A 144,179-nucleotide genomic window follows, 5' to 3' on the forward strand; every position below is an offset into this window, starting at 1 on the left:
AGCAGGATATCGGCTTCTGGGGCAGATCATGACTGATGATCGCCTGTTCCTGCCTAATCAGTGCTTGGAGTTTATCCCAATTTCTGTACTTTTAGACTAAGCTCACACTAGGCGTTTTTTCATTGTTTTTTTTTTTTATGCATGTTTTTATGCAAATTTTCAGCTGAGTTTTACAGTACCAGCAAAGTCTATGAGATTTAAGAAATCTCATGCACACAGCTTGGTTTTTTTGTCCTTAATATTACAATAGAGCATGTCACTTCTTTCAGTGTTTTTCACCCATTGAAAGCAATGGATGGTGCAAAAAAAAAAAGCTGAAAAAAATGCCTAGTGTGAACATTTTGCTGCGGTTTTAGTTAAAAAAATAAGTACAGCAGTATGTGAAACCCATTTAATTTTGTGATTTTCCCAAGTTTACCATCTTGTCTTGGCCACCTGAGATGGCAGTTAGGATTAGTACAGTTTAATTAAATTAGTGATGCGTACAATGTACACATTGGCCAACCAAGGTGTGAGATTGAACAATGTCTGAGCAACTCAATGGCAGACCAAAGTGAGAGTAAACAGTGTCTTACAAACTCAATGCACTGACAGTGTCTTAGGTAAACTATTCCAGACCAATTCACCCCCCCCACCCGCTTACATTTGTAATGTGAACTTTTTTGAAGATGCTTCTTTCCTGCCAAGAGACCAGGTTTTGCTGCAGAAAAAAAACGCAGAATAAACCACCTAGTGTGAATATAGCCTTATTTGTCTCTTTTTGAGGATTGACCCCAGGTTCTCAATGGGATTGAAATCTGGGGAGTTTCCTGACCATGGATCCAAAATTTCAACGATGTTTTGTTCATCCGAGATACTTTTGCCTTGTGACATGGTTTCCATCAAGCTGCAAAAAAGCGTTGTTCATCACCAAATACTCCCGGATGGTCGGGAGAAGCTGCTCTTGGAGGATGTTTAGAGCCCATTATTTATTCAAGGCAGTGTTTTAGGAAAATTTGTGAGTGAGCCCCCTCCATGGATGAGAAGCCCCCAGGCGAGTGGTCTCAGGGTGCATTACTGTTGGATGACATAGTAGCGCTCATCTTGCCTTCAATCATTCTTCCAGATGTCCCAAACAGTCTGAAGTGGGTTTCATCAGAGAAAATAACTTTATCCCCTTCCTCTGCAGTCCAGTCCCTGAATATCATTTTCGCCTCCTCAGATTGACAGGCGTCATCGGCCGGCATCCTGGACCTCTGATGGACAGGAGGTAAGATGCACAGAGACATAAGCCGCACTCTGGAGACTATGAAAAGCAGCAAGGTTTACTCAGCTCCTCCAATGTTTAACAAGAGGCTTATGGGGGCTGGAGACAATAGGCAAGAGGCTTCCATTAGTGGCCACTTCCATTAGGCTGGTCCTGTCCATTCTCACAATACACAGGTCTGTTTAACCTCTTGTTGCCTGATCTGTAATAAGCCACGTACTCAGGGATGGGACAAGAGCTATCAGTGAACAATGCACCTATTGGCCATCCTCCACCCTGGATCCCAGCTCTGCTACACGGAACATTGCTGTATATCTGACATATGGAAACCACCTGTGCAACTCAGCTCTGCTTCTCCAGTTCCTCATCGCTGAGTTAGCTCTGCTTCCTCGCTGTGTTGGTTCTTCTACACTGAACTTCCTCTGCGTCTCTAGTTTCTCATTGCTGAGTTAGCTCTGCTACATCAGTTGCTGTGACTAAAGATGTGAGAGCGAGAATTTTTTTTCTAGCTAAGTTCGGTTCCCCTTTGTTTCAATGGGGTTCAGGGTTCCCGAACCAAACTTTGGAATAAAGTTCAGGTTGGGTACCAGAACCTGAACTTACACAGATCCGCTCATCCCTAGCTGTGACTCCCAACTTTTCCATTTTCAGTAAACTATTGTCTCTATGCATAGTTAAGTGTAGATCCATCCTTGCCTCATCCGCCTCCATTGTTCCCAATTACCACCCTGCTGCACCAATGCCACCTGTCCATGCTAAAAACTTCTCACCCAGGCTAAAGGCTTCGAGGATCCACCTTATCAGGTAGGAAATATCAAGAAGCCCCCTGCTAGGACCCCCAGAGATCAACTTTAATCAGTAGAGAAAACTTTTAGCAACTAATTTCTCTCCAGCACCACCAAAGGGTGAGAGCATGATTCACAAGGTTTTGAAGAGCGAGGTGGCGGGGGCACACTGTCACACTGCAATTAGTCAATTACCTATTATTCTATGGACTCCGCAAGGCCACATCGCCATCTGCTGGTCTGTATGGGAACTACTAAAAAAAAAAAAAGCGATAACGTCTCCAGGTCTCCATTCACTCGGCCGTCCTCCAAAACATTCAACAGCCAAAAACACCAGAATTGCTGTCAGATTTGGCACTTTTGCTACTTTGGATCATGAAATCTTATCCAAAAAAAAAGATTAATATGAATTATAGATGAAAAGTAAAAAGCAGCCAAAAAAATATATATATAAAAAAAGTCACAATAAAATTCTAGAATCTGGTAACGCAGGAAATCGCTGCCCACTACATGCAATATTTTCAATTTGATTTGGATGAAATCCCATAACGGAGTATGTACTAAAAGAACAAGGCCTCCATTATGGATTTAAAGAGCTTAACAAAAAAAAGGCCCCAAAGATTGAAACCAAAATGAAAAGCTTTGTGAGGTGAAAGGATCCTGCTGTTAACCATTTTCTTGCAGAAAGTCATTCCTCCTTTAAAATGAGGTCCTGCTGCCAGGGATAAAGTGGCCGTTTTTTGCTCTAATTTTATTGCCACTGCTCCTTGAGTATTCATTTTGTTCCAGAGATGTGGGCCTCTTCGACTTGTGCTCCTTTTTACAGTTTTTACTAAAAGGGCGTTTCTACAGGTTGAACGCTGCCTCCCAACTATAAAAAAAAAAAAAAAAAAAAAAAAAAAAAAAAGTGATTGTGAAAAGTTGACAACTAGTGTTGAGCCACCACCGTAGTGTTCAGGTTCGGTTCGTCGAACACCGGGATATTCGTGAAACTGTTCGTCGAACACCGTTAAAACCCATGGCAGGCAAACATAAACACATAGAAAACACCTTCAAAAGGTGTCCAAAAGCTGACAAACTGCTCAGAAGACACTCTCTTTAAAAAAGCCGACCGGCAATTCAGCATCGGTACCCGACAATTTAGAACAGAAAGAATAGAGCATCACACATGGATTAGATATATAGAAACATGTCAGTCACATATATAAGAAGTACAGTGACAGTGTTGATTACTGTACTTGTCATTTAGTGTTAAAATAAAGGATTTATTAAAAAAAAAATTGGCGTGGGGTTCCCTGTAATTTTAGTCTCTAGCGGAGGTTAAGCAGACGGCTGGGGCAGATGTTTGAAGCCTGGGAAGGGGGTAATACCCATGGAGCTTCCCAGGCTACTAATATCAGCCCCCAGCTGAATACCTAGCCTTTACTAGCTATTAAAATGGGGGACCCAAAAAAAAAAAAAAAAAAAAAAAAAAAAAAAAAATGGACGTGGGGTCCCCCTATTTTAATAGCTGGCAAAGGCTAGGCAGACAGCTGGGGGCTGATATTAATAGCCCAGGAAGGGTGGCATGAATATTGGCCCCCACCCATGCTAGAAACACCAGCCATCAGCCGCCCCAGAAATGGCGCATCCAAAATAGGATGCGCCAATTCTGGCACTTAGCCTCGCTCTTCCCACTGCCCTGTAGCGGTGGCAGTGGGGTAATAGGGCTGGGGTTGATGTCAGCTTATAATGCCAGCTGACATCAAGCCCAGGTTAGTAATGGAGAGGCGTCTATAAGACACCCCCATTACTAACCCCATAGTCAAAGTTAAAAAAAAACAAACACCCAGAATAAAGTCCTTTAAAGAATTGTGTTTATTTCAATTAATGTTCTAAATTAAACCATACTTACCGTCACACCCATTCCAGCTGAAGCCAACGATCTCCTGCAATAAATATAAAATAATAAACCAACATCATCCTTACCTTTCCATGGTTCCCAGGACAGCTTCAGGTCTGCTACATTCACATGACAGGCTGGATCGCAGCCAAAAGCTGCCATCCAGCTTGCCATGCCGCAGACACTGAGAAGCGCAGGCATGCTTGCGTTCCTCAGTGTCTCGCTGTGACGGCATCCAGATAAGCAGAGTTAATGTCCAATGAACTCAGCTCACCCCATGCACGTCACTGACAGCGTGGGAGAATTCTCCTGCGCATGCGGTGAGCGTGAGAGAATTCTCCTGTGCTCACAGCAAGCACAGGAGAATTCTCCGACGCTGTTAGTGACATGCATGAGGTGAGCTGAGTTCATTGGACATTAACTCGGCTCATCTGGATGCCGTCACAGCCAGACACTGAGGAGCGCAAGCATGCCTGCGCTTCTCAGTGTCTGCGGCATGGCAAGCTGGATGGCAGCGATCCAGCCGGTCATGTGAATGTAGCAGAGCTGAAGCTGTCCTCGGAACCATGGAAAGGTAAGGATGAGGTTGGTTTATTATTTTATTTTTATTGCAGGAGATCGTTGGCTTCAGCTGGAATGGGCGTGATGGTGAGTATGGTTTAATTTAGAACACTAAAGAATTGTGTTTATTTCAATTAAAGGACTTTATTCTGGGTGTTTGTGTTTTTTTTAACTTTTACTATGGGGTTAGCAATGGGGGCGTCTTATAGACGCCTCTCCATTACTAACCTGGGCTTGATGTCAGCTGGCATTATAAGCTGACATCAACCCCAGCCCTATTACCCCACTGCCACCGCTACAGGGCAGTGGGAAGAGCGAGGCTAAGTGCCAGAATTGGCGCATGCTATGGATGCGCTATTTCTGGGGCAGCTGACGGCTGGTGTTTCTAGCCTGGGAGGGGGCCAATATTCATGGCACCCTTCCTGGGCTATTAAAATCAGCCCCCAGCTGTCTGCCTAGCCTTTACTAGCTATTAAAATAGGGGGGACCCCAAGTCATTTTTTTTTGGGGGGGTCCCCCATTTTAATAGCTAGTAAAGGCTAGGTATTCAGCTGGGGGCTGATATTAGTAGCCTGGGAAGCTCCGTGTGTATTAATTTTTCTTTTTAATAAATCCTTTGTTTTAACACTAAATGACAAGTACAGTAATCAACACTATCACTGTACTTATGTGACTAACATGTTTCTATCTCTCTAATCTATGTGTGATGCTCTATTCTTTCTGTTCTAAATTGTCGGGTACCGGTGTATGCCGCTGCTGAATTGCCGGCTTTTCATGTTTCACTGTGAGCACTGTTCCCATCGATTTGGGCAACCACCATGGCTGTGACATTACAGTGAGTGGCAGACAATCCCTGCATGATGTGAAAAAAATCCAGTTACGCTTTTGGTGCACAGTTATCGAACATAAACTTGAATAGCCAAATTTTTTGCAAATCGTTCGCGTTCGTCGAACAACTCGAACACCGCCCAAACCAGCTTGAATTTGAGATTGGCGAACAGTTCTAGTCGAACACCGCTCATCTCTATTGACAACCCCTTTACCAGTACTGACGTCCTTGATACTTGGAAAAACCCATTGAAATAAGAAACAACTATTCTTCCCATTCAGTTTATTGATAAAAGGTATTTCATTCTACTCATATCACCAGCACAGAAGTCCAGACATGAACGTTACTGACCGGTTGAACGTTGCACATTCTTACAAAGTACACGGAAACATTTTTTTTTTTTTTTTTTTGCACATTCAGAAATCAATTACATCGGTCCTGAGGTCGGAACAGGAAATTTATATTCACCATTAATCTAAAGCAGTGTAAAGTTTTGCAGCTCCTCAATCAGCTCATTTTGATGTCAATTTTCCCTGCAGCGCCCCTACAGGATACACAAGGTATGATTTTTTTTGTTTCCCTTAACCCAAGTGATTACCGCTATTAAAAGAAGAAATATTGACAAATGAGGTCTAGATAGAGCAGCTTGCCAACATTATACTAGAGAAACCCAGAATCTGACGGGCAATTAGTTCCTACCCGTTCTGGCAATGTGGCGCCCAAACGAGGAGCTTTCGTGTTGCTAGATGGGAGGTAGATTGTCCTTATTTAAAGGGGCACCTAAATAAATATTACAAGTTGGTCCAGTAAAAGGTTATAACCCCCTGCTGGTTCAGTGTCTGTGCAGTGCAGGGTGGTGTAGTAATAGTCATCTGATGTAGTAGTGCAGGGGATCGGCGCGTCAGCCGTCATGACCGACTCCAGTAAAACTCTCAGCGCCACACTAAAGCCTCGATAGGCGTCACATGAGTGCGCGTGTGGCCAATAATTTATTCCTCCTGGATCAGAAGAATTTACAAGTTGTCCAATTTTCATCAATTTGTCTTTTTTTTTTTTTTTTAAACACATCAGCAATAAATAAAATAGAACAGTTTCTTATGTTAATAGCAATAATAATGTGCCCGTAAAAGATCCAATTTTTTTTTTCCAAACCATCTGAAATATGGAAGAAAATGGCACACGCTGCAATCCCCCCATGGACCCTTGGTCCAAGAAATGCTATGTTCTGGACGAGCGCTTATACACACTCGGCCTGAGGGTTGGAAAAGCTCAAATACATAGATTTAAAACTGAACACCAAACTTACTGAATTTGACCAATCATCTGATAATTATAGGGCAGAGGTTGCCATTTGACTTTCCTTTAGAACAGTGAGAATTCATTAGTTTTTAACCTTGGACTCTTAAAAGAAATTTGATCACCTACTATGCTGGCACTAGGAGTTGTGCTATGAGACTAGCCCAGGCCCTGCTTCTGGGACTAGCCCAAGCCCTGCTTCCATCTTCTAGAAATGTAAAACTAAACTGAAAACTGGGACACTTTTCAAAGCAAACTGGACAAGACAAGAAAGGTAACACCCAGTTGTCAGTTTATTCACACATGACTAGGAGGAATAACAGAGGAACAGCACAAGGCAGAGTTATGAGAAAGGAGGCTCTAGAATTGTGATTAGATAGGACATACAAGCGTTTACTGAGACAGAAGTAGAAGATGGGACAGGTCCTACATGAGCAGGTTACTTATCAATCACTCCTTATTAAAGGAACGGTCCCTGTACTTCCCAGGGGGGCGTTGTGCTGATGATTAACAGTTCAGACAGCTGCATGGTTGCACTGCTGGCCCGAATTGTGCACTCTGCAAGGCAGCTTGTAAAGTTATTTTTGTCCCTGCAGCATCTGAGGAGCGGAGGGGGACCAGGACTCGTCAGTTACAGCGATCCAGCCCGCAGCAAAGCAACGCTTACAAGCCTGTAAAATCAGCTACTGCCGAGACTGCAGCAGTGGCTGGTAACCTAAGCAACCAGCAGTAAACTATAGACTTAACATTACATTAACATTTTTGATAAACAGAGGTAAATAAAGTTTCGTACCGATACAAGAACTCTGCAATTTTTCCCATTCAAGAAAACGAGAACCCATTTAATTCTGTAACGGAGAGGACTACATTTTAGGCAGAAAGAAATGACTTTCGATAAATAGAAGATCTGTACCGGTTTCGTTAAAGACCATACATGCTCTTAAAAGGGAATGCATCATCAGAAAATTAGCTATTGTTTCAATAGAGTTTATGTAAAAAAAAAAAAAAAGAATTTTAAATAACTTTAGATATGAAAAAATACATTATCACAATCTGTATTAAATAAAAATCTCAAGTTTTGCAATTTTTTTTTTTTTCACACTGACTAACCCCAAAGGACTTTTTTTTGTTTTAGAATAACTTCCAGCTATCTCAGGAAATTCACATGCACATTAGGAGCAATGAGCAGACTCTGACCCCATCTTTTATATTGACGCATCTAATGAGCGTGTGCACAGGTCATTACGAAGGGAGGGGGAGCAGGTGAGCTGTGACATCTATTGTGTATCTGTGTTTTCAGCTGTGTATAGAGGTTTAATCAGTCATTGTAATCCGGCCTCTGATGATAATGAGCCTGCTGAAAACTATTCCTGAAAGGACAGGAAGTATAGATCAAAAATATCCACAATAGCCAGTGTGAAAAATTGCAGGATTTCCAAATTTTAATTATTAATACAAATTGTCATATTTATAAAAAAAATTGGCAAAAGTAAAAAAAGTAAAACAAACGAAACAAAAAAATCCAATTTAAAACAATAGGGCGGTCTCGGACGACACATTTCTTCCAAGTTAAGACACAATGCGTAAACTTTACTTTAAAAAAAAAAAATTCATGTATCCTGAAACCTCAGGCTTATTGAAAAAGCCAGTAAACTCCAAGGACGACATATACAGAGCGTGTTAGATCCGAACACATGGCTGCAGAGGTGTCCCAGAAACAGACACCTGTATACCTAGTGCAGGGCCTTGGAGGGGGGGTGGATTAATACATGGGTGGGTTACGCCTCACCCTACAGAGGTCCTGCACTCCTATAACAGAATGCATCAGTTTATCTAGAGTGTCCCTTTAAACCTTATATGACCAAGAGTCACTGTTTACCCCGCAGCCCCATAACTTGGCTCTGCTTTAAAATAGTCTAAATCTAAATCTACCAAACCGCGCTGTCTATATGAGCCGCAGAGAGGTAGGAACATCCCTCGCCCGTCATGAACACAGAAGAGCACAAACCGTCCAGGAATGTCATCCTGCAGGTAAATGGGAGCAGATGGCGACTCATACAGGCGAGGCAGACACTGCTGCCTGCAGCCATTAACCCTTTAACTCCTGCACTCACAGCTCAGCACAAAGTTGTCCCATAAAAATACATGCATCAACTATCCACAGGACAGATGATAAATGTATGATCATTGGTGGGGGGGTAGGGGGGTGTCCCCAACATGAATGAAGGACCGCCGCTGCATTCACTCTCTATAGAAGTGGTGGTCGCACAAGCTCACTACACACAGGGGATCGGTGGAGGTCTCTGAAGTCAGACCCCCAGAAATCACACATGTATCACCTATCCTGGGGGATCCCTTTGCTCATCATTGTTGGAGGTCCCCACACTCATACATTTATCACCCATTCTGGGGAATCCCTATACTCCTGATTGGTGGAGCCCCCAGCAATCATACATGCATCACCCATCCTGTGGAATATCTACAGACGATGGGTGGAGGTCCCAAAAGTCAGACGGCTAGCAATCATATGCATCACCCACCCTGGGAGATCCATACATTCACAATTGATGGAGGTCCCAGAAGTCAGACCCCCAGCAATCATACATGTGTCGCCTATCCTGGGGGATCCCTTTACTCATGATTGTTGGAGGTCCCCGCAATCACACGCATCGCCCATTCTGGGGGATCCATACATTCACGATTGATGGAGGTCCCAGAAGTCAGACCCCCAGCAATCATACATGTGTCGCCTATCCTGAGTGATACCTTTACTAGTGATTGTTGGAGGTCCCAGCAATCATACATGTATCACTTATCCTAGGGAATCCCTATACTCCTGATCGATGAAGGTCCCAGCAGGCGGGTTCCCGGCAATCATACATGTATCAGCCATACTATAGGATATCTACACTCATGATTGGTGGAGGTCTGAACAGTCACACCCCTAGCAATCATATATGTATCACTTATCCTGGGGAATCCCTATACTCCTGATTAGTGGAGGTCCCTGCAGCCATACATACATCTCCTATCCGGTGGACAGATCATATGCTTATTGTGCCAGGATACTGCTTTTCGGTCACCAATGAAGGAGGCCAACGCTAAAGGTTGCCCTTAAGTAGTTTTTTTTTTTTTTAGATCAGACTTCTGGTTCTCATTAAAAAGTGAAGTTAGTCGGATAATTTTTAGAATGACCATTATTTAACAAAAACTGAGGGTCAATGAGCCCACCAGAAACTAAAAATCACCCTGGCCAATGCCCAGTGATGCCAGTGCCCGGACCTCCAGGCGATGCTCTTGTGAACACCAGCGCTGCCTCCCCCATTATGTACAGACAAGAAACTTTCTAAAATCCTGGAAGGAAGAGAAAGAATCGCACCTCGTGGTTTATGATAAAATATATTTAGCCCATTATCCTGAATAAATATAAAAGGGTCACTCTTTTTCCCTGTGGACGTTTAACCCCTCCACCCCCACCGCTGTGCTCTACATGTCAGATGGGATGGGAAGAAACAGGAGACCGTAAAACTGCTTGCAGTGAAATCCTGCAGGACGAGAAGGATGGGCAGAAATAAAAGACATGGCAGTACAATATAACCCGGTATTACAGTGCATACATAAAAAAAAAAAAGAATAGAAAAAAAATAGCTATAAACTAGGCAATGAATAAAGTTTATGATGTGGGCGAGTCTCGGGAAGCCTCGTTATCCCTCACGCTCAAAAATGTCTTGGACTTTGTTGAAGACCTGGAAAAAAATAATATAATTATAAAAGGAGTGTCGATTTTAGAAAATATGTTATTAATTCAGTATTTGAGAGGGAGTAAATGCTAGATCAGTGGGGACCTCACTGATTGCCAGGACCACCTAATTCCTGTTTGAACGGAGCTTACGCCAATTAATGGTCAAAGGGACAGGCAAAATTAGCCAAGCATTGTATCTCCAATAGTCCCATGGAAAATAAATTGGCACGGGCAGGGTGGTGGTGGTGTCGAGGATCAACCCAGATTCCAGTGGCGTCATTTATTGGGTTGTTTCTGTAGTTTTGTTTCCATCACGGTGTTATCTGCTGCAGCTGGGCTAGTCCTCTCACTAGTCCAGCTTTGCCCCGACCATTGATTGACAGCTTTCTTCATAGACAACAAGCTGCCAATCAATGCTGGGGGCAGAGAGAGACCGAGCTTATGAATATTGAAGACAAGAGAGGACTAGCAGAGCTGCAGCAGATAAACCATGTGTTATCAAAACCACAGCAATTAACCTAGTAAGTGACCCAGCATTATAATCAGTCTCTGCCCCTAATTTATGCTGCCCTCAGATTGGATAGCCAAAACCTGGCGACAGACTCTCATTATTAATTAGCAGCAGATGTCTGGCCATATTTTCTCTCAAGTGTAAATTGTAACCGACCTGATCTACAGACTGTGAAGCATCAACTTTTCGGACCTTTCCCCTCTGCTCATACAGGTCAATGATGGGCCTGGTGGACTGGAGGTAAGTCTGGATCCTGGAACATGAAGGAGAACACAGATAAGACACTGCTTTACACATGGGGTGCAGCACTTACAATTTACAATTTGGATACAGAAGTCCTATTTCTGTGAGTCTTTGAGTAAGGCCGGTTTCACACGTCCAGATATTTCAGGTACTGGACAAACCAGTGTCAGTGTGCACACGTGTTGCAACTGTGTGCCGTATCAGGATCACATGTACCGGTGCCTGGAAATCAGTGTACAGTTAGCGCTGTTCTAAAGCGCCAGGTGCTGGACGCTGCCCTCATCAACGTTCCTGCCGGGACTGCAACTGGCACAAGCAGGGGACAATGATGAGTAGCAGTATTCTGCTCCCGGTGTCTCAAACGGTAAAAATAAGAATAAAATAAAAAAAATCCTTATACTCACCTGTTTTAAGTGTCCCCCGCTGTAACCCATATGACTGCTCACGCTGAGGAGTGACACGCTGCAGCGAGAGAGCCCCAGAGCTGCGCTCAGCGAGCAGTGTCCTGTCACTCACTGAGCTCAGCTCCGGGATCCGCTCGCTGGAGCGAGTCATTCTCCCCGGCGTCATCGGTCGCATGGATTACAGCGGGGGACACTTAGGGCAGGTGAGTAAAAGGATTTTTTTTTTCATTTTATTGTTATTTTTACAGTTGGAGACAGCGGGAGCAGACTACTAGTCTCATTATTGTCCCCTGCTGGTGCTGATCACAGCACAAGTAGGGGATAATGATGAGGGCAGCGTTCAGCACCCGGTGCTTGGTAACAGCGCTAACTGTACCGCTGATTCCCAGGCGCCGGTACGTGTCACACTGATGTCATCCTTGTTGCATCAGTGTGGGATATTTTGTGGCCTGTGCAGACCCCAAAAAACGGACATCTCAGCGTGTTTTGCAAAACGGACACATGGTGTGTGGAAACATACTGACATGTGTACAGACCCATTCATTTGAATGGGTCTATATGTACAGGGAGACTGAGGCTGGTCAGACAGATATGGCCAGCTTCAGAGCAGTGCTTGCAAGCAGTATAGGAAGCAGTTTGTAAACTTAAGCTTTTATTTGGGCAATGTAATGTGAATAGTCATTACATAAAAAGGTAAGATGGTGCCAGACGCTGGACCAGATAACCCCCAGAAGTAACCAATGTGTCGCCAATTATTTCATCAGGGTTTATGAAGGGCCGGTCCTAAAGATCCACGTGGTCATATAACGCAATATTGTGTATGTGATAAGTCCGCACTCACCTCTTCTCCAGGCTCTCCCGGTTATCGTCACTTCTCCCACTACTCTTCCCTCTCTCCAGGCAGCGAGAAATGCAAGTCTAACACAAGGGAAATAATCAGAAACGGTTACAGCCACGAAAATCATCCACACAGGCATAAATAGATCAGATACCATTAACTTGCAGACAATGTAAAAGGGGATTCAAAATCCCCCTGAACTCTAGCTGCAGCTTATTGGGTGGTAGAAGGTGGGAGGGAAAAAACAAAGCAAAAAAACAAAACAAAAAACACCACAAAACTATTCTTTATTCACCCTCCCCAGGTCCAGCGCAGTGTGTCTGTTACTCTCTGCAGCGCTGACATCATGTTGCTAGTGCTGCAGCCAAGGAATAACCTCAACGCCTCTGAGCTAAATGACTGGCGGCAGCTCTGTCGACATGATGGTAGGTGCTGCAGACAATATCGGACCCTGGGAGCAGTGGAGGAGACTCCACTATGGACCCGGGGAGGGCGAGTAGGGCAGTGTTTGGGGATTCTTAAAATAAAAACTGTTCAGGGGAAGAAGGGTTTTAACCCTATACTTTCTGGTAGTTCTCCGTTCTCAGACCCCTGACATAGCCCACCTCATTATCACAGTCAAAGAAGAGCACAAAAGTCAAGGCAGCTTTGCCATCCATGGTCCTGTCCCAGCCCTGCAGATTGTCCTCGTTCCTGGGAAAACCGTCAATGAGAAACTTATTCTTCTCGATATTTGCCGCCATGGTTTGCTCCATTGCCTGGACCGGAAAGAGAGATTAAGACATAGAATATTAACCCCTGCCCGTCAGTCATTCCCCCCCCCCCCCCCCCCCCCCCCCTTCTTCCCAGAGCCATAACTTATTTTTCCATTGACATATGACTTGATTTTTGCAGGACGACTGTTAGATGTGTACGACACCATTCATTTTACTAGATAATGTAATAAAAAAATAAATAAAATAAAATTCTGTTTTGGGTTTCGTTTTATGGCATTCATTGTACGAGTCTCCAGGTCAGTGCTGTAAGAAATACTACAACTGTCAAGACTAATATCGAATGATGAAAATGCTGCACAATAACATCAAGAAATTATCAAAAAGATAGAAACACTGCAATAAGAAGATCGCTAAATAAATCTAAGGGGACGAGCAGCGAAGACAGCAGTGTATGAAAAAACGGATAAGGACAATTATTCCAAAATAATTACTCCCCCCTCTTATGTCCCCATCTCCATGAGGTCATAATAAGGGTCTGTTCACATATGCGGTTGTCATTCGATTGTAACAAATCCGGTATTAAAAATAAACTGGATCCGTTATGAGCACAGACAGATGCAAACTTTGTTTTTCGTTTTGCAGCGGATTCGTTTTTTCACTAGAGGGGTCTCAGATAATAACTTCTAGTGTTCAGGTCATGTGGGATCAGCCGACAAGGTGTATGGGGGTCCCAGAAAAATAATGGTAAGGGGAGTTAAGGATATGGTATATCCATTGTTGGACTGTCTGATCCTCTGTGATTATCTGGGACCAGGAGTCAGACTGTGGCTCTATCATACAGAACAGAGTGTGGGGGTCTGGAGAGGTGGTGCTGACAGTCCGCTATAGTGTATGGGGGAGGGGGGGGGGGGGGGGGGCTTTATCTTATGATCAAAGACCTGCTTTGTTCTATCAGTGTACTTCCCTCCTGTTTGTGCACAAACAATCATGATGTCAGATCTTGTCATCCTGATTATTCCTTGTTAGCAAACTGCACTCCAATCACCCCAATGTTTGCCCCACGGCGAGGAGATACCTGGGCTCTTGGAAACCTTTGTCTCGCTTCCATGCGCATCCAGATTATCACTTCTGAAGTCTATACATTACATACAATTGCCCCCCCCCCGGCTGACTGATTACATTAGAATGGTTAAATAAAAAAAAATAGTGAAATACATTTTTTTTTTTTGTCATCACACCTCACTGCAGTAAAAGAAAAAAAAAAATACTATTTTTATTTTCCTCTCCTTTACTGAATTTTTGTTTTACATAGTTTGGCCTTCTACAGACACCTTTAAACCCAATATCAATATAATAAAATAATCATATTGGGTTTAAAGGTGTCTGTAGAAGGCCAAACTATATAAAACTAAAATTCTGTAAAGGAGAGGAAAATAGAAATATTTTTATTTATTTTTTTACTATATACCATCATACTTCAGCATTACAGTTTAACGTAAAAGAATAATTATACATATTTCACTATGTACAAAGAGCAAAGATCAGCGTCCAGCCAGATAAATGGTACTGTCTGCAATTGACAGCAGCAAGTAAGTGGTTAAACAGCAGCGATCAGAGCTGCTGTCAGAGGCTGGCGTCGGCTGTAAGATGCAGCCGTCACACGCCATGTATGGCGCCATTTAATAAGGAACTAAAACTCCCCTTTTCAGGATGATCGGGCTACACTGCAGTAGGCTGATAACAGGGAACAATGCAGCACACTATAGTACTGATGTTGCCCCCATATCATATACTAGTTGAGGCATGCTGGGAACAGTAGTTCTGCAGCCTGGCAAGCTATAAAATATGCAATATGAGTGACGATCACTACGTGACTCATAGAAAGACGCATGGGAACAGGATATCAGCGTCCTGGAAACTTGCAGTGATCGGCCTCTGATCTCCAGCTTCATACGGATCTATGGCCGTCATCCCATTGTAGTTCACACAGCAGGATATTATGTGAGGACGTCCTCCTGCGTCTTTACACACTCCTTTAGTTAGAGACTTTGTGCGAGCCACGGCATAAAATAAACCCTCCATGTACCAAAATAAAACACCCACATATGGACTACAAAGAGGGGTCGTCCTGCTTGTATGCCCCCCTCTCTTACAGCCAGCAGCGTTTGCCTTGTCACGGATTAATAATTAACATTGCCACTGATAACAGGCAGTAATGCAATAGTCACCGGCTCCTATATGGCAGGTCGGTCTACAGCCCTACAAAGGCCCGCACCCGACATTGACCCCCGCCATGGAGCGCTGCTTCCCCAGACAAATCATTAGTTTTCAACACCATATACAAAAAAAAGTTAACTTTCTACATCGATTCTTAACCCTTTGAATATTTTTGCTTGCTGTTGGTGACTTAATTACATTTTGGGGTTAAAAATGTAGAAAAGACCTAATAGTTCTTGCAGCTGAGGGTTTGCTACACTTTTATCCACATGATCTTGTGAGAGCTAAACAGCTTGGATAGGATTTGTTTCACACATCTGCGTTTCACAGGTCTCCTATCCTAAATGTGTCAGCCTCGTAAATGCCTATGAGACTCTGGAGGCCGACGGGTGCATCGAAGTCAGAGTATGGACCTGGAAACATGGATGTGCGAAAAAGGAGGATATTCAGGACATCAACTTCCGGGAAAAAAAAAAAAAAAGTAAAAAATAGTGAGTAATTAAAATACCGTAACCAAGTTCTCCCATACAATCTGCTCCTGCACGCGTGGCAGTACAGTATCATGCATGGGTGGATTAATAGGATCGGTGCCCATGTACGATATGGTTACCATGTCAAATGATGTCCACAGTGCGAGATCGTAAAATCACGGGAAACGCGTGTATAACGACTGATACTCTCTGTCCATCCCGTGTGCTGGGGATCAGCCGCCTCCGCTCGCTCCAGGCTTACCCTCTGCAGCAGGCTAATGGTGATCTCCACCGGGACGATCTTCCCGTCCCTGATGTAAGACTCAATCAGTTCCCCAAACTCAGAGCCGGGCCTCTTCCTCTCGTCACGCAGCAAGTCTCCCGCTGACAGATGGGTGTAGCCGTATTTCTAAAAATAAGAGAGGAAAATTCTTATAATAAGAGCAAAGACAAGGGAAAAAAAAATATTTGACATTCACGTGACTGGTAACGGCTCCTGCCTTCTGTATGGTCATTGGCGTCCAAAGTCGGCAGCATTGTGTCTGTGCTCAGCCAGGGGGCTTACCCACAGCCTCCCCAACATGTACCCGCCGTGCCGACTACTCCAGCAGGGCCGGATCATGGTGATCTATGCACGAGCGAGGGGGCTGTTCTGAGCTTTTCTGCTTCATCCCAGAGTGGCTTTGTACTTTACAAACTTCTTTGCCTGATATAGATCTAAAAATCGGTGCTGCCAGGAAACCAAATTACACTCAGAGATCAGCACAACACTCCACATTTATGTTCTTTGCAAAGCAAAACTATTTTTTGCAGCTGTGGCCGCGCCTAAATGAAGGGTTTGTAACTCTCCGGACTCCTCCAGATGTCACGTACAAGGATGTGACTACAGGGGAGTCGTAGGAACCCAGTACTCCAATCTTATGGGGAGCAGCCACCGACTAAGTCTAGAAAGTGAAAATGTAATTTCAGCCATAAATGAGGGGCACAAGCTCCAGACCACCTCAGACACAGGTCTAGATACACTGTTTAGCTACTGTCATCAAGCAGAATGTCAAACACACAACGCCGAGCTGCTATAAAACCCCCCAAAGGTGATGTTATATGTATCACATTACTGTACAGTGTCTGTTGTAACGACAAAATATCCAAGAATTCAATTGACTAAGTGCAGGAATGCTGCAAGATTTCAGCTCTGAAGCCTGCAGAATAACAAATGCAGCTGAGCATTTGTACAATGCCTCAATTGTAAAAGCCATTTGGGGCCATATTGCCCATTGTCTGCCCATCACAATGCAACTGGACATCACTGCGAGGGAGCTGACAGCCCAGGGGGCCCAGGCGGCCCGGAGCCGACAGCCCAGGCGGCCTCCTCTTTCCCACAGTTTGTCATGCCCTTGAAATATCACCAGATCTAGAGGTCCATTTACACTGTGCGTTATGGGACCGCCACCATGTTTACCGGTCGGTAGTTATTTCATAGTCTGTTCACAAAGGACGACCGAGTTTCCGATATGAACTGAACGATCAGTTATTGATCATTCTCTGAGATTGTTCTCGGCAGCACAGGTCCGGTATAAACAGCATGATGTGCTGCCGAAAATCAACTTTGCTGCAGACAAAAAGACCATTTTCACCAATGAACGGGTGTTTTGATCGCTCGTCAGATGATCGGTCGTTTGTTTACACTACAAAATTATTGGGAAACGAATGAGTAGAATAAACCGTTCGGTTACAAAACATGCAGCACTGTGCACACTGAGCAGATTCTCTAAGGGTCAATAAAAGCCGCGTACATGAGACAAGCAGATCTTGAGGTCTCCTTCTGCGCACAGAGAGATCGCCCACGGGCGAGAGTCCACACAGACGGCTGATCACTGGGTGACGCGCTGTGATCTCGGGGTCGGGTGTCCTCCGCACACACCCAGAAAACACCAACAACCTGCAGCTTCTACAAGTGCAAAACCTTAAGGAGCAAGCATAGATGAAGTGATCCCATGCCGTCAGGGCAGTATCTGATCCTGGGAAAGCTGGGTGACAATTTAATAACAGAGTCGTGATCGGCCGGGTTCAGACTTAGCGAACGAAAGATCGTCTGATTTCCGTCCAGAAAAAAAACAAAAAAAAAGGTAAGAGCTCAAAAAAATAAATAAATAAATAAATATGGTGAAAAGTGCAAAAGCACTAAAAGGATGGCGCTTTAACCCTTTATTGTATTTTTTGTACAAAACACAAAAAAATTGCAATGAATTTGATGTCACACAGCTATTACCGGCGGCATGCTGAGACTTGTAGTGCCGCCCTCTCCTGATTACCGGCCTCAGCAGAGGCAATGACAGCCGCGCGTACTCACCTCCACGATCCTCTCACACTGGGTTCCCTTCCCCGCCCCAGGTCCTCCGAGGACGAACACTACGAGAGGCTTCATGACTGCGCACAAGAGAGAGCGGGCAGACACTGGAGGGAACCGGGACACAGCACGGAAGAGCATACAGAGCGGGAGAGGGCGGAGCGCACAGCCGGCTGCCCGCCCGCCTACCAGCTGCTGAGGTGTCACTCACCGGAAGTACGTCACTGCGACCCGCCCTTTCCTTAACATTGGTGACCGCTGATTGGCTGAATCATCTATCAGTTATTTAAGAGAGCAATTTCTAGTTGGACTTCATCTTAACTGTGGGCATTTGCCAGTAGTTTGCTCCTTCAAACCAGCTGAATGTTTGGAAATGCCTTTTTTTTTTAACCCAATACAGTATATTTATCAATGCATTAAAATGGCTGGCGTTTAGATTGAAAGTCATATTTAGCCAGATGCCCCTGCACCGAAAAGTGGCAGTTACCAAACGAATTCTATATTCGCGGTACAGCGGTGGTAATCAATACGTCTGTGGATTTATAAAAAAAAATGTCATAGCAACCACAACTTTTCATTTTTGAAGAGAATTATAAGGAAGGAGCGCTGCGCTGTGCTTGGTTGCTATGGGCAACAGACCATCACAGGACCAGCGCCAGGGTTATACGAGCCCTCAGGCGCCAGGATTATACGAGCCCTCGGGCGTCAGGTCTATATGGGCCCTCAGACGCCAGGTCTATCTGGGCCCTCGGGCACCAGGTCTATACGGGCCCTCGGACGCCAAGTCTATACAGCCCCTCAGGTGCCAGGTCTATACGGGTCCTCGGGCACCAAGTCTATACGGGTCCTCAGACACCAGGTCTATACGGGCCCTCGGACACCAAGTCTATACGGGCCCTCGGACGCCAGGTAAATACGGGCCCTCGGACGCCAGGTAAATACGGGCCCTCGGACACCAGATTTATATGGGCCCTCGGGCACCAGGTCTATACAGGCCCTCGGGCACAAGGTCTATACGAGCCCTCGGGCGCCAGGTCTATACAGGCCCTCGGGGGCCAGGGTTATACAGGCCCTTGGGCGCCAGGTCTATACAGACCCTCGCGCACCAGGGTTATACAGGCCCTCGGACACCAGGTCTATACGGGCCCTCGGGCGCCAGATCTATACAGGCTCTCGTGCGCCAGGGTTATATGGGCCCTTGGATGCCAGGTCTATGTGGGTGCCGGGTCTGTACAGACCCTCGGGCGCCAGGTCTATATGGGCCCTCAGGTACCAGATCTATACAGGCTCTCGGGCACCAGGGTTATACAGGCCCTCGGATGCCAGGTCTATGTGGGCGCCGGGTCTATACAGGCCCTCGGGCGCCAGGTCTATACGGGCCTCGGGCGCCAGGTCTATACAAGCTCTCGGACAACAGCGTCTTCACTTTCCTTTTTTACCCCTCGCCTTCCAGGAGCCATACCTTGAGCTGTATCAGGGCTTGTTTCTTGCGTTCCGAGCATTATATGTTATCATCAACACCATTTTGGGGTCCATACGACTTTCCAATATCTTTTTATTGCGCTTTTTCCAAGAGGTGAAATGACCAAAAATCAGCGGTTCTGCCATTACGAGTCTCTTATGTTTTATTCATTAGGACAGTTACATACTTGTTGATACCCAATAGGTTATTTTTAATTTTTATTTACATTTTTAGAATATGGGAAAGTGATATAAACTTTTATATCACCCCTCTAGGGGTCTTGCATCTATGATCGCTTTCAATACACTGGAATATTGTAATATTGCCTGTCTTGTAAAATTACCATTTTCCTATGAAGCATTGTACAAACTTGACTGACACGAGGGCCTAAAAGTAGGTCCCTTGCACCATGACTATGTTATCAGCACCCCATTTCCAGCCTCTTAATATTCCTCTGTCACATAAACTGCTGCTATCACAACAATTAGATGAGGTGTAATGTATGGGGCGGGCTCAGCTCCTGTACCTGCGCCATGCATGCAGTGTGCACAGGGCAGAGTGGAGTGGGCTCCCTGCAGTAGCATAACTTAAAGCTCATGGGCCCCAATGCAAAAACGCCAATGGGGCCCCCAATTATTGTAAGTCTTTAATAGTATTGGTCTTTTCATATAAGGGAGTTTTTGGGCCCCCTAGGCTCCAGTGCCCGGGTGCAATTGCAACCCCTGCACCTATTGTAGTTACGTCTCTTTCTCCCTGTACACAGAGGGCCGTGGCACTTGCCTCGGTTTGCCGCATGGTGGTACCGACTTTGCTTGTTAGCGATTTTTCCTCTATTCACGTCTATCGAAATCTTGAAAACAAAACGAGCTCAACTGTTTTCAGCGACTTCTCTCTCCCCATTGAGATCACATGCATGTTCGAACAGCTACTGCTATAAGTGTATGGGAGCATTAAAGGATATTGTCAAACGTCACAGCCTGGGAGGTCGCGTAGATCCATCCACTGTTATCTATTTGTCACAAACAGCTCTCTATTGCCCCCTGTCATCCGGACAATTACCCGATTGACCGATGATTAACGGAGGAGGCCACAGGCCGTTTCCACTAATAGGCCAGTTATTGGGAAACTAACAGTGAGCGTATGGTATATACACTATTGATTCCAACGCATGGAATATTTATACCCCGGTATGGTCACTGCTAACTACACAATAACTCAAGAAAGATTATTAGCTGCCACCACCAGTCATTTTTATACAGGCTGACTGGATGCCTGATTTCTGGTAGCGTATGGGTTTACAGAACAAAAGGAATATAACTATTACATTTTATATTTAATCCAGAACGATAGGCATTGTTTATAAAAATATACCAAACAATTTACAAAGTGGGCAAAAGAATACAGCATATACAATTACAGAAAATAAACAAGATTAATAATGAAAGAAACTTACTACGCTGATCACAGAGATGATTCAGCTTAGCGAAGGAGAGCGCTTCAATTGAAGACGTCCAGTGAACGGGAATCATGCATACACTGATGTGTATCTCTCTGCATCAACACAGATCATAATTAGATTTGACCTTTTATCAGCACCTAAGTTACACCCACACATTCCTCCTTGATGACCTCACGTGGGCCGGGTTGTGGGATGTTCTCAGCCCTTCAGGATTTTATGAAATTCCCAACTTATGAGATATCTTCGCCTCTGATTTAGATTTTGGACATTCGATATCGCCGTCATATTTTTTATCGGGATTTTACCTTTCCATAGATAGGAGACATGGCTGTGGTCAACGATCTGATTACTATAGATTTGGGACTTATAGGCAGGTGTTACAGTTATGAGAAAATATGCATATTCCTCCCTGATTAGTTCTGAAGCTGAAAATATATGTCCCATCAATATCGGATCTATACAAACCCCAACATTCATAACTTTCTACCCATGCCCAACTGTTTAGCTGTAGTTGCAACATTTCTCCTGCAGGGAACAAAAGTTTCCTTTCAACTCAAGATATCTTTCCTGGGGACAAAGGAGACTCTTTGTAACGGGTCTGGGAGGCGGAACCTCTGAGCTACTATACAAGGGGGCGGTCCTTGTAAAGGAGCGGGTGGCGACCAGGGAAGACGGGCTGGAAGTCTCAGCAGGTGAACGGGACAGTCTCTGAGTGAACGGGACAGTCTCTGAGTGAACGGGCTGGAGGTCACGGCAAGTGACCGGGGCAGTCTCTAGGTATAGGGTTGGTACGACCTGTGGCGGCTGAAGATAGACGTGAGCTCCCAGGTGAGCAGGCGAGAGTCTCTGGATGAACGGGTGGTCACAGCATGTGACGGCGGAGCCTCCAGGAAGACCAGCGGACAGGCGACAGATGAGCGCTCCCAGGTGAGCGGGCAGAAGTCTCTGGACAGGCGGGTGGTCAAAGCACGTGACGGCAGAGCCTCCGGGTAGGCAAGCAGACTGGTAGCAGATGAGCGCTCCCAGGTGAGCGGGCAGGAGTCACTGGACAGGCAGGTGGTCACAGCACGTGACGGCGGAGCCTCCAGGTAGGCTAGCAGGCAGGTAGCAGATGTGCGCTCCCAGGTGAGCGGGCAAGCTGGTCCATAGACAGACTGACAGGAGTTGGAAGGCAGACCGTCGGACCACAGGCAAGCAGGCAGGTAGCTGATGTGCACTCCCAGGTGAGCGGGCAGGCTGGTCCTTAGACAGACTGACAGGATTAGTAAGGCAGACCGTCGGACCTCAGACTAGCAGGCAGGTAGCAAGTAATCAGGCAGGAATCTGGCAGGTAACTGGCAGGTAACTGGCAACGGGACCTGAGGGCTGAAGCACAGGTGAGACACAGGTGCAAACAACATTGCTCGGGCACCTCCATTTTGGAGGAGGTGCCTTATATATGGTAAAGTCCTCCGGCCATTGGCCGGGGACTCCTTAGGACGGCGCGCGCGGCCCCTTTAAGAGGGAGGGAGGGCGCGCGCGCGCGCCCTAAGCACAGTGGCCGGGAAGGAGCGCGCGCTGCCAGCAGAGCGGGAGAGGGACGCCGGGCACGGAGCAGAGCGGTGAGGGGAACAGCGTCCCTGCCTAGCAGAGGGCAGGGACACCGGCACTACACTCTTCCACTTCTCTATCTATGCATAAACACATGTCCTTTTTGTTATCTGAACCTCAGGAAAGATCTTTGCTGTCTAATTACCTATCCAATCTATAAATCTCAGTGTTCCTCACAATAGACATCCTCTTTCAGTCACCTGGCTATAGAGGGAGTCTGGGCTTAAAAGGGAATTTTAAATAGATTTGTCACTTCCCAACTATACGTAATATTCTCTATGCCAACTGGACAATTCTATTTCAAAGAGACTCTTAGATTTCCAGCTCTTTCTCCTTGAAATTTGGTGCGAGAGAGGAGGATGGGAGAGAATGCCCCCTCACTGGAGGGTGTAAAGGATCTTAATATTTTCTATGATAGGTATGGACACTTCAGGACAAATATTTTTTGTATTTTTGTCCTGCTATAGGGTTTTGTTTCTTTGGAGCATTTCTACAGCCTCTATGTATCACAGTACACACAGCGATCTTTGGCCTTGAGTCTGATGATGCTGTGTAGCCCCAACCGGAATGATTGGAAGTTACTGAAACTGCAGCTATATTCTCCCATTGATAGCAGCTGCATACGTACCAGTATTTGTGATGGTCCCGCTGCCTTGGAACAACCTCTTAAAACCCCACTGCAAAAAGCACACTTTTGGGCCAGAGGTGCTTTAAATTTTCCAAAACTGTATCTGAAAATTCAGGATACAGCTAGGAAATTGGGTATAGTTAGATGTGGCCACTTCTTTTAGAGAAGTGATTGTTCAGTTGGGTTAAGCATGTCTTATGGGTGATGGTGGCAGACATGGTGCTCTAAAAAGGTAGTGCAGCCAGTGGTGTAACGTGAAGCTCATGGGCCCCAATGTAAAAGCTCCAATTGATCTCTAAAGCTTCCAATTGAAAGTGTTTAATAGCATTGGTCTTTTTATATAGGCCAAAAGGACTTTTTGGGCCCCCTGGGCTCCTGGGCCCGGGTGCGATTGCAACCTCTGCACCCATTATATTTACGCCCCTGACTGCAGCATCTTCAATCAAAACTTTTTTCTTTGAGAAGAACAGGACCACAAGGGATGCCTACTGAAGTGACTTCTATCTGGTAATAATTGGGAGAGGGTGGTCAAGCATCTAGACCCTCGTCAACTCACCTTAATATGTCTCTAAGACGTACCAGAGGATAGAATCCATAGGATAGATGATAAATGTGTGATCTCTTGTGGTTCTGACTGTTGGGATCCAACTCCATTCTAATGGAGCGTTTCGGTGCCCTGTTGTCCGTACCGGTGGAGGATCCAACTGTCGGCCTCCCTGTGATCAGCCTCTGCTGTAGATAGGTGAAAACGTACCCAGCCGGGAATAAGTATAGGGTGTGAATATAATGGTTCTGAGGATGTGTGATCACTGCTCCATTCATTTCTATATAATCCCATAGAGGTGACTAGAACGGTGTTCACACATGTTCACCAATGCTCTATTTACACAGTGGACTTTGGGACCCCTGTACTTGAGATTTGGTGGGACGGAGGTCTCGACGGTTGTAATCTGTGGACAGGTGATAAAAGTGAAAACCTCTTCAAAATTTGTGTTTGCTTGAATACAGTAATGCCCTTATTCTACAATCACACAATTCCTTAAAGAGTTCACAAGTTTCTATTTTTCGCTCTTATTTTATTTCTGGGTGCTCTCCTGAATATTAAGTTTTTTTTTACATCCGCCATACAGTTCCAGAAATATGGGCCTTTTTATTTAGTACTAATTTTATGGCTTTTACAAAGGGGGTGTGGCTCAAAGGATAATTATGCAGAGCATCCTAAAGACACGCCCCCGAGGATCCTGAGAGCCACGTCCCCTTATAAAGACTTTAAAAAAAAAAAGCTCTAAATAAAAAGGCCCTTATCTCTGGAGCAATACTCAGTAATAAAATAATAGTAAGAACGGCCCACTCCTGACCCGGTGACAGCTCTTCTTACTGAGCGGATGTGATTTGGGTAGTATTGGAGAGCTGCCATGGTGTAACCCAAGGATCAACTGTGGCCCTTCAGGAGTTTTTTTAAACTACAATTCCCAATTTTAGAGTTGAGTGAGACCCCCAAAATTTGATTTCGCTCAATTTAGGGGAGAGATTTTATTTATATCTCATAAATTTGTGACAGCACAGACAGACAGCCTAGTCATCAGCGGTGACTCTCGCTGGAAGATCCGGAGAGGAAAGGAGAAGGAAGAGAAGCCAGTCAGAAGACAAGACGGGGAGTAGGGGGTGGTGCCGGGATAGATTTGGGGTGGGCTGAGAAGAGGTGGGTATAACAGTTGTTTGTTTTTTTTTACCCCTTCCCGATGCTCATAATCCACAAAAATAATGGACAGATTCCATTTCACTGGATTTGTGCAGAGCGAATCACCTAAAATTCAGATTTGTCTCAATCCACAAATTTTGGGAAATTCTAAACAAATTCACTTTGCTCATCTTTATCCAACGTGCCCTTTCAACATCCCAACTTTATGGATGGTCAAAGGTAGATACTTAAAGGGGTTGTCCGGTCCAAAATGATAAGTCTGCAGTCACTTTGTGTGACTGCAGACTTATGAATCCCCCCAGAGCACGAACTGTACGCTGCGGGGAGTCGCCGGTTTCTGAGCCGGGACAAGAGGGTATATATAAGTTATACATACTCCCGGCCAGGGTCTGACTAGTGCGCACGGCCTTGTTCCATACACTTGTATTGAGTGAGGCCACACCCGGTCTAGTAACACAGCCGCCCAGTGGGTGTGGCCGACTAGAGGGCGTGGCCTTGGCCGGGAGTATGTATAACGTATACATACCCTCCGGTCCCGCTCATAAACCGGCGAATCCTTGCAGTGCACAGTGCATGCGCTGGGGGGGATTCATAAGTCACACAGAGTCACTCTATACCCTGGATCTATCGGGGATCCAGTCTCTATATCCTGGATCTATCGGGGATCCAGTCTCTATATCCTGGATCTATCTAGGACCCAGTCTCTATATCCTGGATCTATCGGGGGTCCAGTCTCTATATCCTGGATCTATCGGTGATCCAGTCTCTATATCCTGGATCTATCAGGGACCCAGTCTCTATATCCTGGATCTATCTGGGACCCAGTCTCTATATCCTGGATCTATTGGGGGTCCAGTCTCTATATCCTGGATCTATCGGTGATCCAGTCTCTATATCCTGGATCTATCGGTGATCCAGTCTCTATATCCTGGATCTATCAGGGACCCAGTCTCTATATCCTGGATCTATCTGGGACCCAGTCTCTATATCCTGGATCTATTGGGGGTCCAGTCTCTATATCCTGGATCTATCAGTGATCCAGTCTCTATATCCTGGATCTATCGGGGATCCAGTCCCTATATCCTGGATCTATCGGGGGTCCAGTCCCTATATCCTGGATCTATCAGTGATCCAGTCTCTATATCCTGGATCTATTGGGGATCCAGTCTCTATATCCTGGATATATCAGGGATCCAGTCTCTATATCCTGGATCTATTGGGGATCCAGTCTCTATCAGGGATCCAGTCTCTATATCCTGGATCTATCGGGGATCCAGTCTCTATATCCTGGATCTATCGGTGATCCAGTCTCTATATCCTGGATCTAGTCTCTATATCCTGGATCTATCTGGGACCCAGTCTCTATATCCTGGATCTATCGGGGGTCCAGTCTCTATATCTTGGATCTATCAGTGATCCAGTCTCTATATCCTGGATCTATTGGGGATCCAGTCTATAAATCCTGGATCTATCGGGGGTCCAGTCTCTATAGCCTGGATCTATTGGGGATCCAGTCTCTATATCCTGGATCTATCGGGGATCCCGTGTTGCGGCCATTTCTCCAAAGTGTCCTGGGAGCTGTTTTCAACATGACACCAGCCCGCATGTTGCTCGTGCTACTATGAGCCGCCTACGTGTCTTGTCTCCCACTGAGCACATCCGGGACGTCATTGGTTGACAGTTGCACAGGAGCTGCCAGCAGCGGATCTTGATGATTTGCCCAAGTGCATCCAGCGGCAGAACCTTCCTCAGATGATCATTAATAACCTCAGTGATAGCAGCCGAGGCCGTAAGTGCCAGGATTTCTGCGCTGTAGTTGTACTGACCCAGAAAATCATCTTCCCAAGTCATTTTTACAGCACAATGAACACAGTAACCTTTGTCAGCCATCCTTCATGCCTAGCTTCTCTACACTTATGGATGAGGACAGACTCATTAAGAACGCATTAGATGATCCTGCCATGTGCACACGACGCAATCATCGCCCGCCATAACTACTGACAGCTCCTACATAGTAACCGCATTGTATCGAGCGTCTCCCTGTTTCTAGGAAACCAGACTCCCCTGTCAACAGGGCGCATGCGCAGAATCCTCCCTTCCTCTTTCGTGCCGTTAGCTGTTTGAATAGGGTCCCTGGGATAGGCTGTTTGCTTGCAGAGCGGCGGCATTTCATTGGCTGTCAGACACTGGTGTCTGGTTTCTGATTGGCTCAGGGGAGGGAGCAGTGTCCCGGGCCCTGGAGACGTGCTGGCGCCATATTTGTAGTTACGGCTGACGGCTGCGGTGTGTGAGGGGCTGGTAACTGTCATTGTTTATCACGGAGACTCCTCCCCGGGAGCTGCCGCCACCACTGCCGCCCAGGACCATCACCGAGGAGGGGAGCAGGGCAGAGTAACGAGCAGACAGGTGCGGCATCAATGCGGAGCTCCAGGTGAGTGAGGACTGTGTGCGGGAGCTGCTGGGGGCGTCCGAGGGGTCAGACTGTGTATATGTATCTACATATATATGTGTTACACTTTAACCCTTTCCTGACTGCAGAAAAGGGGAAGAAAATAGCAATTATACCTTTTTTGTTGTTGCATTGTTTGTTGTGCGGCAAAAATGACCTGATGATAATGATTCCCCAGGTCTGTGCAATTAGGGCAACTCCAAGCTTGTAGTTATTTTTATTATTATTTTTATTTTTTTTAGTGGTTTAGAAGTTCTATTTTTCCGTCAGTGTGATCTGGACACTTTTTTTTTTTTGCATGATGAGACTGCATTTTTAATGGTGCTATTTTGGTATTCATATTATTTTGATCATTTTTTTTATTGAATTCCATGTAGGAGGTGTGGCCACCCAAAAAAAATTAAAGTTCTGCATTTACATTTTTTTTTTTTCCCCATTTTAGACTTTAAGCAACGTTCAGTATTTGGTCAGTATTTTACATCTGTATTTGTAAGCCATAACCAGGAGTGGGTGATAAATACAGAAGTGGTGACGAGTTTCTATTATACTTTTCCTCTTGACTGTTCCACTCCTGGTTTTGGCTTACAAATACAGATGTAAAATACTGAATGTGTGAATGTGGCCTAAAGGGGTAATCTACTACCAGGACCACCCCCTTTTTAAATGAAGTAGTTCCACTTTTAAAATAACTATAATGTGCCCACGATGCAGAAATGCTGCATATTTTTTCTGCTTCTCCCTGGCAGGAGAAATGCATGCGGATTTTACATGCGTTTTTCCTGCCAGGTAGAAGCTTTTGTCAAGCGTTTTTTTGCATGCATTTCTGCATGCGGGTTATGGCTGTGTGCCCACATAGCATTTTTCAAGCGTATATGCTGGCTATGTGCCCACGTTGCATTTATGAAGCAGAAAATTTCTGCTGCATAAATGCAAGTCCTCTCCCGGAAAAACGCATGCGGAATTCCGCACGCGTTTATCGCGCGTTTTTCGCGCGTTTATCACGCGTTTTTCACATGCGGAATTGCCTTGCGTTTTTTATGCATTGAACAAAGGCAATTCTGCTTGCGGAAACGCAAAATTAAATGACATGCTGCGGATTTTTGAACGCGGCATAAACGCTGCGGAAAAATCCGCAGCATGTGCATAGAACTTGCGGAATCCCATTGGGGACCATGGGGTGCGTGTTACCAAGCGTTTTTCAAGCGTTTACGTTGCGGAAATTCCGCATCAAAAACGCTTGAAAAATGCTACGTGGGCACACAGCCTATCAAGCGCTTTTCCAAGCGATTTTAGCATCACTTGGAAAAGTGCTTGACAACTTGGTCACACTATATAAATCCATGCAACCGGCATGGTTATATTATACTCACCTTCTGATGGCCCGCGGTTTTCTCTCCGGTGCGTCCGGTCTCTTGTACCACTCGCGGTGGTGTAAAAGGACCTTCCATGACGTCATTTAGTCATGTGACAGGTTACGCAACCGCTGACGGTCACATGACTAAATGACATCATGGAAGGTCCTTTTACACCATCGCGAGCCACCGGGGAGCCAGGACGCACCGTACAGGAGACCGGGGGACATCGGAAGGTGAGTATAATCTTTATTTTTTATTTTAAATTCTTTTTTTGAACAGGTACTATGGTACCCGGGTCTGGAGGAATGTCTCCTCTTCTCCAGACCCGGGTACCATCCGCACATTGAATCGCTTAATATCCGCGTGTGCACATGTAGTCATGCGGATATTAAGCGATTCAATGCAAGTCAATGGCAGCAATTACGCTGCTTGTCCGCAAAATTAATGGACATGCTGCGGATTTTTCCGCAGTGATAATCCACAGCGGAAATTTCCGCAGCATGTGCATAGCACATGCGGATTATCATTGGGGACCATGGGGCACGTATTACCAAGCGTTTTTTAAGCGTTTTTGCTGCGGAAATTCCATAGTGGGCACGCAGCCTAACGGATTACTCCTGCAGCAATGCCGGGGCTCACATGAGATTGTCTGCAGGGCTCATGTGACAATCAGTGGCCACTATCAGGCAGCTGCACACTCATTTCCCCCGGAGAAGAGCAGCCCAGTAGTGGCCACTGATTGTCTGCAGGGTTCGTGCTGCATAACGTTGGTGCAGGAGGTATCTGTTATTTTTATTTTACAAGGGGGACTACTACATTTAAAGGTAAATCTCTGTGCAGCATGTACCCAGTGTCAGGTTACATTTAAAGGTAACCTGACACTGGGTACATGCTGCACAGAGATTTAAAGAGACCCTGTTGTGAGGATTTTAAACCCCAAACTAATGGCATGTATGTAAAGACACTTTAATGCTGAGTAAATCCTCACCTTTCTTGCAGAAATCCTTTTTGCTGCTTCAGAGAAATCTATTGTTGAAATCGTATGCTAATTAGTTGCGACTGCAGTGGGTGTGGCCTGCACTGACAGTGCTCCTCCTTCTTTCTCTAGTCCCCGCCCCTTGCCTGTCTGACTGACAGGTCACTCGTGTTTCAGAGGCAGGGAATAGGGAGATTAGGAGCAGAGCTGTCGGTGCAGCACCCGTCCACTGCACTTGCAGCTCTTTAACACACAATTTCAACTATGGATTTTTACAGAAAGGCAAAGATTTTATTAGCATATTTAACTTTTTTTTTTTTTTCCAGGAATAACCCTTTAAGTGCTTACACAGCAGCGATTTGAGTTAGTCGATGCTGTTGTTGGCTTGGCCAGCTGAGCACTCCAGTGTATGGGAGTCTGGGTGAATTGCTAGTGGTCAAATGATGGTTGTGTTGACCCATATCTAAAGTGCATGGGGGGCTCTAATTATGAACGGGACCTATATGTACTTTGTTAGTCTCCCTGCCTCTCCCCTTTTCCCCGGGGTCAGATATTTCAGCTTCTATCTCTGCTTCTTCCAGTGAATGGCTACTGGTCACAGAGCCGGCACAAGCCTTTCAGCTCAGTAGATGACCCGCTGTCCGTGGCTTTAATAGCTTTGTTCTTTTTCTAGGATATGAGTGCAAAAATGAGCATAAAGAACTCGCAGTACCATAAGGATGCCAACCCCATGTCCGGTGAAAATCAGATAAATATAAGGTAAAATGCACAACCTCTTCTGTGAGCTTTAGAGCTGAACTCTCGTCAGAAAAGGCGCCTCTTTTGTCAAATGGATGTGTCTGGTATTGCAGTTTATCCCCACTCAGCAATTGTATTTGTGGCAGGCTGCACATAAAGGGATGAATTAACTAAGGCACATATATTGTACTCCGCCACTAATCAGCTGAAGGAGCTTTCATTAGGCCTCTTTCACGCGTCCGTATTCCCGGTACGTGTGGTGACCTTTTCCACATGTACCGGAGACACTGACACACGCAGGCCCATTCAAATGACTGGGTCTGTGCTCATGTCAGTGTCTCTCCACGGACCGTGTTGATCCACACGTAGACATGCCCATGTTTGGCCGGCAGCCGCGATCACACAGACCCATTCAAGTCAATGGGTCCTTGTAAACACGTACCGCACACGGATGCCATCAGTGTCACACGTACCAGCGCTTGGGAATCAGCGGTACATTTAGCGCTGTTCCCAAGTGCCGTGTGCTAAACGTTGCCCTCATCATAGTCCCCTGCCTGTGCTGTGATCAGCACCAGCAGGGGATAATGGTGAGAGTAGTAGTGTCTGCTCCCAGTCTCCCCACCTGTAAAATAAAAGAATCCTTATGCTCACCTGTGCTAAGTGTCTCCCACTGTATTCCATGCGACCGTTCAGCAGAGGAGCCGGGGGGAATGACTCCTGCAGCAAGCGAACCCCGGAGCTGCGCTCAGCTAGCAGTGTCCTGTCACTCACTGAGCTCAGCACAGACCAGGGGCCTGCTCGCTGCTGGAGTCATTCTCCCCAGCTCATCTGAGTGATCGGTTGCATGGATTACAGAGGGGGACACTTGGGACAAGTGAGTATAAGGATTTTTTTTTTATTTTATTCTTATTTTTACAGTTGGACACTGCGGGATCAGACTACTACTCTCATCATTGTCCCCTGCTGGTGCTGATCGCAGTACATGCAATTTAAAAAAACAACAAAAAACCCTCTGCAATGAATAAGGTTCAGGCGACCTAAACGCGTTTGCTATTGATTTTGACTCACTATTGGATGAGCAGCTGCGACTTTTTTTCTTTTTTATATGTGAATTTGTTAAATAAAGTCGAAGGCTTTTAAGAAAGATTCCTCGCTGGTTCATCAAAGTTTTTCTCTGCAAAAATAAAGATGGTTCAAGCCACTAATTAAACCAGATTTCTGGCGCATGTAGGCTAGTAAATTAGCCCCAATGTGGACTTAAGGCGCAGTCAGATGGCTGTGTAAATTTGAGTGAGACCGGAGCTTCATGTATTTCTATGCAGCTGTCATGCTAGGGTCGGGAGAGCCGCCGGCCAGTCCGTGCACTGCCGTCCGATTGCTCCTAATGCATATTAATCTTCCACCAATGTCTCATAATAATTCTTGTTCCATCAACCTCACAGCGTACTGGAGTCATATCGCGGCTGACATACATGTGCACCAGGTGGCAGTCCAATCTGACTTGTAGGTGACATATATTGTACTTTATCACCGCGTTACTGCGGAGGTCACCGGCTTGTCTAGTCTATTAGCTCCTATCTGCTGTCAATGACTTCACGCTATATATTGTACGTGTAGACCAGACAGATGGATGGAGACCTGTTACTTGTCAGTCCCTCCCCCACATCTGTTCAAGGTGTTTAAGCTTCTCAATAATGTGCCTTTTTTCTTCCAATTCCCTCTCTCTCCATTTACACATTTGCAAACTTGATAATATGGGAAATTGCATCCAAATTTTCATTTTTTTTTTAAACTTTTTATCTCATTATGTTTAGGAATATGTCTAACAGGATGCTCCCAATTAATTTCCCTCCATCGAAGACGGTGCTCTGGGATTCAACCCCCATGGGAGATCCCATCGGATTACATTTCAGCTATTACAGGTATAGCCGTAATGCAGACATTCATTCTCATTCCATGTGTGCTATCTGGATTATCACTTCTGCTACCTTGTATGACCTGAAAGAGAATTATACATACAAGTTGCATCTTGTGTATATATCCTGGGTGAGCTGGCATCAGTACGGCCGCCATCACCAGGTGATTACCAGAGATCTTCAGAACACAAGGTAATCTATTGTATCGTCTCATCCCACTTCGCTGCAGATTTCCCACCTGGGACTCAGAGCCCGGATTTTACAGTGACTGCTTGGATTAGTGTAGGATAAGTTTGTGCATCTGTAAATTTGCTTTCACCCTTCTTTTTCCAGTGTCTTTTTGTTGGATGCTTCATAAAAACTCAGTGTTTGTGAGAAACGTGACCACAGGTCCACACTGATCCGATAAAAACAAAAAATGTGGCGCGTCGCTATTACTTTGTTCTCTGCCCATACAGCAGAGAAGATTCTGCTGCACTATTCTATAATCATTTTGTGGGATGGAGAAGGGGATTTGGAGCCTGCATCCTATGGGTAACTGTATGCTGCTACAGAGGAAGCCATGAGAAGTGAACGTTGGGGATCCAGTCTTAGGATTCACATTGTGCTTTTAGAAATCTTTGACTGCAAAAATTAGACATCTTGTAGAGCTGTTCTTTCTGTAAAGAAAAAAAAAATTGCAAAATTCTAATGGACCCTGGTTTATGACATCTGTTGGGATTCTCATGCATCCATTTGAGAAATAGAAGCCATGACCCTATTGTGAACAGAGCTTTGGTTGCATTCAGTCTCTATCTTCACCCCATGGGCTGTAGACACTTCTCTATATCTGGAGAGAATAGAAAGTCGACAACCTGTAAGTGCTGGGAATAAAAAATGTTATTCTAGCGCTAGAAGAGTTCTGCGCTGAACGAGCCATTTAACTACTGGTAATTTTGGTTTTCATGCCCTATTGACCTGTGGTATCTTGAATTAATTTATCTTCTCTTTTTGATATTCTAGGAATCCTCGTCTGTTCCTGTCTGAAAAAGCGTTACGGCTGTCTTATCGCCACGCCAAAACGGAGAGAAAATTGTTCAGTGGCTTCTTCCTTGGATCTTTTGCGGTGGATGATGGTTCGTTATCACTTATTTTCAATAGTTTTTATTTGTCATTTTACAAATCTCATCAGGAGATTGTGGTCTATACCTACATCTAATGTATATCGGGAGTATCCCATGATATACACCTCCATTATCTTATCTACCACTATATAGTCACAATGGTCCTGCTTTTTCCTTTCGGCCTCCATTGTGATATATTTGAGACCTTCGCCGTCTGTCCTGGCTCATACACTACATCTTCTCATAGACTAATGTGGAAAGGCTCTGCTCACATGATGTTTTGACATTTTGTTTGTTGCATCCGTCATCAATAGGCACAAAATAACCATCTATAAGAGCAGCTGGCTAATGATGTATTTAGTTAATAACCGCTGATCAACTATATACAAGTAAATCTGTTCTTATTTACTGACTGACGAATAATGATAGTATTCGATCGTTCTGTCCCCCTACAGTATTGTTATCAGCAGCACATCTGCTGTATACAATGTGCGGCCAATAATGCTGAATTTTATAAACTCTCCAGCCACGAAACAAATGAACATTATCTGTCCAGCGGATGCAATTATTTTTTTGTGCAAAAACTGTATATGTAGTGTCAAAGATCTCCGCCTGAGAGGTCACGCAGATCCACCCACGGTTATCTTTTTGTCACGAACAGGTCTCTGCTGCCACCTATCGTCCGGACAATAAAGCAATTGACTGATGATTAACGGAGAAGGCCGCAGGCCATTTCCACTAAGGCCGGTTATTGGGAAACGAACAGTGAGCGCATGGTATATACAACTCCGATTCCAACGCATGGAATATATGTATATAGCTTGGTACGGTCACTGCAAACTCCACAGTAACCCAAGAAAGATTATTAGTTGCCACCACCAGTCATTTTTTTTTTATATAGGCTGACTGGACTCCTGATTTCTAATAGCGTATGGCTTCTGGGTGCGATTTACACAACAAAAGGAACAGGACTATTACATTTTATATTTGATCCAGAACGATGGGGAGTGTAAATATAAATAAATATATAGGGTGGTCCAAAAGTAGGTGACCAGAAAATAATAACATTTATTTTGATTTATACATAAAATTATATTTACTAACACAAGCATAACATTGACAAATAAATTTTATTCTGAACAATAATACAAAAGCCCTTAAATTTTATCAACTCAGGTGCTCAAACTGTTTTCCATTACAATTTGCACAGCTTTGAAGTCGCCTCTTACGCTTCCACAAACTGTTTTGCACAAGTCTCTTTGGGTATTAATTTCTTGAAATGCATCTCTTATGTAATTTTTCAAATCACTGACACTTTTTGGTTTTCGACTATAAACGTTGAGGAATGAAAAGTAGAATCTGATTGCGAAGGGCAAGTGAGCCAGTTTCACTTTACACCATGTTTGATAAATCTCCTTCTTCATAACCTTATTACACTTTCTGTCCACCTACTTTTGGATAACCTTGTGTGTGTATGTATATATATTGCAGTACAGACCAAAAGTTTGGACACACCTTCTCATTTAAAGATTTTTCTGTATTTTCATGACTTTGAAAATTGTACATTCACACTGAAGGCATCAAAACTATGAATTAACACATGTGGCATTATATACTTAACAAAAAAGTGTGAAACGACTGATAATATGTCTTATATTCTAGGTTCTTCAAAGTAGCCACCTTTTGCTTTGATGACTGCTTTGCACACTCTTGGCATTCTCTTGATGAGCTTCAAGAGGTAGTCACCGGAAATGGTCTTCCAACAATCTTGAAGGAGTTCCCAGAGATGCTTAGCACTTGTTGGCCAGGTCATCTGGCGTAGCACCCCATCACTCTCCTCCTTGGCCAAATAGCCCTTACACAGCCTGGAGGTGTGTTTGCGGTCATTGTCCTGTTGAAAAATAAATGATGGTCCAACTAAACGCAAACCGGATGGAATAGCATGCCGCTGCAAGATGCTGTGGTAGCCATGCTGGTTCAGTATGCCTTCAATTTTGAATAAATCCCCAGCAAAGCACCCCCCACACCATCACACCTCCTCCTCCATGCTTCACGGTGGGAACCAGGCATGTAGAGTCCATCCGTTCACCTTTTCTGCGTCGCACAACGACACGGTGGTTGGAACCAAAGATCTCAAATTTGGACTCATCAGACCAAAGCACAGATTTCCACTGGTCTAATGTCCATTCCTTGTGTTCTTTAGCCCAAACAAGTCTCACATGTGCTCTCAAGGGCACACCTGTGAAGAGAAAACCTTTTCCGGTGACTACCTCTTGAAGCTCATCAAGAGAATACCCTGTGGGCACTGCAGGATTTTAAACCTTTAGGCATCATGTGTTACCAATGGTTTTCTTGCTGACTGTTGTCCCAGGTGCCTTGAAATCCTTAACAAGCCCCGCCCTCCCCCCAGTGTAGTTTTCGGCTGATCTCTCACCTTCCTCTTAATCAAAGATACACCACGAGGTGAGATTTTGCATTGTGCCCCAGATCAATGTCGATTGACAGTCATTTTGTATTTCTTCCATTTCTTACTATTACACCAACAGTTGTCTCCTTCTCACCCAGCGTCTTACTTATAGTTTTGTAGCACATTCCAGCTTTGTGCAGGTCTATGATCTTGTCCATGACATTCTTAGAAAGCTCTTTGGTCTTGCCCATGTTGTAGAGGTTAGAGTCTGACTGAGTCTGTGGACAGGAGTCTTTTATACAGGTGACTATGTAAGACTGCTGTCTTTAATGGAAGTAACGAGTGGCTTAGGAGCGTCTAACTGGTCTGTAGGAGCCAGAACTCATAATGGTTTGTAGGGGATCAAATACTTATTTCTTACTGCAAAATGCATAAACTTATCTAATTTATACAATGTGTTGGTTTGTTTTTTTGTGGGGGGGGTGGGATTTATAGAATCCAAAATTATAGACTGTTCGTGTCTTTGTCAGCGGGATGGATATATATTTTTCTTTTTATAAAGGGTACAAAACACTACAGCATATACAATTACATACAATAAACAAGACAAAAATAACTTATTACTCTGATCCCAGAGATGAGTCAGCTTAACGGATGGAAGCAAACCTATGGAAAACATCCATAAACGTGCCTCCTGCCTACACTGATCTGTATCTTCCTACGTAGAGCCCAGATCATAATTCGCCCTGACCTTTTATCAGCACCTAAGTTACACCCACCCCACCCCCTTTATGACTCATAGCAGGGCTGGTCAGAGGATGTGGCTTCAGTGTCAGAAAATTGTGATATTAACAATATCTTTACTCTTGACATTCACAGACATTCCATATCTCTGTCATATTTTTTTATCGTGATTTTACAGTTACCCAGAGACCAAAAATGATATGGCTGTTGTCAGCGATCTGCCCACTATTAATTTGGGGCTTATAGGCTGGGGTTACAGATATGAAAAAATAAGTATACTCTTCCTTGATTAGTCCTGAAATTGAAGATGTATGTCCCATCAGTATTGGATCAATACAAACCCCAATATTCATAACTTTTCACCGGTGCCTCAGCATCTGCCAAACATGTTCTGGTGAATGGAAGCTCATCCTGGAGTGCACAATAGGTATCCAAAGGTGTTAGATATTCTCTTCCTTTCCCAGCTATATTTAATTTCCTCCATGTCAACTCAACAATTCTATTTCAATGCAGCTTAGAATGTCAGCTCTTTTTCCTACTGGAAATTTTGTGTGAGAGGTAAAGGGGTGAATGCCACCTCACTGGAGTGGGTTAATATTTTCTATTACACTTAGGGGTTTAAATGACGATACAAAGTTAAAAATATCCTTGAATAAATGTTTGTGCTATTTAATTTGAGAACACCAGGATGTAGGAGCAGAGACCCTGATTCCAGAGATGGGTCACTTAATAGGATGTGCGCTTTAGTTTCAATACTATCAGTGTTTTATCAGCAGGAGATTATTACTACAGGACTAGGTGGCGTGCAAGGCCCCCACCACTGATTGGCTGCTTCCTGTTTACACTGTACGTTGTCAGAAAGCTACCAATCAGTGGTGTAGGAGGGGTTATACAGAGCTCAGCATTATGAGATCTGCAGCAGAGAAAACAGGGATTGTATCAAAACTGCAGCAAGCAGCCCAGTAAGTGATAAATCGCTGGAATCAAGGTCTCTGCTCCTAAATCTCGCTTCTCTGATTTCATAGCAAAAACCTAATGACAGATTCCCGTTTTCAGTTTGTAAAAAAATATATATAATTTTTTTTTTTTTTTTTTAAAGACTCGTCCATCTGAGCTTACACAAATGCCACGATAAACCTTTTTTTATTTTATTTTTAATTTGTTTTTGTGAAACCAACCTAAAACTGTAAACTGCAGAGATGTGTAATATTCCCAGGAGGTGTTCCGTTCCATATTGTAGAGTAGATCTTATGCCTGTAAGAGCTGCCGCTGTCAGGAGCCGTCTCGTGTATGTCCTGCCTAGGTTTATGGACGTTGCTGAATACCTGGAGACGTCTGCAGTAAGTGATGGGGATAGAATTTGGATTTGTATGAGATCTTTTATATTTGTTCTTCTTTTCTTTAGATGAAGAAGGCGTAACGCTAACAATCTACCGCTTTGATCCTGGCCGCGAGAAGTCGGGCGTTGAAGGGAAGGTTCCCTCCGCTCTTGTACCTGGAGATATTTCTATTCCGTGCACGGTCTGTCTGCAGGAAACTGCAGGGGGCGCTGCGCTGCACACAGCCGAGGACTTCACAGCCGCATTTAAGGTAGATTGGTTGATCAATTATGATCTTCTCTGTAACAGTTTGTTTTGTCTGATTTGCAAATTCCCAAAGCCATAGAATTTCATAGAAAAATCAAGTGACTTAAAAGCTTTGTAAAGCGGCATACAACTGCGTTGTTGAGGAAATGTAAAATATGGAGGGGAATTAGGCAACAGAAAGGGTAATTAGGATAGCAGCTTGGTGCCCCGCGCGGCAGAGATTTCCCTGGGTGGGGGTACTGTTGGGGATAGATTGTGGTGGGGGAGAGTTGGTGGAGATGACAGGCTTGGATACCTTTATGGGGAGACATGGCAATATGTGCCTATGTTTCCCTAATTACTGCAAATTACAGGCTCCTCCTTGGCTAGGAATACTCCTCAAAAATATCAAGAGAAGCGTTTTTACCCTGCTGTAAAATCTGTATTGCGACCTCTGGCCCCCTCATCACGTCACTGACACACCCAAGTTTGTTATGCCCCAGGCTTAGACCAGGAGAGGAGCAATAAAAGACGACCACCCAAGCAGATTTAAATATTTAAAATACTGTTGTGTGGGATTTTTTTTTTGTTTGTTTGTTTTTTACTGTAAGATCCACTTTTTTGCAAAAAAAAAAAATCTTGCTAAAAAGATTGTGCTTCTCATAGTCCGAAAGTAGCATCCTGTGATTGAGGAGAACATTAAAGGGGTTGCCCAGGACTTTAATGACCTTGATGGCTTATCTTTAGGATCGGTCATTAATGTCTGGTGGGAAGCAACATCCAGCACCCCTGCCGATCAGCTGTTCCCGGTGTTGGGGGCGTCCAGAGCTGCTCAGTTACGGAGCAGCACCGCTCTGCTCTGTGGACTGTATAGTGGCCTATTACTGCATTGATTTGAATAGGGGGCGGATGTGCAGGACCCGGCTTCGGCTACTATACCATCGATTGTGCTGTGCTGCTCCGCAACTGAGCAGTTCAAGCCACTGCCGACACCGGGAACAGCTGATTGACAGGGGAGCAGGGTGTCGCTCCCCCACCAATCAGACATTAATGAACTATCCTAAAGATAAGCCATCCATGTTAAAGTAGTGGCCAACACCTTTAACACAACGGCTATCCCGATCACGGAGAGAACTGCTCTGGCTGAGAACAGTAGGAAACTTCCTCTTCAATGATGCAGAGTGATTGTGGAGGTTCTCTACACACTGCTGCTTTTTAGATTAAACATGCTTTAAGAAGTCGTCCGGAGACTGTCTTGGATGACTAGTCCAAGGAAGGTCCACAGCCGGCTTCTCTCTGTCCCGTGCCAGTTGACTGACAGATTTTCTTGTGTGTCCACATAGGGGGACACCTGTTGTCTGATGTCAGGTTTTATATGAATCTGATCTGCATTGTTCTCTGCTGTCCTTATCATCATCCACTCCTCTTGTGTCGTCTTCACTGCAAATGTACTCACAAATTAGTGAGGTCAGGATGGCCGTGCTACAGACCCTCTTCAGATAGGACAGGATTTGTATCTGTACCCTTAGTAAAGCATGGCCTTACTTCCCTCATCCTCACAAAATAATGCACTGGAATGTGTACCAAAAGCATTATGTCCAGGAACTCTCCTGATTCTCATGCTCTCCATACACGATTTCTGACTTAGAATCCTTCTTTGGCATTCTGCCAGCACTATAGAAGCCGGAACTTCTTTCCCACTCACTTCCCAGCATGCATTGTTGCTGCCGTTGTCCACTGGCCTGCCTGCCCTGAACTAAAAGCCTGCCTCAGTTATGCCTGTATGCAGTCCAATAAACAAGACAATGGGCGGGGATCAAGCCCCCCCCCCCCCCTCACTTTGCGTGGTGGTGATCAAGCCCCCCCCCCCCCCCTCACTTTGCGTGGTGGGGATCAAGCCCCCCCTTGCGTGGTGCCCCCCCACACTGGACCAGTTACTACTGTCGGCTGATAGTGGAATAAATATTCTCTACAGTCTGGGGGGGTTTTGGCTCCTCCATTTTCCTTTATTATTGCTGTGATCTAGTGTTTGTCTTTGCCGGGATTATTTGGTTCCTTTTCTTCTTCCCTCTGTTTTTACGTACAAGGCCGATCTTTTCCTTTCTGAATGTCAAGTAGGAACGAGATAGAAATTGCCGTCGTCAGGCTTTAATTGTATTGTTTCTCAGATGAAAAAGGAATTATTTTATTTATTAAATTTTTTTTTTTTAAGGGTCTTCAGAGTCATCTTCACAGCAAAGAAGCCTTGGATCTCTCCAAATTGCTCACTGTGAGAGCTCATATCACTTACTCGGAGAACATGGACAATCTTCACTTTGATCTTCGCTGGGCGGCTGTCACCGTGGCGAATACATTTGAAAGTACTCCCATAAAGCCTGTCCCAATTATACCCACGGCCCTCGCCAGGAACCTGAGCAGTCACAATAATATTGCCCAGCTTCAAGGAACACACAAATGCGGGTAAGCTTCTTTTATTCTGAGTGTTCTTTAATAAAAAATCCAAATCGTACTGGCGCGGCTCGACATCTGCTTGTCCTCCTGACCGCCGCCGCAAAGTGTTTTTAAGACACTTGTTTGTTTCTATTTACCAGGCACTTATTTCCATGTTTCCGAGATGTGGTTTATGTTGAGTGCATCTAGACCAAAGTGTTTTTTGCAAAGTTTTAAGGAGTCTGAGAAATAGGCAAATATATATTAGGGCCGGGGTCTACTTATGGTAGCAGCAATGACATGCCCAAGATAAAACATCACTGACAACCTCAAGTACGTTGCTTCCATTTACACAGTTCCTGCTTCACATAATTATTGCTTATTTGCTAAATTATTTTGGCTTGGGAGTGCGCTGAAGACCACTGGCTATGTGCAGAATTTTTACTTAAATCATGCAGCCTTTTAATTTTTCTCTTTGTTTCCTTTTAATTGTAACTCTTACTATTTAGAATAACAAGTAGTAAAGTTTGATTCACACACTTTTTTTTTTTTTAATTTTCTATACTTTTTTTTTTTTTCATCCTCTAAAAACTGCAGTGTAAAAAAATATATAAAACCTTTCAAATCATCACCCCCATTCTCCAATTTGAAGAAAAAAATAAACATATAGGCAATTGCTGCATCTGTAAAATCCAATATATCAAAATCTCAAATAATTTAATCCATATGGTGTGTGTGTGTGTTTATTTTATAATCCAAACGCCAAAGTTGCCTTAACTACCATAAAAACTCCAATATAAAGTGATCAATACAATTTGAGGTACAAAAGAAAAAGTGTCAATAAAAACTAAGGCTCTGCATGCAAGATACAAGCAGTCAATGGAAAATTAAAGTTCTGAGTCTTGGAATATGGCAACATATATATTATATGTTTGTCTTGTTGGAAGGTGAACCTCCATCCCAGTCTCAAATCACTGACTGACTGAAACAGGTTTATCTCAACAATATCCATATATTCTGCACCATCCATCTTCCCTTTGAGTCTGACCATTTTTCCTGTCCCAACTGCCGAAGAACATCCACGCAGCATGATTCTGCCACCACCATGTTTCACTGTGGGGATGGTGTTCTTGGGGTGGGAGGAGGGGAGGACGAGCTGTGTTGGTTTGGCGCCAGACATAGCGTTTACCTTGCCAACAACCAAAGTTGCACTCTGTAGCGCTATAGCACGAAAATATGAAATTTGAATTGTATCACTGCTCTATAAAATAGGAAAAAATTAGAATACTTAACGCTTAAATTGGCCAATTCATGTATACCCAGCAGCCTTGATAAGGCACTTCTCTTTGCTGGGAACCTATCCTAATGTGAATCCTCTCCTAGGCTTGGTTACCTTGGTGGCCGAAAAGTTCACTTTTGGTCACATCTGACCACAGCACCTTCCTCCATACATTTGGTGAGTCTTCCACATGTCTTTTGGCAAACTCAATACAAGCCTTACAATTTCTGTGTGTAAGTAAAGGCTTTTTTTTCCTGCCCACTCTTCTATAAAGTCCACCTCTATGGAGTGTACGGCTTATTGTGGTCGTATGGACACATACTCCAGTCTCTGCTTGGGAACTCTGCAGCTCCTTCAGGGTCACCTTTTGGTCTCTGTGCTGCCTCTCTGATTAATGCCTTCCTTGCCCGGGCTGAGAGTTTTGGTGGGCGGCCCTCTCTTGGTAGGTTTGTTGTGGCACCATGTTCTTTCCATTTGATGATAATGGATTTGATGGTGCTCCGCGGGATCATCAGAGATTGGGATATTTTTTATAACCTAACCCTGACTTGTACTTCTCAACAACTTCGTCCTTGACTTGTTTGGAGATCTCCTTTTGTCTTGATGGTGTTGTTTGGAGATCTCCTTTTGTCTTGATGGTGTTGTTTGGAGATCTCCTTTTGTCTTGATGGTGTTGTTTGGAGATCTCCTTGGTCTTGATGGTGTTGTTTGGAGATCTCCTTGGTCTTGATGGTGTTGTTTGGAGATCTCCTTGGTCTTGATGGTGTTGTTTGGAGATCTCCTTGGTCTTGATGGTGTTGTTTGGAGATCTCCTTGGTCTTCATGGTGTTTGGTTAGTGGTGCCTCTTGTTAATGGTGTTGCAGCCTCTGTGGCCTTTCAGAAAAGGTAAAGTGTATATACTGACAGACATATGACCCTTAGACTGCACACAGGCGAACGTCCTGTCATGTGACTGGAGAAGGTAATTGCTTGCACCTGAAATTTTTAGGGGCTTCATAGCAAAAGGGGTGAATACATATGCACATGACAATTTTCAGTTATTTGATCCCATAAATTTACCGTATTTTGCAGACTATAAGACACACCCCAAATTTTGGGGAGGAATATAGGAAAAAAAATTTTGTAATAAAATGCGCGCCTTTTATAGTCCGATTTTAGAGCAGCTTACCGGGTGGGAGGGTGGTCTGAGGGGCATCTGGGTCACAGGCTGCTGCATGAAGTGGCAGGAGTGGGGCGATGCTGCGGGCCCTGGGCTGGGAGACAGGGGGTGCTCACCAGTGCAGGTTGCGGCTTGCACCAGGCTTTCAGAAAATGGCGGAGTCCCCGCACTTCCCGTTGTTTTCACTACGGTGGACTTCAGGAAAATGACCGCTAGAGATGGCGCATGCGCAGATTGAGATTGCAGGACCTTAGGTATCCATGGTTACGTCCACTGATTTAGTGACAGTTCGCTAGTTGCTAGTGGTCGTAATCATGGATACCTAAGGTCCTGCAATGCCTGCACGTAAGGAAAGAGACATAGCAAATCAGAAAAAATATATTACATTTTTAATTGGAGGTATTTGCTATTACTCTCGGGTGACACTCGGATCACGCTCGGGTGACGCTCGGATCACGCTCTGAACCGAGTCTCATTCGCGGTATTGGCCCGATTCTCTCACATGCGAGCATATATGGCCGTCTGACCGAAGCCTGAATGTCCTAAAAACAAAACTCCAAAAATCGTCGGAATTTGTGGTTTTTATTGACTTAATTTATTTTTAAACTATTTTAACCTTTACCTGGAATATCTTTCTTAGTAAATCATATGCTAAAGTATTGAACCATGTGGAATGGCAGTTTCTGTGGGGCCGAGTTCACAAGCTGCAGTTTTTGGTACAACGCCTCGCTCAGAGCAAATGAGTCTGTTGTGTACTTGGTGCGTGTGACATTTTTTATATAGAAATTGTATATAAGGAGAGAATTATTTTATTTTTATTTTTTTTGTCTTTTGTTCATTAGGTATTTGACGATGGATCAGACTAGGAAGCTTCTCCTTGTACTTGAATCTGACCCCAAGGCTTACACATTACCACTTGTAGGAATGTAAGTTCTCAGTATGTCAAAAATGTACAGCTTATATGTATATTTTATTATTTTATTTTTTTTTATTTAATAATTCAAAACACATCGACATTAGACTGCACTGTCCCCTTTAAGGACTCATTCAATCTCCAAGATCTTTTCCCAATATGGAGTAGGTGTAATAATATTAGAAAATACATTTAGTTAGAAATTTTGTATAGTTCTTCTGATTCGCTGTGTCGCTTACCCCATGTGCAGGGCATTGCAGTAGCTTTGGTATCCATGGTTACGGCCACTCATATAGTGACAGTTGACAGTTAGTGGTCGTAATCATGTATACCTAAGCTACTGCAATGCCTTGCACATGGGGTAAGCGACATAGCGAATCAGAAGAACTATACTACATTTCTAATTGGAGGCATTTGCTAATAGTAATATTATTATTATTATTCCTACTACATATTGGGATAGGATCTTGGGGAATACCCCTTTTAAGTAAGGTGAGTTTGTGATTGGTAGAAGACCTGCGGCCACTTAGGAATCTGTTAATAGCTTGTACTCTGTAATTATGTTCCTTGGCCGCGCTGATGGCATCCTCTGCTTCTTCCCTGCAGTTGGCTGAGTGGCATCACACACATCCACAGTCCTCAGGTGTGGGCGAGCGCTCTGCGCTACATGTACAGCTCTTTAATTAAAGAAAGGTGAGTGCTGACTTGGTCTTTTCCTGCCTAACCTTAGTGTTATCCGTTAGGTGTTTCCTGGACTTATTGCAACCGGAGTTGAATTTGCAACTTATCCAGTCAAACCCCATGTGTGAAAATTGTGGCCCCAGCGATTAGAAGGGAAATATTTTCAGCTCATGGCTACTGCAGAGTTCACTCCTCGCTCGGTACTGTGAGGCGACACGCTTATCCGATAGGAAATCTAGGACTGGTTGTTACTAGTGATAACCCTTGTCCGAGCACGTTCGCTTAACCTAGCATGCTCGGGTGTTATCCAAGTATCTTCAACGTGCTCATATATTATATTCGAGTCTCTGCGTCTGCCTGATTTGCGGCTGTTAGACATCCTCAACACATGTAGGGATTGCCTGTTTGTTAGTCAGTCTCAACACATGTGAGGATTCACTAACAGCCGGAAATCATGAAGATACAGGGACTCGAACATAATATACGAGCATGCCGAAGATACTCTTAGAACTCATCTATGTCCAGTGCTGGACTTTCTTTCTTCTCACAATTAGCTGGTCACCATGGGAGTCCAGCTACTGAAACACTCAATGAGTACCTGATATTGCCAACAGGAGTGATGTCCTGACGCATGTGACATTATTTCTTATTTTCTGTCCTTCTTTTCAGCACATAAGTTGTTAGATCCCTGTCCTGCCACATATTTTACAAAGTACTATCTCACAAGGATAAACTTGCAGCGTCTCTGGCAGTTCCCTCTACGTTTTACGCCCACTCTGAATGTGTTGCTCGGACCTCTTAACCTTTTTACTTGTTCTATATTGCATGCTATTAAATAAATAAACTTTTTTTTTTTTTCTCTCCTCCTAGGGTACTGTCGGAGTCTGGCAGTTTCCTCATAGTCCTGTATTCGCTCACGCACAAGGAGCCAGAATACTACGAGTGCCTTCCGTGCATTGGCCACGACCCGCTCGGCTTTCAGTTGCTGACGTGTAAAGATGCGTTACATCTCTTTAAAGTAAGCGACCACTTACAATGAATAAGTCCCTTTACAAGTCTTTAGAAGGAGGAATTTTATTATTATTATTATTATTTTCAGAATGTGGAACCTTCAAAGCAGTCGCACCTTCAATTTGAGCTTTCCACCGAGACCCAGAATGCAGAAGCTTACCTGTTTAATGAGGTCTCCAAGACTATGTCAGCAGCTGTGTGAGTTTCTTGACATGCCTTACTTTTTTCAGTAATATTAGTGTTTTTTCTGATGCCCATGGGATGGATTTGCTGGTTCCTCATTCTGTTATTTTTTTTATATACACTCTTCCAGATTCAAACCACACACGTCTCCCAGTAAATTATCAGTGAGCGACCATGATTCTGGCGTAGAAGATGAGGATTTTTCTCCTAGGCCTTCTCCTCGCCCTCACCCATCCTTTCAGCAGGTAAAAGCAGTGATGCCCATGCAATAAAATGTGTCAAGTAAATATTGTGCAACTTCCAAACTTTCATCTCTTATGTCTGTCTGCCTTCTCGAGGATCATGGTGAAGAAATAGTCCCGGCCCTGAAGGGAACATCGGGAAATGGTAAAGAGGTTGAATTCTTCTCTCTTCTCTGCTCTATGTAGAAACAGGAAGTCTCTTGTCCCTGCATTTATCATTCCCCTCTTCAACTCCTGACTCAGCTGCTTCCTCCTCCCCCTGCCAGGGACTTTTGCAGTGACTGATGAGTCATACAGGGAAAGTTGACCTCCTGTTTCTACATCGATCTTTAAAATCAGACCAGCTGAATCCTTTTATCACGTGATGTCATAGACCTAATGGAAAACTGAAGAATTAACTGGGTAGAAAGGCAAAATGAGCAATTGTAAATTCCCCTTTTAATTTGGTTGAATTGGGGACTAAACTATAAGGACAAAAATGGCTTTGTAATATCACCAGATTTAGCTCTTCTAAGAAATTGTCGCGTCTTATGCTATACAATATTAGGCCACGGCCCCACTATCAGTATTCGGTCAGTATTTTTTCTCAGGAGTGGGTAATAAATGCAGAATTGGTGACTTGTTTCAATTACACCTTTTCTCTGATTGTTCCTCACCTGGTTTTGGCTCCCACTCCTGAGAAATAATACTGACAGAGGGGCAGTGGCCTTAGAGGCCCTATCCAAACTCCAGGGTAACCTCCCTTTTTTTTTTTTTAGTTTGTCCACGGAATATTCTAATTCTTGAGCCAATTTATTGCTATTACTGCAATTCCTCTTAATACGTGTAACTTCTCCTACTGGAATTGTTTTGACTGTTCTTAGGATGACTACTACGAGCATGACAAATAGTATTGCCAGATAATGGTTTGGAAAATGCAGACGTAAGAATAGATTTATCACATATATACATCCTCCAATTGTAAATTTAGGAAGGAAATTTTGGAAGAATACACAGTAGATATAAAAGACACATTACAGTGATTGTTATTGAGGTATTGTACAAATTCCAGAATGGCAGACACCTCGCCTCTCCAAATGAAAAGCAAATCGTCTATGTATCTACCATACCAGAACAAATGGGAGACAAATGGATTATCGCTACTGTAGAGGGAGCATTCTTCCCAGAAAGACATTACCAAATTCACCGATGAAGGTGAATACTTGGCTCTCATTGAGACTCCCCTGCATTGAAAAAAAAAAAAAAAAATTCATTATCAAAGGGAAAAAAATGCGAGTCATGAGAAACTGCGTAACAAAAATATTAGGACGTAAATCATAGGAGTTATCATTATATTTAGAGAGATAAAATTATAGAGCATTAATGGCAATATCATGGGGTATTGAGGTATAAAAGTGCGATTTATGTGGCAACTCAACTAGGTAAAATCACTTAACCATCTTACGTTTTGGAACAATTTGCAGACATCTCTTTTGGTGAGAACTCTCAAGAGAGCATTCCTCCTCCATGATTGATGACTCCTTTGCCTGAAGTCACACAGCATAAAGGTTGTCATTCAAGCAGGAGGAGGCATCGCTGGGCATGGAATAGAGCTGGAGTGATGGAGGCTTCAGATCTACCCTAGCTCTTCAGCCTCATTTGCATATCAATTCAAACGCTGATTTCTCAGTGACAGAGGAATGAACTGGCCATGTAAAGGTATTACTGGACCTGTCTTTGAAAGAGCTACATGCCACATGTAAATGGTTTGGGGATAGTTGAACAGAAATGACATTTTTGTTTAATTTCTACAAGAGCATATGTTAAACCTTCATATGTATGATATGGTGTGTATTTTCTCATTACAGGCAACTAAAATCCAACCGTGTGTGCCGGAACTGTCTCTAGTGTTTGGGAGTATTGTAGACCCGAGATCTGGCGCTCAGCAGATCAGTAGTAAGAAGGTGCCACCGTTCTCCTCCACACCAAAAACTGTCAGTCAGGTGCCGAGTGCATCGTGTCCAAATAACGACCCACACGGGAAGGAACACTCTACAAAGCCATCTCTCCTGCCCTATAAAAATACAACAAAAGCATCAAAAGTGCGACCAACTGCAGCAGATAAAGGAAGCCCTCATCAGAACAGCAAGGGGCCGACGAGAAGAAACTCTGCCTGCTCATCATCCTCGTCTTCTCTGTCCACACCTCGTACAGGCTCTTCTCCTGACACTTCGGTTCATCAGGTCAGGGGTGCGGCCGACCTCGATCTGAGCGGTAACATTAGTGGATCGTGCCAGGAGCAATCTGTGATGCCTTCTGCTCCCTTTTCTAGGCAGTCTCCCCTGTTGCTTTCTCCAACCCAAAATGTGACTTTTCCTCTTCCACCAAGGAAGCTTGCCGAGATGCCAAAGCAAACGCCAAACTATGCTCCTTGCCATCCAAGCAATGTTTGTAACTGTGGCCATAATATTGCCCCAACCCCGTGTCATCCTGCAAGTTCTTGGCCAGTGATGAACGCTTACATGAACCATTGTGGTGGTGAGAGCCCATCAGATTCTCCAACTTATCCAAACATGAGCTGTCCGATTGCCTGCTGCAATGCCGTGTGTGTCAATAATTGCCAAAAAGGCTCCCCCAGGGCAGCCGGCTGCCCGTCGCCTCTCGAGAATGTGATGTCGCCGGGCCGGAGGGATTCTCTACTAATGAATGTGTGCAGTCCTCATTCCTGCCAGCATAGTATGCCGCCAGCGATGCCTGCAACCAACGGGATGTTGGGATTGTCTACAGAAGCCTACCGGCTCTTTGCCGAACAGGACAGGCAGCTGAAATTGCTTCAAACTCAGGTTAGTTGACATTAATTTACCTCCTAGTGCAGAAACACTTTTCCTGCCATGTGTCTGGCCGTAAGGTAACTGCCTGCAGCAGGACCCTCACTGCCATCCTGCCATGTGTCTGGCCGTAAGGTAACTCACTGCAGCTAGACCCTCCTGCCATGTGTCTGGCCGTAAGGTAAGTGCCTGTAGCAGGACCCTCCTGCCATGTGTCTGGCTGTAAGGTAACTGACTGCGGCAGGACCCTCACTGCCCTCCTGCCATGTGTCTGTCTCTAAGGTAACTGACTGCAGCAGGACCCTCTTGCCATGTGTCTGGCCGTAAAGTAAGTGCCTGTAGCAGGACCCGCACTGCCCTCCTGCTATGTGTCTGGCTGTAAGGTAACTGCTTGCAGCAGGACCCCCACCGCCCTCCTGCCATGTGTCTGGCTGTAAGGTAACTGCCTGCAGCAGGACCCTCACTGCCCTCCTGCCATGTGTCTGGCTGTAAGGTAACTGCCTGCAGCAGGACCCTCCTGCCATGTGTCTGGCCGTAATTTAACTGCCTGCAGCAGGACCCCCACCACCCTCCTGCCATGTGTCTGGCCGTAAGGTAACCGCCTGCAGCAGGACCCCCACTGCCCTCCTGCCATGTGTCTGGCCATAAGGTAACTGACTGTTGCAGGACCCTTACCGCCCTCCGTCCTGTCTGCAGCTTGACTAAAAGTTTAAGCCCCCAACAACTTGGAGGAACAGATCAGAGCAATTATCCTGTGTTCTCTGCAGAGTTTCTGCAAGATTTACTGTTTTAGCAACCTGTAGAAAACTTTCCCTGGGGTGGAGGAGGGCGAGGCATTACGATCGCTTGATTACTTCCATCTCTAGGTTTACTGTTCCTTTGTGATAATGACCTTGTGCGCCAGGTTGTCTGATCTGTGTGGTTGTGTGTCCACCCTGCAGATTCAGCGCTTGTTAGAAGCCCAGAGTAATCCCAAGGAGGCTGCTTCTCACCAGACATCATCCACCCAGAAGGTGGCAGAATTCGTTGCCACCGAAACAGAAGAGGCCGAGCAATCGAGAAAAACCAGCGTCAGCATAGCCGTCGGCACAGGTACCATTTATACACATCTTTGCAATATTTCTGTTATTGTTACACATTGCAGGAATTTGTATACACTGTGTGCAGAATTATTAGGCAAGCTGTATTTTAGAGGATTATTTTTATTATTGATCAACAACTATGTTCTCAATCAACCCAAAAGACTCATAAATATCCAAGCTTAATATTTTTGGAAGTTGGAGTGGTTTTTTTTTTAGATTTGGCTATCTTAGGAGGATATCTGTTTGTGCAGGTAACTATTACTGTGCAGAATTATTAGGCAACTTAATAAAAACCAAATATAATCCCATCTCACTTGTTTATTTTCACCAGGTAAACCAATATCAGTGCACAAAATTTAGAAATAAACATTTCTGACATGCAAAAACCAAAAAAATTAGTGATCAATATAGCCACCTTTCTTTATGATGACACTCAGCAGCCTTCCATCCATAGATTCGTCAGTTGCTTGATCTGTTTTCGAACAACATTGCGTGCAGCAGCCACCACAGCCTCCCAGAAACTGTTCCCCGAGGTGTACTGTTTTCCCTCCCTGTAGATCTCACATTTTATGATGGACCACAGGTTCTCTATGGGGTTCAGATCAGGTGAACAAGGGGGCCATGTCATTATTTTTTCTTCTTTTAGACCTTTACTGGCCAGCCACGCTGTGGAGTAGTTGGATGCATGTGATGGAGCATTGTCCTGCATGAAAATCATGTTTTTCTTGAACGATACCGACATCATCCTGTACCACTGCTTGAAGAAGTTGTCTTCCAGAAACTGGCAGTAGGTCTGGGAGTTGAGCTTCATTCCATCCTCAACCCGAAAAGGTCCCACAAGTTCATCTTTGATGATACCAGCCCATACCAGTACCCCACCTCCACCTTGCTGGCATCTGAGTCGGAGTGGAGCTCTCTGCCCTTTACTGATCCAGCCTCTGGCCCATCCATCTGGCCCATCAAGAGTCACTCTCATTTCATCAGTCCATAAAACCTTTGAAAAATCAGTCTTAAGATATTTCTTGGCCCCTTCTTGACGTTTTATCTCATGTTTCTTGTTTTTTGGTAGCTTTTCAGCCTTCCTTACCTTGGCCATGTCCCTGAGTATCGCACACCTTGTGCTTTTTGATACTCCAGTAACGTTGCAGCTCTGAAATATGGCAAAACTGGTGGCGAATGGCATCTTGGCAGCTTCACGCTTGATTTTCCTCAATTCATGGGCAGTTTTTTGCACCTTTTTTGGCCAACACGCTTCTTGCGACCGTGTTGGCTATTTGCCATGAAACGCTTGATTGTTCGGTGATCACGCTTCAAAAGTTTGGAAATTTCAAGACTGCTGCATCCCTCTGCAAGACATCTCACAATTTTGGACTTTTCAGAGCCCGTCAAATCTCTCTTCTGACCCATTTTGCCAAAGGAAAGGAAGTTGCCTAATAATTAAGCACACCTTATATAGGGTGTTGATGTCATTAGTCAACACCCCTCCTCGTTACAGAGATGCACATCACCAGATTTACTTAATTGGTAGTTGGCTCTCAAGCCTATGCAGCTTGGAGTAGGACAACATGTATAAAAAGTATCAAAGTGATCAAAATACTCATTTACCTAATAATTCTGCACACAGTGTATGAAAACAGAAGTGTGTGTATATGTGTGTGTGTGTGTGTGTATATATATATATTACAGCACAGACCAAAAGTTTGGACACACCTTCTCATTTAAAGATTTTTCTGTATTTTCATGACTATGAAAATTGTACATTCACACTGAAGGCATCAAAACTATGAATTAACACATGTGGAATTATATACTTAACAAAAAAGTGTGAAACGACTGATAATATGTCTTATATTCTAGGTTCTTCAAAGAAGCCACCTTTTGCTTTGATGACTGCTTTGCACACTCTTGGCATTCTCTTGATGAGCTTCAAGAGGTAGTCACCGGAAATGGTCTTCCAACAATCTTGAAGGAGTTCCCAGAGATGCTTAGCACTTGTTGGCCTTTTTGCCTTCACTCTGCGGTCCAGCTCACCCCAAACCATCTCGATTGGGTTCAGGTCTGGTGACTGTGGAGGCCAGGTCATCTGGCGTAGCACCCCATCACTCTCCTTCGTGGTCAAATAGCCCTTACACAGTCTGGAGGTGTGTTTGGGGTCATTGTCCTGTTGAAAAATAAATGATGGTCCAACTAAACGCAAACCGGATGGAATAGCATGCCGCTGCAAGATGCTGTGGTAGCCATGCTGGTTCAGTATGCCTTCAATTTTGAATAAATCCCCAACAGTGTCACCAGCAAGGCACCCCCACACCATCACACCTCCTCCTCCATGCTTCATGGTGGGAACCAGGCATGTAGAGTCCATCCATTCACCTTTTCTGTGTCGCACAAAGACACGGTGGTTGGAATCAAAGATCTCAAACTTGGACTCATCAGACCAAAGCACAGATTTCCACTGGTCTAATGTCCATTCCTTGTGTTCTTTAGCCCAAACAAGTCTCTTCTGCTTGTTGCCTGTCCTTAGCAGTGGTTTCCTAGCAGCTATTTTACCATGAAGGCCTGCTGCACAAAGTCTCCTCTTAACAGTTGTTGTAGAGATGTGTCTGCTGCTAGAACTCTGTGTGGCATTGACCTGGTCTCTAATCTGAGCTGCTGTTAACCTGCGATTTCTGAGACTGGTGACTCGGATAAACTTATCCTCAGAAGCAGAGGTGACTCTTGGTCTTCCTTTCCTGGGGTGGTCCTCATGTGAGCCGGTTTCTTTGTAGCGCTTGATGGTTTTTGCAACTGCACTTGGGGACACTTTCAAAGTTTGCTCCTTCCCCTCATTCCTTTTCTTTCCTTCCCCTGTTTCCCTTAATTTTCCCTTGTTATCCCTTTCCATCCTCTGTCTAAAATTATTTGAAATTAATAAAATTATTGGAAGACAAAGTTTGCCCAATTTTTCGCACTGACTGACCTTCATTTCTTAAAGTAATGATGGCCACTCATTTTTCTTTACTTAGCTGCTTTTTTCTTGCCATAATACAAATTCTAACAGTCTATTCAGTAGGACTATCAGCTGTGTGTCCACCAGACTTCTACACAACACAACTGATGGTCCCAACCCCATTTATACGGCAAGAAATCCCACTTATTAAACCTGACAGGGCACACCTGTGAAGTTAAAACCATTTCCGGTGACTACCTCTTGAAGCTCATCAAGAGAATGCCAAGAGTGTGCAAAGCAGTCATCAAAGCAAAAGGTGGCTACTTTGAAGAACCTAGAATATTAGACATATTTTCAGTTGTTTCACACTTTTTTGTTAAGTATATAATTCCACATGTGTTAATTCATAGTTTTGATGCCTTCAGTGTGAATGTACAATTTTCATAGTCATGAAAATACAGAAAAATCTTTAAATGAGAAGGTGTGTCCAAACTTTTGGTCTGTACTGTATACACACACACACACACACACACACACACACACACACACACACACACACACACACACACACACACACACACACACACACACACACACACTTTATTTAAATTTGAACTATTTAGATATTCATATAGAGGACTTGGCTCCTATTAAAACATAGAGGTACTGTAGATTTTACTAGTTTTCCTTTTATATAAAAACAGTAAATGTGGAGCCTTCGGTGCTCCGTTGGTTCTGCCAAGTGCTCATCAATTGCCATCCTCCGCACCTCCCCATATCACTGGTGATTGACAGCCTTCGCTTTGAAGCGCTGCCTGATCTCAAGCCCCAGCCTCGCACGTACTGACACTGCAGGGTTTGGGAGCACATGCAGTGTCAGTGTGTCAGGTACATACTCATGTCGGTGTGTGCAGAGCTGGGGATTTAGATCAGGTAGTGCTCCAAAAGCAAGCACTCAATCACCATGAGGGGACGTGTGGTGTATGATAATTGAGAGGTGGGAAAGGTGCTTGGGGGTGACAGACCCTCTTTAATATTAGAGCATAATGGATGCACAACAAAATACACGGGAGGAGTGGTTCCCACAACATGATTGCTAAAATTACGTTCCAAAATGGTGCATAATTTCCGATACAGAGGCCTTTATGGCACAATGGTTGTTACTCAGCTGTAGAGCACGATGGATCCCAGCTAAGTTATCCGGACCTGTCCATACTCCTAATTTATGTGACACGGGGGATTTCTGCAAAACGGATACAGGGATAAACCTCCATGGTCGGCCGATCCTAGCAGGGGTTATTGTACAGCTGATCAGTGCTTAGGCGATGTAGGTGGGAAGAAATATTTGGGGCCTCTTTAAAACTTGGTTGTTTTGTCTTTAAAGGGGTTGTCCACTACTGGATATCCCCTGCTTAATCAATTCAGGACCCCCTATTAAATTTATAAACAAATGGATACTCCTCTCCTGTAGCGATATCGGCACGGCTGTACCCGGAGGGGGGCATTGTTGTGTTGTGCCCACTGCAGCTGAGCAATATCCCATCGGGGCAGACGATTGCTCTGATGAAATGGTAAAGGCCGCAGGCAAACAGCATCCACATGGCACATCAATGTCGCGTCACTCCCTGGGGAACAGCAGCAATGACATCGCTGCGGCAGGAGAGCATCTATTGCTTCTATCTTAATTGGGGTTCTAAATTGATGTGGCGGGTTCACATTCCTGAATTTATCTCGCTAAATGCGTAGTGAGTTTTTAAAATTTGCCTTAATTTATGAAAGAGTGAAAAAATAGCTAAAGATCTATGCTGTACTTAAAGTGGCCAGCAGGGGGCAGTATAAGGCCAGCAGAATATGTATAGTGTTGTGACTGATGGCAGGCTTGGTACTGAGAAGCTGGGGGGACTAAAAGCATCAGCATGCAGCTTGTAAATATAGAAGCTCTTGAGCAATCTACTTGCTAGATCCTTCTAAATTTATATTTATATATAACTTTTTTTTATTTTGTGATGGCTTCTTTTTAAGGGTAAATTTACACCCAAACATCCTGCTTTTTGTCCCATTCTCTTGCAGAAACAGGCCTTTTCTGATAAATTGAAGATTTTGATGCTGAATATCAGTTCTCATAGTAAAATAATGTGTGTAAACACCCAATGACAGGGGGCAGCCTGCAGTGGTCTCTTATGTATCCTCTGTATATATCGCCCTGATCATAGCTGTGTGTTACCCTGTGCCCCATCTCTCCTCCTAGGTGCGAGCTTGTACTGGAGCCCTCCTCCGTGTCCTGAGGAAGAGGAGACGATGGACAAACAGGATGAGTCCGACCTTTGTAAAGAGTTGAGCGCCGCTGTGAACAATGAGCAAGATGTGAGCCGCAGCACCATCGCCTCCTCCTTACAGGCTGTGGACATCTGTAGCTTTGCAGAGAGCAGTCAGCTGACAGACTGCGGCCACCTCTCTCCTGCCGCAGCAGCGCCGTGAGTAACCTCCACCGAGACTGCTCCGCAAAGGACAACTGCTTCCCCGACTGCCCGGCAGTCCTCTCGTCTGCTCATTGCCCTATGGGGGAACCGCACTGACGGCTGCATCCTTTCCATCTGCACTGTTCTGCGTCCTTGCAGTTACATTGCACTATTAATATTATATATTCACTATTCAAACTAAATGATAAAAAAATACCTGTCTCTAAAATTCCCATCCAAGCTCTTTATTTGAATATTAATTAAATGTCTATTTGTTATGAAAACTGAATTGTGTTCTTGATTTTTTTTTTTTGTATTTTTCTTTCTTTTTTTCTTTTCAGTGTTTGCAGCACGAGGAATGAATCCTGCTCTCCCCAGCCAGAGTATAATGACAGATTGTCAGGAAATGACAGCCCGAGAACCGCAGGGACACCAAATTCTGCGGACCTGCCGGGGCTGCCCCCAGAAAAGTTTTATAAGGACTTACTGGTAAGGTTTTGTTTTTTTTGTCAGACATTCTGTAGGTAAAGTAAGACACCTCTCTATCTCGGTCTCATTAGGAGGCCGTAATTGGGTACAAAAAGGTACTAAAGTAATAGAGATATATCTAAATCTCTCCTATATATATCTATATAGAGGAAGATATATGGATCTAGATATAATATATAGTGTTATATATCTAATCTATCTTTAGTACCTTTTTTTTTTATTTATCTAATTACGGCGGCCTCCTAATAAATATATATATATATATATATATATATATATATATATATATATATATATATATATATATATATATATATATATATATATATATATATATATATATATATATTAGGAGGCCGCCGTAATTAGATAAATAAAAAAAAATATATATATATTACACTGTATGTGTGTGTGTGTGTGTATATATATATATATACTGTATACATGAGATGGATATATGTATATATTATTACTTTAGTACCTTTTTTTTTTTTTTACCTGATTACGACCTCCTAATCATTCATTTTAGATATATATCTATCTCTGATGGATCCTCGTGGAGGAAGTTGTTATATCTGAGTTCTCGCTAGTTGTATATGATGTTACTTTAATATCTTTGCTCCTTCCCCCCCCTATTCATGGCCATTTTCATCATTATGACCCTTTTTAATGCAGAAAGTAAATCTGTCCTTGTACTAGCAGCGCTTAGTTGTAGATGGCTGTTTGTGTCGTTTTATCACTCGCACACATTATGCAGCTATTACGTAATTATTACTAATGTCAGATGCCTAAATAGTTTATATAATGTGTAATTTATGCATTATCACGCTCGGCAGCCTGTCGGAGAGTTTCTCTGTTAAAGGAGCTCCCCTATTTTCAAGACCATTTCTGCTATTCTCTCCTCTGCTGTCCGGGGATCGCAGGCCGCTTAGATACCTGTGCACCCTGCCGGCTTGTGTATCTGCTGTAGATGTATGTAGCAGCCTATAAACGTCCCTATTCTTGGGATGAGTGTCGACGGCTGTGTATACAGTCATGCAATAATGAGAGGTTACAGGATTAACCCTTAGTGTAACACGTGTCGATCTCATTGTAAACCGGATCACTTGCTCTTGTTTTGAGGTTAATTCTACTAATTTTATGTCCAGAGTCAGGTTAACTATTTATTGAAGAGCTCAACCAGTGAGGACGGACCCAGAGACACTGAATCTCCTGTAGGGGAAAGTCTAGCACCCAGGAGCAGCCAGAGCGACCAGGACACTGTACTGAAGGCCACGTTGAAGCAGCTGCGCTCACTGGGTGTGAACATGGAGCAAAAGACCTCAGACATGAAGCCGAGCAAGTCCGATAGTTCAGATAACGCCTGGTAATGTCACCCCGTGGTATAATGTCTGCCCTTGTTTGCTTCTTGGATAATGGCTATCTTTGCATACACAGATCCTTCTTTGTATTTATCTGCTCCTTTTATATACAGGCATTGCCTATATTTGCCAGTGCCTTTTGTGGTGTGAATATGGCCGTGTAGTCTCTTATTTGATCGGGCAGCTTTCTCGCATGCTATTTTTTTAATGCAAAAAAAAAAAAGCATATTGCGCAAAATTATAGGTTTTCACTCCATTTTTTTTTTTGAGAGAGATTTATGGAGTCTGAAATCAGAAAATGTTGCAAATTTTGTCTCACGTCTGCGTCTGCTCATCAACTTCACCTTCTTTAATTAACAAACTCATTCAGGCTGAGTTCACACGATGCGTATTTAATGCGTTTCCGCAGCGTTTTTGCAGTTGCTTAAATGCCGCGGAAACGCATGAAAAACGCATGGTAGAAGGGAAGCAATGTTCCCCAATTGAAATCCGCATGTGCTGTGCCCATGATGCGGATTTTTCCGCAGCGTAAACGCTGCGGTCAAAAATCCGCAGCATGTCAATTAATTTTGCGGAAACGCTGCTCTTTTGCCGCCATTGACTTGCATTAGACCGCATGGAATCCGCATCACTGTATATGTTGATGCGCTTTTCATGCGGTCTAATGTGCGGATGGTACCCGGGTGTGGATGAGAGGACTCTCATCCAGACCCAGGTACCATTAAAAAAAAAAGAATAAAATAAAAAGTGTATATATATACTCACCTTCTGACGGCCCGCGCAGCGCTCCTGCTTGGTTCGCGGCACTTCGGGGTTGAATGAAGAAGGACCTTCGCTGACGTCAGTCATGTGACGGGTCACGTGATGCTGACGTCGGAAGGTCCTAAAGTCTTCACTGCCGGCAGCCGGGACCGAGCGAAGCAGGACACCGGGGGCCATCAGAGGGTAAAGTATATATTTATTTTTTATTTTTTGACATTCACACACTATATAAATCCATGCCGGCTGCATGGATTTATATAGTGTAAAGTTGACAAGCACTTTCCAAGTGATGCTAAAATTGCTTGGAAAGCGCTTGTCAACCCGCATGCGGAAATGCAAGTGAAGACCGCTTCATTTCCGCATGTCCCTGGCAGGAAACCGCATGTACAATCCGCATGTGTTTTTTCTTGCCAGAGAGATGCAGAAACGCTCAGGAAAAAATCCTGAGCATTTCTGCATCGTGTGCACATACCCTAAATGGCATGAATTTTTTTTTTTTTTTTTATAAATTAGGTGCAATTTACTCAATACATTTGCCCAATTGCGTATAAAGACTCTTCAGTATTTTAATATAGACTGAGCAAAATGCACCAACACACCCGATTTTCGTTTGTGCTTTTCGTTTCATAGGCCCCCCTCTGCCCCGTCACTTGACAATGTACGGGAGCTTGTTTTTTTGCAGGACGAGTTGTAGTCTTGAATAGCGGTAATTTTACCATATGTTGTATTGAAAAACGGGGGGAAAAAAACATGTGCGGGGGGTCAATTAGAGAAAAACAACCTTGTCATTAGCTTTTATGTGTTTACGTCATTCATTTTTTGTAGTGACCTACAAACAGCAATCCTGGCTTTATAATTTTTTTCCCTTTTATTGCATTTATGGGTTGATTAGCGGTAGTGGATATTCAAAGATTTTTTTTTTTATCATTTTTATATCTAGACTTTTGCAGATAAGGGCCGCCTGTTCCACTCATTAATCACCCTAACTGTCAAAAAGTTTTTTCTAATATCTAATCTGTGTCTCCTCCCATTCAGTTTCATCCCATTGCTTCTAGTCTTTCCTTGTGCAAATGAGAATAAAGATGATCCTTCTACAATGTGACAGCCCTTGACATATTTGTAGACAGCTATTAAGTCTCCTCTCAGTCTTCTTTTTTGCAAGCTAAACATTCCCAAATCCTGCAACCGTTCCTCATAGGACATGGTTTGCAGACCAGTCACCATTCTGGTCGCTCTTCTCTGAACTTGCTCCAGTTTGTCTATGTCTTTTTTAAAATGTGGTGCCCAAAACTGTACACAGTATTCCAGATGAGGTCTGACCAAAGAGGAGTAAAGACCGATAATGACTTCACGTGATCTAGACTGTATGCTTCTGTTAATACATCCCAGAATTGTATTTGCCTTTTTTGCTGCTGCATCACACTGTTGACTCATGTTCAGTCTATGATCTATTAGTATACCTAAGTCTTTTTCACATGTACTGTTGCTTAGCTCTTTTCCTCCCATTCTGTATATGCTTTTTTCATTTTTATTGCCCAGATGTAGTACTTTGCATTTTTCCCTGTTAAAAACCATTCTGTTGGTTGCTGCCCACTGCTCCAGTTTATTTAGGTCTTTTTGAATCCTCTCTCTCTCTTCTCTAGTATTAGCTATCCCTCCTAGCTTTGTGTCATCAGCAAATTTAATCAGTTTACCCTCAATTCCTTCATCTAAATCATTGATAAAGATGTTGAACAATACAGGTCCCAGGACGGAGCCCTGTGGTACCCCACTTGAGACATTCATCCAGCTGGATGTGAAGCCATTTACAACCACCCTTTGAGTCCGATCACTAAGCCAGTTATGAATCCACCTAACAGTTGCCTGGTCCATTGCATACTTGGTCATTTTTTCAATAAGGATGGTGTGAGATACTTTGTCAAATGCTTTGCTGAAGTCAAGATATACTATCTCTATCTCTAATCAAAACTTGTGGTTTTATTTAAATGTTTTAAATACTTATTTTTTTAAGGAGTTGTTCAGGCTTGACACAAGCGGGTGTTCATGTGACAGCATGTACGCAATTTGCCTACCTGCAGACACATGCCGACTAGACGTATCCAGCTTGTCTCAATGACCTTCTATTGAGAGACTGAGCATGTCTAATCAGCATGTGACCGCAGATATGCAGGCACATGACAGCTCGCATCATCAATACCGGAGAAACCTGCGCAACACACGCTGTCACAATTCTCTTACTGATTGCAGACTTCTGTGTCAAACCTGGACAGCAAATACATAAGAGTGCAAAGATAATGGCGCAAGACTCCTCCAAAAACCCACCTGCAACACGTGCAAGGAGTCAGGGTCGCTGGCAATATACTCTGGAACAGGCACAAATCGCAACACTTAAATGCTGCTGTCAGACAGTGCCAGGTTTAGCTCCGGGGGCAGATGTCGGCTGTACATGCTGCTGGCACCTGCTGCGTATAGTACAGCCTTAGTCTCAGCCTGCTCCATACAATTCACCGTACATGAATAATGTCGGGAAGGGTTTAAACGCCTATGAAAATGCTGCAGTAATTCTTGCTGAACTATTGGGGTGTCTTTTACCCACCATATATGTGCGAGTGACCAGCAGCTATTTTCTCCTGGGCTCTCGTACGCCAGCTGTGCGTCTGGCTGCAGAGCAAAGTCCCAATTCATTACATAACTGACATAATGATCCTGACACAGTAAAGATCCGGGCTTTGAGTGTGTGCTATGGTTGTCATGGACCCTTAAAACAATGGTATCTCTTCCTTACATTGTCTTCTTCTCTCTGCAGTGTTCTTGCCTCCATCAGCCCGGAGGCAGTCATCCCGCGACTAAACTACATGTCATTTACCAATATCGGCTTAAGCGGCTTCATCCCCAACGGAGTTGACTTGAGCATGGAAGCGAACGCCATCGCCTTGAAGTATCTGAGCGAGTCTCAGCTGACGCAGCTGTCTCTGAACCACGCGAGCAGAGACAAAGCCGCAGATTCCTCCTCTCTGCACAATCTCTTTCCTGGGAACTCGGAGAAGAGCACAGTGGGTCTGAGCGTAATCTCTCTCAACAACATGTCCTTCGCCACTAAGAAGTACTTGAAGCGTTATAACCTGATCGAGAGTAACGACAGCAGCGACGATGAGTCCGACGCATCATTAGAAAGCCACCGTACAAGTGACAGAAACTGCAGACTGTCCCCCGACGTGTCCCTGAGTAACGGCAGTCTGGATTTTATTTCTCAACCTCAATCACAACGGAGGATTTCAGACAAGGAGATTTTAGACCCCGCTCAAAACGTGGAGGCGAATACCTTAAGGAACATAACTAACGAGGTGTCCGCATCGGAGGAGAGCTCTCTGCGGTTCTTAAAAGATCGTAATCCCAAAGCAAAACTTGCATCGGGAAAGGGACACCCCAAAAAGGAGAATGGAAGAAGCCCCCCGCTATTCACTGCAAGGGAATCTGTTAAAAAAGGCCCCGGCAGCTCAACAGGAGACATCTTGGATGTCAACAGACTTCGCCAGCTCCCCAAATTATTCTGAGTAATTACCGGATCTACTGCACGATTGGTCCAGCAAATATTCCTTCCTGTGGAAGTAAAGTGCCTGAAGATTGGAGCCGATCATTGAGCGCACGGCTTCATTACGGCTTCACCGTATCGACCCGACGTTCACTAGCGGTTTACTCTTTCATGGTCCCATTGGAACTAATGGAGCAGATTCCCTCCATTGATACCAGATGAAAGCATCATCCTTGCTCTAGGAACCTCATCTATGCTGTACACGTTGGTACTTGGGTTCACTGGTGGCAGAAATATTTTGGAACAGATCTCACATGGGAGCTTGGGGCGGTGTAAGGGTTTTAGGCTGGAGCTAGATGGTGACTTTGGAGACCAAAGATCGCTTTGTGACACTGCTACATTGCAGGTGAATGGGGGCGATTATTATGACCGCGACAAGCAAGTTGTAAAAATCCAACTGGTTCTGAATTTTTCAGACTTGCTTATCACGGTCATAGTACCCTGTGGGTCACAAAGCCGTTCAGTCTCCTTGCATAATGCGATGTAGGCATGGAGCAATCTTGGACTAGATGGAAATTTTAGCCTTGAATTCCTCCCACTCCTCTCCTGTGTTAATAACCCGTAAATTGCATTACGATTTAAATGGTTTTTTTATATAATATAGATGTGATCCAAATTATAATGAATTAGACTTCTTATATCGAGTTTTACAACCATCACCGGACAAGCGACCGCACACTCCAGTCCACGTCCACAAGCTGATCAGGTCCAGTCCTTCCATTATCCAGACAGCTTACATCCCCCGGCGGCGTCCTCCGATCATGTCCATCACCCGACCACGTAATGTTTCCAGTTATCTACTTATGACCCGACGTTACGGAGCCGTTCACATTTTGCACTTGTACTTTTTGGTGTGTCTTTGTTTTTTGTGTGTGCGTGATTGTGAAACTTTTTATCCAAATGCCGATATCTATTTGTACTAAGAGTCCAAGTTTTATTTAAATTCTGTTTTTTTTTTTTTTATATATTTGTTAATTTTTTTTTTTTTTTATTTTGATAAAATATTTTTAATATTTTTTAATAAAGGTCGAGAAATTCTAACATTTATTTATTTTTTTAACCCAAAGAAGAACATTGCTTAATGGTAGAGTTTATACAGTAGTGTTGAGACATGCCGTGTATATAATGCTGGACTCTGCATGCCGATCTTTGTCTTTCCTGATCCAATAATCCACCATAATTGTATTTAAAGGCTTTTTCCGGGACTAACATGTTAATGACCTATTCGTATGAGCAGAAATAAGCTGATCGAAGGGGGTGATTAGCGGCAGCGGCTGTAAATGGGGTATGGAGTCTGAGCAATGTGGCTCTGAATGCCGTGTCGTGGCTGCTCTCAGGTCATTACAGTCCGGCTCCTATTCAATGAATGGGAGATTAGTGGCCGCTTTTAAGGCCACGTTCAGTATTTGTAAGCCAAAACCAGGAGTGGGTGCTAAATACAGAAGTGGTGCTGTGTTTCTATTGTATTCTTCCTCTGCTTGTGCCACTCCTTATTTTGGCGCTTAAATACTGATGCAAAATACTGGACATGTGAATGTGGCTGGAGCTGTGCTTTTTCCACTGTGTACATACGACCACCACCTGAGCAGATCGGTGGGGATCGGACCTCCTCCTACACCTCCGATCTGATATTGATGACCAATCCCGTGTATAGGTCTTTAATGGAAATAAAGACTTGTCTATGGCAAGTATTCATGCCATTATTTTTTTTTTTCCTTATTTTCCATACTTTTTATACCGGGCAGTGGAGTCGGTGTCCATTTTGGTGGAGTCGGAATCGGAGTTGGTATAAAATAGACCGACTTGAACTCCTAAAATATATAATAAATTGGGTACAGTAGTTCAGTTCAATTTGTGGGGAATATTTTTTATAAGAATTTGGGAAAGTTATGAAATGTCCTATTCCTGATCTAAGGGTCTAGACTTTTAGCTGAGATGAATCTGCGCTACAGTAAATTTACCACTTAAGCATGAGCCAAGTATGAGGGAGTCAGTGTCACCTAAATTGAGGAGTCGGAGGTTTGGCTTACCGACTCCACAGCCATACTTTTTATATAGGTGAATCAGCTTTTATAAGTTGATGGGACAACATCACTTGCCAAGAGCGATTTAAAGATGTGTAATTGGCTACCAAAGCCATACACCTCTTCTTCGCTCATAGCCACTGGCGCATGTGCCCTTGAAGAGGGGCATAAGCTGAAAGCATCAGGCATGCTGAAATCCATTATGCCCAATCATTCTTTTTCTCCCTCCCCATGCTGCCAGTGAGGGAGGGGGAGGATTGGCTGCTGATCTACACATTAGATGATTTGGTGGTTGGCTCTAAAACAGGCAATAAAAAAGTCATCCGTCCCCCCCCCTCCCCCCCCCTAAACAAAAACAAAGCAGGTTATTCCTTATACACAGGCTAGGAGGTAACTTGCTAACAGAGATCCTGTAGCCCTATCCTGAATGGAGTGAGGTGCACATTCCAGCCTCCACTTCTTTCATTGTCTATGGGACTACCGAGTATAGAGCTTGGCTAGTGCCATAGACGATGAAGGGGGCAGAGCATGTGCGCCATTCACAATGGGGCTGCGGATACCCGATCACGGGATTATAAAGCCCCGATATCAGATTTGTTGGTGGTCCCAACGGTCAGCAAGTTATTCCCTATACTATGCATAGGGTATACTTTTTTTTTTTTTTTGGGGTGGGGGGAATAACTGGTCACTATCACCAGGGGGTGAAGACTGCAATCCATAAGAAATATGTGCAATCACTGTAGTTGGAGAACTTCCTAAATGCGGTGGTGGTGGTGGCAGGACTGGCAGAGCCGGGCAGCGAAGATGGCATTTGGAAAGGTGAAAGGCATCTGCGGCAGTAACCCTGCGCTGCTGCATTCAGGTGATGTGGTCGGGATCTCTCATGGCTACAAGCACTGACACATCTTTATAATATCTCGTTTTCCAGCCCCCGCCGGTCACTAATTGCCTCCTGCCTGCTTGATATCGAGCCAAGAAGCGGATCTATAATCAGCCGTCACTTTCATGCAAATAAGATTTAATACCAGCTAAACAGCTTGTTCCAAAAATGATTTTACTGTTCTAAAAATACCTAATTCCCTGCAGATAACGCACTTCCCCGATCATTAGCCACAAGGTCGTGTATTCTTATAGCACTGGAAAAGGTTTATTAGGACAGGACGGACTATGGGGGGGGGGGGGGGGGGGGGGGGGAGTCCTAAATAAAATGCCTGATCTGTGAAAGTCGGCTCATAAAGACTTTATAATCTAAAAATAACATTCGCTTCATCGGGTCTGTTCCATCTCCAGCATTTCCTGTTGGGGAGAGGAAGTGGGCTGGAGCCCGTATCATTTCCTGGATGTAACCTAAACATCAGAGCGACTTGCTGGGGACCAGGCTTTATCCTTTCCTGCCCCGCACAGCAGAGCGGCTGCTTAGCAAGCAGGCAGACGGGGTTACACCATAGTGATGACAGGCATGGACCGGGGATTGGGAAACCAGCCCTGATCACAATCCTGGATGATGACCATCACCTCACTCCCCGCTCCTCTCCTTGTCCTAAGAAGGCTGCAGTGGCCTCAATATTTTGTGATCTGAATAAAATATATATATATATATATATATATTTTTTTTTTTAATCACATTGATAAACTTTAAAGATCCCATTCCAATATGTAATAGGTATAATATTAGCAAATACCTCCAAATAGAAATGTAGCATAGTTTTTCTGATAAACTGTGTCACTTACCCTGTGTTCAGGGCATTACAGTTAGGTATCAATGGTTATGACCACTATACCAAGGATACCTAAGGTTCTGCCATGCCCTGTACATGGGGTAAGCGACATAACGAATCAGAAGAACTATGCTACATTTCTAATTGGAGGTATTTGCTAATATTATTATTATTACACCTACCAGGTATTGGGATAGGATCTTGGAGATGGGAATAGACCTTTTTTTTAAGGTTGTTTTAACATAGTGAAAGTGCAGAAGATTGTCCACTGCATACTGGCTTGCGGAAAAGCTGCGTTTGAGATGATGCGGAGCATCAATCGGTGAAAATTTTACCTAAAAAGTGTGGCTTCCTCTGCACCACCTTCATAATGATATCCAAAGCACCTCTGCAGCAGGTCCGCAGTAACTATGGCAAGTTATCCTGATACAGGATTCTTACCTGTGTCTACTGTTTTTTTTTTTTTTTTTATCCAACATAACCTGCTTAGTGCGACTGTCGGATCTGGGGCTTCAGATGCATTGCTTGAAGAATTTTTTATTTTTAAGTTTTTTTTGTAATGTCTACAGTCATCATGTAATATGTACAGCAATTGAGAAGGCAGGGACAGTACAAAAAAAATGTTTGCACTATCCCTGCCTTCTCTATTGCTGTATCAATGGTACACAATGACTGCAGACAGTGCAAAAAGGCATTAAAAAAATAATTTTTTTTTGCATTCTCTTTACCTGTGGCTGCAGGACTCTCTGAGTAGCCGTTAATTCTGCTGGACCCTCTGAGCAGATATTAATTCTGCAGGATCCCCCTTGGGCAGCCATTAATGCTGCAGGATCCCCCTTGGGCAGCCATTAATGCTGCAGGATCCCCCTTGGGCAGCCATTAATGCTGCAGGATCCCCCTTGGGCAGCCATCATGCTGCAGGATCCCCCTGGGCAGCCATCATTCTGCAGGATCCCCCTGGGCAGCCACTATTCTGCAGAACCCTGCGTGTGAGGTTTGTATAAGGGACTACCGAGGACCACCAGCTTTTTGCAGAAGGATCATGCACCCATGGATTGGTGGTTTGTATATCAGATAATGCAACAGCCATGGACAATCTTGGACCCAGGCCACACCTCCAGATGTAGCCCATTGCCTGACATTGTATTCTCCCCTAGAAGCAATGATTTTTAGGAGGGAATATGGCGGTAAGTAGCATGCCTACAGATGGGTCATATTCAACCGATTGCTGCCATACAGATTTTGTGTGTGTGGCCTTATAGGTAATTATGGCTGGCGGGTCTCCTGACACAAGCGTGGCAGCTGCATAGAAATGTATACAGCTGTCGTTCTCGGGGCAGCCGCCAGCCAGTCCGAGCATTGCAATGCATTCGTCGCCCATGTTATACGGCCATCTGACTGCGTCCTTAGACTGTCAGAAGGAGCTCACTGATGGATTCTTAATTAACCCATTCTGCAACCAACATTAGACCGTGCAACATGGTGGCGATAGTAGGCAACATTTCTAATGCAACCAATTGCAAAAATTATTATATGTGGCTTAAAGTAATAAAATTAAAGCCCTGATTTTTTTTTTTTTTTTGTGGCTATCCGATAATCCGAAACATTAAACAATTACAGGAATTTTCCAACTAATATCCCTAAAAGTTCTTCCTTGTTTTCCCCAAAACCCCTGACGATGGCTTTCCCTGCCTTCCCGAATCTCCAAATATACAAGAATGACCCTGCGAGGTTTTTAAGTATTTAAGGTAAAAAGAAAAATGTAATAATGGAGTGTCACACTTCATTACTATTCATTACTTTCCGGGGGAAGATCTGCTATGTCAGGCTGCAAGAAGAGGCTTTTTCATGTTTCATCTTGCGTCTGCTGCCCAAGCAAGGAATAGTAGAAAATTGAAAGATTTTGGCGTCCCAGCATTAAATAGTTTATATTTAATCTCTTGACATTAACGAAATGACCTGAAAATAGTAGATAAGAACTTCACAAATTGTAGGAGCGAGCTCCCGGGGTTATATCCAATGCACAGTATGTACGGTCCAAGCACAATCCTGGCGGAAGGAGTCTATCAGATTGGTCTTAGGGGGAGATATTCGAGGAACAGAGGATGACCGGGGAGCAAATGGCGGCCAACCAGAATCCAAGGGTCGTTTTACTATATCATACTGGAAAAATAAGGTATTCTGTACTCCACAACATCGGAGCGTATTGTGCACATTTATTGGACTATTCTTTCCTCTAGAAACTAATGTTGGTGCTTCTTGGGCAGAACTTGTTCAGGGATATGGCATCAGATGGACAATATCTGATGCCCTTTTCATGTTTGTCAACATTCATGTGATATCAAAGGGCAGACCTTCTAGACCTGTGTAAGAGTAGGCCAATCTCAGATCTTCCTGGAAAGCCAATGTTTCTTTGTCTTGGGGCTGAGCATTGGCATCTATATGCACATTCAAGAAGTCTGTTTAAAAAAAAAAAAAAAAAAAAAGTGGGCATAGGTCTGAATTTCTTTTATGCATGCTGCACTGCAGCAGCCTCCACGTGACCATGTTATTAATTTTAACATGCAAATAACCTGTTTCCACATGCACTAAGTGATTGAGCCTGGTGCTGTGGCTGTGCCTGGTACTGTTGCTGTGCCTGGTGCTGTAGCTTAGTTCCATTCAAGTCTGTGGGCAGTAACAGACACAGATCCAGGCTGAGCACTTTGGTATTTTTAAATTCTTGTCTTCAACCCATGCTCCGCTGGAGTAAGGTGCGCCTAATTTTTATTTTTTTTTTTACATGTTTTTGTATCAGAAATTGAAATCTATGTAGGCAATGAGCTGGGGTATATTTCAGCTACAATGTATGCCAGTTTTCTCTTATATAGGTAGGCAATATCCACCTTTGCCAAGCTGCTTCGACTTGCTTGAGAAGTCCCAAAATCTATTACAAAGACCACGTAAGACAATTTTTTTGACGTCAAGGAGGATAATAAATCCTCCACCCTTGCGTCTTTGTAAAATAAGGAAGGGGACATGATGCTTCCTGGGATGGGGAGGCTCATTTAGACCCCCATGATCAAACATTGATGCCCTTTTATAAATATAAAGTCCTTTATACACAATATGTAAAATCAATTTTGGGGGGGTCGGCTTACCATCAGTGTATGGGGGCTACCCCAAGACAGATAAGAATTGGTGGTTGGAATTAATTCTGGCAGCATCTCTCTTGTTGACAACACAGGAGGACCACTCGCCTATCAATGTTTGATTCTGGAAACTGCCTATAACCCTGTATACAGCGCCTGCAGATGGTGAAATCTCTCTCCTTATGAATTCACTGGACTTGGTAAGACAAAAATATGAAAGTGGACTAGTCTTCATTAATTTGTAAGCACTAGCCAAGAGGTCAGAGACTTTCAGCTGTCGGGGGCATGCTGGGATATGTAGTTTCACATCGGCTGGAGTGCTGCAGGCTGCTATCCCCTACACTACGCTATACTAAGGCAGGGACTGAATGACGACGAGTCCTGTGATACACGAGCTTGCTACCCATAGAAATGCACCAATTCTCAAAAATGGGATAAACGAGTAACATCTAAGTACATTTAAAGGGATATAGATAAATTAAAGGGGCTCTTGCAGCATAAACTAAGCCACTGGCGGCAGAGTCAGGAGAGGGCCCCTGTGCAGGAATAGTAGATGGGCCCTTTGTGTCCAATAGCTCATCATAATGCACAATTCAGCCTGCTTTGGAGGTGGTAGTGACCCCCTTATCTGTTGGGTCCCCATGCCCCTGAGCTAAGCACATATCCCCTATAAAATTGCACCTTTTAGTGTTCTAATTGCTGCTTCTTTTCTGCAGAAACTAACTGCTAGGTGCATCCTGGGTGTGGCCAAGAGGCTCAGGTAATAAATCTCACTAATCGGTGCATCCTGGGTGTGGCCAAGAGGCTCGGTGCAGCGTTCCACCCACTGACTTTGCATGTCCCTGCCTTTCCTACCGGTGATTGACAGTGCTTGCTTGTCTTTGATTTTTCTACAGTCTTCGCTCCAGGCAATCAGTGCTGCCAATCACCAGTGAGGGAGGCGGGGGCATGCATAATCAGTGGGCAGAAAGGTGCACTGAGCCTCTTGGCCACACCCAGGATGCACCGACCACCTAATTAACATATTTGATCAAACTTCAGTTTCTGACGAATGGTGGTAGCAATTAGAACATGTAAAGGTGCGGTTTATATAGGGGCTGTATCCCCTCTAAGGCTGTGTGCTTAGTTTATATGGTCAGTTTGGCATCACAGACTTCATTCAAGGCCACGTTCACACGTTCAGTATTTGGTCAGTATTTTACATCAGTATTTGTAAGCCAAAACCAGGAGCAGGTCAATAATTCAGAGTTTCTGTTATACTTTTCCTCTGATTGTTCCACTCCTTGTTTTGGCTTACAAATACTGATGTAAAATACTGACCAAATACTGAAGGTGGTCTGAAGGGAAAGAGTTAAACAACTGAAATCGCATGTGATCCCTGTGCTATGGCTGATTGTAATGTGACTACAAAGACTCGCACCACGCCATCGCTGTAGCCTGATGCACCATGAAAACCATTTTTCCAGCACGGATTCCATACTGGCTTTGTTGTCCCGTCTTATTCATTAGGAATGATACATGTCATTCGTTTTCTTTACTGACATTACTCACATGTGATCATCCCAAGCAGACGATACCTGCTCACATTGGAATATGACGCTCCTTTATCCCACGTTCTCTATGGAACAGGAAACAGGAAAACATTCCTGGGCATTAAGTGCTTTTGAAACTTCCAAATTACCCATCACCTTTCCTATAGTTTCCTGTTTTGGCAGGTGCAGCATGTAACACACAGGAAGTCTGATCGATGGAGATGACGTGACATCATAATATTACCCCATGTGTATACTGCAGATATATACACAATTATTGCAACAGAGAAGCTTCCAATAGGTGATTGTTATGGGAATAGTTATTATATGGCCAAAGTATAGTATTGCTAATGTGAGATTTTAAGGCCACGTGCACACATTCAGTATTTGGCCAGTATTTTACATCAGTATTTGTAAGTCAAAACCAGGAGTGGGTGATAAATGCAGAATTGGTGACTTGTTTCTATTATACCTTTTCTCTGATTGTTCTCACCTGGTTTTGGCTCCCACTCCCGAGAAAAAATACTGACCAAATACTGATAGTGGGGCCGTGGCCTTAGGGTTCACTCACATCTGAGTATAAAATCGGCAAGTGCAAGGTGAGAAAAAAATCATGCGTGTTCCGTGTGAGTTTTACGCACCCATCTCATAGGAAACCCAGTAAATTCACAGCATAAACCATCAGAACAGAATAGATATACAGTACAGACCAAAAGTTTGGACACACCTTCTCATTTAAAGATTTTTCTGTATTTTCATGACTTTGAAAATTGTACATTCACACTGAAGGCATCAAAACTATGAATTAACACATGTGGAATTATATACTTAACAAAAAAGTGTGAAACAACTGAAAATATGTCTTATATTCTAGGTTCTTCAAAGTAGCCACCTTTTGCTTTGATGACTGCTTTGCACACTCTTGGCATTCTCTTGATGAGCTTCAAGAGGTAGTCACCGGAAATGGTCTTCCAACAATCTTGAAGGAGTTCCCAGAGATGCTTAGCACTTGTTGGCCCTTTTGCCTTCACTCTGCGGTCCAGCTCACCCCAAACCATCTCGATTGGGTTCAGGTCTGGTGACTGTGGAGGCCAGGTCATCTGGCGTAGCACCCCATCACTCTCCTTCTTGGTCAAATAGCCCTTACACAGTCTGGAGGTCTGTTTGGGGTCATTGTCCTGTTGAAAAATAAATGATGGTTCAACTAAACGCAAACCGGATGGAATAGCATGCCGCTGCAAGATGCTGTGGTAGCCATGCTGGTTCAGTATGCCTTCAATTTTGAATAAATCCCCAACAGTGTCACCAGCAAAGCACCCCCACACCATCACACCTCCTCCTCCATGCTTCACGGTGGGAACCAGGCATGTAGAGTCCATCCGTTCACCTTTTCTGCGTCGCACAAAGACACGGTGGTTGGAACCAAAGATCTCAAATTTGGACTCATCAGACCAAAGCACAGATTTCCACTGGTCTAATGTCCATTCCTTGTGTTCTTTAGCCCAAACAAGTCTTCTGCTTGTTGCCTGTCCTTAGCAGTGGTTTCCTAGCAGCTATTTTACCATGAAGGCCTGCTGCACAAAGTCTCCTCTTAACAGTTGTTGTAGAGATGTGTCTGCTGCTAGAACTCTGTGTGGCATTGACCTGGTCTCTAATCTGAGCTGCTGTTAACCTGCGATTTCTGAGGCTGGTGACTCGGATAAACTTATTCTCAGAAGCAGAGGTGACTCTTGGTCTTCCTTTCCTGGGGCGGTCCTCATGTGAGCCAGTTTCTTTGTAGCGCTTGATGGTTTTTGCAACTGCACTTGGGGACACATTCAAAGTTTTCCTAATTTTTTGGACTGACTGACCTTCACTTCTTAAAGTAATGATGGGCACTCATTTTTCTTTACTTAGCTGCTTTTTTCTTGCCATAATACAAATTCTAACAGTCTATTCAGTAGGACTATCAGCTGTGTATCCACCAGACTTCTGCACAACACAACTGATGGTCCCAACCCCATTTATAAGGCAAGAAATCCCACTTATTAAACCTGACAGGGCACACCTGTGAAGTGAAAACCATTTCCGGTGACTACCTCTTGAAGCTCATCAAGAGAATGCCAAGAGTGTGCAAAGCAGTCATCAAAGCAAAAGGTGGCTACTTTGAAGAACCTAGAATATAAGACATTTTCAGTTGTTTCACACTTTTTTGTTAAGTATATAATTCCACATGTGTTAATTCATAGTTTTGATGCCTTCAGTGTGAATGTACAATTTTCAAAGTCATGAAAATACAGAAAAATATTTAAATGAGGTGTGTCCAAACTTTTGGTCTGTACTGTATACATAGAATAGATATAAAAATGTCATTGAGATATATACTGTAATTAGTGCAGTTTGTGTGTAGTTTACTTTACATGTATTTAGCTATTAATTAAATAATTTAAATAAAAGAAAAAAATGGCGTGGGGTCCCCCTTATTTTTTATTAACCAGCTGAGGGAAAGCAGACAGCTGAGAGTTGATCTTAATAGTCTGGGAAGGGGGCAATAAACATGGAGCTTCCCAGCCCATTAATATAATCTCACAGCTGTCTATTTAGCCTTGACTGGTTATTTAAAAGGGGGGACTCAAAAAAAATGATGTGGGGTCCCCTTTAGTTTTAATAACCAGCAAAGGCTAGGCAGGCAGCTGCGGGCTGATATTAATAGGCTGGGAAGGGGCCTTGAATATTGGCCCCATCCTTGACTAATAACACCAGCCCTCAGCCACCCCAAAAATGGCGCATCCATTAAATGTGTCAATTCTGGCGCTTAGCCTCAGCACTCCCTGCTTGCCATGATGCGTTGGCAAGCGGTGTAGTGGTTTTGGGGTTGATGTCAGCTTTGTATTGGCAGTTGACATCAAGCCCAAGGGTTAGTAATGGAGAGGTGCCTATAAGACTCCCCAATAGCTAACCCCGTAAATTTAAAGCAAAAAAACACACAGAGAAAAGTCTTTTATTTGTACAAAGCACTCCTCGACCGTCTTTTACCCATTTATTACATTTAAAACATCAAATATTCCAAAGGGGTCCGCCATAAATCCACCCCACGACGATCCCCAACTCTACTATATCCGGATGGTGTGTTGAGCGGTGACATCAGTAATGCAACTGCTCAGCACGCCAGCTGTAAAATACTGAGTAGCGTGAGAACGCGGCTGCATTGACGAGCGGAGATGTCACTAAGGTGACCGGAGTTCATAGCCGATGAACTCCAGTCACCATTTTTTTTCTTTTCCAGAGTCGAGTTTAAAGCATTGTGCCAATTCTGTGTTTAAAATAGTTCTCTACCACTGGGATCTTTTTTTTTTTTTTTTTTTTTTTTTTTTTTTTTACAATTGAGTTTCATTAAAACCTTTGTACTTCCTTGCGCATTCAACTTTGATGTGATCATAAAGAAAGGGAACTCAGAAAAAAGACAGATAATAGTATTACAAACTCTCCAATCAGATGTTAAAGTGAGCCAACTGACCGATTCTCAGTTAACTCATTCCCTGGTCAACCAGCAAAAGCAGTGCAACCAATGTCGCTATTGAAGGCAAACAGTACTAAATTCTTAATGAAACAAAAACACATTTTGGCCTGAAATACAATAGTTTAAATAAAAGAAATAAATAAAATTGTTCCAAAAGTTGGATCACAGGATAACTATCACAGGATTGATTATGCTGATACTTTGTAACAATCTCTTAGCTGTGAGGTGTACCAGATTAGCATTGGTTTCCAGGGTGCCAAGCAGAGACCCCCTCCCCCATGGCATTTATAGAGCACAGTGGCCTCATAGGAAACCCCATTAATGATCATATAAGAAATCATGCCATTCCCTATCACTCTATACTGATGGGCACTTTTCAATAAATCTTAACCCATTCATTAAACTCTGCACTACAGAAGGTTTAGGGGGTCAGCCATAAGAAGGAAATGCAGAAGATTCAGGATTTTTAGGAGGTCGCTGAACCTTCATAGTAGACTCAACCAAACTTCAAGCTCTTAACTCTTTCCTGTTTCCTGGACTGTTTCCTGCTTTACAGCTGAAGATGCAAGACATTTTAACACCTCGTGGCATCCCTAACATCCTCCACACATACCGCAAATGGCACCTTTCTAGGACTTTGTGGAATATTCTTCTCTGCCTTAAAGAGGCCATAATGGGAGAAGGTTCCACTTTTGGGGACAACAGCTCAATATTGCGGAGCATTTACATGATCCAGTGCAGATAAAACATGAATGTTTCAATTACTTATACGATACATTATCTACATATGGTCAATAGTAATAATATCCAAAATGTCTAAAAATTCTTCTAACCAATAGAACATATTACGATTGGGTAGAAACAATATTATAACTATTCCGCATGCTAAATCACTAGGTATGTTGCAGATATTACATGTCTGGTTATGGTCATATTTCTGGATTTAGCTACAGAATGATATAATAGCCTACATATTATCAGCAGGGTTGGACTGGCCCACCAGAGAACGGGAGAATCCTCTGGTGGGCCCTGGCTTCTCCTTCAGGAGAGTTCATAGTGTAAACCTTGCAGCTGCTATGGGGTTCTTGAGTGGAGGAGAAAGGTGGGCCCACAGAATCAAATACTCTGGTGGGCCCAATGTTTTTCAGTCTGACACTGATCAGTATATGTTTGGATGTCCTACAGTGGTGCCAAGAGAAAACCCCAATAGTCATGCAACAGGAGACATTTTCCTTAGAGAGTTGGGTTCAAATAGCTCATTTTTAATAAACCCATTAGGGAATTCTAAGTTAAAGCAAAAATCCCATGCACCGCTCCTCAGCCTCCTGGCTTCTTGCTTGCCTCTTGATTGACACTTTGGACCAGCGCCATGGTTGGCCACTGGTCCAAATTGTGAGCTCTCTAATGCTGCAAGCAGAGGGGCACTGGAGGCGGCTTCATCCAGATTCCGAGCAGCGCTTGCAAACTGTATAGCAAAGAGTTTGTCAGCGCTGCCCTCCTTGCCTGGGAGACCAGCCACCTCTGATAGTTTGCAGCGGTGGCCGGTTACCTAAACGATTAACAATAAACTATAGAATTAAAAATCCCTTTGTTTTTGAGAATGTCGAGGATTTTAAGTAAGTGGTAAATTGCAGAGTTTTTTGTTTTTATAAGCACTTTGCAATTTTTCCCAATTAAGAAGATGATTTTAACACCTTTAAAAGGGTTATTCCCATCAATAAAAGTTAAGTCAAAGGATACCTGATAATTTGCAGATAGGTGCCGAGACCGCCACTAATCCTGAAAAATGGGGCTCTAAAATGCCCCTGTCAGTAATGGAGCATTGGCCACTCATTCGTACTACAGATCCATTTATTCTCTGTAGAACTGCGAGAGATCAGTGATCAATTATCTCCAGTCGTTCCCTAGAGAATGAATGGAGCAGAGGTCCATGAGTGGCCAGCGGCCCATCACCAGATACCCGTTCTCTGGGTAGGTGGAGTTCCTAACGATTAGACCAGCACCAGTCAGCAAGTTAGCATCTATCCTTTTCATAGGTGATAACATTTAATGATTGGAATAATATTTTAAAGGTTCATGCTCAAGACCGTAATTTTGGTCCGAGTGTGTTCTGACAAAACATCGGATCACACTAAGACCAATGTTATTCCATGGGGTTGTGCATATGTCTGACTTTTTCCTCGGACAGAGGAAAAAAATCGCATCATGCTTGCGTTGGATCCAATTGTCGGATTGCAAGTCTACAAGTCCATTGAAATCAGTGGACTGAACTCGGATGACATCTGAGTGCAGACGGATTTCCAGGGATAAAGTGAATGGAGAAGATTGAGACATTTTTTTTCCATCTTCTCCTCATCTGGTCACACTCTGATCTCACACTCTGATCTCACACTCTGATCTCACACTGTGATCTCACACTGTGATCTCACACTCTGATCTCACTCTGATCTCACTCTGATCAGAGTGTGATTAGCATAATCGTCCCGATACTCTCAGATAAGAGAAAATACGCTGGCTTGACCCGAGCCTAATAGAGTGTACTCCTTCATTCAGGATCACTAGCCTGAAATGAGCCACATGGCTTTGAAGAACGTCTCTTCCACTGGAGGATTCGGCACAAACCATTACAATGGGCGCCCTATAATACTTCTGCAGGTGTATTGAGCACTGTGGGGTCCCTTAGCAGAACACCTAGTAATCAGTTTGTCAGTGGGAAACCCTAAAAATGGATTCACCAAAGTGGAGAACACAATTATTTTTTATAACAGTACAAGCCAAAGATCACTAATATGCTCCTCAAAAAGTCCAATCACCTTCAATGCCTCTTTGCCCTGGCTGAAGAGGTTGTCTCGGATTTGGAAAAAAAATTGCAGCTTTCTTCCAAAGGTCTGTTCTGCTGTATTTTAAAATATGCTTCCAAAAATCTATGTCCTTGTTGTACCCAGTAACTTCATGGTTAATCGCCTTTTCTTCATTGTCAAGTTCCTGCCCAAACAATGACCATTGTCCTGCACGGAGACTTTCCTGGATGATGAATTGTAGTGAACATACCTGTCCTAACAATGATCCTACTGCTTGTGATGATCACAGTATTAGTCACTATATAGAGTAATACCGCACATTGCAGTGTACTATTACTGTCCTGTGTATTACTACTAATAGTATTACTATTCATGTAGCATAAGAAGGGTTAATCCATGGGGAGAAGAAAAAGGGTGAACTGCCCAATAGTCTACTAAATCCAATAAAAAACATCACATTAGGAAAAAGCTCAAAGTTCCTGATACCTCAACAGCTACAGACCCAAAAACACAAGGTATGAGCACCAGTGCGGGGCACTATATGGCGGTATTTCCAGAACTGTATAGTATTTCCAAGTAGGAATTCTGTTATTTTTTTTGTGGTACATTTTTTGGATACTGCTTGGAACTCCTATTTGTGGAATGTCTGGATGTATGATTTGCACTTGAAAACTATTTGATAGTTTTGCATGGGACTGTAAATTAAGCACTATATAGTGGTTTTCTCTGGGATCTGCTTGGGACTATTACTTGAACCCTGTATGGTGGTTTTCTATGATTTCTCCAAGGGATTATTACTTCAGCACTATATAGTGGTTACCTAAGGCATCTGCATGGCACTATTACTTGAGCACTGTTTGGTGGTTTTCTTTGGGTTCTGCATGGGACTATTACTTGTGTGCTGTACACTGGTTTTCTCTGGTTCGGCTTGGGACTATTATTTGAGCACTTGATGGTAGTTTTAATTGGATTCTACAGTATATTGTTGCTTGGGCATTGTATTGTGCTTTTAGTTGGTTATTTCTTTTGTAGACCTGCAGTTGTTATTGTATCAGTGTAGTAAATTTCCCATCTTTTACCAGTAGCGAAGCCATTTTTTTCTTTTATTCTTCTCCTTCCCTACAGAGAGCACAAGCCACATCATGTACTTTACTGCCCTGTGTGTGCATATGCGCATCTATCTATCTATCTATCTATCTATCTATCTATCTATCTATCTATCTATCTCATATCTATATATCTCTATTATCTACAGTGGTGTGAAAAAGTGTTTGCCCCCTTCCTGATTTCTTATTCTTTTGCATGTTTCTCACACTTAAATGTTTCAGATCACAAAACAAATGTAAATATTAGACAAAGATAACACAAGTAACCACAAAATGCAGTTTTTAAATGATGGTCTTTATTATTAAGGGGAAAAGAAATCCAAACCTACAGGGTCCTGTGTGAAACAGTGATTGCCCCCCTCCCTCCTTAAAACATAAATTATCTGTGGGTTATTATATCTTTGGGAAACTGAGTTCAATTTCCCTAGCCACACACAGGCCTGATTACTGCCACGCCTGTTCTCAATCAAGAAATAACTTAAATAGGACCTGCCTGACAAAGAAAAGTAGACCTAAAGATCCTCAAAAGCTAGACATCATTCTGTGATCCAAAGAAATTCAGGAACAAATTAGAAACAAAGTAATTGAGATCTATCAGTCTGAAAAGGTTATAAAGCCATTTCTAAAGCTTTAGGACTCCAGCGAACCACAGTGAGAGCCATTATCCACAGATGGAAAAAACATGGGGCAGTGGTGAACCTTCCCACGAGTGTCCAGCCAACCAAAATTACCCCAATAGTGCAACGACGACTCATCCAAAAGTTCACAAAAGACCCCACAGCAACATCCAAAGAACTGCAGGCCTCAGTTGCCTCAGTTAAGGTCAGAGTTCATGACTCCACCATAAGAAAGAATCTGGGCAAAAATGGCATGCATGGCAGAGTTCCAAGACTAAAACCACTGCTGAGCAAAAAGAACATAAAGGCTCGTCTCAGTTTTACCAGAAAACATCTTGATGATCGCCAAGACTTTTGGGAGAATGCTCTGTGGACTGACGGGACAAAAGTTGAACTTTTTGGAAGGCTACATCTCGCGTAGAAGTAACACAGCATTTCAAAAAAGGAACTTCATGCCAACAGTAAAATATGGTGGTGATAGTGTGATGGTCTGCGGCTGTTTTGCTGCTTCAGGACCTGGAAGACTTGCTGTGGTAAATGGAACCATGAATTTTGCTGTCTGCCAAAAGATCCTGAAGGAGAATATCCAGCCATCTGTTTGTGACTTCAAGCTGAAGTGCACTTGGGTTATGCAGCAGGACAATGATCCAAAACACACCAGCAAGTCCACCTCTGAATGGCTTAAGAAAAACAAAATTAAGACTTTGAAGTGGCCTAGCCAAAGTCCTGACCTTAATCCGATTGAGATGCTGTGTCATGACCTTTATAAAGGTTGTCCACCACTATAGAACATGCCCCCCATCGATGTAAATGGTGGAAATAAGATTTTTAACAAATACCTTGCATTGTCAATCTTGCCTGTGAGCCACACAGTATCATTGACTGATCACAGGCACCATGTGATCCCGGCTCCAGCTGGTTCCAACATCTGCTGATGTCACGTCAAGTTCCGACTGCAGCCGAGCTTGACACAGTAACGCGCTCCTCGCTGATTGATGAACTGTGGTTGGGGTTTCCCCGCGCGTTACGGCCCAGCATCCACTCCTCGCTTCCCCTCTCCTGCATTCATTGGGAAAGCACGCTGTGGATGCTGGGCCATGATGCGCAGGGAAACCCCACCCACAACTCATTAATCAGGGGGGTGCGCATCACTGGGCCACGCCCGGCTGCAGCCAGAACTTGACATGACATCATTGGATGATGGAGCCGGCTTCAGCCGGGGGTCACGTGATGCCTGTGAGCGGTCAGCAATAGCGCCGCTCACACAGGCAAGATTGACAGTGCAAGATATTTGCTAAAAATCTTATTTCCACCATTTACATTGATGGGGGGCATGTTCTATAGTAGTGGACAACTTCTTTAAAAAGGTGGATCATGCTCGGAAACCCTCCAATGTGGCTGAATTACAACAATTCTGCAAAAATGAGTGGCCAAAATTCCTCCAGAGCGTTGTAAAAGACTCATTGGCAGTTATCGCAAACACTTGATTGCAGTTGCTGCTGCTAAGGGTGGCCCAACCAGTTATTGGGTTTAGGGGGGCAATCATTTTTCATACAGGGCCCTGTAGGTTTGGATTTCTTTTTCCCTTAATAATAAAGACCTTCATTTAAAAACTGCATTTTGTGTTTACTCCATCTCCTAATATATATATATACACAGCTCTGGCAAAAATTAAGAGACCACTGCACAGTTTTCTAAAAATCACCATCTCTACATGTCTGACAGCCATTCCATTCCAGGTCAGTTGAATTACAACCAAAGTCCACCTCATTCTACTTAATGTGCTTCTGATTAGGTGATCACCTGAACCAAATCTTATGTAACGAGGGAAAGTATAAAAAACACTGCTGTGGTCTTCACAATCCTCTTGCAATAGGACAAGCTGGATGGCAAAACAAGTGCTAGGAATAGCACAAAACTAATTTGAATGAAAAAATTAGCTTTTAACCATGCCAAAGGAGTTGAAAAGAAAAGTCTTGAGTGAGGAAAAGAAGGGCTCAATTCTTGCTTTACTAGCAGAGGGATACAGTGAGCGTCATGTTGCCTCCATCCTTAAAATTTCGAAGATGGCAGTCCATTACAACAAGGTCATTGTGGACAACAAAGCTACAGACTGGCAGAGGGCGAAAGTGACTCTCCACTGACCGGGATGACTGTCATTTTATTCGAATGTCACTCCGCAGGATGACATCAAGTGACCTACAAAAGGAATGGCAAATGGCAGCTGGGGTGAAGAGCACGGCAAGAACAGTTGGTAACAGGCTCCTATAGGCCTCAAGTCATGTAAAGCTAAAAAAAAGCCTTTCCTCAATGAGAAGCAAAGGAGAGCCAGGCTGAAATTTGCCAAAGACCATAAGGATTGGCGCATAGAGGACTGGAGTAAGGTAATCTTCTCTGATGAGTCTAATTTTCAGCTTTGCCCAACACCTGGTCGTCTAATGGTTAGACGGAGAACTGGAGAGACATACAAGCCACAGTGTCTTGCACCCACTGTGAAATTTGGTGGAGGATCGGTGATGATCTGGGGATGCTTCAGCAAGGCTGGAATTGGGCAGGTTAATCTTTGCGAAGGACGTATGAATCAAGCCGCATACAAGGTTATCCTTGAAAAACACTTGCTTCCTTCTGCTCAGGCAATGTTCCTCAACTCTGAAGACTGTTTTTCCAGCAGCACTATGCCCCATGCCACACAACTAGGTCAATTAATATGTGGATGAAGGAGCACCACATCAAGACCCTGTCATGGCCAGCCCAGTCTCCAGACCTGAACCCCATTGAAAACCTCTGGAAAGTAATCAAGAGGAAGATGGATAGTCACAAGCCATCAAACAAAGAAGAACTGCTTACATTTTTGTGCCAGGAGTGGCATAAGGTCACCCAAAAGCAGTGTGAAAGACTGGTGGAAAGCATGCCAAGACGCATGAAAGCTGGGATTAACCATCATGGTTATTCCACCAAATATTTGATTTCTGAACTCTTCCTGAGTTAAAACATGAGTATTGTTGTTTCTAAATAAATAAGAGCTTGTTTTCTTTGCATTATTTGAGGTCTGAAAGCACTGCTTCTTTTTTTATTATTTTGACAATTTCTAATTTGCTGAAAATAAATACAAAATTTTTAGCTTTGAATTTTGGAGACATGTTGTCAGTAGTTTATAGAATAAAACAACAATGTGCATTGTACTCAAAAATAAACCTATAAAGAGAAAAATCTGAGAAAATGAAAATTTTGCAGTGGTCTCTTCATTTTTGCCAGAGCTATATATATATATATATATATATATATATATTACAGACCAAAAGTTTGGACACACCTTCTCATTTAAAGATTTTTCTGTATTTTCGTGACTTTAAAAATTGTACATTCACACTGAAGGCATCAAAACTATGAATTAACACATGTGGAATTATATACTTAACAAAAAAGTGTGAAAAAACTGAAAATATGTCTTATATTCTAGTTCTTCAAAGTAGCCACCTTTTGCTTTGATGACTGCTTTGCACACTCTTGGCATTCTCTTGATGAGCTTCAAGAGGTAGTCACCGGAAATGGTCTTCCAACAATCTTGAAGGAGTTCCCAGAGATGCTTAGCACTTGTTGGCCCTTTTGCCTTCACTCTGCGTCCAGCTCACCCCAAACCATCTCGATTGGGTTCAGGTCTGGTGACTGTGGAGGCCAGGTCATCTGGCGTAGCACCCCATCACTCCCCTTCTTGGTCAAATAGCCCTTACACAGCCTGGAGGTGTGTTTGGGGTCATTGTCCTGTTGAAAAATAAATGATGGTCCAACTAAACGCAAACCGGATGGAATAGCATGCCGCTGCAAGATGCTGTGGTAGCCATGCTGGTTCAGTATGCCTTCAATTTTGAATAAATCCCCAACAGTGTCACCAGTAAAGTACCCCCACACCATCACACCTCCTCCTCCATGCTTCATGGTGGGAACCAGGCATGTAGAGTCCATCCATTCACCTTTTCTGCGTCGCACAAAGACATGGAGGTTGGAACCAAAGATCTCAAATTTGGACTCATCAGACCAAAGCACAGATTTCCATTGGTCTAATGTCCATTCCTTGTGTTCTTTAGCCCAAACAAGTCACTTCTGCTTGTTGCCTGTCCTTAGTGGTTTCCTAGCAGCTATTTTACCATGAAGGCCTGCTGCACAAAGTCTCCTCTTAACAGTTGTTGAAGAGATGTGTCTGCTGCTAGAAGTCTGTGTGGCATTGACCTGGTCTCTAATCTGAGCTGCTGTTAACCTGCGATTTCTGAGGCTGGTGACTCGGATAAACTTATCCTCAGAAGCAGAGGTGACTCTTGGTCTTCCTTTTCTGGGGCGGTCCTCATGTGAGCCAGTTTCTTTGTAGCGCTTGATGGTTTTTGTAACTGCACTTGGGCACACTTTCAAAGTTTTCCCAATTTTTTGGACTGACTGACCTTCATTTCTTAAAGTAATGATGGCCACTCGTTTTTCTTTACTTAGCTGCTTTTTTCTTGCCATAATACAAATTCTAACAGTCTATTCAGCAGGACTATCAGCTGTGTATCCACCAGACTTCTGCACAACACAACTGATGATCCCAACCTCATTTATAAGGCAAGAAATCCCACTTATTAAACCTGACAGGGCACACCTGTGAAGTGAAAACCATTTCCAGTGACTACCTCTTGAAGCTCATCAAGAGAATGCCAAGAGTGTGCAAAGCAGTCATCAAAGCAAAAGGTGGCTACTTTGAAGAACCTAGAATATAAGACATATTTTCAGTTGTTTCACACTTTTTTGTTAAGTCTATAATTCCACATGTGTTAATTCATAGTTTTGATGCCTTCAGTGTGAATGTACAATTTTCATAGTCCTGAAAATACAGAAAAAGCTTTAAATGAGAAGGTGTGTCCAAACTTTTGGTCTGTACTGTATATATACACATATATATACACAAACCAGAGAAACCTGACCAGCATCTCCTAGTGTGAACTGGTGCCAGCTGCCGTAACTATAAAATATATCAAAAGAATGCAGCAGCACTCTATATGGCTAAGATACCTCTTAACAATGAAAATATTAGATCTAAACTGTTTTGGTTAACAATATTGGTTAATATATATATATATATATATATATAATATATACACACACACACACACACACACACACACTCACCCCCATTGCATATACTTATAAATCCATTACCTCCTCCATATAGTATACATTATATATATATATATAATATATATATATATATATATAATGTGTTTGTATGTGTGTATATATGTATGTGTATATATATATGTATGTGTATATGTGTAGATATATGTGTGTTAATATGAATGTATGTATGTGTATATGTGTGTGTCTGTGTGTGTGTGATATATATATATATAATCTCCTCCTTCACAATATTTCCCTCCCTCCCTGGATAAAATGTCCCCATACTACTAATAATAATGAGTGATGTGATAAATAATGGGCTGGGGGCTTATCGGGGCAGGCTGGCCGCTGCTGCCAGGCTTATCTCTCCTGGACACATTGCTCCAGTGTTCCTCTCTCCATACTAAATAGGAAACGACTGCACAACCAGCACCACCCGGCTACTCCCCTCTCTACACCCCAGCACTGCAGCCGGGGACAGGCCACAACATGGCGCCCACACTCACTGCTACTCCTGGAAGGCAGGCGGTGAGTCCATGCTGGAGGTGCAGCGGGTGCATGGGGTCCCCCCATACCATCAGGAAGGGGGGATTGCTCTTTATTACACGGGGAGGGGGTGATGGTACCTTACTACACTGCTAATGGCGATGACATAGTGGAATAATGACAGGATGGGGGTGCAGAGAATAACCAGGGGGGCATACAGGTATGGGGGTATAATTATATATGGGGGGCACTGCCTGCTGCACCTATATGGCTGTATCTACACGTGTGTACAGGGCTGGAGATGACAGCTCCCATACATACAACTCACATACAGCTGCATTGTTTTGCGCTTTATTTATTTATTTTTTTTTTTAGTCCTTATGGTCTTTGTAAATGTCTCTTCCCCCCACCTGTAATATTGGGGGCGAACGATTATTTACTTGTTGTGTCACCCAATGATCGTATAGTCAGCAAATCCTTATACATCGCCTAGACCCGACTCACCGATTTATTATCGAGCAACCAAATGTCGGGTGGTATTACCGATACACTGTACAGATATCATATTCCCATATTGTATGTGTGTACATATATATATATATATATATGATGAAAATAATACAATGATAAACGAAAAAGAAACATATCATCTAATTATATTTTATGCTTATCATATTCTTTTACAAAAAATATGTATAGAAAATAATAAAATCCAGATAGTTAGATTAATTTATAGTATGCTATGTGAAATATATGTGTGTATATATATATATATATATATATATATATATATATATATATATATATATATATGCATATATATGTATATGCAACAGTAGTTTTTAAAAATAAATACATTTATATTATATAAATATACATAAATATGCACACATACATTATATATATATATATATATATATATATATATATATATATAAATATATATATATACATATATACACACGTACACACAATATAAGTATTGTAGATGAGATGCGTTGTATTGTATTATTATCATTATGTGGTTATTAGCCTTCAGGGTATTGTTATGTTACTATGTTGGTATTTCTATTATCATGAGATTATTTGGATGGTGTTTGGTGGGTGCTGTGTACTGATGGTTTTATTCTACATTGTGTATTATGTTATTATAATGACTGTTAGTGGGTGACTGTGTTACGGGGGGAAGTGGTGGGCACAGCCCTGTGCACTGATGTATTAGTGTTGGGGGTGATGATGAGACTGGGGGGCATTACTGGAAGAGATAAAGGCGCACAGCTTCTGGCTGCCTGCTGGATATTATATACTGGGCTATAAAACACGCAGGGATACAGTGATCACCCCGATAACACAGACCTATCCGTCTGTCCTGCTGCTTGTAATAGCATTACATAGAGAAAAACACATACAGTACATGCATAAATACACATAAAAATAACATGAATACAAACACCGATATACACAAACATATGCGCAAAAACACATTAAACACCTACATACACATAAACATATAACACACACACACATAAAAACGCTAAACATGTACATACATATAAACATACAAAAAAAACACATTACACATGTACATACACATAAAGATATAAGCATACACACATAAAAACGCTAAACATGTACATGTGTATATATATATATATATATATATATATATATATATATATATATATATATATATATAAACATACACACAAAAGAACACATTAAACAGGTACATACACAAATATATAGGCATACACACAAAAACACCCTAAACACCTACATAGGCATAAACACATTAAACTAGTACATACACAATATACACATACACACCTACATTCACATAGACACAAACACATATAAAACACCTAGAAGTGCATAAACACACACAGAAACAGAACCACGTACAAAAACATCATTTTCAATACTATTGCTATATTGTCAATCTATAGAATTACAAAGTAGCCACATATAGATCTATATGCTGCAGACCACAAAGGGTGTGTCTTTGTCATGTTGGGTTAACCCTCTCTGCTCCACGTCACGGATATCATTATTACTCATTTGCTTGGAGATTGGGGATTATATTTTAAGATATTGTGCCAAAAAAAACCAGAAAGATAAAATCATAAATAGACTAAAAAGGGACAGTTCCATTTTATTTTTATAATGAAGAGACGATAATGAGCAGGAAAATGACAACAGCAAATATAAACGCGAGTGATAAACTAGAACATGATAATCGTATAGTTTTTCTAAATCAAATATAATAAGATGTAATGACAGTGGGATAATATAATAGCAAATGTGTCTGTATTGTGCACCATCAAAGGGAGCAGAGTATATTGGAAATGCTCATACATCTAATCCCAGGACACACACAGCCACATGTACAAATGGAGAAAGATGCGGCTTACACAACAAAGCATATAATCTATCGTGTGTGTCTTTGTGTTGGTGTATATATATATATATATATATATATGTATATGTGTGTGTGTACTAATGTGATATGATATAGAAAACCTATCATTCTATTGTTCTTTGTTATATTAAACCTATTCTCTATTATTATGTTGTTATTATTTTACTATCTGATATATATATGTATACATGTATATATTTATTCTCTATTATTGTTCTTAATATTACATTCCTCTCTGATATATATATATATATATACACACACATATATATTCTCTATTATTGTTGTTAATATTATATTCCTTTCTGATATATAATTAATTACAATAACTGTTATAAAATAATGGGTTTTCTTCATCACTATATGTGCCACTTTGCTCTGCTACATCACTAAATACACTGACACAATGCGGATTACCTAATGCATCATAAATTAGTCCCAACCCCATAAGTATAATAGGAGGGAGGACTCTCCTATTATCGTTTGCTGTTTTAGTGGGTTATGTCACAGTATTATTATTTATTACATCATAGAAATTAGATGTGATATTAAAATATAATAATAATTATTATTATTATCATCTTCATCATCACTATTATGATCATAATTAATACCTACTAATTGTAGGAAATGAGAAGAACAATAACTAAAACTACAATTATTCCTGGATTTGTCTAAATTTTTTATCAAATCAAAAGTCACTTTTTTAATAGCCAGATAGAAGAGTGTTATCTTTTTCGGTCTGCCATTATTATTATTTTTAATAATAATAATAATAATTAATAATGTTGTTATTATTATTATATATTCTGTTTTGAATACTATCATTACTCACAACATTATGAAGAAATAATGACAATAATACCAGTAATCCAATACGTTTATTGTGGTAAAGAATGCTTTAAATTTAGTATCATCCTTTAGCTTGTTAACCCTTGAGCTGACAAACAGAACCCCATAGACAGACTTACCTTAGCAGTGAATGCTCGTCTCATGTCATCTACTACCCCCTCCAGATTTTCCATTGAATCCCCCTCTTATTACCCTGCAGTTAATTTACACTGACCCTCTATGAAGATTGGGGGGGGGGGGGGGGGGGACTTCTTTGTGATACCCATAGTAATACCAGAATGCATGACTATCTTCCTGAAAATAAAGAAATTGAGAATGGCTATTTTGGGCATGATGATGATTTTTACCATGATGATTAGCACAGTATTGATGATGATGATGATGGCTATAGAAATGTGCAGCTATTGTGGAACTACAACTCCCTGCATGTCCTAACAGCCGGATGCCAGGGGGTTGTAGCATTACATCAGCTGGATGAAGACAGATTGGAGACCCCTGGACTATGGTATAGGGGGCTGTCATATGTGGTCCTTATAGATATCTGTAGGTGCCTGGATCATGGTGACCTCACACATGTGGATGCATGGAGCTGGTGATGGCTCTGATATCATTGCTCTCATGTATGTCTGTCTATATGTCTGCAGGTAGGGATTCAGTGGGAGGTGACAGTGGTGGCATGAAGCCTGTCCTCCTCCTCCTGCACTGTCCCTGAAGATGATGGAGAGGTTGTCCACCGATATGGGAGACTCTCAGGATGTGGCATCTCCTGCCAGAGATCCAGCAGAGGCGGAGAGCACCACTGGTGTGGAGCTGAGTGGGGTGAACGAGGGGGCGGCCGCCAGCTCCCCCCCCAGAGCTGTGCCGGTGATTGAGCTGCTCAGGAGGGGGGAGGGATCCACCAATATAAAGGCCAGAGAGCAACAACTGAGACTGCAAAGCCTGAGGACCACCGAACTGTGCAGAGCCCCTCTCACCCCAACCACAGAGCTTTGCAGAGCACCCCTGCCTGCAACTACAGAGCTTTGCAGAGCCCCCCTAAGTGCAACTACTGAACTCTGCAGAGCCCCCCTGACTCCAGCAACAGATCTCTGCAGAACACCACTGACTGCAACTACAGAGCTCTGCAGAGCCCCCCTGACTCCAACTACAGATCTCTGCAGAACCCCTCTTCCAGTCTCTGGACCATCTCTTACTGCCACCACAGAGCTCTGCAGACCCCCTATTCCACTGCCTGGACCACAAAGTGAGCAGACCACTGAAGCCCGAATGGTGCAGCTGAGTCCTCCAGATACTCTCCCCTTGCAAGCAGCTGGCAGAGCCATGTTATATGGATTGAGTCAGCCATTGACCCCTGGAAACAGGTTGGTAGCAGTTATATCATATTTCTTCTAATAAGCTCCTATGAATCAGGATTTTAGAGGGGCTGCATCGAGCCCATGCACCTGTCATCTGCAGCATCATTGACATGACATTGAACACCACCCCCTGGTCCTGCACATCCCAATAATGTCTTGCTCATTTCTTCTTACTTGTATACAATGAACTAACCATTTATATTCTGTTAGTTACTTATCATCCTACACAGCATCTTGCTGAGATGGAAATAAATTCCCCTTCTTTGCAGAATCCTTTATCTGAATTATGCATTTCTCAATAGTTCTGTACAAATAATCTGAGTGCAGAGCATCTTCTCTGCAGAGCATCCCATCAAACTGATACAGTATTGCATTTAGGACATTTAAATCAATAGCCGCTAATAATAATGTGTCAAATCAGACACAAAGTGATCCTTAGTGCAAAGATCTGCAGACTGTACAAGTAAAGCATCAGTCATATATTGAATATAGCGATTACTTGCAGATCACTCTATCTACTACATGATTATCCGATCTGAGCCATGACAGTGATCTTTGTCCCATTACATCTCATCTCACTATGCAGCTCTATAGGTAACATATCCTATAGAAATATCCGTTATTGCACATATCCCAATGAATTCTTCTTTATTCTGCACATTCCAAATCATTTTTGCTAAATTAATCTATTTGTGTTCCTTATAAGAGTGCAGATTTATAGCTGATATCTGGTTGCCATGCTAGCTTCTCCACTTTCCTTTGCACCAGCATTGACAAATCTTCCACAATTAGAACATAAGATAATCTGGTTATTTCAGCACTGATTCTCTATTATCTGGTCTGACAACAATCTCTACCCCTCTAGATCATCATGGTAAGGTGCATATAGGAGGAAAGCCAAAACCACCAAACCCACATCAAATCTCTGCACATCCTCCTGAAACCATCACACCCAGCACCTCTTACATCCATTACATTCATTTCTACAAAGCACCCAACACATATAATTGTATCACAAATGTGCAGGTCTATGGGTGATGGCATGTGTTCTTCTTACACAAACCACTCTGCCTTGGCCAGAGTATTTTCATGCATGATTGAATATTTTATCTTATCCTTATTCTTATATAAACATCATCATTACCTCTAATGTTAATTAATGGACTTACATTGAATTTCTCACATTACCTGTGTAAATCACAATGACCTATCTGCCAGCAAGTATAGACTAGCACCTGGGTCCTGATGTAAAATGTCTAATGGGGCCCCCCAATACCATGTGCTATTTATAATAGCAGTGTCTTCTTATGTGGGGTTTCCTATAGCAATTCCCCTACTGCAGTTTCTATATATTTGGAAATATATTAATCTGAAAGGCAATATGTAGAATATTTATTATTTATTAAGCTTTGCTTATATAGCACTGTCAATATGACTCATATTCTGCAGCTCTTTATTTATTTTATTCACTTATATATACGCTTTACAGACATTATCATCACTGTCCCCATTGGAGCTCACAATCTAGACACATTATTATTGCTGTCCCCATTGGGGATCACAAGCTAGATACATTATTATTGCTGTCCCCATTGGAGCTCACAATCCAGATACAATATTATTGCTGTCCCCATTGGAGCTCACAATCCAGATATAATATTATTGCAGTCCCCATTGGAGCTCACAATCTAGACACATTATTATTGCTGTCCCCTTTGGAGCTCACAATCCAGATACATTATTATTGCTTTCCCCATTGGGGCTCACAATCTAGATACATTATTATTGCAGTCCCCATTGGGGCTCACAATCTAGACACATTATTATTGTTGTCCCAATTGGAGGTCACAATATAGATACATTATTATTGCTGTCCCCATAGGGGCTCACAATCTAGATACATTATTATTGCTGTCCCCATTGCAGCTTACAATCTAGGTACATTATTATTGCAGTCCACATTGGGGCTCACAATCTAGATACATCTAGATACATTATTATTTCTGTCCCCTTTGGAGCTCACAATCTAGATGCATTATTATTGCAGTCCCCATTGGGACTCACAATGTAGATACATTATTACTGCTTTCCCCATTGGAGCTCACAATCTAGATACATTATTATTGCTTTCCCCATTGGAGCTCACAATCTAGACACATTATTATTGCTGTCCCCATTGGAGCTCACAATCTAAATTAATGCACTCTAATATATGTGTTGAAGTTAACTAACAGCCTGAACCACTCCTGACCATATGGTACAGATATATAATAAAGGTACTATATAATGCTATAGGTAAAAGACATATGGTCCTTGCTAGGAGTAGTGTGTACCATTGCTGTAGATTGATAGGATCTGCATCCAAATTTTCCTTGGATATACAAATCCTTTGATGATCTGATTTGTGGATTAGTAAAACCATAGGAAATCTGAATGTTACTTCAATAATACAGTGATGATCATGTCCATATGACGGCTGGACGAAACTGGCCACAATCAAGCACATTAATTCATAAACCAAGCAGCAGACCAATAATAAATATCCTACAGGAAAAAAGATTTTTCTTCTTCCTTTGCATCATTGCAGGTCCAATTCCTAATTTTCCGTATCCTTTATTCTATACATGCTAAAGTATTTTTTTTTTCAATAAAACCTTGCATGGATGTATATCAGCATCCCATAGAGATCCTGCCTGCTGCTTCCTCTCTTGTAACTGTATCAATTTCCTGCCCTGTTTCCCATTTCTTGCCATTTCTTTAATGAATCTTTGTATTACTTCCTCTGATCTTCCCTTTTCGTTTTTCTTAAATTTGTTTAATGCTTTGTGAATCAAAAGGATACCCTAAAAAATAATTATCCTCACTCAGAATATGAGTCCTTCGTAGTGACTTGAATTTTTAGTAAATTGAATAATGAAATATATTTGAAAATGTAAAAAAAATATATGGTATTTTTGAATTTTCTTAATATTAAGTCAAAGAAAACAACATCAAATAAAATACAATAATAATAATAATAATAATAATAATAATAATAATAATACAATATCAATACCAGTATGCAATGCAAATCAGTACCCTGCGGTATACACTGCAATGATAATATGATCCTACCCTTACCACCCTTAAATCATTGTACAATATATTTTGTATTCAATTAATTACATTTTTTAATTATTTTGCAGTGGAGTAAAAGAAAAAAAAAAAAGAAATTGTCTTGAATATATTGTAACTTTATTATGTATCTTGTCTACTGTGCTGTTATTATTCTAATTAATTGATATTACGTTAATTTTAGTTTCTGAATTTCCAGTGTTCATTTATATCAATGTATTTTTTTTTTATACATTTTTGTTACTTCTTTCCTTAAAGCCAAATAAAGCAAACTATTATGATACGATGCCGCTATCCAGAAGTAAATCTTTTCGAAGATCAAACAGCTTTCTATGATGCTTTCTAATATTATCCTATGACAAATTCGCTAGGGATATCTAAAAAAATGTAATAAAAATTCTAAAATATTCTACATTGCACCTTTTAATATTTAAAAATGAATACACATTAATAAAATGTCATTTCTAGTTTTTTTCTATCATATTTTATATTTTTATCGATAAATGTGAAGATTTGATGACTGTAATTATATTATTATTATTATTAATAATCTCTATTTTAATGGTTTTGTTAAAAAACAGTTACAAATGAGGAAAATTCATCTCTATGTATAAAAACACCTTGAAAAAAATAAAATAAATGAGTGTATTATTGTCTCTGCAGTGGATACTTTGATGATACGGAAACCTTCCCAATGTTCAATAATAATGTAAGGGTTAAGAGGCGTACCGGGCCGTACGAAGTGGAAGTTACTGAGGGTAAGTCCAAAGCCTTTAATAATATTTCACTGTCGTTTTTTATGTTTTTTTTTTTTTGTGCACAGTATTTATATTATTCTGCAGATATCCAAGATCACTAGAACTCATATTTCACTTACGATATATAAAAAGTATTAATTTTGTGCTGAAAATACAATTATAACTTCTCTATATATAATTATTATTTTAATATTTCTAAAAATTCAGTTTTTAAAGCAGTTATTCATTTTGAATAATCCCAATTTGCTAGAAGGGTTTCTCAATGAGAAGTTGCTGTCCAGCTGTTGCAAACCCCAGTAATCAGCAATAATCTGTTTGAAAATTCAAAAGCAAGTGTTTAATTTTCCTGCAGCACCCCCACAGGAGAAATGTGGAATTGCACAGTTCTCATTGAAATCAAGATGCTTTCAGTATAACGCACAGATGTGCTGGGTCCTCCAGATAGATACTCTTTTTTTGCCAAAAAGTTTGTTTGCCAATAGCCATAGATTTATTGGGGTAATTTTTGGACAGTTGACTAATTTCAATACCAATAATAGTCAACCAATCAGATTTTTTTCTTTTATCTTTTAATATGTACTTTATACTTCTTTGCATAAATTGTTTTGGGAAAACCTAGCACTTACAGTAATATATTTTGTTTTATTACATCTTTTTTTGTGTAGGAGGTCCTCATACAAAGGTAGTTCGCCGCATTTTCACAAACAGCCGGGAAAGATGGAGGCAGCAAAATGTGAACGGAGCTTTTGCCGAGCTCCGCAAACTGATTCCAACTCATCCTCCTGATAAGAAACTGAGCAAAAATGAAATCTTACGTCTGGCCATGAAATACATCAATTTCCTTGCTAAACTTCTTGACGACCAAGAAGAAGAAGGCAACCAAAGGAGCAAATTGAATAAAGATAATAGTATGGTCCAGCAAGATCTCCTGCAAGACATGCTGTCTCCAAACTCCAGCTGTGGAAGCTCTTTAGATGGAGTGCCGAGTCCTGATAGCTTTACAGAAGATCATGACTCAATGGACTCCAAACACAACAGAAGCCTTCACCAGGGCATGCTCCCTATAGAAAGCAATGGGCAACGGTGACATCCCCGTGAGAAAAGGGACTCTACTGACTGTCTCTTGACTATGGCACATGGTGTTGGGCCTTTTTCTGTATTTCCTGTGTTTATACTCATACAAGACAATGCATATCCTTAAGGTACTCTGACAACACCCCCGAAATTCCAAAAACCGAAGCCACATCTACAACAGAGGACTGTGGTACAAAGAAAAGGATGTCTCGAAGAAGTCTTGATGTTCTACTTCTCTCCCTCTCAAAAATGGCTTGGCTTATAAATAAAAATCCGTAGCATCGTGGTCATGCTATTCCTACATTCAGACCGGCACTTCTACTACTAGGTCATCCCTATTTAATGACTCATCCAAGACATGAGCAACGTAAATTTTTAATTTAACAGATGATACTATTTTTCAAGCAAATGAGAAGAACGTTGACTTTTCAGATGCTAATTTACAAATTAAAAAAAAGATAATATTCAAGTGAAAGGACTCAAGCTTCAAGTTATGGGACCTGGAGTATTTTGTTTCCTTTTGTTTTTTTATTTTGTGTTTTTTTAATTGGTACCTAATAGGAATAAGGTACAGTATATGGATATGAATATATACATTTATTTCAGAATTGTTCAGTTTGCAGCAGTATTTTTTCTATTTATAATAAGACAACAGAATGGTATATGACGTGACTAAAATCTAGGGTTATATCTTATATTCATTTAGAATTTTTGGTAGTTTTGATTGCCTGGTTGATGTTCGATATAGACACCATTGTTTCCCTATGCCTATATGTGGGGCAGAATGTCTTGCTTTTTTAAGTATGTGATCTCAGAGTAATAATATTCAGACATGGCTATAGAATAAATGTATGGATCTATAGGTCTCCAATCAAAATAACTCAAGAATAATCTGATTGATCATTATTGGAAACCATTTCCATTTTGATAACCAGCAATAAAATATTAAGCTCATGGATCCAATGCAAAATTTCCTACATGGCCCCCAACAGCTATCAGTGGCTACTAAAAGGGTTTCCAACTATCATAGGTCTTTAATAGGGACCCCAACTATCATGGGTTTTTAATAGGGCTCCCAACTATTGTGTCTTTAATTGGGCCCCCAAATATCATAGGTCTTCAATAAGGCCCCCAACTATCATGGGTCTTTAATATGGCTCCTAACTATTATGGGTCTTTAATAGGGGCTCCTAAATATCATAGGTCTTCAATAGGGCCCCCAGCTATCATGGGTTTTTAATTGGACTCAAAACTATCATGGGTCTTTAATAGGGGCTCCCAAATATCATAGGTCTTCAATAGGGCCCCCCAACTATCATGGATCTTTAATAGGGCTCCCAACTATTGTGGGTCTTTAATAGGGGCTCTCAACTATCATGGGTTTTTAATCAGGCTCCCAACTATTGTGTCTTTAATTAAGCCCCCAAATATCATAGGTTTTCAATAAGGCCCCCAACTATCATGGGTCTTTAATATGGCTCCTAACTATTATGGGTCTTTAATAAGGGCTCCTAAATATCATAGGTCTTCAATAGTGCCCCCAACTATCATGGGTTTTTAATTGGGCTCAAAACTTTCATGGGTCTTTAATAGGGGCTCCCAAATATCATAGGTATTCAATAGGGCCCCCAACTATCATGGATCTTTAATAGGGCTCCCAACTATTGTGGGTCTTTAATAGGGGCTCTCAACTATCATGAGTTATTAATAGGGCTTCCAACTATCATGGGTCTTTAATAAGGTTCCCAAATATCATGGATTCTTAATATGGTCCCCAACAATCATGGGTTTTTAGGGGCTCCAACTATCATCAATCTTCTTTTTATGGGGAAAAGGGACCCTGGACCCAAGTGCGACTGCAATCTATACACCACATATAGTTCTGCCACTGTATCATGGGGCTTCGTATCCCAGCTAACTTGTACATATTGGGCCTTAACGTAAAATCTGTAACAAGGCCACCTACCTACCATGTGGCACTTATAATAATGGGGTATTAAGATGTGGAAGAGAATTTGGGTCCACCAATGTGGAATTTGGGACCACCTGGCATAATTGCTGCGAATGCGTCTATGTCCAGTAGTTTTGCCCTGGTCTGCTCATGGCTATTTCAACAACGCCCACAGCAAATAATCAGATTTTGCCATGTTACATTACAGACCAAGAGTATAAAAAACTAGCACAGGTAGATGTGTTGCCCATAGCAACCAATCATATGTCTTCATTTTCTCATTTTGCTGCAATTCTCATTGGTTGCTGTGGCAACAACTTAACTTGAGGCCTAGTGGCTTGAAGGCCTTATTTGTAAACCAGGCCCAAAAAATCCCCAAACCTAATATACGAGCCAGTTCTCTAGGTTCCACCATGTTACTGGTCCTCACACTTTTTTGGTAAGCGAGCCTATCATACCTGCAACGGCATCCCATTCCCTATACAGATAAAATCTGATTTTGAGTCACTTTCTCCATCGCTGATAAGAAAACATCAGGAATCTCAATCAGCCTAGGTGATTGCATCTGGACAATACACATGGATTAATGTCAGCTGAAGACAATGATTTAGTCAAGACCAGTGTTTAAGGCCGTGTTCCCACATAGCGTAAATAGTGCTTTTTTTCCACTACGTACTTGTAGGCAGAAAAATACACCACGTTTATTTGTCCAAGCAACGTGGTTGTAATTTCATGAAGACTCGTGCCCACCATACGTTGAAAGACGCTGCAAAACTGTACGAGTTTTGGTGTTTTTCTTTATTTATAGGCTTCTCAAAGCTTTTCAAAATTAACAACCCCACCCCCACCCGCTGCTTTAAACCCGAACTTAAAAATGTCTCAAATAAAAGAAAAAAGCAGCAAAAATGCAATAATTAGAGAAAATTGTTATTGAATGTTATGGTGTGGACACGTGCAAAACGAGAATAAAAAGCAACAGAAAAAATTAGGCATTTATGCTACGTGTGAACATGGTCTATGGGTGTCACCCGACTCTTCCTGAATGGGAAGAAAAAGGTTTGGGATGGTGGATTTCAACATGCTTGATAATTGTGGGAAAAGGCACATTCTCCGAATGATTGTCACCCGACTCCCCCATATACATGAAGACATGGTCGAGTGTTCATGTGTTTTCTTTGTCAACGGCTTATTTCCCCTGAAAAAAAAAAGGATCAGGAATTGAAATTCCAACTGCCCGATCGTCTTCTTCCCCAATATAATCTGTAGGGGAAAAGTTGGGAGGCCACCATTCATACGATGGTCGGCCAGGACCACCAAAATTAACAGGTTCTGATGACCTTCATCTAATATGGATGGGGAGAATAATGAAAAAGGTCAGCCTTCTCTACATTATGATCCCATGATAATTGCATATTTTAATCCTGACGGACATCTTGTAGACCGTATACATGAGATGGCACCCCTTCAATGTAGCATTAACTCCATTTTTTGTAGGCAACAAATGCCTTGTATGTAAGGGGGTACATACTCTAGTCATGGTCTAGGCAGTTGCCTAAATTGAATAGTTTACAAATGGACCCATTACTCTTCTCGTTGGGCTAGTGGGGTGCATCTCTCAATATGAGGGGATTAGGATGCTCTTTTAGGATAGTAGGGGGAGTAAGAAGGAGCACCAGGTCTGCTTGTACCATGGAGTGTGAGAGTAAGGTGAACCAGAACTGGGCCTCAATGGACATCGGAGGTACAACCAATATATGGCAATGGAAGCAAACTGCCAACCTAAATATTCCATAAAGTCAAAAATTATTATTTTTCGCCCTAATATGAATCTACTGCCGGTATAACAGATCCATAGATCCACAGGAGCGATCTGACATGATCTAGTGTCCTGGGTGTTAAAGGTACATGGACCTTTATACATCACATATGAACATTCTGAGGTTCGCATGAGTTCTTGCTTGTTATCATAAAGGTACATAGATATATATATAGATATATAAATATATTTTTATCCCTCTTTTCCTTCGCTTGCACCGAACCTCATTGTAAATTGACAGCACTTTCCATTTATGTCGTACTGTTCGAGTAAAGTCTTGAGTTTGTTTTCTGCATTTTTAATTTTTTTTTAAATTCTTGGTTGCAGAAAGTAAGTATCCAGGCCTGGTACCCATTTAACCATTCCTCTACGTGTCCAGCAGGGGGAAGGGTTAACTTTGTAACGCCGTTTCGGCAATTCTGTGCTATATAGGAAAAAAGAAAGAAACACTTTTTTTTTTGTTATATGGTGTAATATTAAAGATGTTCCTAAATAAAAAGTTCTACAAATACATGGTGTGTCTCTGGTTGTATCTGGAGAATATTTGCATGAAGATGAAGGTATACTGTATAGTAGGGACATGTATCCTTCCAGGGTATAGATGTTACAGAAGGGTGTTTGTGCTTTTTGACATCTGCAATGAATGCGATTTATTGGACATAAGTGTCCATAGACTGCTAGAATAACTGAGAAGAGATAGCGTGCTGTCCATGGCGTACTGCTGAGAGGCAGAGGAGCTGCATAAAAGTCCATATCTGACTACATAGTGCTATTATTACATTCTCCAGCAGTACAATAAAACTTTCATCTGTCATTCACACTTTAAATGGGTTGTCCACCACTCGTACAACCCTTTCTCAATCGTCATAGTTCCCCCATGTAAAATAATAGCAGCTATACTCACCTCCGGTGCGGTCTGCATTCCAGTGATATTGGAGCCTGCTCTCCTGGGGCTTGCATGACATTATTATGTCACGCAAGCCCTGCAGCCATTTCCTTCAGACGAAACTGACAATAGGAAGAAGTGAGATCTTTCTAGTGTCAGTTTCGTCCGAAGGAAGTGAGCACGAAGCGGCCGGTGAATCCTGGGAAAGCAGGCGCCAACATCTCTGGAATGGTGCCTTTACCGGATGTGACTATAGCTGCTATTATTTTACATGGGGCAAATATGATGATTGAGAAGAGTTTGTGGGAGGAATGGACAACCACTTTTATAATAATAATGAGATGACTCTGGTGTCTGTGTCCCAATCTACACAACAAAGCTAAATAGTGAACCGGAAGAAGAAGTAACTACCAGCTTAGATTATTTGGTCATTATTACCACATTTGAAGTATTTTCGCTTGCATCTCTCTGCTTTTCAAAAAACCATTTATATGAGTTGATCATTGGCTGTGTATGCATGTGAATGATCAGCCGGCAAACAAGCAAAACTCTTATTTACTCACTGATTGGATCAATTATGCGGACAATAAAACCATTGTTTTAACCGCTAATCCCATCATTGAAAGGATGAGGCTATATAATTACATATAGTGTTAAACATATTGAAAAGTTTATTAAACATGATTAATCACACAGCAAAAACCCATATAAAAAAGCCCCTAAAAAAAACCCTATTTAAAATTTGGCAGTATGATTCAGATTGATAGTATTAGAATAGCTCAAAGGGGGTATACATAACAAATAAATATAAATATAATACAATATAATACAATTCATCATATATTATTTATATTTATATAGTCTCATCCTTTCAGTGATGGTATTAGTGGTTAAAACATGTAATAATGGATACCTTCATGAAGTATAAAATGTTTTTGATGTATAAGAGTCTAAATATCCTTTCTTGTGTGCTAATAAAATCATTGTTGTTGGCAGCACATTATCACGTGTTGACAGGGGATGTGTTGCTGACAACATGAATACTGTATAGGGATGTAACGGTTTTATTAATAGTGATGAGCGAGGGTGCTCGTTTAACCCTTTAATCGAGCACGCTCGAGTGCGCTCGCCGAGTATTTGCGGCGTGCTCAACATATATGTTTGAGCCGCTGCAGCTGCATGTATGCGGCTGTGAGACAGCTGTGACACATGCAGGGATTGCCTGTTTGTTAGGCTGTCTAACAGCCGCGACACATGCAGCTGCAGCGGCTCAAACATAGATGCCGAGCACGCCGCTAATACTTGGCAAGCATCGGAGCGTGCTCGATTAAAGGGGTAAATGAGCACGCTTGCTCATCACTACTATTAACAATCATTCTGTTCTCATACAATTTTTCAGCCCATGTGAATCAGGCCATAAATCAAACTTTGCCTTTAAATCATGTTAGTGCCTATGGCTGGAGCAGCTTGTTATTTCAAGAATACACACTATTCTAAAATGCTGAAATGACATCTGATGCCCTTATGGTATCAGATTTTGACAAATTCTGTTGCAACTTGAAAGATGGACACATGCAGTACGCAGCCCTTATCTATCAACGTGAGGCTCACTGCAGAGGTATAGGAGGTGGGGAGGGTTCATTCTCTTTGGACATAAATCTGGGTCTCAGTACAGGTAATAATTAACAAGCTGATCATTATGAGCAGATATATAGTTTTATGGAAAAAGTGTATATAACATACCACATTTTAATCCTTTAAATTTCTACACGTAGGAGTCCAGAAGGAGGAGTCAATCACTGAACAGGACCGCCCACTGGACTCAAGCATAAAAAAAATGTACGCAATTCTTGCTGGAAGAAAAAGTGCTTTATGCTGTGTTTTGTTTCCTTTAAAATGATGGTCTGTCCCACAGAAACCAAATGTGGACCCAATTACAGTGAATTTGGTCCATTTGGCACCTTTAATATCCATAATAGGACAGATGCTTCTTTGCTTGAGTTCTGTTTTTTCCGTTGCTACAAACGAACGCTAGTGTGATGCCTAAGTCTGCTTTTTCTTCTCCAGAAAACAGCGCCACTGTCATTTATGGGTCGTATATGGTATTGCAGTTTTGGAAAAAATGTCACCGTTGTATTTTTCCACTGCAGTCCAGAGCACGGACAGTGTTTCTGACACAACGCAGTAGTTTAGATGAGTTAAAGATAAATCCAGCTGAATGGACATGCAATATTCTTTACTTAATTGGTAAGTTCCAAATGGAGGACGTACGATAAAATCTTCATGCTAGTAACATCTACAACAAATTGTTATTAGCATGAACATTTTATCGTACGTCCTCCTATTAACCACTTCGCACCAGAGCCTGTTTTTGCCTTCGTGACCGGGCCAATTTTTTCAATTCTGACCACTGTCACTTTATGAGGTAATTACTCTGGAACGCTTCAACGGATTCCCCTGATTCTGAGATTGTTTTTTCGTGACATATTGTACTTCATGATAGTGGTAAAATTTCTTTGATATCACTTGCGTTTATTTGTGAAAAAATCGGAAATTTGGCGAAAATTTTGAAAATTTCGCAATTTTCAAACTTTGAATTTTCATGCCCTTAAATCAGAGAGATATGTCACACAAAATAGTTAATAAATAACATTTCCCACATGTCTACTTCACATCAGCACAATTTTAGAACTAAAATTTTTTTTTGTTAGGGAGCTATAAGGGTTAAAAGTTGACCAGCGATTTCTCATTTTTCCAACAAAATTTACAAAACCATTTTTTTAGGGACCACATCACATTTGAAGTGACTTTGAGGGGCATTTATGACAGAAAATACCCAAAAGTGACACCATTCTAAAAACTGCACCCCTCAAGGTGCTCAAAACCACATTGAAGAAGTTTATTAACCCTTCAGGTGTTTCACGGGAATTTTTGGAATGTGGAAGAAAACAATGAACATTTTACTTTTTTTCACAAAAATGTTACTTTAGACCCAATTTTTTTATTTTCACAAGGGTAACAAGAAAAAATGGACTACACAATTTGTAGTGCAATTTCTCATGAGTGCGCTGATACCCCATATGTGGGGGAAAGCCACTATTTGGGTACACTGCAGGGTTCGGAAGGGAAGGAGCGCCATTTGACTTTTTGAATGTAAAATTTGTTTGAATAATTAGCGGACGCCATGTCGCATTTAGGGAGCCCCTAATGTGCCTAAACAGTGGAAACCCCCCACAAGTGCCACCATTTTGGAAACTAGACCCCTTAGGGAACTTATCTAGATGTGTGGTGAGCACCTTTCACCCCCAGGTGCTTCACAGAAGTTTATAATATTGAGCCGTAAAAATACAATTTTCACATTTTTCTCACAAAAAATGTTTTTCATTCCCTAATTTTGCATTATCATAAGGGTAACAGGAGAAATTGCACCATGAAATTTGTTGTGCAATTTCTCCTGAGTACGCCGATACCCCATATGTGGGGGAAAACCACTGCTTTGGTGTACGACAGGGTTCGGAAGAGAAAGGAGCGCTATGTTGGCTGGGATAGGTTGCAGACACCATGTCAGATTTGAAGAGTCGCTGACATGCCGAAACAGCAGAAACCCCCACAAGTGACCCCATTTTGTAAACTACACCTCTCAAGGAATTCATCTAGGGAAGTAGTGAGTATGTTTTAATTTTATACCATTGGGCAGTGAAGAAAACATAATTATATTTTTACCACAAAAAAATGTTTTACCCTCAGATTTTACATTTTCACACAGGGCAATGGGTAAAAATGGTGCCGAAATGTGTCACACAATTTCTTCTAAAAGTGGCAATACCCCATATGTGGCTGTATCGTACCGCTCAGCCATACGGCGAGATCTGGGAGGGACGGAGTGCTATTTGACAATTGGAGAACAAATTATTGTAGAATAGGCATTGGGATTTGGGAGCACAAAATTTTCTGAATTTCTGTTGGGGGGCAAGGGCCATTTCGCTTTTCCAGAGCCTTTCTGCTACCAGTAACTTGGAAGTCCTTTATATTTTTAACAGATAACGGACCTGAGTGGGGACTAGCTTTTTTGAGGACTGAGTTGAAGCTTTTATTGGGAACATTTTACGTAACATTTATCCGGCGCTCTAGGCTGAGCACTTACATCGGGGTTTCCATCTAAATTTCCAAGTGATGTAATTCAGATGAAACCCCTGCAGGATCCATTCACTGTAATGAGGCAGCAGAGTTACTCTGGACTCCGTCTGGCCTCTGTTTAGCGGTGTCCTTTTTTTCAGAAGTGCACAAAACTGTGGCCAACCACACTTTTATTCTTCGGGTCGGTGCGATTACAGAGATACCAGATTTATATCGGGTTTTTATGACTGACAGCTGTCATGCACTAAAAGACGCTTTTTTCGCAAAATCTAGTTTTTGCATCGCCATATTTTGAGAGCTATAATTTTTCCATATTTCGGCCGACAGAGTCATGTGACGGCTTGTTTTTTGCGGGACAAGTTGACATTTTTATTGGTACCATTTTTGGGTACATGACATTTTTTGATCGCTTTCTATTCCGTTTTTTTGGGAGGTAAAATTAACAAAAACCAACAATTCAGGAATTGTTTTTTGAGTTTTTTTTATGCCGTTCTGCGTGTGATAAAAGTGATAAGGCAGCATTATTCTTCGGGTCAGTACGTTTACAGCGATACTACACTTACTGTATATTTTTTTTATGTTTTGGCGCTTTTACACAATAAAACAATTTTATATAAAAAATTTTTTTTTGCATCGCTTTATTCTGAGAGCTATAACTTTTTTATTTTTCGGCTGATGGAGCTGTATGGCGGCTTTTTTAGCGGAACAAGATGACATTTTCAGCGGTACCATTTTTATTTCCATTTTGCTTTTTGATCGTATTTTTTTTCCACTTTTTGTTTGGCGATATGATGAAAAAGCATAGTTTTTTGCTCCGTTTTTTATTTATTTTTATTACAGTGTGCACAGAAGGAGTTAATTAGTGTAACAGTTTTAGAGATCTGGTTGTTTCGGACGTGGCGATACCAAATATGTGTTATTTTTTTTGTTTTTGCATAAATATACGGATTTATTGGTTTAATATTTTATTTATTTATTTTTATTTATTTTGTGATTTTTTTTAACAGTTTTAAAACATTTTTTAGGCTTTTTTTTACATTTTTACTTAGTCCTGTATGGGACATTAATTTTTATTTATTTTTCTAAACACTGTTCTCATGCAATGCAATAGACATGTATTGCATTGCATGAGAACTTACCTCTCCAAGGTAAGGATGGGGCACCACACAGGACCCCAACCACACTCTCAACACTACACCACTCAAGTTCTGTAGGGGGCCTAAAGCACCATAGTGCTGCCCCGGTCCGGAATGGAGGAGTTGGGGGGGAACCAAAGTTAGGGGGAACCATGTAGTGAGTGAGGGTGAGGAAGCACTTTACTTTAGCACTTAACAGAATCATATATAACTGGAGGCCATTTTAATAACCGGGTCTTTAGTCGTGGGTCTTTGGGACGGCAGGTCAGCACAAGGCTGCAGCCGCTTCAGGGTCCACGGCTCCCGGTCTCAGGCCTCAAGACGGGGGATTGGGGCAGAGTTATAACCGGCTCTGTCCCCGGTCAGAGTCCAACCAAGAAGGCCCAGGAAGGGAGCAGAGGAGATAGGCTCCACAGGCGAAAGGATCTCAGGGGGTGCGGACGGAGCGGAGTCGCCACCTGCATACCTTATTCTGGCCCAGCCAGAGAGACCCTGCCGCAAGAGGGGGTACCGGTCCCCGATTATCTGACTTTGCACTTCACGTCTCTGTCGGAAAAGTCCGGAGGCTTATGTGGGTCCCAGGGGGATACGGACGGAGCGGAGTCGCCACCTGTATTCCCTAATCTGAGTTCATCCAGAGGGACCTGGCCTTACGCCAAGTTCTCACCACTAGTAACCAAGAAGGGCACCCAGTTGGTCCGGGAGCTACACGCTACTGACGCGCCCCTGGGCCTGTGTCGCGCTGCGTTGCGCACGCGGGAGCTTACCCGGAGCCGGACCTGTTGAGGGTTGTAGTCTCGTGGCGGTGACCCGGTCCGTGCCCAGGGAGTCAAACTGAGCGGCGATGTATCAGCGGTAGATGTTGGATGACTACGCCACCCGTTGAGTACAGCTAAGGAGCTGCTGCTGCAGGGCAGACCGCTGAGGCCGGTGGTAGGATTGTGCAGCGTGATAGTATAACCCCCAACGGGAGGGGTATGGCCTCAGGGCAGCCGACGTGGATGATGGGGGTAGCAGGAACCACTCGGAGACGGTACGGTGTAGTTCAGGGTCTTTACTGGTGACAAAGATAGACCCTCCCGGAGTACTGGCTAGCGATTGGGGCCTGGTCAGTCCTTGAGCAGATGGGATCTCCCCTGGCCAGGCGGAGTTGTAGGCTTCCCAAACTAACTGTACTCTTCTGGCTACCTTGCTAGAGGCGGGTATAAGTAGCCCACGTCCCTCAGTGTACCGTGTGGTGCTCACCCGTATGGCCGGTGACTCGGGGCCTTTGGGTTTCTTGGCCAGAGGACCTGGAATCCCCTGCCTGACGGATTCTGCTGCTGGGTAGGAGTTAGTCCCCACAGCCTCGGACTCCGGGTCCGGTAAGAAATCTTATCAGTCAGGGCGAGCTCTGCAGCTGCCAGCCCCTGACTCCTTGTAACACTGCTCCCACAGAGCTCCTGATGTTCTGTTCCTATATTTGCTTCTTTTCTCTGTCTCTACTTCTTCTCTACTCACTAACCCTGCCTCAGCCCTAGGTTTATATAGGGGAAGTCCTTCCCCTCCCAGGACTGGGCAGGAGGTGTGGCATGCATAGGATCCCTGACCAAGAGACCTCCCACCTGCTCTCAGACATAATATCTCTATCACTGTGGCAACCAGACCCCTGGGGTGTCACATTCCCCCCTAGTGAAATTTAGTACTCCGGGACTAAACATATTTTTAGAAAAACATAACAAGGTATAAACAATAATAGTACAATAAGAAAAACATATAAAGATAGTCACGGCGTGTCCGCAACCGGGTGCAGTTTTTGAAGAAAAGCAAGGTGTCCATTTCACCAAAACAGGGAGACGTAACCAGGTAGGGGTCTGTCCTGCCCCGAGTCCTTAACAGTCTTTAGTCCATTCCTAGGTTACGCTCCGACCAATTGTACAAGGATTCCCGGTAAATCCACCAAGGACTCCTAAAAATAACTAGAAACACATAATTATTTACAAGTAACAAGAAAAACAGGTAACCACAAATAAAACAATTTATACACTTCAAATCCTCCAACGTGCGGGTAACTGGCCCCTAGTGGCCCTAGTGGACCTACGGAGCTGACTGTCTAGCCCTGAACTACAGGGTGTAGGAGCTGTCAAGGGTAAACTGGGCAGCTGTCTACCGGCTCTTTGGCTCACTAGGGGTACGGCAGGCTCACTATAAGCAGAGGGTTGATCCTCCTGTTCTGCTTGTGTGGAGTCTTCTGCCTCCTGGACCGGCTGCTCTTCCAGCTCTACCTGTTGCTCCGTAGGCACTTGGGATGCTGGTTGGAGGAACGTGAGGACGGGTACCACAACTGCACCATTGACTTGAGTCCAGGACCGAGGGAAGTCTCCGAGCACAGTACTAACCATATCTTCCCTTTCCTCTACGGGTCGATGGTCTTCTTGTTCCTCTTCAGGGTTCCGTAGCTGCTCAGGACACTTCTTCAGGTGATCCCGGGATACAATGGCTATGGTCTCCCCTCCGTCTTTACTGATGGTACAGACTTTCGGGTTCTCGTGGCTTGAGGGCAGTACGGTGTACGGGTCCTTCTCCCACTGGTCGTCCAACTTGTGGAGCCGTCGTTTCCTCTTCAAGACCTGCTCTCCGGGTACCAGGGGAACAGCGGGAGCATACTGGTTGTAAGTTTTCTCTTGTCTTTCCCTAGCCTGACAGAGACTTCGCTCCACGCTCTCCTGTACTTTCCGGTACTGCTGCTGCCTCTCTGTGTCCCAGTCTGCTTCTGGTGAGGTATCCTCAGGTGTCAGGACTCCCATTTCCAGGTCAACAGGTAACTTACCAGGTCTCGCCCTCATTAGGTAAGCCGGGGTACAGTTGGTGGAACCTACCGGGATGTGGTTGTATAGGTCCACCAGATCGGGCAGCTTCTCAGGCCACAGATTGCGTTCTTCCAGGGGCAACGTTTTCAGGAGATCCATTACCACCTGGTTCATTTTCTCACAAAGTCCATTAGTTTGCGGATGATAGGGTGTCGTCCTTATCTTCCGGCAGCCATACAGATTGCAGAATTCCTGGAAGACCTCCGCTTCAAAGGCAGGTCCCTGGTCCGTCAGCACTTGGTCCGGGTACCCGTGTGGACGCAGAAGTGCTGCTGGAAGGCTCTAGCTGCTGTTTGAGCCGTTAAGTCCTTAACGGGGACGACAACCAAGAACCGGGAGTAATGATCCACAATGGTTAACGCGTAGACGTAGCCATTTCTGCTTGGGGTCAGTTTTACATGATCCAAGGCTACCAGTTCCAACGGCTGCCGGGTGACGATGGACTGCAGGGGAGTCTTCTGGCTGGCACGGTCCTTCCTTCTTAGGTTGCACGGGCCACAGTCTCTGCACCACCTCTCGATGGTTCCCCTCATGCCTACCCAGTGGAACCGCCCACGCAGCAGGAACTCCAGCTTCTTCCATCCGAAGTGTCCAGCCCCGTCGTGGTATGCCTCCATCACCATGGCTGCGTCTCTTCGTGGCACCACTACTTGCCAGATTAGTTCATGCGTCCGGGAGTTAACCATTCTGCGGCACAACTTCCCCTTGTAAAGGAACAGTCTACTCTTTTCTGCCCACAGTTGCTTGGCTTCCTCCGGAGCGTCTGGGTCAAGGCGAGCCTCTGGCCGAGTCAGCATCTCCTTCACCAGCCGGACGGCAGGGTCACTGTCTTGCGTTTCCGCCCAGTTGTAGTGAGGTAAGGGGTTAAGCGTAGCGCCTTGCTTACTCCTTACCCGATGGGAATACTGGATAGTCCCATGACGGTGAAACGCGGGGAGTTCGACTTCTTCCAGTCCCTCTGGATCTTCTCCTACGTCCGGTAGGTTTGGCATCCTGGACAGGGCGTCCGCGTTGGTATTGGAGCGTCCTGCCCGGTATTTGATGGTGAACTCGTAGTTGGACAGGCGGGCCATCCATCTCTGCTCTAGGGCACCGAGTCTTGCCGTGTCCAGGTGTGTCAACGGGTTGTTATCCGTGTACACGACGAACCGGGAAGAAGCGAGGTAGTGCTTAAAGCGTTCGGTGACTGCCCACACCACTGCCAGGAACTCTAGCTTAAATGAGCTATAATTCTCAGGGTTTCTTTCGGTGGGTCGCAGTTTTCGGCTGGCGTAAGCGATTACTCGTTCTTTCCCCTGCTGGATCTGGGACAGCACGGCTCCTAGCCCGATGTTACTTGCGTCGGTGTAGAGGATAAAGGGCTGGCTGTAATCAGGGTACGCCAGGATTTCATCCCCCGTGAGGGCCATCTTCAGCTGGCGGAAGGACTCTTCTTCTAACTTCTCCCATCTGAAGGGTGGCTTCTGGTTCTTGGCCTTCCGGGACTGGCCTATCAGGAGGTCCTGCATAGGAGCTGCCTTTTTGGTGAAACCGGGGATGAATCTGCGGTAATAGCCTACCAACCCGAGGAACTGCCGCACTTCCTTTACACTGGAGGGACTTGGCCATTCCTTAATTGCGGTGATCTTCTCAGGGCCGGGAGCCACTCCATCAGCGCTCACCACGTGTCCCAGGTACTGCACCTTTGGTTTCAGGAGGTGACACTTGGAGGGTTTCACCTTTAGGCCGTAGCTTGCCAGAGCTTCGAACACTTCCCCCAGGTGTTTCAGGTGGTCCTCATACGTCTTGGAATATACGATGACATCGTCCAGGTACAACAGGACCGTCTCGAAGTTTCTGTGGCCCAGACAGCACTCCATTAATCGTTGGAAGGTTCCTGGTGCGTTGCAGAGTCCGAACGGCATACAGGTAAACTCGCTAAGTCCCATCGGGGTGGTGAATGCGGTCTTCTCCCGGTCCGCCTCTGCTACAGGAACCTGCCAGTACCCACTAGTGAGATCCAAGGTAGAGAAGAAGTTAGCAGATCTTAAAGCAGCCAAAGACTCCTCTATCCTTGGTAAGGGGTACGCATCCTTGTGTGTGATACGGTTGATTTTCCGGTAATCTACACACATCCTCATGGTGTTGTCTTTCTTTTTGACTAAGACTAGTGGAGCTGCCCAGGGGCTACAGCTATCCCTGATCACCCCAGCCTCCTTCATGTCTCTAAGCATCCCCTTGGCGTGTTGGTAGTGTGCAGGGGGTACGGGTCGATACCTCTCTTTTATGGGAGGATGGTCTCCCGTGGGGATGTGGTGTTCTACCCCCTTGACTCGCCCGAAGTCTAACGGGTGTTTAGTAAACACTCTCTCGTACTCTTGAACCACCCGATAGACTCCCTGTTTCTGGTGTGAGGGAGTGGAGTCAGTACCCAAATGTAGTTGCTGACACCAGTCCTCCATTGTTTTCTTAGAGCCGTTACCTTCCTCCGGGTGAGATGGAGGCAAGGGTTCCACAGATTGTATAGCATTTTGGTTAATGGTATATAATTTGGCTAGCGTGGCATACCGGGGCAGGTACACTTCCCTCTTCCCGATATTGATTATGCGAACGGGCACCCTCCCATGGCGTACATTAACCACCCCCCGTGCTGTCAAGATGGTGGGCCTACTGTCTGAGTAAACTGGTTCTACCATTGCCTGGTAATCTCTACCTCTCAGACCAATAGCTGCCCGGCACCAAATCATCATTTCACTTTTTGGGGGCATGGCAATGGGGAAAGGGTCACACATTCTCACGCTACCAATCTCACCGCCGGAGAGTTCCACCTGTTGCCGTCGCATCAGTGCCCGGATCTCTTTTTGGAGCACTCGCTGCTCGCCGGAGCTGGCGTTCTTGGCAACCTGCTGTAAAAGGAAAATCACCTCTGCAAGACAATTTTCAATTACATTAGTTCCTAGAGTTATCTTTGGGTGACTCTCGTGTTTGTCAATGTCTACAATGATCAGTCCCTGTGCTGCCAGTTCGACTCTACCGATTTTAATGGTCACCTCTTTAAATCCAATCTGTGGCACGGGCTGACCATTGCTGGCGATGATACTCAAGTCGTCGTCAGGGTAGCGGGTGATATCCGAGTCATTCCAGTACTGCTTGAAGAGCACGTACGGGATGGTTGTGACCTGTGACCCGGTGTCCAGTAGGGCACTCATAGGAATGCCATCCAGTACCACGGGTAAGACTGGACGTCCTCCCACATATTTGTCGCGCCAGTTCGATGGGCCTGGTGATCTTTTTCCTGGGGGTTGGCCCTCTACCCCAGGTTGTGCCAGTTTAAAGGACAGTACCTTGCCATATGTCCGGGTTGATTGCAGCGGCGGCAGATGGGTCGTCCGTCCTCGTTGTATCGGTCGCTGGGTCTCCCTCTGGCCGGTGGGGTCCTCCTTGGTCGACGCCACGGGATGTCCTCCGGTACGGATGCCAGCTGGATCTTCCCTGGAGTGGAAACCTGTAAAGACTGCACAGTTCGGGTTAGCGCAGCAACGCTTTTAGCTAGCTCTTGGACCTGATGGTGCAGGTCTGGAGCCGGGTCATTGTTCAAAGCCTGCGCATCAGCTCCCACAGGCCCTGCCGACAAGGGCGCCGCCTCCTGGTGGTAAGTGGTAGTGGGGCGTCTGGGGGTCACAACGCCACTTGGTGCCGGTTCTCGAAGCACCCGGATGGCTCTGTCCTTGAACTGTGCAAATCCCAGATGAGGGTCCTGTAAGGCCATTGCCCGCAACTGGGTTCGGTGGGCATTGCAATATAAACCCTCTATAAATTGTTCAGTCAACAGCCTGTCCTCGTCTCCCACGCCGTCAGGGTCGGTCTGCTTAATGGCTCTCAGGGCCTCTTGTAGGTTCAGGGCATAGTCCCTTATACTCTCATGTGCCCGCTGTTTGCACCCGTAGAATCTAAGCTTGATCTCGGCTGAGGTGCGGGTATCAAAGGTGTCCCTCAGCCGGGTTAGTATCCCTGCGACAGTCCTCCCCCCAGGTGGCCAGGACTTTACCTCCCTTCGGGCTGCCCCAGTTAATTGGGCCACCAGGATGCTCACTTTTTGCTCTTCTGTGAGGGGGTACACCTGGAAGAGGCTATCCAGCTTTTCTCTAAAGTCATGCAGGGTATGTGACTCCCCTGAGTACTGGGGTAGCCAGGCCGCTCCCGGGATATAGGGCATGGTGAAAGGCATGACTACAGCAGCGGTGGCGCTGGCGGGGGTTGAGGCAGTGAAACTCTCCTCCGTATCCGACATCCTCCTCCCCCCTAGTGGACCGTGGCCTACCTTGCGATGATCCTCTTCCGTAGGCCGCGGCTCTGCAGCAGATCGTCAGGGTTGAGGACCTTCCGTCGCGCTCCTGTGACGTCGGCGTCTGCTGGGCTCCTTCCAGGACCTTACGCGACGTCCGGACGTGAGGCGGGTCTTCAGTTCTCGCGCGCTTTCGGAGTCCACGCCCCTCTTCTTCCCGCGCGACTTCTTCAAGATGGCGTCCAACGGCGGGAAAACTCCACGGAAGGCGGGAAGAAGGCTGAAAATGGCGCCGGATGGCGGGAATCTTCACCACAGGTAAATTTGAACAGTCTTTTTCAGGCACGCAGTACCCGGTGGTTGCGGGCACGAAATCCTGCCGACTACGCCAAAAGTTGACGCGCCCCTGGGCCTGTGTCGCGCTGCGTTGCGCACGCGGGAGCTTACCCGGAGCCGGACCTGTTGACGGTTGTAGTCTCGTGGCGGTGACCCGGTCCGTGCCCAGGGAGTCAAACTGAGCGGCGATGTATCAGCGGTAGATGTTGGATGACTACGCCACCCGTTGAGTACAGCTAAGGAGCTGCTGCTGCAGGGCAGACCGCTGAGGCCGGTGGTAGGATTGTGCAGCGTGATAGTATAACCCCCAACGGGAGGGGTATGGCCTCAGGGCAGCCGACGTGGATGATGGGGGTAGCAGGAACCACTCGGAGACGGTACGGTGTAGTTCAGGGTCTTTACTGGTGACAAAGATAGACCCTCCCGGAGTACTGGCTAGCGATTGGGGCCTGGTCAGTCCTTGAGCAGATGGGATCTCCCCTGGCCAGGCGGAGTTGTAGGTCTCCCAAACTAACTGTACTCTTCTGGCTACCTTGCTAGAGGCGGGTATAAGTAGCCCACGTCCCTCAGTGTACCGTGTGGTGCTCACCCGTATGGCCGGTGACTCGGGGCCTTCGGGTTTCTTGGCCAGAGGACCTGGAATCCCCTGCCTGACGGATTCTGCTGCTGGGTAGGAGTTAGTCCCCACAGCCTCGGACTCCGGGTCCGGTAAGAAATCTTATCAGTCAGGGCGAGCTCTGCAGCTGCCAGCCCCTGACTCCTTGTAACACTGCTCCCACAGAGCTCCTGATGTTCTGTTCCTATATTTGCTTCTTTTCTCTGTCTCTACTTCTTCTCTACTCACTAACCCTGCCTCAGCCCTAGGTTTATATAGGGGAAGTCCTTCCCCTCCCAGGACTGGGCAGGAGGTGTGGCATGCATAGGATCCCTGACCAAGAGACCTCCCACCTGCTCTCAGACATAATATCTCTATCACTGTGGCAACCAGACCCCTGGGGTGTCACACTACCCATCAAGGACATCGCAGTACCCGTACGGGACACGAGGCGGGAGAAGTTCACCAGGAGAGGAACACTTTAGAGCGGGGGTCCTGTCAAGCACTCCTGAACTACCTGGAGTGTGCTGAACCCCACCCTGGCAGCCGCAGCTCGCCGTGTGACAGCAGAGAGAAGCTCTGAGCTGAGAAAGCACCACCGTGAGTAAAGACTTGGATGACTTCAAATATTGACTCTGTCTGTTCTTTCCTCCGCGGCACTGCACCCGCCATCGCTCTATCCTGCATCCCTGCTCCTACGCTGCCCTGAGGCCCCGCTCCACCTGTGGGGAGCCGCACCAACTAAGCTGCCTGACCACCGGCCTCAGAGGACTGTAGCAGCGCTGGTGATCCTCACCAGACACCACGGGTGGCGTAACGAACATTTCCCCTATCCCATACACCTTTCCCCACTATTCCTTGCTTTTAAGAGTGACCCCAGGGTACGGGCCCGGGAGCCGACCACCGCGACATCCCCCAAAACTAACAGCAAGGCCCGGGCGCCGAGTAGTCTGTCCCCATCCCCTGGGCGCGTCACTTTGCTGATTGTTTCACAGTGAGTGTCTCCAGCTAGACTTCAGCTGCAGGCTGAGCTCAGCAGGACACCATATATGGCAGATCCGGAGGCGGTCATGTGACCTCCGGCTGCCATGACAATGGCAGGTCCTGTCAGACATCAGGGGGCCGTCGGAGGGTAAGTGGACGACCCCCTCTCCTCTCACTGTCTTCTAAATGCCGCGATCACTATAGATTGCGGCATATAGAAGATAGCAAAAGGTTAACATCATTGGGACCTGATCCAATTAGGTCCCGTTGATGTCCCCTGTCAGAGCTGTCGCTCTGCACCGCACCCGCAGCTGTGGGTCCTGAGGACTGCGGGACTACCGACCGTTCATAAACGTCGACGCTGCACAGAGCCCAGGCAGCGCTGACGTTTATGTACAGTGGGCAGTCTGGAAGCGGTTAAAGAAGATTGCATGTCCATCAAGCTGGATTTATTTTTCCCTCGTCTACTGCAGGTTGCCCCACTTGAAAGCAATGTACAATCATCAGAAAATGACCTATTGTTTAAATCAGGTTTTCATATTAAATGTATTTATTTTAATTTGTTGGAAATGTTTTTTTTGTTTATTATTATCCATATCACAATCTGTATTCAAAATATAGCAATAAAAAAGATTGCAATTTTCACACTGGCCACTGGGGCAATTTTACGCTCCTACTTCCTTTTCTTTCAAGAAATGCACATGTACATTAGCAGCAATAGACTAACTCAGACCCTGCCTTTTGTACTGAAGCATCTAATGAGCGTGTACAAAGGTCATTATAAAGGGAGGAGGAGGTCAGCTGTGACATTGACTGTTGTGATTGGTGAATCCTATATTACTAGCAGAGTATGGACGTCTTACCTGTCGCTATAATCATGTCTGGGATGATAATGAGCCTGCTGAAAACTCTTCCTGAACTGACAAGAGGGATGAGTCTAAAATAGCCTCCAGTGGCCAGTGTGAAAATTGCAACATTTCTAATTTAGTTTTTGAATATAGATTGTGAAATGAAAAAAAAAAGTCATTGCTAAAAATTAAAAACGCAAATCCTGATTTAAAAATAGGTCAACTTCTGATGAACTGCAATACCGGACACAGCCCATGAGCAGGAGGGGCGCTGTTTCTGAAACAAAAGTTTTATGATTTCATACAACGCTAAGGTCAAAACATATGTAAAATTACAACATCTGCTCACAGTCATGTCACTATATGGCCCGGGCTCCACTGCTGCCAAAATCTATTATCCAAGGCTCAAAAGTATAAAGCATGAAGCCAGCATTCTGAAGGCGGCCATGAAGCTTCTTCGCCTTCCCTACATCACGGCATTATTATAACTTGTATAAATGATGCAGGATTTTCTTTCGACATCTGTTGGGTTCATCTCTGTCTGCAAAGGGAATGGCCAAAGTCTGTAAATAGGAGTTAAACAGCTTTGGCAAGTGTCATGGAAATCAGCGGCGTCCTCCCATGCAACAGATGTGGACCATCCAATAAATGTGCATCCGAGAGACCCTTTGTGAGACGCTCACGTGGATTCTTGTAGTAAAACACAAGTAGCCCCTTAATGTCTGTTAACCTGTTCCTCTCCAGAATAATGTAACATAGGGCTCATATACATAGCAGAGTTGTGTATATGGGGCTTGTACCTTACGAAATGGGAGGCAGGTGAAGGTACCAATTCTTCATTGCCGTTGCGCCTGCTTTATTGTATAGTTTGTGTTTTGAGCCTGTTTTTTTTTGTTTGCACTTAATTTATTATTTTATTTGCACCTCTTTTTCAGTCTGTTTTATATGTGCTCTCCTGTTTTCTTTTTTTCATCTTCTGCTTAAGCGATTCCAGATGTTTTTGGTTGATTCTTTATGTGCGACTTTTAAAAAAAGTCACTACATTTGGTGCAACTCCACTCCAGTCCCCTCCACCTTCTGGTGTGTTTTTGAGTAATCCAGTTTTTCATCGCAATTTTTGCAACATTTTGCAAAGCGTGCATTTTTTGCGCTTAAAAAGATGCGAAAAAACAGTTCAAGGCAGAAAAAAAGACAATTTTTTTACTTTGTGCAAAAGTCATGAACCGTGTACACCATTTTGAAGAATTTGGCGCAATAAACGGCAATGAATACCGCAGGACAAAGAAGAAAAAAAAAACTTAGATGATAAGTTGAGACCTTATGATTTTCTATATAGTGGTTCTTTTTGGTACCTCTATATACTAGTTTAAATGGAATTCGCTATTGACAATAGGTGATGTCATAGCTAACCTCTTCCTCCTGTACAATGACTGATAACACCTCTATATACAGCAGATAACACAGGATCCACCATTAACAATAGGTGATGTCACAGCTCACCTCCTCCTCCTGTACAATGACTGATAACACCTCTATATACAGTAGATAACACAGGATCCACCATTCACAATAGATGTCACAGCTCACCCCCTCCCCCTCCTGTACAAAGACTGATAACACCTCTATATACAGCAGATAACACAGGATCCACCATTAGCAATAGGTGATGTCACAGCTCACCTCCTCCTCCTCCTGTACAATAACTAATAACCAGGGCTGCCACTAGGTATTTCAGGGCCCCATTCTGGCAAAATTTTTGGGCCCCCTTGAGACTCCGCCAAGGCTCCACCCCAGCTCCGCCTCCATCCCTCCAACCTTCCACAGTCCCACCCCTCACTCTTAGAAAAACTCTACTCTGCACCCCATCCTCACCAATAACACATTAACAGTTCCCATCGAACACCATATCGCTTACATAGCCATCAGCTTTTGTTTTGGCCAAAAGATTTTTTAAACCACCACCACTACAAGGAAACTCTTCTGGCCGGACCCTACTCTACTGTAACCTATTAAACATTTCTTATAATATCCAATACTCTTTTAGGTATATTTTTATCTATTTTTCTTTAAGGGAATGTGTCACATAAATTTTTTAAAATGACAATTAATATCACATACAAGGGACAAATATTGTCACACCGTGACCAGATTACATATTACCACCACAAAGTGACCAAATAATACCACATACAAGGGACAAATACTGTTACACCATGGCTGTACCAGATATTACTACCACAGTGACCGAATAATACCACATATATGAACAAATATCACCACACCATGACTAGACCACATATTACCATCACATAGTGACTGAATAATACCACATACGAGGAACAATGACTAGACCACATATTACCACCTGTAGCGTCGGCGTCTCTGCCTCCTGCCGGGCAGAGATGCCGAACCCCTCACCGCCGCGGTCCCGGTCCGGCGTCTTCCGGCTCCCCTCCTGCGCCTCCCCGGGCACTGTGCTTAGGGCGCGCATGCGTGCGCTCCCTCTCTCTTAAAGGGGCTGCGCACGCTGTCCTAAAGAGTCCCCGGCCTATGGCCGGAGGACTTCCCCTATATAAGACACCTCCTCCAAAATGGAGGTGCCTGTGCAAGATTGTTGTTTGTGTGCTAACACTCTCCTCAGTCCTCAGGTTCCAGAACCCACCAGCCTGTCTATCAGCCGTGCCCGCCAGCCTGTCTATCAGCCGTGCCCGCTAGCCTGTCTATCAGCCGGGCCCGTCAGCCTGTCTATCAGCCGTGCCCGCCAGCCTATCTATCTGCCGAGCCCACCAGCCTGCCTATTGGCCGTGCCTGTTCACCCGCATCACCTGCCTGGCTACTAGCCGTGCTCATCCACTGTGCCTATCGGCCTCGGCCATCAGTCCCGTGGGAGTCACCTGCTCTCACACAAGGTCGGTCTCAGAGTGGCACCTGGTTCACCTTCCCGGTCCCTCCTTGGTTCACGGAGTCGACTAAGCCGCCGTGTGACCAGGGTCGGTCCGGGTGGGCACTTAGTTACGCCCCTCTGGTCCCTCCTTGTATCACAGCACAGAGGTTCCACCACCCGGATCTGTAACAGTTTGCACAAGCCATTGAATCCGGTGGCTCCCAGGCTCCTTCGTTCTCAGACCTGTACCAAGAGGTCTCCCGCCAGAGATCCCAACAGGATACTATCCTGTCCTATCTGGGGACATTCAACTCCCGCCTGGACGCTCTGTCCACCTTGACTGTGTCCACCTCTAACCGAATGTCACCCGCTCCAGTGGCACCTCAACCCAGGGGCGCTGTGGCATCTGGCTTTGGGCCCTGGCTTTCTGCGCCTCCACGTTTCGGTGGTGACTCTGTCCTATGTCGAGGCTTCATAAATCAGTGCACGCTGCACTTTGGGCTCCGGGCACACCAGTTCTCCTCCGACCGGGCCAAGGCTTTCATCATGTCTCACCTCACCGGAGAGTCATTGGCATAGCTTAACCCTCTGTGGGAGAGAGGGGATCCTCTGGTGTCCGATCTCCAGGCCTTCCTTGCGGCTTTCTGGAAGGTTTTCGATGAGCCTGGACGAAAATCTTCGACTGCCTCCTCTCTTCTCCAACTCCGCCAAGGAAGTCTCTCTGTGGGACAGTATGCCGTGCGTTTCCGCACCCTCGCATCTGAACTGGCCTGGAACAATGAGGCTCTGGTGTCCACCTTTTGGGAGGGCCTTCCCGCACAGATCAAGAATGAGCTAGCCGGTCGGGACATACCTCCCTTTCTGGACGACCTGGTGTCATTAGCTACCCGGATTGACATCCGTTTTCAGGAGCGTTCTAAGGAGACGACCCGGGAGAGAAGACCCCTGCGTCTTGCACCAACCTTCCAAAGGCCAGTCTCGCAAGCAGCATTCCCCCCAGTGTCTTCTCCAGAGTCTATGCAAATAGACCAAGTTAAGATGGTTAAGTCTCGCCAGGAGATCCGCCGCGCCGAGGGGAGTTGCTTCTACTGTGGCAATATAGAGCATCAAATCTGCTCCTGTCCGGTGAGACTGGGAAACTCCAGTGTCTAGGACCGCTCGGAGAGGTCGTCCTAGGCAAAAGTTCTTCCTCTCCGCCCTTGACTCTGTCCTTTTCAGTTACCAGTAATGAGACCCGCTTATTCGAGACTGCCTATTTGGATTCTGGAGCCGCTGGGAATCTCATTCAACAGGCCGTTGTGGAAAGTTATCAGATTCCTACCATACGTCTGGCTGATCCTTTAGCGGTTTCCTCTGTGGATATGTGGCACCCCAGGGGTCTGGTTACCACAGTAATAGAAATATTACGTCTGAGAACAAGTGGGAGGTTTCTCTGGTCAGGAGCCCTTAAGCATGCAACACTTCCTGCCCAGACCTGGGAAGGGAGGAATCTGCCCTTATAAACTGGGTCTGGGGCAGGATGAGTCAGTCAGAGCCTGGAGACAGTTCCAGACACAGGGAGAGTTACAGCAGGAGCTCTGTAGGAGCAGTAGCTGAAGACCAGGGGCTGGAGCTGAGCAGAGCTCGCCCTGGCAGAAGAAACCAAGTACCGGACACAGGAGTCCGAGGCTGTGGGGACTGATATCCACCCAGCAGCAGAAACCAGCCGGCAGGGGATTCCAGGTCCTCTGGCCATAGAAGCCCGGAGGCTCAGTCACAAGGAAGGGACCAGCACCGCCATCCAGGAGCGGAGGCTAACAGAAGGCCCCAAGTCACCAGCCATACGAGTGAGCACCACATGGTATACTCAGGGATGTGGGCTACTTCTACCCGCTTACAGCAAGGTAGCCAGAAAGAGTGCAGATAGACGGGGAGGCCTACAACTCCACCTGGCCAGGGGAACTCCTGTTTGCTCGCAGACTGACCAGGCCCCTTATGTTAGCCAGTACTCCCGGGAGGGTCTGCCTTAATATCACCAGTAAAGACCCTGAACTGCACTGCAAAGACTCTGAGTCGTTCCTGCTTCATCGCCGCACCAGCACTACTAGTGCTGGGACTCCCGTGCACTATCACCCTTACCATCAACTACACTGCCCTGGGGCTCCACTCTTCCCGTGGGGAGTCACACTACCTCAGCTGCACACACCATCAGCCCCAGCGGTCTGCCTTGCAGCGGCGGTCCACGCTGACCGCAATCCACGGGTGGCGTAGTCGGACAATTAACCTAAAACCCCCAAAAAATACCGCCATCGGCCTGACCACCCTGAGCCACGGGACCGGGTCACCGCCATGGATTCTACAACCCCCAAACACCCGGCTCCGGGTATCCCACACACGTCCACACTAGGCCCAGGGGGCGCGTCAGATAGAAAGCTTCTCTCTGAGACCATCTTGTTTGTCACTGAGGCTGTAACTCTTCAGGTGGGAATGCTACATTCGGAGAAGATCTCCTTTTACGTGCTGTCTGGTTTCTCTCATCCCCTCTTGCTTGGCCTGCCTTGGTTACAGAGACATGAGCCCGTCCTGAATTGGAGCTCGGGTGAGGTGCTCCTTTGGGGTCAGGAATGTCATAAGTCTTGTCTGGTTCTGGTTCGTCCTGCTCGACCTCCGTCTACTCCAGCTAACCTACCTGGCCTGCCGGCACCCTACTGGTCATATGTGGATGTCTTTGATAAAAAAGAGGCAGAGACACTACCACCTCATAGGCCGTATGATTGCCCCATCGACCTAATACCTGGTGCTTCACCTCCTCGCTGGCGAATCTATCCCTTGTCGCTGGCCGAGACCCGTGTTATGTCTGAATACATAGAGGAGAATCTTGCTCGGGGATTTATCCAGAAATCCACCTCTCCTGCTGGAGCAGGATTCTTCTTGATCAAGAAGAAAGATGGCTCTCTTCGTCCATGTATTGCCTATAGGGGTCTAAACCAGATTACCATCAAAAATAAGTACCCCCTGCCTCTCATCTCGGAGCTGTTTGACCACCTAATAGGAGCGAAGATCTTCACTAAGCTTGATCTTCGTGGGGCGTACAATCTGGTCCGGATTCGCCAGAGAGACGAGTGGAAGACGGCATTCAACACTCGGTATGGTCACTATGAGTACCACATGATGCCCTTCGGTCTCTGTAATGCTCCAGCCATCTTCCAGGAGTTAGTAAACGACATCTTCCGTAATCTCCTGTATTCCTGTGTGGTGTACCTGGACGATATCTTGGTGTTCTCCCCTGATCTGCCCTCTCACCGGAGGGATGTTCGTCTGGTACTACTGCGGCTTCGTAGAAGAATCGCCTGTACGCTATGTACGAGAAGTGCCTCTTTGAGCAGACCTCCCTACCATTTCTGGGATATATCATCTCTGAGACCGAACTGCGGATGGATCCCGAGAAGGTGTCTTCCGTCTTAAAGTGGCCCCGACCCGAGGGGTGGAAGGCTATTCAGTGGTTTCTGGGATTCGCTAACTATTACCGCCTCTTCATTCCTCATTTCTCCTCCCGGACTGCTCCCATCTCTGCTCTCACCCGTAAATGAGCAAATCCCAGGGAATGGACTTCCGAGGTGGAAAATGGCTTTGTTTCTCTTAAGCAAGCCTTCTCCTCCGCCCCAGTGCTACATCATCCTGATTGCAATAAACAGTTCTTCCTGGAGGTTGATGCCTCTTCCTCCGGGGCCGGAGCAGTGCTCACCCTGAAATCCTCGTCCGGGCGAATGGTGACCAGCGGCTTCTTCTCCAAACTCTTTTCTTCGTCCGAGCGCAATTACTCCATAGGAGATTGTGAACTGCTGGCCATCAAATTAGCATTGGAGGAGTGGCACTACTTGCTTGAGGGGGCTCTGCACCCGGTGGTCATCTACACTGACCATAAAAAACGCTTATTTTCAGACCGCCCAAAGACTAAATCCGCATTAGGCCAGCTGGTCTTTGTTCTTTGCTCTTTTCTGCTTCTCTCTCCATTACCGCCCGGCAGACAAGAATATTAAAGCTGACGCTCTATCCCACTCTTTTCTGTCTACTGACCAAGAGGAGGAGCCTCTACACATCATTGACCCTTCCAGAATAATGACTGTTGCTTCCTTTGACCTGTCTCATCTACCTCCTTGTAAGATCTTTGTAGCGGCTCAGGATCGGAAGAGGGTCTTACTCTGGGGTCATTCGTCCAAACTGGCTGGTCATGCCGGCCAGAAGAAGACGCTTCTGCTCATTGCCCGAAATTATTGGTGGCCCACCCTGCGCAAGGATTTTGCAGATTTTGTCGCGGCTTGTTCCTCTTGTGACCGTAACAAGATACCTAGGCACCTTCCAACTGGTCGTCTTCTTCCTCTTCCCGTGCCTTCTGCTCCTTGGCAACACATTGCTATGGACTTCAACACGGATTTCCCTGTATCTCCCAGCTCTACCGTCATTTGGGTGGTCGCTGACCGCTTCTCCAAGATGGCTCACTTCATCCATCCGCCTGGTCTTCCGTCCGCACCTTTGCTGGCTAAGGACTTCATCCGTCACATCTTTCATCTCCACAGCTTACCCCTCCACATTGTCTCGGACCGAGGAGTTCAGTTCACTTCTCTCTTCTGGAGAGCCCCATGCAAGCTGCTGGATGTCTCTTTGGACTTTTCTTTGGCTTATCGTCCTCAGTCCAATGGCCAAGTGGAACGTATTAATCAGATCCTTACCAGTTTTCTTCGGCACTTTGTCAACGCTCACCATAGCGATTGGGTAGAACTCCCTTGGGCCGAGTTTTCTTATAACAACCATGTGAGTGAGTCCTCTGCTAAGTCTCCGTTTTTTGTGGTTTACGGTCGACACCCCTGAATTCCGTTTCCCGTCTCCTCTTCAGTGGACAATCCTGCCGCGGAGTCTCTCGTCAGTGAAATTTCAGTGATTTGGGAAGACACTAGATCTGCGTTTCTTCAGTCCTCCGAGCGGATGAAGAGGCATGCTGATAAGAGACTTCTGGATCCGCCTCTATTTCGTCCGGGAGACAAGGTCTGGCTTTCCTCAAGTTACCATCATACAAGTTGGGCCCGCGGTTCATCGGACCTTTCGAGATTCTGAACCAAATAAATCCAGTGGCGTACAAGCTGAAACTCCCAGCCTCCTTACGGATTCCCAATTCCTTTCACGTGTCTCTCCTCAAGCCTGTTGTCCTTAATCCTTTCTCTGACGATCCAGGTACCACTCCAGCTCCATTCTCCGCTGAGGACGTCTTTGAGGTAGAGAACATTTTGGCCATCAAGAGGGTAAGAGGAAAGACTTTCTTTCTTGTGGATTGGAAGGAGTTTGGTCCTGAGGAGAGGTCTTGGGAGCCCAGGGAGAACATTCATGCCCTTCGTCTTTTAGAAAAATGTCTTGCGGGCCTAAAGAAGAGGGGGGGTAAAGAGGGGGGTACTGTAGCGTCGGCGTCTCTGCCTCCTGCCGGGCAGAGACGCCGATCCACTCACTGCCGCGATCTCTGTCCGGCGTCCTATGGCTCCCCTCCTGCACCTGCCCAGGGAGCGCGCGCCACGCGTAGGTCCCCAGGCACTGTGCTTAGGGCGCGCACTCCCTCCCTCTTAAAGGGGCCGCGCGTTCCGTCCTAAAGAGTCCCAGGCCTATGGCCGGAGGACTTCCCCTATATAAGGCACCTCCTCCAAAATGGAGGTGCCTGTGCAAGATTGTTGTTTGTGTGCTAATGTGGCGCCCCTGAGGGTTCGGTCGCCACAGAAGTATTGCATCTCACCCAGAGGTGTGGTATCTCACTCTCAGGTAAGGAAGGAGTATGGCTCAGGACCCTAACACTACATCCACAACACCACATTTCCGGGGGACAGGGCAAGATTGCTCCTATGGGAGAGCACAGTCCCTGATCCCTGGCTGGAGTGGGGAGGAACCACTTAGAGAGGGGGAACTAAGTAGTGGATGGGTGGAGGACGCAGATCCTGGGAGCACTGTAGTAGGAAGTATAAAAGTAAGGAACCATCTTGGTTCAGGGAGTGAAGAGAGTTCAGTCCAGTCAGTCAGACTGAGGTGCTGACAGGGGGCAGAAGCTCTGTACGAGCTCTGCTCCACAGGCAGGCCTAGTTAAGAGGCTTGAGCCTGAAAGGAGAGAAGAGAGGAAAGAGGGAGCAGGAAGGCTCCAGGACGAGGAGAGAAGGGACCCTAGGGGTACGGGCCGTGCAGCAAGCCACTCGTATGCCCGCCGCTACCGGGAGGTAGGAGGGTCAGGCCAGGAGAAGGGGAACTGGGTCCCCCAACCAGCAGAGACTACAGGGCTCAACTGGGAACCGGAGGCTGCGGCACTTCAAGTACAGCAGGCCGTCCACACCAGCCACTAGGAAAGTAGCCACATAGGGTCAGGGGACGGAACATACGTCGCCCGCTAAGGCCCAAGGACACTGGACAGAGGTGCCGCTAGGTGTGAGGTACAAGGAGAGAGGCAAGAGAGGACACACAGAAAGGGGTCCTGCTAAATGCTCCAGAGCTACCTGAGAGTCGACTGAGCCCCTTACTCGGTAAACACAGGACGACGCGGGAAGTTATAAACCTGCAGTAATAACTTGGAGTGAAAGAACTGTGAGTAAAGACCCTGAGACTGCATTGCAAAGGCTCCGTGTTATCATTACTGATCCCGGCACTACCACCACCATCCTCCATACACGCTGCCCTGGAGCTACACTCCACCTGTGGGGAGTCACATCACCTAGCTGCACATACCACCAGCTTCAGCGGACTGTCCCGCAGCGGCGGTTACCGATGACCGCAATCCACAGGTGGCGTAGTCGGACATTAATATTTGTGCACATAGACTACTACCCTAGTTTGACCGCCCTGGGTCACGGACTGGGTCACCGCCACGGTGACTACAACCCCCGGCATCTACAATGCCCGGCTCCGGGTACCCCCCCACGGCCCAGGGGGCGCGTCACTAACACTCTCCTCAGTCCTCAGGTTCCAGTACCCACCAGCCTGTCTATCAGTCGTGCCCACCAGCTTGTCTATCAGTCGTGCCCGCCAGCTTGTCTATCAGCCGTGCTCGCCAGCCTGTCTATCAGCTGTGCTCGCCTGCCTGTCTATCTGCCGAGCCCACCAGCCTGCCTATCGGCCATGCCTGTCTACCAGCATCACCTGCCTGGCTACCAGCCGTGCTCATCCACTGTGCCTGTCAGCCTCGGCCATCAGTCCCGTGGGAGTCACCTGCTCTCACACAAGGTCGGTCCCAGAGTGGCACCTGGTTCACCTTCCCGGTCCCTCCTTGGTTCACGGAGTCGACTAAGCCACCGCGTGACCAGGGTCGGTCCGAGTGGGTACTTAGTTACGCCCCTCTGGTCCCTCCTTGTATCACAGCACAGAGGTTCCACCACCCGGATCCGTAACACCACCACAGTGACTGAATAATACCACATACAAGGAACAAATACCTCCACACCGTGACCGGACCACATATTGCCACCACATTGTAACCGAATACTACAATATTGATCATCAATTAAAAAACACAATACTAATATTACAATAAGTGCCATTATACACAGGAGCTCTGTACATAGCATACAGTGTATAGTGTCAGTGTACAGGTAATACAGTGATCACTAGTGACATTATACACAGGAGCTCTGTATATAGTGTACAAGTAATACAGGGATCGCCAGTGACATTATACACAGGAGCTCTGTGTATAGTGTACTGGTACTACAGTGATCACCAGTGACATTATACACAGGAGCTCTTTATATAGTGTCAGTGTACAGGTAATACAGGGATCACCAGTGACGTCTCTAGTTCAAGTCCTTCATCTTCGCTTTTGTCCTTCATCCTGCGCAGACCGCCATCACTTCTTCCAGCCAGGACTCTACATAAAATAACACAGTTATGTAGAGCACATTCCCCAACTTATACACTAGACAGCTGAATACAGATGTGCATCCACCATTAATATATAATTAATTATTATGCAACCCACCATTCCAAATATGAATTGCAATCCACCACTGTGCCCCCACTAACTATAAATAGCCACTTATCCTGCCTAATAAATATATAAATTAATTTGAATTTGTACTCTTTCCCCCAATTCATTAACAGTCACACTCCGTCCTCCTCAACGCCCCCCTACTCCCCCGATTCATTATATTTACATGCCCCCCTCTGCCCCAATTCCTTTTGTCATGTCCTCTCTCTCTCCCACCCCCACTTCATCATCATTTACTCTCCCCCACTCCTAGTTCATCATCATTTGCTCTCCCCACCCCCACCCTCAATTCATCATTATTTGTGCTCCCCCACCCTCAATTCATTATTTACTCTCCCCATCCCCCATTCCCAATTCATCATTAGCTCCCCCCACTCCCAATTCATCATTTGCTCTCCCCAACCTCCATTCCCAATTCATTATGTGCTCTCCCCACCCCCCACTCCCAGTTTATCATCATGTGCTCTCTCCACTCCCAGTTTATCATCATGTGCTCTCCCCACTCCCAGTTCATAATCATGTTCTCCCCCCAGTTCCAGTTCATCATGTGCTCTTTCCCCACTCCCAGTTCATCATCATGTGCTCTCCCCCACTCCCAGTTCATCATCATGTGCTCCCCCCACTCCCAGTTCATCATCATGTGCTCTCTCCACTCCCAGTTTATCATCATGTGCTCTCCCCACTCCCAGTTCATAATCATGTTCTCCCCCCAGTTCCAGTTCATCATCATGTGCTCTTTCCCCACTCTCAGTTCATCATCATGTGCTCTCCCCCACTCCCAGTTCATCATCATGTGCTCCCCCCACTCCCAGTTCATCATCATGTGCTCCCCCCGCTCCCAGGTCATCATCATGTGCTCTCTCCCCACTCCCAGTTCATCATCATGTGCTCTTCCCCCACTTCCAGTTCATCATCATGTGCTCCTCCCACTCCCAGTTCATCATCATGTGCTCTTCCCCCACTCCCAGTTCATCATCATGTGCTCTCTCCCCACTCCCAGTTCATCATCATGTGCTCTCTCCCCACTCCCAGTTCATCATCATGTGCTCTTCCCCCACTCCCAGTTCATCATCATGTGCTCCCCCCGCTCCCAGTTCATCATCATGTGCTCTCTCCCCACTCCCAGTTCATCATCATATGCTCTTCCCCCACTCCCAGTTCATCATCATGTGCTCTCTCCCCACTCCCAGTTCATCATCATGTGCTCCCCCCCCACTCCCAGTTCATCATCATGTGCTCCCCCCCGCTCCCATTTCATCATCATGTGCTCTCTCCCCACTCCCAGTTCATCATCATGTGCTCTTCCCCCACTCCCAGTTCATCATCATGTGCTCCCCCACTCCCAGTTCATCATCATGTGCTCTCCCACCCACTGCCAGCTCATCATCAGGTGCTACCCCGCACTCCCAGTTCATAATCATGTGCTCTCCCCCCAAGACAATCTAATTAAGTTTATTAAAAAAAAAGTTTTCATACTTACCTTTCATATGACATCCTGCAGCTGCACTTCTGGACTGGCAGCATCCTTGCGCTGAATGCCAGCGAGTACGAGATGACGTCATTGCGTACTGTGCAGTCTCCAGAGTGTCACTGAAGGGGGAAGGAGGGACTCCCTTAGAGCTGTGTGAGAGCGCCAAGGCTCCCTGCGAGAGGAAAAGTAAGCCGACGGTGGTACGCGATACCCGGGGCCCTGTGAGCAGAAGCACAACCGGGCCTGGGCCCCCGCTCTTTACTGCTGTTCACCAGGCCCCTACAGCAGTATGGGCAGTAATGCCCTGATGGCGGCCCTGCTGATAACACCTCTATATACAGCAGATAACACAGGATCCACCATTAACAATAGGTGACGTCACAGCTCACCTCCTCCTCCTTCTGTACAATGACTGATAACACCTCTATATGCAGTAGATAACACAGGATCCACCATTCACAATAGGCGATGTCACAGCTCACTTCCTCCCCCTCCAGTACAATGACAAATGCCTCTAAATATACCATTCACAATAGGTGATATCACAGCTCACCTCCTCCTGTACAATGACTGATAACACCTCTACATAGAGTAAATAATACAGGATCGACCATTCACAATAGGTGATGTCACAGCTCACCTCCTCCTCCTTCTGTACAATGACTGATAACACTTCTATATGCAGTAGATAACACAGGATCCACCATTCACAATAGGCGACGTCACAGCTCACTTCCTCCCCCTCCAGTACAATGACAAATGCCTCTATGTATACCATTCACAATAGGTGATATCACAGCTCACCTCCTCCTGTACAATGACTGATAACACCTCTACATAGAGTAAATAATACAGGATCGACCATTCACAATAGGTGATGTCACAGCTCACCTCCTCCTCCTACTTCTGTACAATGACTGATAACAGCTATATATACAGTAGATAACACAGGATCCACCATTCACAATAGGTGATATCACAGCTCACCTATTCCTCCTCCTGTACAACGACTGATAACACCTTTATATACAGTAGATAACAAAGGATCCATCATTCACAATAGGCAATGTCACAGCTCACTTCTTCCCCCCTCCAGTACAATGACAAATGCCTCTATATATACCATTCACAATAGGTGATATCACAGCTCACCTCCTCCTCCTACTTCTGTACAATGACTGATAACTGCTCTATATACAGTAGATAACACAGGATCCACCATTCACAATATGTGATGTCACAGCTCACCTCCTCCTCCTGTACAGTGACTGATAATAGCTCTATATACAGTAGATAACACAGGATCCACCATTCACAATATGTGTTGTCACAGCTCACCTCCTCCTCCTATGCAATGACTCATAGCACCTCTATATCCAGTAGATAACACAGGATCCACCATTCACAACAGCTCACCTCCTCCTCCTCCCTTTCCAATGACCTTTGCCCACAAACAGAGTATGCGCAGAAAGTTCTCCTGTATAACTCAATGAATTAAAGTCAGTGTATGGCTGCCTATGTCCACATGCCATTTGTAAAGAACAGGAAGTAGGAATCTAATACTAAGCCTAGTGACCAGTGTGATAAGTGCAAGATTTTTTTTACTATAGATAGTGACATAAATAACAAAACAAACAAACATGAAAAAAAATTATTAAAAATGTGTAAAAAAAATAATTTAACATAGAAATCTGATTTAAACAATGAGTCATTTTCTGTTGACACATTTCCTTCAACAAGGTATGCAAAAAAATAGTTTTCCTTTATGATTGGCAAGTGGAACAAAACAGGATAAAGAAAGAAAATAATATAATGGTATGTGTTGCAATAGCAATAATAATGATAATAATAATAATAGTATTATTATTACTAATAATACTATTATTATTAATTTATTATGAATTAAGAAAAACAATAATAATAGTATTATTCTTAGTAGTAGTAATATTATTATTTTTAAGATATTATCATTAATTAACACAATAATAATATTAATATTAGTAGTAATAATAATATTATTAAAATATAATAATAATAATAATAGTGTTATTAATAATAATAATAATAATAGTAAATAGGGTAAAATACCTGGCTGTACATATGTGTAAAATATTAAATGCAATAGAATATCATCAATATTATTATTATTAGCAGTAGTAGTAGTAGTAGTAAAAGTAATAATATTATTCTATTGTATTTCATATTTTTACACATATGTATTTCCAGGTATTTTACCTTATTTATTATTATTATTGTTATTGTTATTATTATTAATAATAATAATAATAATAATAATAACATTCTATTGTATTTTATATTTTACCCATATGTATAGCTGGTATTTTACCTTATTTATTATTATTATTGTTATTGTTATTATTATTATTAATAATAATAATAACATTCTATTGTATTTTATATTTTTACCCATATGTATAGCTGGTATTTTACCTTATTTATTATTATTATTGTTATTGTTATTATTATTATTATTATTAATAATAATAATAATAATAATAACATTCTATTGTATTTTATATTTTTACCCATATGTATAGCTGGTATTTTACCTTATGTACCCTTATTTCTATTGCTGTAAATTTAGATTGCAAGCTCTGCAGGTATTCTGTTAGTGGGACCAATGACAATGAAACAATTCTTCTGACCCCTTATAAATAAATGATAACACATGATGTGTATAAATGGCAACAATCAGCAGTCACAATGGATTTTTCTCCAGTGCACGGATACTCGGTCTTTCCTCCTTTCCAACAACTTGAAGCTGCGGAAGGAAAAAAAATGCTGTGTGCAAGAATCAAACTCCCTGGTGGGCAGTGGCAGACCCTGCCATTTGTCTGTGATTTATTTAATATAGGCTGCTTGAATGAACTGCCTTTATCTCAGATTCCCAGTTCTGCCATCATCAGAGTGTGAATAGCAATCAGCGCCTTCAATGGGCTCATATGCATAGTGATGTTTATAGGACCCCGCTTACAGTCTCCCCAGAGTACAGTTTGCTGCTGCGTCCTTTGTGTAAAAATGAGAATATATGGAGGCAATAGAGGCTGTGCTGGGAGGAGGGACACATCGATTACAGCCAAGAAAATGGAAGCAGCCATTTCCCAGGTGCCCGGCTGTGTATTAATTGAATTAAAAGGAGGCTATTTTATCGCTTAAACAGAGATCGGAATATTTAAGCTCTTTGATTTTCAATGGGCAGTTCCCAAATGGAGTTAAAATCACCTAACAAGCAAGAAAAAAATCATTAAAGTATAATACAAAAGAATTAATCTGAATACAATGTCAGTCATATCCAAATGTGAAAAGAAAAATTCCTAAAAATTGACAAATATATTTGATAACATTTTTTAACATTGCATGTTGCGAATAAATTCTGATTTTTTATAGAAATGTAGTACGTTACCATATAGTATAGACCATACTGCCACCTCCGCCTGCTAAAAAAAGAAACAATGATGCACTGCCGAATCTGTCACAGGGAAGTGATTGACAGATCATGTTACTTTTTAACTGTGTCCATTGGATTCCATCATGATGTCCAAGCTTGGCTTGGACCAAGGGGGAGCAGGTAAGTCCCCAGGTGGGCCCCTCTGGAGGAGTTCTACTGATCACTGGTCAATATTTACAGAGAAAAGCATCATCTAATCATTCATTATACAAATTATTCAGTTTAACATTATAGAAACATACGTACAATGGTCAGGTTATTTTTGCATGTAGCTGAACAGTAGGCCCCTTGATTCAATGATACTGGCAGCTCCTTGCCTCGCCAGTCCTACAATGATGGTGTCAGTTGCCAGAGGTGTGACCCTATGGATTTTCGTTTAACAGGTTCATAATGGATTTTTCTATTTTTTATGTTGTCTTCATGTTTGACTTCAAAGAATTAATTTACTGTGCTGAAATCACATATTCATTTTTATATAAAAAATAACTGTTTCTATTGAAAACTATGTTGGAATTTCAAAAGTAAAAATTAGGCTTTTTTAAAAAAATAGCACTATCTTTTCCATCAAAATACCAGACATTGGGTCAGAGAACAAAAATACCCTGTTATAGGTCAGTGTGATCCATTAGTTTTCACCACTGTTTGCCATGGTATGTACTCAGAGCTGCACCAAGGTTTTCATCCATATTTAAAACACAAATGTGAGCTGAGCCTACCTACGAAAGGGAGGGCATGCAGTCTTTGAGTGTTGTGAATTAGCTGCATCTCTTGCCAAAATTTGGAGCCAACACCATGAGATACTGTTTAAGTAAACAACAGCTGCAGGCGTATTCTGGGGAAGGACTATCTTGTGCAGCCTGCAGATGGCGGCTTATTCTGGGGAGGCACCATCTTGTGCAGCCCGCAGATGGCGGCTTATTCTGGTAAGGGACTATATTGTGCAGCCCACAGATGGCGTCTAATTCTGAGGAGGGACTATCTTGTGCAACCCGCAGATAGTGGCTTATCTGAGGAGGGACTACCTTGTGCAGCCTGCAGATGGCGGCTTATTCTGGAGAGGGACCATCTTGTGCAGCCCGCAGATGGCGGCTTATTCTGGACAAGGACTATCTTATGCAGCCCGCAGATAGTGGCCTATTCTGGGGAAGGACTATCTTGTGCAGCCCGCAGATGGTGGCTTATTCTGGGGAAGGACTATCTTGTGCAGCCCGCAGATGGTGGCTTATTCTTGGGAAGGAATATCTTGTGGAGCCCGCAGATGGCAGCTTATTCTGGGGAGGGACTATCTTGTGCAGTCTGCAGATGGTGGCTTATTTTGGGGAGGGACTATCTTGTGCAGCCTGCAGATGGTGTCTAATTCTGGGGAGGGACTATCTTGTGCAGCCTGCAGATGGTGTCTTATTCTGGGGAAGGACTATCTTGTGCAGCCCGCAGATGGTGGCTTATTCTGGGGAGGGAGTATCTTGTGCAGCCTGCAGATGGCAGCTTATTCTGGTAAGGGACTGTAGCATCGGCGTCTCTGCCCCCTGCCAGGCAGAGACGCCATCCCTCTTACCGCCGCACTCCCTGCCCGGCGTCCTCCAGCGCTCCTCTTCCTGCTTCTGCTGCCGGCGCGCGCAGCTTCCCGGGCACTGTGCTTAGGGTGGCGCGCGCTCCCTCCCTCTTAAAGGGGCCGCGCGCCACCCTAAGGAGCCCCCAGCCAATTGCCGGAGGTCCTCCCATATATAAGGCACCTCCTCCAAAATGGAGGTGCCCGAGCAATAGTTGATGCACAGTGTTCTAACTTCTGCTTCAGCCCTCAGGTCCCGCTGCTAGCCGGACTGCTAGTCCTGCCCGCCAGCCTGACTATCAGTCCAGTCCGCCAGCCTGACTACTCTCCAGCCCGACAGTCTGTCTTCCATTCAGTCCGCCAGTCTGTCTATGGGCCTCACCTGCCTGCTTACCTGGAAGCACCTGCCTGTTACCTGTCAGCCTACCTGGAGGCTCCTGCCCGTCACTTGCCGTGACCACCTGACAGCCTACCTAGAGGCTCCCACCTGTCACTTGCCGTGACCACCTGTCTGCCTACCTGGAGGCTCCTGCCCATCACTTGCCGTGACCACCTGACAGCCTACCTAGAGGCTCCCGCCTGTCACTTGCCATGACCACCTGTCTGCCTACCTGGAGGCTCCTGCCCGTCACTTGCCGTGACCACCTGTCTGCCTACCTGGAGGCTCCTGCCCGTCACTTGCCATGACCACCTGACAGCCTACCTAGAGGCTCCTGCCTGTCGCCTGCTGTCTCTGCCAGTCCATCTACCCGGACCTCTCGTCAGCCTGCCTGCTGTGCCCATCTGCAGTATCGGTCAGTCTCAGCCATCTGACCCGTGGGAGTCACCTGCTCCCTTACAAGGTCGTCCCCAGAGTAGCACCTGGTCCCTCTGCTCGGTCCCTCCCAGGTCACGGAGTCGTTAGCCGCCGTACGACCAGGGTTGGTCCGAGTTGATACTTAGTTACGCCCCTCTGGGTCCCTCCTTGCACCGCTGCACAGAGGTTCCACCACCCGGATCCGTAACAGTTTGCTCGGGCCATGGAACCCGGTGGCTCCCAAGCTCCTTCGCTCTCTGACCTGTACCAGGAGGTTTCTCGTCAGAGATTCCAACAGGAAACCATCCTGAACTTCCTGCGGAGTGTCAACTCCCGCTTGGACACACTGACTGTTCCTCCTGTGTCCGCCTCGAGTCATGTGACTCCCGCCCCGGCAGCGCCACTGCCCACAATACCACGACATCCAACCCAGGCCCCCGGCTTTCTGCACCTCCTCGTTTTGGAGGCGACCCCGCTCTAGCTCGGGGTTTCATAAACCAGTGCACCCTGCACTTTGAACTCTTGGCACATCAGTTCATCTCCTACCGAGCCAAGGTGGCATTCATCATGTCCCATCTCACTGGGGAAGCACTGGCATGGCTAAATCCCCTGTGGGAGAGAGGGGATCCCCTGGTGTCTGATCTATCGTCTTTCCTCGCTGCTTTCCGGAAAGTCTTCGATGAACCAGGACGAAAATCCTCTTCAGCCTCCTCTCTGCTACGTCTCCGCCAAGAGAGTCTCACCGTGGGCCAATATGCCATACAGTTCCGTACCCTCGCTTCTGAGCTTGCCTGGGACAACGAGGCTCTGGTGTCCGTCTTCTGGGAGGGCCTTTCCGGCCGGATTAAGGATGAGTTAGCCAGCCGGGACATTCCTACCACCCTGGATGACCTGGTGTCACTAGCTACCCAGATTGACATCCGTTTCCTGGAACGTGCTAAAGAGACTACCCGGGAGCGAAGATTTCCTCGTCTTGCTCCTACTTTCCAGAGACCTGCCTCTCAATTAACAACTCCCCAGCACGCTCGCCCGAACCCATGCAGGTCGACCAGACCAAGATGGTCAAATCTCGCCAAGAGTCACGCCGAGCCGAGGGGAGCTGTTTCTATTGTGGCAGTAAGGAGCACTTCATCCGTTCCTGCCCGGTGAAGCCGGGAAACGCCAGTGTCTAGGACCGCTCGGAGAGGTCATCCTAGACAAAAGTAAACCCTCTCCTTCCCTGACTTTGTCTGTCTCCATCTCCTGGGGAGAGAACCGCTACGTTGAAATTGCACACCTAGATTCCGGAGCTGCCGGGAATCTCATATCCCTGTCCCTGGTAGAGAAATATCACATTCCCACCAAACCTCTGGCTGAACCATTGGCAGTCGCCTCCGTGGATGGAAGACTCCTTCCAGTGACCATCCTGCTCATCACAGAACCTATAACCCTGCAGGTGGGAATGCTGCAATCTGAGAGGATCTCCTTCCATGTGCTTTCCGGTCTCTCTCACTCCCTATTGCTAGGTCTACCCTGGCTTCAGAGACATGAACCCATTTTGAACTGGCAATCCGGTGAAGTTCTCCGTTGGGGGGAAGATTGCCATAAGACATGCCTGGTCCCGGTCCGCCCGGTTCGTCCGCCTCTCACCCCGACTAATCTACCCGGTTTGCCGGCACCTTACTGGCCCTATGCAGATGTCTTCGACAAAAAGGAAGCAGAGACACTGCCACCTCATAGGCCATATGATTTCCCGATCGACCTGGTACCCAGTGCCACTCCACCCCGTGGGCGTATTTACCTGTTGTCGTCGGCCGAAACCCGGGCCATGTCGGAATACATTAAGGAGAATCTGGCTAGGGGATTCATCCGGAAATCTACCTCCCCGGCTGGAGCCGGATTCTTCTTCGTCAAGAAGAAGGATGGTTCACTACGCCCCTGTATAGACTATCGAGGACTCAACCAAATCACAGTCAAAAATAAATACCCCCTGCCGCTCATCTCCGAGTTGTTTGACCACCTTAAGGGCGCTAGGCTCTTTTCCAAGCTGGATCTACGTGGGGCGTATAGCCTGGTCCGGATCCGTCAAGGAGACGAGTGGAAGACGGCATTCAATACCCGGGACGGTCACTATGAATACCGTGTAATGCCTTTCGGTCTCTGCAATGCTCCCGCTGTCTTCCAAGAATTAGTCAATGACATCTTCCGTGATCTTCTATATTCCTGCGTGGTGGTGTACCTGGACAACATCTTGGTCTTCTCTCCGGACCTTCCCACACACCGGAGGGATGTTCGTCAGGTCCTGCTTAGGCTCAGGCAGAATCATCTCTATGCCAAATTTGAGAAGTGCCTCTTCGAGCAGGCCTCCCTTCCGTTCCTGGGCTATATTATCTCCCAGACAGGTCTACGAATGGACCCCGAGAAGCTCTCTGCTGTCTTAAAATGGCCCCGTCCGGAGGGGTTGAAGGCCATTCAGCGATTCCTGGGCTTTGCCAACTACTACCGTCTCTTCATCCCGCACTTCTCTTCTCGGACTGCTCCCATCTCTGCGCTCACCCGTAAGGGAGCAAATCCCAAGGTATGGCCGCCCGAAGCTGAGGAGGTCTTTCTTTCCTTAAAACAAGCCTTCTCCTCTGCCCCAGTACTGCACCGTCCGGACTGCAACAAACAGTTCTTCCTGGAGGTTGATGCTTCCTCCTCCGGAGCTGGAGCGGTGCTCACCCAAAAATATTCATCCGGGAGAATGGTAACCTGCTGCTTCTTCTCCAAACTCTTCTCCTCGTCTGAGCGCAACTACTCCATAGGAGACCGAGAACTGCTAGCCATCAAATTGGCGCTGGCGGAGAAGCGTTACCTGCTTGAAGGGGCTCTATACCTAGTGATCATCTATACTGATCACAAAAACCTTGCATATCTCCAGAATGCCCAAAGACTCAATCCGCGTCAGGCCTGGTGGTCTTTGTTCTTCGCTCGCTTCGACTTCATCCTACATTTCCACCCAGCGGACAAGAATATTAAAGCTGACACCTTGTCCCGATCCTTCCTGTCCTCCGATCTAGAGGAGGAGCCTACGCACATCATCGACCCCTCCAAAGTGATGAGTATGGCCCCCTTAGATCTGACTCGTCTCCCACCCAGTAAGACGTTTGTAGCAGTTCCAGATCGGGAGAGGATTCTTCACTGGGGTCATTCATCTAAACTAGCCGGCCATGCCAGTCAGAAGAAAACTTTCCTGCTCATTTCCCGACATTACTGGTGGCCCACCCTGCGCAAGGATGTGGTAGACTTCGTCTCGGCCTGTTCGTCTTGTGCCCGCAACAAAGTTCCCAGACATCTTCCAGCCGGTCACCTCCTGCCTCTTCCCGTACCTGCTGCCCCTTGACAACACATTGCTATGGACTTTATTACAGATCTCCATGTTTCTGTCGGCTGTACAGTCATTTGGGTGGTCGCCGACCGCTTTTCAAAAATGGCCCACTTCATCCCTCTGCCTGGTCTCCCGTCTGCATCGGAGCTGGCTAAGGACTTCATCCTTCACATCTTCCGTCTACATGGCCTACCCCTCCCCATTTTGTCGGATCGAGGAGTTCAATTCACCTCACGCTTCTGGAGAGCTACGTGTAAGCTGCTGGATGTCACCCTGGATTTCTCCTCCGCTTACCATCCACAGTCCAATGGCCAAGTGGAGCGTATCAACCAGATACTTACCAGCTACCTCCGGCACTTTGTTAATGCTCACCATACCGATTGGGTGGACCTCCTACCATGGGCCGAATTCTCCTACAACAACCATGAGAGCGAATCTACTTCCAAGTCCCCGTTCTTTGTAGTCTATGGTCAACATCCCCGGATTCCATTTCCCGTCTCCGCTTCTGTGGACAACCCTGCCGCAGAGTCTCTGGTCAGTGAATTTTACACCATTTGGGAGAATACTAGGTCCGCACTTCTTCAGTCCTCCGAGTGGATGAAGAGATATGCTGACAAGAGACGTCTGGATCCGCCTCAATTCCGTCCGGGAGACAAGGTTTGGCTCTCCTCCAAACATGTTCGGCTCAAAATACCCTCCTACAAGTTGGGTCCTCGGTTCATCGGTCCATTTGAAGTCCTCAAACAAATCAACCCAGTGGCCTACAAGCTAAAACTCCCGGCCACCTTACGGATTCCCAACTCCTTCCACGTATCTCTCCTCAAACCAGTTGTGTTTAATTATTTTTCCAACAATCCAGGCACCCCCCCTGCTCCGGTTTCCGCTGAGGAAGTTTTTGAGGTAGAGAACTTTCTGGCCACCAAGAGGGTAAGAGGAAAAACCTTTTTTCTGGTGGATTGGAAGGGGTTTGGCCCAGAGGAGAGAACTTGGGAACCCAGGGAGAACATTCATGCCCCGCTTCTTCTTGAAAAAATTCTTTCTGGCCTAAAAAAGAGGGGGCGTAAATGGTGGGGGTACTGTAGCATCAGCGTCTCTACCCCCTGCCAGGCAGAGACACCGTCCCTCTCACCGCCGCGCTCCCTGCCCGGCGTCCTCCAGCGCTCCTCTTCCTGCTTCTGCTGCCTAAGGAGTCCCCGGCCAATTGCCGGAGGTCCTCCCATATATAAGGCACCTCCTCCAAAATGGAGGTGCCCGAGCAATAGTTGATGCACAGTGTTCTAACCTCTGCTTCAGCCCTCAGGTCTTGCTGCTAGCCGGACTGCTAGTCCTGCCGGCCAGCCTGACTATCAGTCCAGTCCGCCTGCCTGACTACTCTCCAGCCCGACAGTCTGTTTTCCATTCAGTCCGCCAGTCTGTCTATGGGCCTCACCTGCCTGCTTACCTGGAAGCACCTGCCTGTTACCTGTCAGCCTAACTGGAGGCTCCTGCCCGTCACTTGCCGTGACCACCTGACAGCCTACCTAGAGGCTCCCGCCTGTCACTTGCCGTGACCACCTGTCTGCCTACCTGGAGGCTCCTGCCCATCACTTGCTGTGACCACCTGACAGCCTACCTAGAGGCTCCCGCCTGTCGCCTGCTGTCTCTGCCAGTTCATCTACCCGGACCTCTCGTCAGCCTGCCTGCTGTGCCCATCTGCAGTATCGGTCAGTCTCAGCCATCTGACCCGTGGGAGTCACCTGCTCCCTTATAAGGTCGTCCCCAGAGTAGTGTGACGCCTCTACTTGAAAGCCCTTTTGTCTTTACCTTGGGAGATGGGGGACTCGGAGTCGGGTCCTGTGATGGAGAGATGGGGTGCAGCCATGGCCCAGACCCGACCCGTCCTCAGGGCCGTCACATTAAAAAGGATGGTGTGGGCTTATCTGGGTTGAGTGGCTGATTTATGACTACGCCACCTGGTGAAGGCCACCAGCACCGCTGCAGTCCGCTGAGGCATGGTGGTATGGCGGCCATAGTTATTACTACTCCCCACAGGCGGAGCAAGGCCTCAGGGCAGAGGGACAGGATGGAGGGGGGGTAGTAGTAGAGGAGAACGGATGCCGTGTCGCGCGGTGTGGCGCAGAATAAACAGTCCGGAGGCCATAGGGGTGAACTTCCAAGGCTTTACTCACATCAGAGATGGCAGAAGGAAGGCGACTCCCTGCTCCTCGCGGAGTCCTGACCGGTCCCCTGACGCCGAGTGCGAGGGGGCGTCGCTCCCGGACACTTTGTGTACATCCAGGGTGTACCACCCCCGCACCCCCTGGTGGCGAGAATAGGTCACTCTATCACCCGGGAAGAGGTTCCGGCCAGGGTGTCCCTTCTTCACACGCGGCTCGACATCCCGCCGGCTGACGAACACGTCGTCCTGGTACTGGGGACTTCAGATGAACCCCCACCCCGCCTCATGGTGGAAGCGGACGACTTGCCCTTCCACTCGGGGACTGGGACGGGTGGCCTCTTCCTGACGAGCCCGGGATTTGGCAGCTTTGGCCCGTACCTCGAGGCGCTCGCAGCGAAGCTCCCGTTGACGTTGCTCCCGAGCGAGGTGGAATATTTGGTCGCTGCACCACTGACTCCTCCTGTGTGCTTCAGCCCGGGTCTCCCGGGGGAAGCCCATAAAGTCCCCCCCCTGGTTGTCCCAGGCCCACTCTTCAGCCTCTGGCCAGGTTACTGCTGGTGCGGGTAGCGGGATAATCAAGGGTTGCTGCGGGTCCTCTGCAGGCGCGGACCAATCCGGGTTGGAGCCGGTGGATACCTCTGCAGCTTCAGGCACTTCAGGTTCAGGGTTAGGGAGGCATCGCAGGTCCCCACTCATAGCTGCCGCTTGCAGCTCCGGAGTCAAGTCCTGCTCCCAGGTGGCCGTGTGGGGTATGAGGTATTCGGCCATGAGGTCCAGGATAGGGACGGTAGGCTCTGCAGCCGGGGCAGGAATTGCACACTCACCCGCCGCTGGGCCGCTCTTGACCTCTGTCAGGTGAAGGGCCTGAGCCGAGTTCAGAAGGTGCGTTGGTTTGCTCTCCAGAAGCGTCCATGTCTGCCTCTGACGAATGCCAGCCTCCGACTGCAATGGCCGCACCTTGTTGCTTTTCTTCTTCCTCCTCTTTCGGGGCGGTTCCTGGGCGGCATGTTGACAGGCCCGCCTTCGTTCAGCTCATCCGGTTTGACGGTCATTACCCCGCGGACAGTCTCTGATGGAAGGGGCAGTCCACACTTTTGGCGCCAAACGGGAGCCCAGCCCACGATGGGAGGTGCTCAAAGGCAGTCTTTTCACAACATTATGGTGCCTGCTCTTCTTGGGCGGGTGCCATTTTAAGTGTAAAAATGACAGTTCAAGGTGTAAGGCACACAGTACCCTGTAGCAATGGGTAATTCCTTCCTTTGCTGCGGGCACGCGATCCTGCTGACTACGCCAGGTTGTGACGCCTCTACTCAAAAGCCCTTTTGTCTTTACCCTGGAAGATAGGGGACTCGGAGTCGGGTCCTGTGATGGAGAGATGGGGTGCAGCCGTGGCCCGGACCCGACCCGTGCTCAGGGCCGTCACATTAAAAAGGATGGTGTGGGCTTATCCGGGTTGAGTGGCTGATTTACGACTACGCCACCTGTGGCACCTGGTGAAGGCCACCAGCGCCGCTGTTGTCCGCTGAGGCATGGTGGTATGGTGGCCATAGTTATTACTACTCCCCACAGGCGGAGCAAGGCCTCAGGGCAGAGGGACAGGATGGAGCGGGGGTAGTAGTAGAGGAGAATGGATGCCGCGTCACGCGGTGTGGCGCAGAATAAACAGTCCGGAGGCCATAGGGGTGAACTTCCAAGGCTTTACTCACATCAGAGATGGCAGAAGGAAGGCGATTCCCTGCTCCTCGCGGAGTCCTGCGATCACCAGGGAGGGGGGTCCGACAACCTCCGAGTAAGTCCAGCGTTCAATCGGGACCCTGCACCAGAGTGTTCCTGAACGACAGACCGAAACCTTTCCTGTCCATGTGTGTGCGAATAGGCCGGGTCTCCCTCTGAGCTCCTCTCAGAACTAGGGTACTGGTGGCAGTTCCGCTCCGTCCGATAACCGGTGGGATCCTCAGGGCCTACCGGGCTTTCCAGACCAGGACATGGAGTAGCAAGGTCGGGTGTCGGGGGCCGGTACCCCTCTTGCAGCCGGACTCCCTCTGAATATATCAGTTGGTGAGGACAGGTGGCGTACGCCGCTCCGTCTGCATCCTCCCCGGGATCCATTTGCTATGGAGCCACATCCTTAAGCTCCGGGCCTTCTTGGTCCTGGTCCTTGACCGGGTCGAGACATTCCTTGTCTACAACCTGCCCCTCGTCCCAAGGCCGGGGTACGAGGGCTGTGTCTCCATCCGATGCAGGCCCACACAGGATCCGCGTTAGGGTGGGAGATCACAGTACCACTCAGCCATTGACAGCATAAAGACAGTCAATGACCGATCAAAGAACTAAACTACAAGGACCAAGAACCAAGATGGCTTTTTATTAAATATGAAATTTACAGTGTAACTAAATTGTAAGTCCTCCACCCTCACCCACTAACTGGTTCCACAAACTCTTGGTTCCCCAGTCTCCCTGTAACCAGGAGGACAGCACCTAGTGCATACTAGCCCCCTCTGGTGGAGAAATGTGGTGTTGGATGCAAAGGTTGGGTCCCGATCATCACACTGTTCTTACCTCAGAGGAGGAACACTACACTCCATTAGAGAAGTGCAGCATCCCTGTGGCGGTCAAACCCTCAGGGGCGCCACAGTAGCACCAGGTCCCTCTGCTTGGTCCCTCCCTGGTGACAGAGTCGTTAGCCGCAGTACGACCAGGGTCGGTCCGAGTTGATACTTTGTTACGCCCCTCTGGGTCCCTCCTTGCACCGCAGCACAGAGGTTCCACCACCCGGATCCGTAACAGGGACTATATTGTGCAGCCTGCAGGTGGCTGCTTATACTGAGGAGGGACTATCTTGTGCAGCCCGCAGATGGTGGCTTATTCTGGGAAGGGAGCATCTTGTGCAGCCTGCAGATGGTGGCTTATTCTGGGGAGGTACTATCTTGTGCAGCCTGCAGATGGCGTCTAATTCTGGGGAGGGACTATCTTGTGAAGCCCGCAGATGGTGGCTTATTCAGGGGAGGGAGCATCTTGTGCAGCCCGCAGATGGCGGCTTATTCTGGTAAGGGACTATATTGTGCAGCCCACAGATGGCTGCTTATACTGAGGAGGGACTATCTTGTGCAGCCTGCAGATGGTGGCTTATTCTGGGGAGGGACTATCTTGTGCAGCCTGCAGATGGCGTCTAATCCTGGGGAGGGACTACCTTGTGCAGCCTGCAGATGGCGTCTAATCCTGGGGAGGGACTATCTTGTGCAGCCTGCAGATGGCATCTAATCCTGGGGAGGGACCATCTTGTGCAGCCTGCAGATGACGGCTTATTCTGGGGAGGGACTATCTTGTGCAGCCCGCAGATGGTGGCTTATTCTGGGGAGGGAGTATCTTGTGCAGCCTGCGGATGGTGGCTTATTCTGGGGAGGGACTATCTTGTGCAACCTGCAGATGGTGGCTTATTCTGGGGAGGGACTATCTTGTGCAGCCCGCAGATGGTGTCTAATTCTGGGGAGTGACTATCTTGTGCAGCCCGCAGATGGTGGCTTATTCTGGGGAGGGAGCATCTTGTGCAGCCTGCAGATGGCGGCTTATTCTGGTAAGGGACTATATTGTGCAGTCCGCAGATGGCTGCTTATACTGAGGAGGGACTATCTTGTGCAGCCCGCAGATGGTTGCTTATTCTGGAGAGGGTCCATCTTGTGTAGCCCGCAGATGGTAGCTTATCCTGGAGAGGGACTATCTTGTGCAGCCTGCAGATGGCGGCTTATTCTGGGGAAGGACTATCTTATGCAGCCCACAGATGGTGGCTTATTCTGGGGAGGGACCATCCTGTGCAGCCTGCAGATGGCGGCTTATTCTGGGGAGGGACTATCTTGTGCAGCCTGCAGATGGTGTCTAATTCTGGGAAGGGACTATCTTGTGCAGCCTGCAGATGGTGGCTTATTCTGGGGAGGGACTGTCCTGTGCAGCCCGCAGATGGTGGCTTATTCTGGGGAGGAACTATCTTGTGTAGCCTGCAGATGGCGGCTTCTTCTGGGGATGGACTATCTTATGCAGCCTGTAGATGGCAGCTTATTCTGGGGAGAGACTATCTTGTGCAGCCCGCAGATGGTGGCTTATTCTGGGGAGGGACTATCTTGTGTAGCCTGCAGATGGTGGCTTCTTCTGGGGATGGACTATCTTATGCAGCCTGTAGATGGCAGCTTATTCTGGGGAGAGACTATCTTGTGCAGCCCGCAGATGGTGGCTTATTCTGGGGAGGGACCATCCTGTGCAGCCTGCAGATGGCAGCTTATTCTTGGGAGGGACTATCTTGTGCAGCCCGCAGATGGGGGCTTATTCTGGGGAGGGACTATCTTGTGGAGTCCGCAGATGGTGGCTTATTCTTGGGAGGGACCATCTTGTGCAGCCCACTGATGGCGGCTTATTCTGGGGAGGGGCTATCTTGTGCAGCCTGCTGATGGCGGCTTATTCTGGGGAGGGACTCTCTTGTGCAGCCCGCAGATGGTGGCTTTGTTCTGGGGAGGGACTATCTTGTGCAGCCCGTAGATGGTGGCTTATTCTCGGGAGGGGCTATCTTGTGCAGCCCGCAGATGGTGGCTTAGTCTGGGGAGGGACTATCTTGTGCAGCCCGTAGATGGTGGCTTATTCTGGGGAGGGGCTATCTTGTGCAGTCCGCAGACGGTGGCTTATTCTGGGGTGGGACCATCTTGTGCAGCCCACTGATGGCGGCTTATTCTGGGGAGGGGCTATCTTGTGCAGCCTGCTGATGGTGGCTTATTCTGGGGAGGGACTATCTTGTGCAGCCTGCAGATGGTGTCTAATTCTGGGGAGGGACTATCTTGTGCAGCCTGCAGATGGTGTCTAATTCTGGGGAGGGACTGTCTTGTGCAGCCCGCAGATGGCATCTAATTCTGGGCAGGGACTATCTTGTGCAGCCCGCAGATGGTAGCTTCTACTGAGAATAATGACTGCTACATGTCTGAAGTAAAACAGTTAATTCTCCCACAAAATCTGAACACTGGATTATTCTGCTGAAAGCTGAAATCTGCAACAGATACAATGTCGGGTCCTACCCCTGCAAAGCTGCATGTCCAGAAAAAATTATTCCTTTTTTCAGTCATCTGATAGTCCAGAAAGTGTGATAATTTGGCACATGTTTCCAGAATATTACTATAATATTATGTTGAATTTCACAAGACCAGCAGCAGAAGACTATAAAGCTAGCATAATATAAATAATTTATTCCAATAAAGAAAGCTAGAAATTTTGGGTCCAGTTAAGTCATTTTTCTGTCTTGTCTTTCTTTTTGTGCTGGTGGATTTTGTGCCAAATTCATCAAAATGCCACATGATGTTTGGCGCAAATTTTTTAGAATAAACTTTTGCTTTATTTGGAACTTTTCTGAGTAATATATGTCACGTGACCCTTTCAATAAGTTTTAAAGTTTCACATTCGACTGCGAAAATAAAAAAAAAATGAAATAGACTCTGTGCTCCACTAAAGTACTGGAGAAAAATTACACATACATTTAGCGATATTTCAAAAAGTATGAAATGAAGAAGTCAGCAAAAATGTCTTTAGACTGTGTTGACAGTGCTGGGAAAAACACATTTTTCTGCTGTTATTTTTCAAAATTCCATAAATTAGAATAAATCATAATCTGCCCATTGTCCGGTCCAATAGAATCTGGATTCAGGGCTTTTTTCTTTTTTTTTAAAAAAACGCTAAATTTATTGGTCATATGAGCGCTGAAGACAATCACAGGTCTCAGATGTTACATGCGTCCAAATATCTGTACATTTTAGCATCACTGCTGAGAATAGTCTGGATTATTGACAGCAGGAGCTTCAAAAACTGCTGGGGACATGGCAATTTAAACAGGTAATTATAATTACTATTTTTTTTTATTTTAGCACATTTCCCGCTTTTCTTTATTAAAAATCCCAGACAACCCCTATAAAAATAGTTTATGACTATAATTGAGAATTTGCAATAATCCTGCATACGTCCAGGCTTATTTATGAGAGATTAAGGCCAAGTTCACACGTTGCGCAATTAGTGAAAACAAAACTGGCCAAATAAATACTATGGTATAGAACATGGTGCTAGGACAAGTAGTCCAGCACCAGGTTCAAATTGCCTACTCTTAAACAATATGGAGAAACCAGAGGACACACGAGTATAGTAGCAAAAAACAAAATATATTTATTAATAATACATAAACATAATAGTAGAAAATATTGCAAAAACAAAGTAATAGGGCAAAGGGGATCTAAAAAGGCAGTGCCAGACCCCATGACCCATGGCAGTGAAGCTGCAAGGCAGTCCCAGGTAAAGAGGGCATCATTAAATGTACATATGTAACGACACTCCAAATGCCAGTATATAGTAACCACATATAATTATAATGGTTAACCCTTAATAGGGCACATGTCTAAGGAGGGCCATATAGTCCAAAAACACTCCCGGTAGTAATGCATACTATTCATGCATAATAGCAGTAATTGGCCCTTATAAGACACGAATCAAAACAGAGGTCATATGATGAGCACGAAACTCAAAGAATAGTAACTCCATGTAAGGATAGTATGACTGTCAGAGATCGAAGTCCTAACTGCTATATACCCAGGAAGTGCCTGGAAACACAGAAAATGCCAGAGAAGTGAGGACAATAACTCACCCAGATGATAGACACCGGGCAACGGAGAGCCTGCAGACTGCCAGAGGGATCAAAGGGAGTGCCAACAGGTGAAGACGCGCCTCGACGCGCGTTTCGCTCTTCTTTTTCAAGAGGCGCTATTGCGCAATTAGTGCAGATTTTATGCACAGATTTCTAAACTGAAATCCACAGCATTTCTGCATCTAAAATTTTCTTTATGAACTTCTCAAAGCGTTTTTTTTTTCTTGTGGGGTAGAAACCCATCAAAAAATACAACAAAATCATGCCAGGTTAGAGGGTTTTACCTGCGGACATAGGGTTCCCATTGAAGTGAATGGGTAAAATTAGCACTAAAAACATGCAGAAATGCAAAATGAAAAAATGCAACTAAACCCAATAGCTGCACCAAAAAGAGAAAAAAATGCAGCCTGAGGATAATATTAAAGTTTAAATTTGTTTTAAGAAATCTGAAGTGATTAAAAAACATTCCTAGTCGGGTCCGCTCATTCCTAGTCGGAACTTCTGAGTTTTCCAAGGTGTAAACGCCGGCAGTTGTTTTCATTGAAGTGTTTGGGTTGGTTCTTTTTAGTCCTTTTTGTGGCTGCTCCATCCTTGGCGTCTTTGCTCTGTACTTTCAAGTATAAAGAACGGACGATTTCCAAACTAAGATGCCCGAAGAATGAACATGTTACTTCTTTTAGAAGAAGTGATTTTCTTTTGAAGGCAAAGGCCGGTCACTAAATATTAATGTGATTTAGATTTCTCTTTTGTTACTTTGCATTTTCTTAATTGATAGAAATAAACTCTTAACACTTCTATTTTTACTTTTCAGCCTTTTTTCCACGCCTGCATAAAATATTTGCACACTACTGTATGTTAAGAAATATATAA

At 44.9% G+C, this 144,179-nt stretch overlaps 3 protein-coding genes across 4 annotated transcripts; 2 read left to right on the forward strand and 1 right to left on the reverse strand.

Moving 5' to 3' along the window:
* Window positions 1-5,570: 5,570 nt before the first annotated feature.
* Window positions 5,571-18,306, reverse strand: CMPK1 (cytidine/uridine monophosphate kinase 1). The gene is made up of 6 exons (XM_073643522.1): window positions 18,091-18,306; window positions 16,003-16,149; window positions 12,943-13,095; window positions 12,341-12,417; window positions 11,009-11,105; window positions 5,571-10,345 (listed from the first exon to the last, which is right to left on the reverse strand). The coding sequence occupies exons 1-6, from the start codon at window positions 18,226-18,228 to the stop codon at window positions 10,304-10,306; spliced, it is 654 nt and encodes a 217-aa protein (XP_073499623.1). The 5' UTR covers window positions 18,229-18,306; the 3' UTR covers window positions 5,571-10,303.
* An 8,839-nt stretch (window positions 18,307-27,145) lies between these two features.
* On the forward strand, window positions 27,146-62,599 carry STIL (STIL centriolar assembly protein). Its single transcript, XM_073643523.1, has 17 exons — window positions 27,146-27,359; window positions 30,382-30,467; window positions 32,261-32,368; window positions 33,365-33,477; window positions 38,022-38,206; window positions 40,394-40,641; window positions 43,893-43,976; window positions 44,570-44,656; window positions 45,515-45,662; window positions 45,744-45,853; window positions 45,969-46,083; window positions 47,928-48,902; window positions 49,829-49,979; window positions 55,144-55,369; window positions 55,696-55,843; window positions 56,992-57,209; window positions 60,773-62,599. The coding sequence occupies exons 2-17, from the start codon at window positions 30,385-30,387 to the stop codon at window positions 61,518-61,520; spliced, it is 3,747 nt and encodes a 1,248-aa protein (XP_073499624.1). The 5' UTR covers window positions 27,146-27,359; window positions 30,382-30,384; the 3' UTR covers window positions 61,521-62,599.
* Window positions 62,600-83,512: 20,913 nt separating this feature from the next.
* On the forward strand, window positions 83,513-97,451 carry TAL1 (TAL bHLH transcription factor 1, erythroid differentiation factor). Of its 2 annotated transcripts, none has more exons than XM_073643524.1 (4): window positions 83,513-83,659; window positions 87,533-88,249; window positions 92,021-92,115; window positions 92,781-97,451. In XM_073643524.1, the coding sequence occupies exons 2-4, from the start codon at window positions 87,603-87,605 to the stop codon at window positions 93,200-93,202; spliced, it is 1,164 nt and encodes a 387-aa protein (XP_073499625.1). In that variant the 5' UTR covers window positions 83,513-83,659; window positions 87,533-87,602; the 3' UTR covers window positions 93,203-97,451. The 2 variants fall into 2 exon arrangements, with proteins under 2 accessions (XP_073499625.1, XP_073499627.1); XM_073643526.1 differs by lacking the exon at window positions 83,513-83,659 and adding an exon at window positions 83,707-83,837.
* The last annotated feature ends 46,728 nt before the right edge of the window (window positions 97,452-144,179 follow it).

Source organism: Phyllobates terribilis, unplaced genomic scaffold (assembly GCF_046119375.1).
Source record: "Phyllobates terribilis strain yellow unplaced genomic scaffold, ASM4611937v1 Scaffold_8__6_contigs__length_399053987, whole genome shotgun sequence".
NCBI classification, from domain to species: domain Eukaryota; kingdom Metazoa; phylum Chordata; class Amphibia; order Anura; family Dendrobatidae; genus Phyllobates; species Phyllobates terribilis.

Coding starts and splice junctions, on each gene's coding strand:
- CMPK1 (XM_073643522.1), bottom strand. CDS start 18,228: ATGCTCTTCCGTGCTGTGTCCCGGTTCCCTCCAGTGTCTGCCCGCTCT. Junction 12,418..12,942: donor TCTTTGACTGTGATAATGAG/GTGGGCTATGTC, acceptor CCCTTGTGTTAG/ACTTGCATTTCTCGCTGCCT. Junction 11,106..12,340: donor CGGGAGAGCCTGGAGAAGAG/GTGAGTGCGGAC, acceptor TTCATGTTCCAG/GATCCAGACTTACCTCCAGT.
- STIL (XM_073643523.1), top strand. CDS start 30,385: ATGAGTGCAAAAATGAGCATAAAGAACTCGCAGTACCATAAGGATGCC. Junction 44,657..45,514: donor AGCTCTTTAATTAAAGAAAG/GTGAGTGCTGAC, acceptor CTCTCCTCCTAG/GGTACTGTCGGAGTCTGGCA. Junction 46,084..47,927: donor CTCACCCATCCTTTCAGCAG/GTAAAAGCAGTG, acceptor TTCTCATTACAG/GCAACTAAAATCCAACCGTG.
- TAL1 (XM_073643524.1), top strand. CDS start 87,603: ATGATGGAGAGGTTGTCCACCGATATGGGAGACTCTCAGGATGTGGCA. Junction 88,250..92,020: donor CCATTGACCCCTGGAAACAG/GTTGGTAGCAGT, acceptor TTGTCTCTGCAG/TGGATACTTTGATGATACGG. Junction 92,116..92,780: donor CGAAGTGGAAGTTACTGAGG/GTAAGTCCAAAG, acceptor TTTTTTGTGTAG/GAGGTCCTCATACAAAGGTA.